General features: G+C 41.4%; 2 protein-coding genes across 3 annotated transcripts; both read left to right on the forward strand.

Annotated features, from left to right (window-relative positions):
- Positions 1-39277: 39277 nt before the first annotated feature.
- On the forward strand, positions 39278-59716 carry LOC309587292 (DGAT1/2-independent enzyme synthesizing storage lipids-like; the record flags this gene model as incomplete). The annotated part of the gene is made up of 6 exons (XM_082305374.1): positions 39278-39614; positions 41383-41547; positions 45235-45428; positions 57156-57216; positions 57621-57760; positions 59612-59716. 6 exons carry the CDS (start codon positions 39278-39280, stop codon positions 59714-59716), a joined length of 1002 nt encoding a protein of 333 aa, XP_082161500.1.
- A 5310-nt stretch (positions 59717-65026) lies between these two features.
- Positions 65027-87884, forward strand: LOC309587284 (DGAT1/2-independent enzyme synthesizing storage lipids-like). Of its 2 annotated transcripts, XM_082305351.1 has the most exons (8): positions 65027-65257; positions 69881-69957; positions 70451-70781; positions 73250-73414; positions 79282-79475; positions 81612-81672; positions 83569-83708; positions 85729-87884. In XM_082305351.1, the coding sequence occupies exons 2-8, from the start codon at positions 69949-69951 to the stop codon at positions 85831-85833; spliced, it is 1005 nt and encodes a 334-aa protein (XP_082161477.1). In that variant the 5' UTR covers positions 65027-65257; positions 69881-69948; the 3' UTR covers positions 85834-87884. The 2 variants fall into 2 exon arrangements, with proteins under 2 accessions (XP_082161477.1, XP_082161478.1); XM_082305352.1 differs by lacking the exon at positions 69881-69957.
- Positions 87885-109424: the final 21540 nt, after the last annotated feature.

The raw sequence follows: 109424 nt of genomic DNA on the forward strand, positions 1-109424 counted from the left end.
AAAGACCCTCCAGTCCTCTAAAAAGCTATATGCCAATGTATAAATGACCAGATACTCAAATATTATTCATGACTTGCAAAACTAGAGGTCTCTCAGTATTATCTCCTTTTTGCTTTTTTTGTAAAGACTAGAGTCCACTGAGCAAATGCAAATCATGAGGTCCAGGTAGTTTGACATACGATTCTGTGACCATCTGTGAGAGAAGATTTTTTTTCTCTGTGTCAAAGTCCCCTTTGTCACTTCGATATGAGTGAACTGGCACACGAGAAAGTAATTTTATGTGGCATCATTGTCTCGGTGAGAATTAAACTCTTACAGTCCCAAAAGCCTTGCATTCTAATTCTTGTTCAGCACATAACATTTTTTTGGCTTTTATTTTGAAATACATGAAGCCGTCCCAGCTAGATTTGATATTTTCTTTAAATGGTTGATGAGCCAAACAAATGTTTCTAAGGACATAAAGCGAACATGATATCCAGGCATGTTATTTTGGTCTGTTACTTACTATATGATGCATTTTTGATCCCCTAATTGCCTTCTTAAAGACACCTTAAGTCTCAGCCTTCTAGTAATGGGCAGAATCCTCTAATTATGTTGTAGCTGTACTCAGATTGTGTCACTAGACAAATCTGTGGGAGACGCAGGTTCTTGTAATCATTGTGGTTGCCTTAGCTGTTATGGTTTATTCAGCATTTGCAATTACAGTGAAACAATAACACTGTTAAACAGTAAATACTTTGCTTTCACAGAAGCAAAGCAATAGTGTTTAAGAGAAAGTCTATTGGAAAACAAGAAATAAAGGGGTGCTTCAGTCGCAGCTCCACATCTTTTGATTCCAGGACAGAATATGAATTTTAATTGCTCTTATTTTTATACAGTGAAGGTCTCTGGGGTTTTTTTTGTTGTTGTTGTTTTGTTTTCTTGTGGTTTGGTTTTGTGTGTATGTTTTTGTGGTTTTTTTGGTTGGTTTTTTTTTTTTTGGTGGTGGTGGTGGTTTCTTTTCTGCTTCTTTTTCTGCATAAACCAGGCCAAATAAGCATATGTGACATTTCACCAGCCTTCGGCTGGGGCTGCACGGCTAGAAGGCGCGTCCCCTGGGTGATGGATAGGGGATCCCTCTCTGGAGGGTGCACCGGATAAAATTGAAGAAGGTGCCGCGAACCAACACAGCCTAAGGGAAGGCCACCCTGACAGAAGAACCACTGGCCCTCCAAGTCATGGGGTTGGGCAGGAGGCCAACTACCTCCTCCCGGACAAAAAAAAAAAAAAAAGTTGCAGAAACGACGAGCATCAGAAATGGCGGAGATGGAGAAAATCAGTAACGAAGTGAGGAGGAGGAGATGGAGCTGGATCGGTCGTGTCCTGAGGGGGAAACCGACGGAAGACTGCGCTGTGGCCCTTGACTCCAGAGCACGCAGCCGCGGACCGATCGAAGTGGAAGAACAATGTTCGCGCCTTGTGTGCCTGCTGGCACTGAGAGAATTCAGATCAGACATTTCACCAGAGTGCAGAAATTGCCACAGAATAGATAACTGGTTTGTGGCAGCACCGGGGAGTCCCCTCGGTTATTTCTGGTACCTTTAATTCCTACATGAAGAATCTTCTAGCTCACACTTGGAGGCAAAAGCCAGAAAGACTAGAAAGATAACAGATAACTTTTATAATCCTTGTACCATGGATTTGATTGTCCCTGGTTCCATGTGTCTTCACAGCCCAAATGAATATTGTTAGTGCCTGCTGTCTTCAAAGCACCTTTGAATCCTGTGGGAACCATAATTAATTGGAACGGTACCTGTTTGGTCTTGCCAGTTATCAGACACTCTTAACCTAATACTTCTGTTTCTGCCCATTGTGGCCTTTGGTTTAATTTTTTATATTCCTTTTTTTTGTACGGTAGTACATGCAGTTAAATTGTATCCAGTTACATAGTCCTAGATAATGGACCAGACCATTTATTTTACAAGCAGACGCTATTCATTTGCGCTTTTGGAAGTGCTGCTGCTGTCATTTAAGCCAGAGGAGACCACATCCTGAGACTGTGAACACATCGGGGACGTCTTACAAAATTAATTTAAGGATGTGTAGCTTTAATTCTTCTTTACTGTAAAGTATATTTCTCTTTGAATTGGGCTAGTTTTTGTAGGTGCAGCTTTCTGTGACTGTTCCTATAAGGAAGTTTTATAGTGCTTTATTACAGCTCTCCAGTATAGCTGGAGTATACAGTATATATATATACTATATACTATATATATATATACTATATACTATATATAGTATACAGTTTTCCAGTATAGCTCTGAAAATAATAACTTTATGCTTCTCTGTTGCTTATTAATTTTTGCTTGCAAGTTCATGGTTTTTGGCATTGTGTAAGAGTCCTAGTCATAGACCCATTATAGTAAACAGTATGTACATACTGAGTAAAAAGATTGTTTCTAATCTAAAGAGTGGGCAGCAGCTTTGTGTAAAGAATGCAAGACTTTTGTGGAGATTTATTATGCTTTCAGGCCAAAAAGTGATGTCAAAGAAAGACAAATCAAAGGAGATGGCCATAGGCAAGAGCTTATAGAAGCAATTAATTTTTCACCTCAACAACCACCACCGACCACAAAACAAGATCCTACTGGTTGAAGTAACTGCAGGGTTACAAAACTAATCTAACGGATATAGCCTCCAAGAATCAGGGTGGCAAATTAGGGACATGCCCTTGCCTATCTGCAGTAAAACAGCTTCATGTTAGTTCTTCCATAATAAAAAGGAGGTCTTCCATATAGGGGTTTTCCTCTGGCACTGAACTTGTTCCTGCTAAGGTCCTGACCTGCAGATGGAAGGGTGCCCTGCCTTGCAACTTAATGTCTGAAGCTGGGAAAGCTGTAGCAGCAATAGGCTGGACACTTGCTAGAGCTTCTTTTTATGTTAAAACTTTAAATGACTGGTGACTTTATTATTTTCTTTCTGTTAAGTTCATAACAATTACATATGTATTTCTTTCATAGTACCTTTGGATTATATGGTTTTAAATTTATTTGCTGTGTTTCATGATTAGTATTTTCAGTAAAATTCTATGGGATATGTTGTTTCTCTGGAACTCGTCATTGACCCATCTTGCTTCCCAGTTTATATTTGAGGATCCAAAAGCCTTAGCTGCATTTTATTTTCAAGTTTTTTTTGCTGAAAGGGAAACTTTCATTTCATTCTGCTCTTTCTGCACTCTCTAGGCCCATCAAGTATTTTTAATTTCCTTAGTTGTGCAATGTGACTATGAGAAACTATACTTTGTTCATCTGGGAAGTATTTCCCCAAATTCAGTGGTTTGATTGCAAACAACACTGACCAATGTGAGGAGAGTCTACCTACTGAAATATAACTTACAAATAAGAAATTTCATTTCTCTATTACAAGCTCAGGGTGACCACATATAGAGAGGAATGGCACAGGAATGTACCAAACCAGCAACTTTCTTTGAGATGAAGAGCGGTATAATTAGAGGATCAAGAAGCAGCTTGTTAGTTTCTAACTACATTTACCCTAGGAAATGAAATAGTCAAATCATCTGAGTTAAAGAGCTATTGTAACTTGAGTGTGATTCAGGGGTACTTAAGCTAATTGCTTACTGTTTTTTTAATAGCATACGACTTTTTTAGCATAAGGGAATGTGACAGGGGAGACTTGCTTGACTCACGGGCTTTGACTTAAATCAGGTTCAAAGTGATTTACTGATTAATTAATGACATGTAATTAGTGAACTTCACATTCTGGATCAATATCAGCATGTCAACAGATAAAGCAGAGTACAAGACACTTGCAAAATGTTAAAAAGCACCTACAAGTTTCTAAAGACTCTTTTCTAACTAATCCTCCAAATTTCTAATCCCACAGGAGCACGTTTACGTGTGCACACCCCTCTCTTGCAGGACAGGGAGGTGACAAGCGCAGCCCCAGTCTTTTGGCCGTGCATGTTCTCCTGCTGGAGATGGGGCTGCTCCCGCTTTGTGCATCGCCGTGCAGCTCCCTGCCGCCTGCTAGTCCATCCGCTGGCGAGAGGGCACCCCATGAGTTCCTGCCTGCACCCCGAGCTGTGGGTCCTTCTGCCGCTGCACCCCGTCCTGTCAGCCCTGCTCTCCCCGTGGGACGGGGACGATGCGGTGTCAGGCCGAGACGGGGACGCGATGGCAGCGGGGTGACTCCTGGCAGCATCCGAGGCAGGGGTCTGGCTGCTGCACTGAGCACCTTGCCACCCCCAGGTCTCACCCCACAGTCACAAGCTTCCTTCCATCTTTTATACTTCTCCTCAGGCTGACTCTTTTCTCAAAAGCCTCTTGGTAATGCCCTGGTTGTTGCTTGATCCAGCGGATGCCTATTGTAAACAAACATTGTCATTATTAGTTTCCTCATTTGATTCTCAGTTTCGGGGTACCCTCCTCTCAGACCAGGCAGTTTTGGGTGTCCTGTCCGCACGAGCTGTTTACATTCGCACTGCTGCCATACTACCAGTTACTATCCAGACCATGCTACCAGGACAGGTCCATCAGGAGGTTTTGTTACCTCAAAACTTGACTGGTATAAAATTGCTATTATAACGTTTCATATTCTTGACAGGTGAGGAGCTTTGTAGGGTGGAAGAAATGCCAGATGGTCCATCACTCACCCTGGAGCCACTCCTGCTGACTCTGGCTTATCCAGCCAGAGCACAGGCTGGTCATTTCACATCTAAAATACCAGGGAAATATCTCCTAATTATTTATTCCATATGTCTTGCTGCTTTTATGATACAGGAAAGATTTCATGTACATAACCATCATTGAGAATGAACTGGATATAAACAGCAGTCCTACTTGAGCTCTGTATGGGCAAACTTCTTTGGAGGAATTAAGCTATTGTCAAATATATGGTAATATGTCGGTAGCTAGAAGTGAAACTCTTCAAAATGACTTTACTGGGAGGGGGTTCCTTCCAGACATTGCCTGTATAACTGCATTTCCAGATTAGAAAATAAATGCTAAAGCCTTTTAGATGATATATTTTATCTGTGTACATCATGAATGTAAAGATTGAAGTTCCTGCAACTACCAGATGTGTTTGTTTTTCTTTTTTCATTTCTTAACGGGCAAAAATTATAGTTCAGACTCTAAGAGACAGACATGAAAAACCACCAGGAAACATGCTAAGAGCTTTATTAGAAAGATTTCATGAACATCACAAGGTTGACTAATATGTTGAAATATTTTATCCTAAGTCTTCAAATTAATGAATTGCTAGAACTTGTGATATTTTAAAGGAGATGTTTTAATTCTTGAATAGATTTATTTAAATGTATTTGTTTTTAAAGTCAAAGTCACTGAACTCATAGCTGATTTTCTTCTTTCTATAAAACATCTGAGGTGTATTCTCTATTCCAGATAAGCTCGTACCTTCCTTGACGTCTACTTGCCACAGACTTTTAAGTAGCAGGTGCAAGCATTTGGTCTGGGTCTTGAGAAATTCTGTTTCTCCTTATTTTTATTTCTCTTGGCCTCTCTCTGAGGCTGCTTCTAGACAGGACAAGAGATGAGATGACCTTCTTATGGGGTGGGAATGTAACAGTAAAGTTACAGTGAGTTAAATTTTTATGTTTTTTGTTGAACTGCTTTTCCATTTAACATCACAAGGGTTTCTTTCTATTTTAGCTAAACATCAAAAGACTTACTACCTGTTTTCCAAACAAGAGATACAGAATCAGGCAATCTGAATCACAGAAAGAGTTTATTACTCTGAACTGTGTTTACTGTCTGTTTCAGAAAAAAAAAAAAGTTTAGAAAGAGAGTTTGAGGCAGCATTTGGTAGGCCATTACTCTCATCCCTCTATTTTTCCATTAGTGTTATTTTAATGTCTGTTATTACTACATTGTTGGTTTTGTTATCAACGTTTTTACCTTAGCGTGAATTTATATTTCATAATGTGCTTGTTTTTAGCAGTGGTTTTAGCAAAAGGTACCTATATGATCAACTAGCATGGAGAGAAATTATCCTTTATGTTGCTACTATATGGGGATTAACAAAAAAAGGATAGCGGTTTTTTAGTAGTTTCATATGTACTTTTTTTTTTTTAATGAGACAAACGCAATGGATTTGTTTTGTTTAATGGAGTTTGGGTTTTTGCTTTTTTGTTTTAATCCTCAGTAGCATAATAAATACAAATTTTATAGGAGGTTTAATGTGTATATTTTGGGCTCTTGTTAATTGAAAGGTTGGGCGGTTCTTTTGATACTGCTTTACACAGGTCCAAACAAAACTCATCAGTTTGCCATGTCAGGTTTTTAATTAGTGTGACTGTGGCATGATCAGACAGTAGTGAAGTTTGGATATGTGCCTTATAGGATGCCCCGTAAGCCTGTATTTGGTCTGGATCAGGCACAGTCACGCATTTCTTCTGAATTAGAAAGAGGGAGAGGAGGGAAGGGGAAGGAAAGGGAGGGGAGAGGAAGCAGCCTTAGTCCTTTTCCTGGGCCATTTCTCTAAAGCCTTTAAGACTTCCAGGACTTTGTCACATGAATGCAATTGAAGACACAAGACAGGGCTCACTGGGCAGTCTGGACAGGGTGCCACATCAGGTCCTACCGCAGTGATTAGAAAGGCTGTTTCTACTGGAAACCCACAGTGACGATTTGGTTTTTTTTTCCGATTCTGTTATGTTAAATCATGCTTAAGTGGTACATTTATTCTCTGCTCTTCATTTAAGATGAAATACTGTATTCCCCAAAACCAGGGTAAATGCAAAACCATAATGAGTCCAACTGCTTTGGGGGACAGTACTTTATTTGAGAAGTGGCTCATGGGGATGGATGCGATGTGCCATTCAACAGAGAGAAGGATGTTTCGGTATCTCCTAGCAGCAGTGGCTTGTAACCCTGAGAGAGGCTGGGGGAATGTGTTTTTGGATCATGGTGCTGGCCGACACAGGTTTTGAATTGTGAGTAGGGACGATTTCCCTAGTTGCTTGAGTCTTCCAGTGTTTGGAAAAACAAAACTCTGTACTGTATGATAAAATTATTCACAGTTGTCTGATTTTACCAGCGGTTTCTTTTAACCTACAAGTCCCTAAACAAAGGCCTAAAGCAAGTCCATGGAAAGAAAATGCTTTAGAAGTCCAAGGCAGAGATTTTAGATCTGAAGAAAATTCCTGTTTTCAGTCTCTCATCAGCTCCACACCAGGGTAATAACCTGTCCTGGTTATGCTAGAGCAAATACAATGTAGCTGTAGAAGGAGGGACAGGATTTCATATTAAAACATGATTAGAATATGAAATGTGTGGTGGGTTTTTTTCTAGGCTTGTATCTGGAAAGTCCCCAGAAACCAGAAAAACAGATCAGAAAGAAAAGACTTTCTGTCTGGGCAGCTGCCACCTGTGTAGCTGTTGGTTGCTGGGGTTGTCTCAGTGCTGGCCCTGCTGTAGCTCTGTTGGTTTTTTCCAGTGTTACTGATGTATAAGGCTGGGGTCTCAAACACTTTGCAAAACCACAAGGAAGAGATTTCAGCATTCAGACTTGGTTTTATGGTGGTTTGGCTCAGTGGCTAAGTTCTGCCAGGTTTACTACAAACTATAATAGCCAAAACACATTTGGCCTAATGATAACCAGATCAGGAGTTAAGACATACTTTCTTGTAGCAAGGAGGTCTGCATAAAGCCTGAAGGTGTCCCCTATGGCCATCAGTCATCTCTCAGTCTTTACCGTCTTTTACAGTGATCAGAAACAGCACACCTTGCAAATTTATCCTATGCTTATCCATTAGCAAACCTGTGTGTAAACAGTGTACATTAACCAATAATCCAGGGAGCTTGGCAGTACCTATTGAGACCTTCTCTTGCTCTCAGGAGGAGGAACAGTATAGGGGAGGTTGATGTAGATGGAGTTTCATAAATGTATATTGTGGCTTTTGCATACAATCATTAAAGCATTACGCACGGACTTAGGAAAAGGTGAGATACAGGGACAGGTATCTGCAAAGATGAACTGAAAGACAGTAGCTAAAACGTGATTATGGGTGATCAGAAGAGAGACAGCATGATTCAGGGCATTAGCAAGTGGAATACAGAATATGGCACATCTTGTTTTCGATTTCATCCTTGACTAATACTTGAAAGCTATTGCCGTCTTCATATGAGCTGTTTGCCTGATGTGAAGTAAGTTTGGGATTAGCTTGGTTAGCCATGAGCACAACAACCATCAACATAGTTGGTGGCGTTTATCCTTACTGGCAGCCTCAGGTGCTAGTTACGCCAGGAAGTCAAGCACGACGGGGCAGGGTCAGGTGCTGAGATGCGATCACCGTTTCTGTTTAAATGCCAGCATGGTCCCTGGCGCAGTTTTGGCCCACGCCGCCTAGCAACCTCCCGGACGGTTCCTGGGCACGGTCTAGGGGACAGAGTTAGCGGCTGACTGTTCCCGTCAGGCAGAATGGATGAAGCTACCCTGCTGTGGGGAAGGGAGGAGACAGGAGTTCAGTCCCGTGGACATAAGGACCCCTTGTCCTCAAGGCCAAGGAACAGCTTTTGTCCTGTTTGATTTGCTAATGCAGGTACAAGCAAGGCGACTGAATTATGTGGCCCTTAGGGTAGGTCCTACAGATCAGTCTTAAAGTACCAGCACAGGGAAGCTTGTGCTGCCACTGTATTTGCTGAACATGTTGTGTAGCTTGAAAAGAAAAAAAAAAAAGCATCAATTTCCAGTGCGCCAGTCTGTATGCTAATCCCACACATAACAGAGAACCCTTAGATGTCTTACTGAAATCAATATGACAATTCCGTATGTCTGTTTGTATGTTTTATATATATTCATATACATATATATGAAGTTCATAGATATTTGCCATGGCCTCACTAAAACCTATGAAAAAACTCCCACTGATTTCAAAAGGAAAAAGTCCAAGTTGTAAGTGTGAATTATTTTTTTTAACCTACAAGGTGAAGCCGTTGTGTGTTAGAGCAATTAATTGTGTCATTGGAGTACCTAAGAAAGAGGAATAAATAAGACCGATAAATAATAACAAAAGGTAGCACAGTTAGCACAAAGAAAAGAATTTGCAGTCAAACAAGAAGACTATTCTTGATAATAAAACATAAATATAGAAAAATAAAGTGGTTTAATGCCTGAAATAAAATCCTTATTTTATTAGATGATGTCTGAAGGTGACAGTCACAGATCAGAAGAGGCATAGATCTGAAACAGCCGTGCATGGTGGGCCCTCGGCAGCTCCGCTCCTTTGGAAGGTCCTGGTGCTGCCCCTGCCATGGGACACCCTGCCTGCCAGGGTGGTGTAGGATGCAGGAGCCCATTCTCCTTTCCCATGGGCTGCCTGCTCCACAGACAGGCACATTTCTCAGGATGTTTAGAAAACAAAATACATAATGAATTAAGTTAAAGCAGAAAAACTCCAAACCCTGCAGTAAAGAAAAATACAAAATAAAACCAAACCTGACAAACACACAGGAACTTGGAAGAGAGGTCAGAGCACATTTACAAGACAGAGAAAATATAAGTATAAAACAGAGTGATATAACAGCCAGGAGGAATAAGGCAACACTGGTTATAGATATCAAATATGGATGGAGATACAGATATATAAAAGGGAGAAACAGACATTACAGTTTTTGTCAGACTACAGAAAAGGTAAGTACTAGAAATAATATTATGGGGATTTTTTAGGAAAGAGGAGAAGGAGTACTCTGTTTAAGCTGTGGTATTTAATTATTCTGGATCCTCGAGAGTAGAACAAAGAATGATAAATTATGTTTAAATAATAGAAGAACTTATTCCTGTAGAGATATATGATGTGTAAACAGCTTTTAAAGGAACTAAGAAAGCATGACAGTAATTTTCAGAGTCATTTCGAGTCATTCTTTGGGGGATCCGGAGAGTTTATGAGTAGGCAATACTAAATACAGCAATGTGAAACTAAGCAATAAACTACAGACCTCTTACTTCTAAATTAATTTGTCAACAACATCTGAAAGAAATTAGTTAAAAAATCCATGTCCCTTTCTTTTGCTTATTCTTTCCATATTTAGGCAAGGTGATTCTGGAAAATAAAAGGATGTGTGGATGGTACACTTTAGGATGATCAGAAGCTCTCCCCACCCTGGCACTGGAAACGAAAGGAAATTGGCTGGCTGCACTGTGGTTTCAGTTCGTGGCTGCGATAGAAACAAAATAGTGGTTGAAGAGTCGAATTAAGAACAGGAGACAATATTTGTCCTGACATAAGAGTCTCTTTAACTGAATGAAGTAATGGTTCATTGAGTAACCAACGTACCAAGTCAGAACTGACCCCCCTGGCAGGCTGCTTTTATAGCTCAGAACACCAGAGTTGATGCAAACAAAAAATGTGTTTCTCTGAGCAGCGTCTGTACGCCCTGTGAAGGTAGGAGGAAGCACATCATGAGCACCGCACTTTATCATTTCACAATGAATTGCATTAAAATTGGCTATTGGTTTCACTTCATCCAACATTAGGCACAGCATAAAACTGCTAACTATAAAACTATATGAGACATCAAAAATCAGTCCTTTCACACTCAGTTCAGCCACAGGCGTTCTGGGAAGACAGGTCTTGCAGAAGGTCCGTTGTGCTACCCAAGCCAGGCGTTTCAGTCCAGCCTGCCCTGTGGAAAATGCTGTGGCAATGGTTCAACCATACCCTGACTGACACCCTGGGGCCTGTTACAGCCACGTGAAGTGTTTGGAGTCTTCAGAGCAGGCATTGTGTTTGGGGAAGGAAGGCTGGCTGGGGCTCACAAGGGCCCCCACACCAGCAGACATTCAGTTCACACTTTGAATGTGCATCCAGCAGCATTAAGTGTTGGGGACTTTAGATGGCATCGTAGGTTCTGCAGAAGAACTGTGCAGAAATACATGCTGATGAGCTGTACAGTGGCTTTTAATCCAGATTAATCTTCATTTCAGAAAAGGGTGGGTTTATGCAGGACCATTAAAAGGACAGTCTAGGTGGCTCAGTACCTCCCCTTACCACTTCTTCAGCCCCCTGGCTGAGGAGCAGGAGCCTAAGGGAATGGATAGAAGTACAATAGGGTCATGTTGACGAGGAAGAACAGTTAGTGCAGAGGCAAGGAAGATGATGAACCAGAGATGAATGTGAAGATGGGCACAGCCAGCTGCCCAGACCTTGCTCTCTCCTGCCTCTCCTTTAGAGCCCCTTCTGACCACACTAAGCTGCTGATGGCACCCATTCAGCATGTCGCTCAGGTGGCATTAAATGTTAGTTTAAAGGTCTACTTGTGGGAGAGGAAGGATGATAGTGTGAACCCTGGGGCCAGGAGAGAGGTAGCTGTGCTGGAGCTGAAACGAGGCCACCACCAGGGAGACAGGCTGGGCAGGGAGGTCCCAGCAGGCTCCCTGGTGGTGCTTCACGTGATGCTGCTCCCCTGAGCTTTGGGGCAGATGGTGGAAGAGGCCAGAGTGGAGGCTGGAAGGATGCAAGCAAAAATACCCTCAACACAGGGTAATACCAGCCTTGATGGGGGAGCAGCTTCTCCCACCTGAGAGCTGACCTCTTGGCCTCTCCCTGCCTTCTGAGGCTTGGTTGGATGGTACAAGAGGGCTCTGATACAGTGATGAGCACGGGGGGATTTTCTGTTGGTTGAGTAGAAAGGAAGTGGTTGGGGCAGCGGGTGGAAAAAAGAGGGGTCATGGCACTTGGGCACACAACAGACGGCTTCAAAGGCATAAATAAAGGTCTTTAAAAGAGAGGAAAGATCTGAGACAAAAGCAGGATCTTTCACACACTGCAAGTACCGCGGGATGCTCTGGGCAAGGCATCATTTGAATCTATGGTATCAGATAAAATGGGTGACATCTTTATGTATCTGGGAAACGTCAGCTGTGCAATAGCTTATAAAAAAGCCTGCAAGTGACATCCTGCTAATCTTTAGAGATTTATATGTAAGTGATGAGAGATTAGACTACCAAACTGATTTTTAAAATGAAAATAAATCAGACATGAGCAGACTATTCTGGAAACACCATCCTTATGGCATTTCAATAGATTTTGTAAGAAGTCCTGTAGTGTTCAGGCTAGAATAAGAGGAGATATAAAGCCAGAAGTCAGATGCACAGCGTAGCAGTTCATGAATTTATTTTTCCTTTCAAAGCAGTTCTGTGCTTCACTTTCAGCACTTAACAAAAAATCCTAGTAAACGATTTTTCACTGTGGAGCTCACTCAGCTCCCTTGCTGTTGTCAGTGGGATTAGGGCTGTCCGTACCACAGCACAGGTAGCTCGTGAGTCTCTGCAAGCAGGAGGTGTTTTGCCAATGGCTTTCAAAGATCTTTCTTTGCTGATAGCAGCATAATATCGGGTGCTACTACAGTGTCTGCAGGGAAATGATTATAGGTTTTGCTGCTTATCTGTTCCCAGTAGGATTCATTTACCCCAGCTCCTTTTACCTGTCAAAGCCTTATCCATGTTCTTTTATTACCTCTCGCTTTCTTTTTTCCTCTCACACGTCTTCATCCCCGCTCCTTAGCACAATAAATCCTACTATTTATTAACAACGTTCTTAGTTGTAATCTCCGTTAGCAGTCCTGGGCTCCTTCCCAGGCTACTTTTGGCCTCGCTCATTTTGGAAAAGTACTTGCAGGAGAACTGTGCAGCTTTGAACCTGGTGTTCAGAAGGTAAAAACAAACAAAGAGTTTACAGTGCACTGGGCTGTAACCTGCTTCCGTGAGAAACTGCTCCGGAACATCCCATTCGTTTTGTTAATAGAGTGCTTTTAAAGCAATTTTGACTTGAAATTTCCAAATGAATATTATTGCAGGTTTATAGTGACGTATGTATTCTGCTACTTATTTTAAACCACAGCTGGTCAGAAAATAGGCTTTCATTTCTACCATTTATTTTTAATTTTATTTTCATTTTATATCTTTTTTTTTCTCCTGATTAAACAAACATTTAAAAAGTACAGTCTTTTGCTGAAAGGGAAGTCCATGGTATGTCATTTCAAAAACTCCAATAGACCGAAATGTTTTCAAAGCCAGATATACTTCCAAACTCTCTAGCAGACCAGGTTAATGAAAAGCTTGTCTAACAGCATGTCCAAAAGAAATGGAAAAAAAAAAAAAAAAGGTTTGCTGGAATCCAGGAGAAGATTTCTTCTAAATTTATCTCCAATTTCCAAGAGAATACTCGTCTTTTAGAACCTGCATTTTCTGAAGAACAACATTGGAAATGTTCTTTCAAATCACCTCTATTTAAAATGTGAAGCAATATATAATGAGTGACTGCAACTTCTTTTAAAATAGCTTTGTTTATTTAAAAATAAAAATATTTCCTGATCTTTATGGTTGGTTTTTTTTAGGAATTAGATACGAATAGATGTTCTCTGGCAACAGATTTTTTTGTACAAAAGGGACAGTCCAGTATCATCGAGTTATTATATCTCCTTCCAAGGGAAAAATATATTAGGTATTCTTCTGGAAAAGGTATTTCTTTGAGCTGTCAGAAGCCTCTGCATCTGCTGAATATTGCTAAAATATCACCAAATCCAAGAGAATGTAAAGCCTGTAACTGTTCAGACTTTGTACACTTCAGAAGATGCTGCAGGAAGTCTGTGAGAATTCTTGATTTTTGAGCTGAAAATGGAGGTGCAATCTCACATGAGGCTTTCAAACTGCAGGAAATTAAAGTCCCAGTGCTACCTAGAAAACAAAAGGACTGTTCATAGATTGCCTTTCTTTACCAATTTTGGTTTTTTTAAAAAGAATTTTTAAATTGTGTGTGTTTTGCTTTTAGAGTTGCCCTTTTTATTAGGAGTCTTCTTTTGCTTCCACATTTCTGAATTGAGTGTAAATTTCTTTGGTCACCTTCCTCTTTGGACATGCATGTACAATGCTTGCTTCTTTTTAATCATGATGACCAGAGAAGTAAAACATGAATTTTAATATCTCTAATAGGAAGTAGCTATCTGCTGTTAGTTGCACTGTATGCACAAATACCGTGTTGTGCATAGGCCAAGAGGCAAATAAAATCTCAGGTGCAGTTTTCTTAAGCAGGTTCTTTGCGAAGTTTAATGAAAAGTTTGGTCACGAAAATGGGTGACTTTTTATCATTAGGACAATCTGTGCTCAGTTGTGTGATGATTTCATATTCATCTTGTCAGTTTTCTAACTTCAGAATTATTCTTACTTCCCTCATGTACTCATTTATTTTGGTGTTATTTTTATGTGTAAATTTAAGTTCCAAATGATTACATGGTACTCATACATGGTATTCATGTATTCATAAGTTATACAAACTGGTGCTAAAAAAGCAGTTATTGAATTGGCTTGTAATAACTACACAAGTGTCATAGAAGCGATATTATCAAGAAATTTTAGACCTCTCTAATAAAATGAACACTATACAAGCAAAGCATGCCATATACTCTGCTCTTGGTTTGTCTTTACAGCATTTTGACCATACTGGCATTCTGAAATGTTTGACTGCCAAGACTCAATAATTGCTGAAATATTTAATTCTTGACTGCCCACTGAATATTGACGAATGTGTACGTTCATTTACTGTGTCCTCAGCATGTTGTAAGGAGTTAAATTGTAGGATGCCTTGCCTGAAGCTATTATTGGAAGTATAGCATTCTGAGCACCTGACCATTTATGAACAGCGTGATGCAGAAACCACACTGGAAGGACCTTTGCTTATTGCTTATTACCACGGTGCTGTTCTTATAGATTACAGTTGATTTCTGCATTAACACAGGCTGGCTCTGCCACTCAGCAACTAATCACTTTATCAGCAGGATACCAGGTAAGTACTTCTGTGGTAAATAAGATGTTTACAGCCTGAATTTGTAATCTAAATTCAGACACCAGCCTCCATACCACAATATATAGAATGGATTTTCCATTTTTCTGTTCAGCATTTCACTTATGCTTGGTTCAGACACAACTACTGTCAGCTGGAAGGATTAATTACTTAATTATTTTTACAATCATTTGATGTCAGAATTGCAAGCAAAAATGTGAACCATTTTAAATAACCTTTTACATCAGCATAACAAATGGATTTCATATACAGTAGTTAAATCATGCCACACTGCTGTGTACAAATAGAAAAGGCAAATACAGGTTTTAAGAACTACGCAAAAGAAAAGGGTGACAGCATAGCTTTGGCAGAAGCAAGAGTCCAGAGCCAACTTACTCAAAGCGTGACCCAGACAGGAGATGTAATTCAGCCCAAGGATCCAGATTCAGCTCCCTGTGACCCAGGGTCCAGTTTGGTGCATCACATCTGTGGCTTAATGCTTCAAGGGGATTGTTTTTGAGCTTCAATACAGTACACGAACTATAGCCATGCAAGATAAGTAAAGTAAAACCACAGGCAAAGTGTAGTTATTGAGGTGGTAATTGCTAGTAACTGAGGGAGAAAAAATAGCAAGAAAAAAAATAGAGAATTGGAAGACAAGGGTGAGCATATTAATGCTTCACTTAGTTGCATGTTAGTCCCAGCTCTTTATCCTTTGTGTTAGCCAATAAATAATTGCTGAGTACTCTTGAGCTGTGTATATACTGCTCGTAAAGTCTCTCTGTGAATGATGAAATGTGAACAAACCTGTAGAGTGAGAGTTATTGAGGGTCTCTCTATACTCTGTGGTATGTATACGAGACAGTCTGTCATCCGTTGGTTAGAAACCTGTGTGGGTTCTGCCTTCTGCCTTGTGATTTCTCGAGAGAGCAAAATGGACTTCTCTTTTACAGCATGAGCATATATCTGTATGACATATGTATTTGCCCTTTGCAAACAGTTGCCAGCTTAGAAACATGCCTTGCTTATCCATGAAATAACCTGTGGGTTTAAGATCCCGTGGTTCTACTTTTCTGTGGAATTACAGGGACTTTTTTATTTTTGCAGGTGAACCAAGTTCACATTGCACATGCTTGGCACCATGCTACTAATCTGCATATATTTTGTGTGTTTGATTCTTCTGTCAGTCTGCTTATCAGAGATGTGATTTTATTGCTATTTCAGGACGAGGCATAGATAATCTAGTAATAATTTTGTACGCATCTTCATCTCAGGTTGTTAGAACTGACATGTCCATCATTTCTACAGTTCTGCCTTAGGACCTGGTTTTATTTGAGCCTTTATCCCTTCTTTATCCATTCTTCTATGAATATATCTCAAGCAATTTAATATATTATGCTTATAGTATATAGCCATTAAGTATAGATCATATACTTATATAATATTATATTATAGATTCACTCCATTTCAGTCCATATTGGTAAAAAGTAGACCAATGAATTTATATTACCTTAAACACTAAGATGTTCTTTAATACCAGGAAGGGGAATTGTATTTGTTAACATCAAGGAGGTGCACCTAGAACGGGGCACAAACAAAATGTTTTTTCTTAAGAATATAAGACATGCTGTACTACAACAGACCAGTGATTCCAGTTAGCCCAATATGCTCTGAGAGAGGCAACAGGCGATGCTATTCAGGAAGACCACGTGAGCCTGGCTGTTTTCTGCAGTCTTTTACCTTTGTATTTCCCCAGCATGCAGAAATGTATTAGGAGCGTTGGAGGGTACATTTCTGCCTGTCCTTTTTTGTGCCTCTTTAAGGAGCAGTTATTCGTAACTTTTTCTAATCCCTTTTTGAACCTATTGACACCCTCTGCCTTTATGAGCTTCTTTGGCAGCAAATTCCAGAAGTCCACTGTCTGCTGTGTAAACTATTTCCTTTTATCTTTATTTAACCAATCTCCTACTAGTTTCATTGAGCTTGCCTTAGTTCTAGCGCTGTGGGAGTTGATGAAGAGTTCTCCGTTCACTTTTTTCTGCTGCCTTCATGGTACGGGATACAGCCCAACCACATCCCTCTCAGCCTTCTGCTCTGGAAACTGAGGACTCTCAGATTTTTGTGTCAATGAATGACAGCTGTTTCATCCTCTTCATCATTTTAGTTGCCTTTTTCTATACGCTTTCTAACTTGACTATGCCCTTGGGAGATACAGCTACCAGAACTACACAAATGGCTCAAGGTTTGGGAGTGCCATATTTTTGTATGGTCACAAAATGATACCCTCTGTCTTGTTTTTTGATTGCCACTAAACATTCAGCTAATGATTTCAAATAACCGTCAATGATAACGCCAGGATCTCTTTTTTGAGTTGTGACTCAAAGGTAACTTTCTTCAAAAAGCACTTGGCAACTAATCACAAACAAACAGCTTTCAATCATTGTAATTTGTCAGTAAAATGAGCTGGTTACTCAAGCTCTGTGAATTATTAAAGAAACTGGCTCTAGAACTGATTTTGAACTACTTCTATTGAAAATATTGATCACTTAATACAGGGAATAAATTAAAACAGTGCAAATGTTACCAGAAAGAAAAGTATCTCCCTAATAACACTTCAAAATTTAGTTGCAGATAGGAATCTTAATACCAAAAATTTGTGCATTCTAAGTTGTTAAGAAACATATACAGGAGGCCAGTCTCTTAGGGCTAAACATCGCCTAAACTTCAAGACAACAGAGTGCAAAGTGAAGGTCTCATTGCACCTCCAGGTGGGAGTACCAGGATAAACACAGGCTCAGGAGTATCAGGATAAACACCAGAGAGCTGTGCCTCAAAGACAAGCCCTTCCTTTATAATCTTATTACTAAGATGAAACTGCATTAAAGGTAGAGGAGGTAGATATATGTAACCGGTCATATCCTATCTTGGCAATCAGATCTAACTGTAACTTAATTTTGTTACTCTGTGGTTATCTAAACCAGTCTAACATTACACCCCGTAGTCAGTTCTGCCAGAGGTGAGAAGTCCACCATTTCTACAGTTCTTGCTTACAGCCACTTCCTTTGGTTTTCTCTGCTTTAGCATTGCCATGTGGCCTAACTTGGATAGAAACTTAATAAATGTAATGTATAATCTGGCCTATTAAAAGGTCTATTACTGTTATTACTTCCCCTGCTGCTTTCTCTGAGAATGACTTGACTTGCTTTCTGGATCAGGTGCAGTTGCTGGAAAGGGATTAGATGAGATTTTATCTCACTTTCAAGAAAAATATTCTAACCAAATATGGACAAAGTTGCCCCAATATCTGCCTCGAGATATACAGGCAGATTGATAACAAAAATCTACTAGCAACATACAGGTTGAAGTGAATGTTGCAGCCAGTTGCAATACGTTGCTTATCACCAGACAGGCTGAGATAAAACAGAAGGAAGGGTGGGGAATTGAATTTCATCTGCTTAACCTTTTGACCTAGATTAAAAAAACCCACATACAGAGTTAAACATGAAGGAGATTTGTTTAAGTTAAGGGACAATATAGGCACAAGATAAAATACTTATCTTGGTAATAAATACATGCAAACTGGGAACCATATCTGAAGACCAAGTTCTGGAATAATGTCCTAAATAGAGTCCTGAGTGTGAAAAACCTAAAGGGTCTTAAAACTGAGTTTGAAACATTTTTTGAAAGATTATATAGGAGATCCTCAATTAAGTTCTTAGGTATTGCATGTGTTACTACCTCCAAAATGGCAAGCAAAAGAGACTTTTATTTACATTTGTGTAACAGAATGCAAACACTATATTGATCTCGTGTTGGCTTTTGCTGCTTGTCTTTGGAGAGGGGCAGGAGGCTCTTCCCCCCTCTTTCCTAATCCTTCTTCCTAATTTCTCTTCCCTAACCCCAGGCTGGCAGGACAAAATCTCTTTGTGTTTCTACTGACATTAAAACTGCCAAGGTGCTCAGCATTAATCTGTTTTTCCAGAATTGCAGTCAACAGAGAATTTTTCCCTAAGTCAGTTTTGCAGGAACAGGTTTTTCCCACCATCTGGGAGTTTTCTTCAACAAATTCCTTCGTGTTGCAGATAACTTTGTCATTGACAACTCCCTTAAGCTGTCCTGTTCTCATCCTGTGACACTTAATTGCTATGGCTCTTGACCTCTTATTAAAATTCTTAAGCTCGGTGATGTGGAAGCATCGTGTGTCATTGCAAGTGGAGCAGATGCTCTGTAGGCTTCTTCAGTAGCCATCTGCCTGTACCTGAGATTTCTGGAGACTGGATTTGCCTCCATTATTCTTTCCAGTTCTGTGGTTTTTTATTACAAATGGTAGTTGAGTAGCTTGTTCCTATTAGGGTTTTTCTTCACACTGAAGGCTTGTTTATTTTCCTGGAAAGTATAAATTTCATCTCTACTGATCACAGCGGAAATGAAACAGAAAGACAACAATATTTATCCAACGTAATTTTACATATTTAGATTTGTTTGATCCATCTCTCCTTGACAATACAGACTGAGGAAACTTAACCATTGGGAAGGTTTGAGAAAAAGATGTTGCAACAAAGCAGGTTTGATTTGGACATAGATATTACCTTTTGGACATCTTGCTTTTCTGAAGAAGGATGTTACCTAATGAACCAACCGTGGTTGGTTACTGACTCATCTCCTGCTTGAATTAGCTACCAGAATCCAAAAGGCTGTGAGCTACTATTCTGAATCCCTCAAAAGACTTGGACAATCAGGAGGGAGATATCTGAAAACAGAATTAGGAGAAGAGTAGTTAATTCAGTGGGTAGCCAGAAACAGATATATTTTAAAAGGAGGTTAAATGAAATGGCATATTTTAAGGAGTAAGAGAAGGAGAGATGAAGTTACCGTGTATTAATGTTGTACAAATTTGATCCCTGTAGTTTTTAAACTCTTCAATACAGATAAAATTCTCGTGGCTTTTCAATAAGCTTTATGTGGTTTGGCTAAAATTCAGAGTTTGAATAGAGAATGTTACAGTGCTAAGGTTTGGGGCTGTCAAAGAGATATCCACTCTGGACTAGATGCAAAATTTTTCTTCTGTCTGAATAAGACTGGATGGGATAAAAGCGTTCCATCAGAGACATTACTCCTCTTGCTTGAGTAAAGAAAATCACTAGCTGTACTTCAGAGTCTTTGTTGTCCCTGGTGAGGGTGACCATAGGTCACCCGCAGACAGGACATGTTGGACTTTGAAGTAGTTGTGAGGAATCAGGCAGCCTCATGTCTCTTGCAGTTTCTCTACAGGCCAAATAAAAATATAAAAAGAAAACCACCAAGGAAGCACAACTGAGCTTACATATATTCTTTGAAGAGAAAAAATCATCAACCAGATCAAATTTTTTGCCAAATGTTAAAAATCCCATTTTCTTAAAAGAAAAGGATTGTTTGTTGTTTTTTCTGTTTGGGTTTATTTGTTCAAAACTCTAATGTGCTTTGTTCATATGGCAAATGAAGTGGCTCTTATCTGTACTCCTGAGTAAGCTGTCTGTGTTCGCTTTTACTGAGCAATTAATTTTTAATGCTATTAACTGAGAAGAAAAAAGGCAATAAAAATACTTACCATTAAATTAATTATCATTAAACTAATTATCATTAAATTAAAAGGAAGAGAGAATTTACAAATCAAAATCATGTTCTTCAAGCAGGAAAGCAAAAGAAAGTGGAGCTGTGTATGAAAACTTCATGTTGCACCAATATTGAAATTATGATTACAGAACTTAAAAGATATTTTCAATAGAAATTAATCTTATTCCTGATCATAACTGCTAAAGAAAAATGATAGTGTGAGAAGCGAGGATGTGAATTTATAGAAGATTTAAAAAAAAAAGTTCTGGAATTGCATTTCGTCAAAAACAGTTAACAGTGCAATCCAGATTTAGCTTGTGAAAACTGAGGGAACTGTGTTCACACTTTTGATAACAAATCACATGTTGGAGAAGAAACATCCATGCAAAATGTGACCATTCACTTTGTTTCTCTTCCACTGATATATCAAGAGAGGTATAAGATCAGTCCATCAGTTGCTCTTTATCAAGAACCTTGCTTGAGAAACTGCCATAATCTCAGGTTGACCAAAAAAACCCAAACTCAAAAATCTTCTAAGTAATCATGAATGAAATGTAATATCGTAGCCTTCCACAAAATATATTTGGAGATCTATAGTCTTTGAGAGTATATGTTGTCCCTTTTGTAGAGGCTAATGCCATGGACCTTCTGGAGTAATTATTACTTTCTAGGAATGCAAGGACTGAGACCAGTGTCTTGTCACTTAGTGGAGCTGCATGAAGGTCCATGAAGGCAGCCATGAAGGCTGCATGAACACATATCTCAGGAACTGAATACTATCCATCTGAAATAACTTAGGAAAAACACACAGTTGTAAAATGCAAAGAAGACTTAAAAAAAGTCCCCAAACCCAGAAATCAGTAAGACACACTTTTGGGAAGAGGAGGAAGCAAAACAACTCTGTGTATTGTGGCTATGCAATTAATCAGGAAATTACAGATATATTTAAATTCACTTGTCAGAAAAATCTGTGAACCCATCACAGAAGTAGTGGTCAAAGAGCAACTTTAAAAATGCACTTTTACTAAGTCAAGCCTAGATATATTTAGACCGGGAAGATTTTGCCAGCCAAGGTGCTGAGATTGTCTGAAGAACTACAAATGCTTTCTTGCAAGCAAGAAAGTATGAAGGATAGGAAATACGTTAATAGGAAAACACTCCCAGTTAATGGGTTCTACTGGCAGACCCTAGTCCTGATCCCTCTGGACTGCAGAGCTGCCCACTTCCTCATTTAAAATGTGAAATGACTGTCAGTCAGAGATAATCAGAGGTGGCTGAACTTCCTTTAGAGCAGGGACAGGCAAGAGGACCTCTCAGGGTCTCTGTATCGTATTTTTATAGTTTTACACTATATCTCACGTTTTTTTTCCACAGGAATTCCACTGACTTTTATGTGAACCTGCTTAGAATTTGGATATGATGTGATAATTTGGGAGGACGATAATAGCGTGGATATTCTGAGACCAGGACGCTATGAGTCTCAGCAGCCAGTGCTTTTGAACGTTTCAGACCACTGTTGTGATACCTGTCTATTTTTTTCAAAATGATGATCCTCTTGTGGCCATATGGCACAAAATGTCAGAGATGAAAAAGACATTTTACCCTCCAAACCTAAGATTTCTTTTCATAACCAATTGGGAAAAGTGGCAGTTATCATCATATTCATAATTTTAGAAATGCCTGAGGGACTTCTTTAAACTTCACACAGTAATAGTAACATGTCAATAGAACAGGAGTTTCTAACCTACCAGATGTCCAGTTGTTGTACTCTAATGAATTTTGTCAGAAACTGCCTCTAACCTCCCTCAAAGTCTCCATTTATGCGGGGAGTAACCATCTGTCATGGTTTAACCCCAGTCGGCAATTAAGCACCACACAGCCGCTTGCTCACTCTCCTACGGTGGGATGGGGGAGAGAATTGGAAGGGTAAAAGTGAGAAAACTCGTGGGTTGGGATAAAGACAGTTTAATAGGTAAAGTAAAAGCTGCGCGCACAAGCAAAGCAAAGCAAGGAATTCATTCACTACTTCCATCAGCAGGCAGGTGTTCAGCCATCTCCAGGAAAGCAGGCCTCCACCGTGCTTAATGGTTACTTGGGAGGACAAATGCCATCACTCTGAATGTCCCCCACTTCCTCCTTCTTCCCCCACCTTTATATGCTGAGCACGATGTCATATGGTATGGCATAGCCCTTTGGCCAGTCTGGGTCAGCTGTCCTGGCTGTGTTCCCTCCCAACTTCTTGTGCACCCCCAGCCAGGTCGCTGGTGGGGTGGGGTGAGAAGCAGGAAAGGCCTTGACCCTCTGTAAGCACTGCTCAGCAGTAACGAACACACCTCTGTGTTATCAACGCTGTTTTCAGCACAAATCCAAAACGTAGCCCCATACTAGCTGCTATGAAGAAAATTAACTCTACCCCAGCCAAAACCAGCACACCATCTTACTAGCTTTCTCCAGCTTTAAACGTAAGGCAGGCTACCTTTTCTGAATCTGGTGCAAGGCCTTTAAGGAATTAATGTTCTTTTTAAATGATTAGGAACAATCTTTGTAAGATGAGGAAAAGAAAATCTTCACTAACAAATAGGAGTGGAATATGAAGTGGTAACCTTGTATTAAAACACATCTAGTCCTGTGGAATTTTGACAGATTATTTCAACAGACAGTGCAACTCCCACTGTTACATGGAGGGAAATACATCTGTAATGCATGTAAAACGCTTAGGACCTTTTAATCTAGTTTTGTATAATTTACAAGTAATTTATACAAACAAGCACTAAATAGCAAGGACATTAAGATTTGCTAATATAAAGTCTCAAATTACTAATCTTGGGCTCCCTACTGCAACATTAGCTGATCTCTTTTATAGATGAACATGGCATAATTTTCCTCTCATATGATGTACATATTAGTTGGTGCAAGTGGGTGTAGGTGCATCAAGTCACTAAAGGTACTAAAAATGCTTTTGTTTTTAACATCACTGTTGTTATTCTAAAAACTTATTATTAAATAGGCTTTTTTATGAAACTCTTTAGAAAAAGAACAAAAACGAAAAGCTCAGTCTGTATCTAGACATATATGAAGTACGTAAAGAAAAAGAAAAATATTGATGCAGAAAGGCTCTATATAATGTCAACTGTTATGCAACATTATTTACAGGCACTGCTCTACCCAGGATGATTAATAAGATTATTTCCACATCTGGGCGGTGCTAATGGAAGAGTTAATTATTTGTTATAACTTTGATTAAACTGTTTACGAAGTATGACTTTAATACCAGCTCTATGACTTATAGTGTCTAGGTAAATGACACTCTTATTGGTTTCAAAAGTGGTCTTAACCAAAATCAATTAATCGTTTGTTCTCTCACTTTTACTTTAATGATCCTGGTAAGTTCTGACCAGCATACAAAAGGAGCTTGAATCTCGAAGAAGTCCCTGACTTTAAACAGCTTCTCATACTGGCCACATTTGTGATGGTCAGGAGATGCTTTTTCACTGAGGCATCGTCGCATGGAGGCACACCACTGAGGCAAGAAAACTGAGAAAATAAAAATCTACTCAATTTTTTTTTTCTTGTTGGCTACATTCAGCTGCACATTTAGGTGAACTGTCTTGTTGGGTGAATGATTCAGACAAAGACACTGTTCTGATAACCCTACAGGGTATAGGAGACAAGTGTTTTGTTAGGAGTCTTTGGACTATATTACTGTAAAGTAGAACTTCTGAAACTCCTGTTAACTGAGTAGGCTATCTAGCAATCTACCTATAGCTCATGATGTTGTAGGCAACATCAGTGTAATGACAGCTGCACTTAACTGTAGACACTTGTCAGCAAATATCCTCTATTTTTAAGAGTACCTTAAGAAATGTATTTTAAGAATATAAAGAAAATGAATAAGAATAAAAGAAAAGGAAAAGAACATGAGAAAATTTATTTTTACTGTATTTGTCCTGATTCAGATAATTTAAAAGGACATCTTTTTTTCAGGTACTCTTTGATTCATTAATTCAACTACGCATTCTCAAATATAAATGGTATAAATTTCAGTAGCTTCCTACCTGAGGATGACAGGAGTAAGGACATCCTACCAGGAGCAATGGTATTTTGTTTGCAATTTCAGTTGTTAGGTTTGGAGTTATGTGGACAACCAGTACCCTTGATGCCTGGAAACAAGAATGATCTCAGCTGTGGGACTGAGTCACAGAGCACACAGGCAGTCACAAGGCCTAGGGCAGCAGCTGAGAGGGGACATTAATTCAAGATGAAATCTGTAACACTGTGACCAAATCATCAGGGAGTGCACTCTTTAGGACTCATCTTTTACATAACAATTACAGGTAATAACAGAGCATTTAAAAACATGTAGATATTTTTATAATCTTCCACCAGAATTATTTCACTCCTTAGTGATTAACAAACTTTTCCTTATCCATCGAAGGTCAGTAAGCTAGGACTGTTTCTGACATGAGACAGCCCTGAGCCTGTATCCTGTATCAAAGCTGCTACTGCGTTAAAAACTAGCCAGATTATGCCAACTGTTAGGTATTCTCAGCAGCAATGTAACTGGAGTCTTGAAGGTGTGCTATCCATGTGCGGGTTTGCACGCTGGTGTGCCCGTCTTCAGAGCTTGAAGAGTGTTCAGTCTTACAGTGAGTATGTAGGTCACGATCCCTCCTGCTCCCTTCATGCCCAGCGCATGAGTACGTGGGATGGGAAAAAGTCTGCCATCAGCCAGACTCTCTCCTGATGCCAAAATCCCAGAATCTGTGTTCTTAGCAGATTCTGGAAGAGAAAGGAAGAATGGCAAGAAGTAAATATCCATAAAGGCAATACATTTCAAAGGACTGCAGCTGGGGGAAGTCATTTTCTTTTTTACTTTCAAGTGGCTCTTTCTATGCACGCTAGCTTCACGGGAGACCTTCAGGAGCTGTTCACAGTTTCTGAGTGATGGGTTTCATAATCCCTGAGGCAAATAAGAGATGTGGAAGCCTTTATCACTAGTGGAAGTCCTTCTGGAGGGCTCAGTAGTGGTAGGGTGGTCGGAAGCAGTATGGATGCAGTTGCAGATGGGATGCGGGCAATGTGAGAATGGCAGTACACATCCTCAGTACACTGAGGCCACAGATACAGCTTGAACTCTGGTGGCATGGGCTGTGATGACAGAGGACACTTCCATCCACCTTAGCAGTGTCATAACAAGCCTCGATACAATCTGCTCTGTAATTACGCTTTCTCGGTGTGGAGATGACTGTACCTCTGGATTTCTTGGCTGCTAATGTGATCAGCTTCCCAGGCCATCTGAAAAAAATAGTGTTGAGGAGGTAAAAAGAGAAGGCCTTCTTGATATCTGCAGCATACACCTCAGCCTCAGAGTTGCAAGGTTTAGGAAAGAGCACAGGTAATTTAATTCTCTGACTAAATTTTAACATCTGGGAAAAATTTGTCTCAGAGACACCCAACTAAAAAAGAATACTACATTTGAAGAAGCAGCCACACTGGTCTTGATCTCTTCCAGCCTCATGGCAGCTGTTATCATTGGGAAAACACCTTCCTGAATACGTGTAATGATGAATAAATTTCCAGGGGCTCAAAAGGTGGATCCAGGAAGGCTGCGAACACTGACATCAAGCCTTACTAAGTGACAGTCTTTTACAGATGGGAACAAGTTGGACAATCCCTTAAAAACGTTGTGTATAATTAGATACGAAAATATAGAAGTTTATACGTTTGTGGAAATATTGAAATACAGAAATGCGATGGAGTGGCCTAAGATAATTACCAGATGAGCTACCAGATTATATAGTTCTTGACTGACCTAATAAAATGGTAGACTCCTTCGATTCTAACCGAGAGTTCAGGGTGATTAAAAAAAAAATTGAGCAGATAGAAAGGTCCAAGAACACATTAGACGGATAAGCTGGTATATTTTGTCAAATAAGTTTCATGGATCCATTTTTATAGTTAGTGAGCACTTCTTTCACAAGGAAAGACCAAGTGTTCTACAAATGCAGATGAGCAGACATTTGAGCCATTTTGTCAGGCATCCGTGGGTTGGGATGGAAGAACACCACAGAGTTCTGTGCTAGTAGTTTGGGAAGAAAAAGGCAAACTCCTGGGATTTCTCACTGAAAAAGATAGTGAAATTTCATATGAAAACCACTTAATTCTTTCTGTTTCATCCAGAATAAAATCTCTGGGAATATGCATGCTAAATTATCAAGTACAATTTTAATCACGACATGCAAGAACATATCGGATTGACCAATATTCCATAATTTTCTCAAAGGCAAAGCTGGCAATCGATGATGAGAATATTTCTGGGCAGTACTTGTTACCTGCTATCTATCTTCCTGTAACCAGGGACAAAAGAAACAGAACTACATCAAAGTGCTTCGTCCAGATCAAGGCTAGCATCCTTAACTGGAAACACCATCTTACCTCCTGCTGGTCAATGACTTGAATAGACTGTTCTGTGGCTCAGACTCCTTATCTAGAAATATCTTCCAGGAAACCACTTCAGGAATTCTGGAAAAAATCTCTAGTTATGCAGGCAGGAAAAGGAAATTAGTTCAATCCTCAAACAGGTGGAAGCAGTACGTTTTACAGAATACCCTTAGAAGAAAATATGAGAAGGATGATTTTTGTGATTCAAGTTATTTGATCCCAGGTGGCTGAGCATAGGCACATTCATGTGGTGGGCAAGGGAACGCATATGTGTGAAAATACAATACATATTTAAAAAATGAACCGCATTTTAAACGAATTACATTTTCATTACATGAACTGCATTTTAAATATGAACTGCATATTTTTAGCGCATCCTTATTTTAGACCTGTCTCTAAGACTGTGAAGAAGCCCTAGAGATATATGAACAGGGAGCAGCTTTTCAGGTGTCCTCACACTGCTAGAGCAGTGTAAAATGAGCTTAAATGTGGAGCAGTGTAAAATGAGCTTAAATGTGGATGAGAACCAAGGATCCTGCTCTGTTGAATTGGCAGTGTTATTAGAAAGATCTGTGGCACAGTGAGTGAAGTAAAATGAATGCAGTTTAACACATTGCAGCATGTCTACTAAATTCAGATTCTATTCTGAAACATGACTATGCAAAAGATTGTACTTTTTCCTTCATGGATGGCTCTATTTTAGAAACCTGTTATTTTTTTTTAAAAAAAAGCTTTTATTAGCCATTGCAGCTATAAATGTAACCTTAGATACCAGTAAATCTAAGATAGAATAAAGTCACTGTGATGTAAATCGGCAATTTAATTCCTGGCTAGTCAGCGACGTCTTGCAAAATCCTAGTTTGATCAGGTACAAAGTGTGGCTGATAACTGAAAATCTAGAAATTGAAAACCTAGAAAAAAGAACTAAGTTCAAAAAGCACTTTGGTACTTTTTCTGAAAAGAAAAGGGGATTGAGAGACACACAGGGGAGAAAAATGGTTTAAAGTAGTCTAATTAAGAAAGTATGATGGTTTGGATTCACTTTCTTATTACTAAAATATAAGCTTAGTTTTTTTTCCCATTTTTCAGGTTCCTTTCAGTTAATAGCATTGCTTTTGCAAAATTATTTGAAATCATGATTTATTACTGTTTTATTGCAAAGATTACTTCATTTTACATGCTCCTGAGGAGCTCCTGAATTTTTTTCATGTGTCAGGAATTGAACATCTAAAATTGCAACAAAGAAAATGGATGTCTATCTGTGATTACTACTAATTTTAATGGAATATTAAAGTGCTTTAATTCATCATCTTTCAATCCCTCCCAACAGACCAATCCCCTATCTTCTGAAACATCTGTTTGTTTTACAGAAGACTCATAACAAAATAATAATAATAATCTTGTGTTGTGGGGTAATCTCTATCGCTAGATTTTTTTTGTAAGACTGATACAGACAAACATCTGTGATGAGACAGACATAGGAGGCACTGCCTTAAGCAAGGGGATGGACCTGGTCACCTCTTAAGGTGACCTGATCCCTTCCAGTCCTGCTCTGGCCATAGATGGTTGCCCCTCTACTTCCTTGAATAGAAGAATTGGGCAACATTTTTGCCTGTGGAGGGATACCAGAGATCATTGTCACTGCCCTTCTATGTTTGAGTCCATCAGGTGTGGTTGAATTCAGTTCTTTGTGTTACCAGGACTAGAGACAGAAGTCTGGCCTACCAGTGATGGTAAAAACTGGTCTCAAATACGTGAAAACATAAAGTAGTCCAAATGTTTTGGCAGTATCTGTGTGAAAGGGTGGCTTACTGAACAAATGGTTTTAATGCCTTAGTGACACTGGACCAAGCAAGTTATGCAGGCATTAATCTGTTGTACTTTGTATCATTAGAAAAACTGCCTGAGTAAGAAACTTGACTACAGCTTCTGACTTCTAATCAACCTACAAGTGAGGTTTGTCACATTTCTGGCTGGGTTTTCTGGTTTTATTTAAGAATGAAATACTCCTGCAATCTGAAGTTAATTTACAATATTTTCTCATTTGTCTTTAAATATATTCCCCTATGAATGTGTTCTCTGATGTTCAGATTCTCAAAAAACTCAAACGGGCTTTAACCTTTTCTGTCTGTTGTGATTTAGTTAAGACCATAATTCACATAGCCTTTTCTTAATGATGCAGAAGAGAAATTTTAAAAAATTTCATTTTAGGCAGAGTATTTCAAGTTACAGTTTCATAAATGTCCAAATGAAAATTACTTGATAGTACACGAGGAGATGTTAGGAAAAAGAACTCCACAAAACCAAAGAATGTCTTGTTAAACACTTTTCTCTTAAATTCCTGAAGCATTAAGCATCCTAGACAGATCCATTCAGCGAAACCCATCCTCCTGCAAGGTTTTCTGACCCTTCAGCCCTCCAGAAGGCTGCCTTGTTTGGTGTGTACATCCTGCGTGGGCAAACTGAAAGGGTGTATAAAGGAGGCATGTCACCCACATGTGATATTACAGCTCATCTACTTCATTTTCATCTGTGCAAATTCTACCCGCTTAGGCAATTGCTACATATACACCCACTCAACTGCTTGCTATTGTTATAGCAATGCTATAGAATGCTATTATTACAGTATTTAACTGAAGTAATAACTAGAGCAAGGCCACCTAACCTCTTGACAATCAGGACCTGAATTATATTACAATGTTTATTTGGGGATTCGATGGTGAATACGGTTTATAATGCTTGAAGTGGTGCAAAATCGTTCAGGAGCAATGGGACCATCAATTAGACTGCTCTGAAGTGGAGACCTGAGTCTTGACTGTAGTCCAGCCATGGTGCAAGCTGTACAACCCTACGTAAAGGAAAGTGTCTAATGAGATAAGGCTGTATTTTACTGTGTCATGCTACTACATACATGAGTTTAGAAAATAACCACGTATTCAGGTGCACATAATAGTTAATAGCCATGTAATTTGCATATGTGTCTGTCAGTAACATCATCACAGGGCAAGTACCTTAAATACACTTCAGTCCTGCTAAAAGATGTACACTTATGGTCATCATTAGTATTTTGACTGCTCACACCAGCACTGGGCTTGGTTCATTCTGCTCAGAATGACACTGAGTTATCAGAGAAACTATGTATGTGTGTTTTTCCTGAGGTACCGCACGAGTGTTGCAACCCAGAAAACAGTAACTACTGCAAACATTTCTGAACCGCTGTGTGTATTTGGGATGAATTGTTTTTTCCTCCCTCTTCTCTGAACTTTCTGCCAGCAGGTTGTGACACGATTGTCATGGTCTAGAGGCAAAATTTAAGTATTTCTATCCTACAAGCTATACACAACTCTTGGTTGACTTTACCAAGTGCTTATTGAGCTTTCAGCCATTGATACGAAGGCTAAACAGTCCACTGTGAAGCTGGAGTGAATGGAGGGAAATCACTAGATATATTTCTGACCTGCATCTAGGCTGACCTACTATGAAACATAAAAAACTCAGTGTGCTTATGCTCAAAAAGAGTCTCACCTTTCAATATGTCTGCAAAGACACAGTGTGTATCTCCATATACTATAATTTCTCACAATATATAGCATTGATCAAACTGCAACTAAGGAGAACAACTCATCTTATTTCCCCTACCTCTAGGCGCAAAAATAGCTCAAGGCTATCAGTGCAGGCAATGAAATTTTATGCCAGCTGCTGAATTTCAGGAGACTGGAGGGAGAGAGAAGTGCAAGTGACTAGTGGAGGTTGTGGGAAGGAAGGGTGGCGGTTGTGAAACATCAGTGGGGTTTTACAGATATGAAGGTGGGTAAGAAGGCAAGGGAGCAGTTTTTTTTTTTTAAAGGAGCCGTGTTGTGTAAAAGAGCTGGGAATGGACAGTGGCATTTCCAGATAATGAGGCTGGGGAGAGTCAATAGGGTTTTGTGTCAATGAAGGGGTGCTGGGAAGGATACACCTAATGAGAGAGGGAAGCTTTCATTGTGATAAACTGGGCAAAGAAACTAGGAACCAAGGTGATGGAGACCAAGTGGGGGTTGCTCAAGTGAGATGGATTAATGTTGAGAACAGAAAGAGAGAGATGTGGAAAGGAGAGAGAGAATCTCAGCCTAAGAACTAGTGCTGGGAAAAAAGAATAGGGAGTAAGAATAATGCAGACTGAGATTAGATAAGAAAGATATGGAGGGAAGGAAAATGATATGAACATCAGTAGAGTGAAGATATATTGGAAGAGAATGCAGAGGACACCTGCAAAATATTAAGGTATAGAGAAAAGAGAGAGCACAACACCTGCTAGAGACCATGTTTGTTTATAAATTGGAAGAGACCCAAAAATTCCTGATGACTTGTCATGTCTCTGCTATCCAACAATGATCTGCTGAAAACCATTAAGAAAGTATGCATGACAAGAAGGCAGGATGAAAACGTGTAGTATAGTGAAGGGTTACACCTCCATCAAGTGGCAAACTCCAGCTGCCGTGGTTAGAAGGTCTCCAGCCTTGTGGGCTGAGAACCACTGTCGCTGCCAGTAGTTAGACACTGAATCTGGAGCCAGCTGCCCTACATTGACAGCTGTGAAAGGGAAGAATAATGAGATTGAGGATATGAAAAAGAAATAGGGAGACTTCAGTAGCAAAGCAGCCTTGGCTCTCATGATCTTGTGTATGTATGAGGGATGGCTTACACAGAGTATTGCATCCGGACCAAGGAGCATTACCTGGAGCTAGGAGTAAGTACTCTGTGTTGTTGCTCAGGTCAACACCTTCTGCTTCAGGGCAAATGAACTGAGTTAGTTTTTAGACCACAAAATCTTAATGTCAAGTGATTTTCTGTTCTCCTCTAGGCCATAAACGATATTTGCAAGAACAGGCTAAGGCTGAGCCCTCAGCCTTGGCAGAGTTTGGCTTGACTCTGCCCATTTTACATAGGCAAAAAGAGAATAAGCTTTCACACGTAATGTCCGTATACCCCTGCCTGGACAATATAGCTCCTCACACCATCTACAGTCAGCAAGTTCAATCCATGTAACAGCTTTCCAAGAATGTTATTGGGGGATGTTTCCTTCAGGATCTAAGGAAAAAGCAATATCCTTTTCTTTATCTTCTCCTTTTTCTTCATCTTCATCAGTGAAGCATCTCTCCTAGAAAATAAAAAGTAATTATTCTTTGTGTCAGTTCCCACCTCCACTGCTTCCAAGACTGCCTGCAAACAATCCCACAGCTGTGGTATTACCCTGATGATCATCGGTGATTGATATCTCTAGAATATCAGTTCTAAAGGAAAGAAAAATGGGTTCAAGTTCAGCTTGTTGGACTTGAGACCTCCAAGACAGCCATCTCTTCCCATCACTCTGCAACATTACTGGCTGAAGTAAGACCCAGTCCTAAGGACCCACGAAGGCCACCACTTGCTCCACAATGGGGTCAGTAGCAATTGCTAATCCTGTCTAGGTCCTATTATTCATGTACAAGTAAGTATTGAGGCAGGAGGCAAGACTGAAGCACTTTTTTGAACCAGCACCAAATAATCAGTTTCTTTTAGCTAAGACACTTTCCAACCTCCAAACCTAAATGGTCACTTTATGTTAAGCATAGAATCATAGAATCATTTAGGATGGAAAAGACTTTTAAGATAATCAAGTCCAACCATTAACCTAGCACTGCCAAGTCCACCACTAAACCACATCCCTAAGCACCACATCTACACATCTTTTAAATACCTCCAGGGATGGAGACTCAACCACTTCCCTGGGCAGCCTGGTCCAATGCCTGACTACCCTTTCAGTGAAGAAATTTTTCCTAATATCCAATCTAAACTTCCCCTGGCATAACTTGAGGCCATTTCCTCTCGTCCTGTTGCTTGTTACTTGGGAGAAGAGACCAACCCCCACCTCGCTACAACCTCCTTTCAGGTAGTTGTAGAGAGCAATAAGGTCTCCCCTCAGCCTCCTCTTCTCCAGACTGAACAACCCCAGCTCCCTCAGCCACTCCTCATAAGACTTGTTGTCTAGACCCTTCACCAATTTCATTGCCCTTCTTTGGACACACTCCAGCACCTCGATGTCCTTCTTGTAGTGAGGGGCCCAAAACTGAACACAGTACTCGAGGTGCAGCCTCACCAGTGACAAGTACAAGGGGACGATCACTCCCCTAGTCCTGCTGGCTACACTGTTCCTGATACAAGCCAGGATGCCATTGGCCTTCTTGGCCACCTGAGCACACTGCTGGCTCATGTTCAGGCGGCTGTCAACGAACACCCCCAGGTTCTTTTCTGCCAGGCACCTCTCCAGCCACTCCTCCCCCCAGCCTGTAGCGCTGCGTGGGGTTGTTGTGACCGAAGTGCAGGACCCGGCACTGAGCCTTGTTGAACCTCATACAGCTGGCCTCAGCCCATCGATCCAGCCTGGCCAGGTCCCTCTGCAGGGCCTTCCTACCCTCCAGCAGACCAACACTTCCACCCAACTTGGTGTCATCTGCAAACTTTCTGAGGGTGCACTCAATCCCTTCGTCCTGATCATTGATTAAAGATATTGAACAGAACTGGCCCCATTACTGAGCCCTGGGGAACACCACTTGTGACCGGCTGCCAACTAGATCAATCATTCTACGTTCTGCTGGAACCATCCTCAGCGGAAGGGAGCCAGCTCTGAGTGCAACTCACCTGCAGTGTTGTGCAAGCAACACCAGACTGGGACTGCCAACTTTCTGTAACCTATTTATTTCAACTTCCAAATAGCTGTAGAAACTCTATTACTGCTCTCATGAAGAGATTCAGAACCTCTTTTTTCTTGCTAGAAATCTTATCTAAATATAAAATGTGCTAAAGTTATAGACTGGTCATTAACACTCATTTATTCTGTGCTTTGACTGATGTCTAACTGAGTTACTTTTCTCCCTTCTTACCCCCAAAATTATTTAACAGCAACAGTTGTATCCTGTTTGAAATTTCATTTTGCTAGGTTAAAAAAAAGCCACATGCCTTTGTCTTATTCTCCTAAAACAAGCTTCTGCATCTCTGTCATCCTTTGGACTCTTTTCTGTTCTTTTTTCAATTGAAATTAATCTGTATAAACAAGAAGGAAATAGAATTAAATACAGTATTTCAGAGAAGATCTCAGTAATGCCTTCTACACTGGCTGTAACACTTCACTAATCCTACCAGGAATTCTTGTCAGATAAACCGTAAGGTTATACTTACCCCTCCCATAGCTTCATCCCATTGGCAGGATTGCCTGGCAGGATTCACAATTAGAAAATGAAACATGAGTTTACTATTTCTCCACATCTGGAACGACTGTTTTCTTAACATGTATTGGTCTGGAACGCACTGTGCAGTGCAGAATGCAGGAGACTCTGAATTGTTTTTACTTTCTCAAATACAGGTGCTAAATTTGCTATTCTTCAGTTATCTAGTATTCTTAACTTCATGAAGCTACTAAAAAATCCTTACTACTGGGCCTGCAATTGCATCTGCTAGACATTGCTCTTGTATAGACTGAGAAAACTAACTGGTTCTATCCTTACAATTTCTGAACCTTGATTTTTCATTCCAACTTTGTAATTTCTGCTGTGTCATCTTTATTATCAATCTGCCAATGCTGCATCTCATTGCCTACATTATGCAAAGTACTTTTTCAGCCCTATTAATTTTTTATTTCTACCTCCGCTTCATTGGTTGCTACTTTTGTTTTTATCTGAAGGTAGAAAATCCTGACGGTTATTTTTTCCCCCCATTTAACATACGCTCCTGATTCACAAGACACAGCGTATTATTCCAATCAGTTCCTTTTGCTCCATTTCTCATAGAATCTTTATATTCACGATAATACACATTGTACACTAGGGATTCGTACAATTATTTGGGAACCTGCTTTCTGTACTTTTTGCCCATTATTTCGTCTAAAAATTCCAGGCTGGTGAAATTTTGCATCTCTTGAATATCTTTCCCCACTCCCTGAGATTCAAACGCCGGGGGGGCAGGGGAGAGGGCGGAGGGGGGCTGAGGGCGCTGAGGGCGCGATGCCGCCGAGGGCTCCGCGGCTCCCCCATCCCCGTCCCCTCGCCATGGCCGGGAAGCGGCGCCTCCACCCCGGCGGCGCCGGCCCCGGGATTGCGATGGCTGAGGAACCGGTAGCGGAGATGTGGGCGCGGAACCCACGGGGGCCGCCGGGCCCCGCCCCGCCTCCTCGGGCCCGGGCGCGGGGGCGGCGGCGCGCTTATCCCGGGCCCGGGCACCACCGGCGGGGTCCCGGGACGCCGCCGCCGCCGCGGGCCGGTGAGCGGGGCCGGGGGAGGCGGCGGGGGGCGCGAGGCGGGGCGGGAGGGAGGGAGGGCGGCGGTGACGTCACGCGGGCGGCGGTGCGGGGTGAGGGCGGCGGGCGCTCGCTGCCCCGCGGGGAGCCGGCGCCGGGCGAGGCTGCGGCGGCGGCGGCGGCGGCGGCGTGGCAGCACCCGTGCGCTTGGGCAACGACCCTTTCTCAGGGCCCCTCAGCCCCAGGAACTGAGGAAAAAAACCCGAGTTTTCGCAGGTTAATGACGTTTCAAAACGTTAACGGCGTTTCCAGGTGAAGCAAAGGGATAAACGCAGGTGTCGGGCACTTGCTGTATTTTACGTGTGCCTGGGCATGACGGGCACCGCCACTGAGCGCAGATCCTGCCCTTCGTACGCCAGCTCTTCCCTGCCGCATTTCTGGAAACCGAGCTGAGCGCTGATGCCCGCCCAGGGATGGTTCCTCAGTTCCACGGGGTGCATCAAACCCGAGTGGGAATTTAGTTCATCGTATTTGCTGAGGCAGTAAGAGAATCGACGGGAAACAATACTCCGGGTTAGGTACCCTCGGTGTGTGCAGAAGGGGGAATAGCCACTGAAAGCAGGGGACCGGGCTCTGTAATTGCTGATAGTTTCAGTTTTGGGGGGATAGACCCTTCAGTTTTGGAGTGGATGTGCTGCTGGAGCGTGTCCAGAGAAGGGCTACAAAGTTGGTGAAGGGTCTGGAGCACAAGTCTTATGAGGAGAGGCTGAGGGAGCTGGGGTTGTTTAGCCTGGAGAAGAGGAGGCTGAGGGGAGACCTTATTGCTCTCTACAACTACCTGAGAGGAGGTTGTAGCGAGGTGGGGGTCGGTCTCTTCTCCCAAGTAACAAGCAACAGGACGAGAGGAAGCGGCCACAAGCTGCGCCAGGGGAGGTTTAGGTTGGATATTAGGAAAAACTTCACTGAAAGTGTGGTCAAGCATTGGACCAGGCTGCCCAGGGAAGTGGTTGAGTCTCCATCCCTGGAGGTATTTAAAGGACGGATAGATGTGGTGCTCGAGGACATGGTATAGTGATGGACTTGGCAGTGATACGTTAATGATTGGACTCGATGATCTTAAGGGTCTTTTCCAACCTTAACGATTCTATGATTCTATGATTCTATGATAATCCATGAAGGTAGGGAACGCTGTAGAAACATAGCAGTGTACAAGATGAGTGGATTTGTGGAGGCAAATAGAGTGGGTGGTGACTGCGTGAGGCCAGCAGAAAAGTTATTTTCCATGGAGCTGCCAGAAAAAAATCTGGGAAACGTAAAATTGGAATTTCATTTACATTGAAAGGCAAGATGCAGAGTTGTAACTGTTAGATCACTCTCCTTGTGAAACAGAACAGTTGAGTTTGACAGAAGTAGGAGCCTGCCCCAAGAAAGCAGGTGTCAAAAAATTCTCTGTAGAAGAGTCTCCAGCTGCTTCACACTCATCTTCCCACTGCACTCTGCTAAACCTACTGCCAAGAACAAGCTGGTGAACAGCAAGACCAAGATTATCCACTCTTTAGTCATGGTTGAAAGCCAACGACAAGGTTGTAATTTTGATGCCATAGGTCTCTTGTGATAGCTTTGTTGTTGCACTTCCATTCCCTGGGATTATAGTGTTGATAAGATTATCTGTATCAACAAATGATGCTTCAGCAAAAGCTCGGGATCTGAGTGACTTGTAGCACAGGAGGCTTTTTTTGGAAGGGGAGCTCCCCTTTAAGTAGGGAGATATTAGTTCTGTCTCCCTCTGACATCACCTGTAATTTTACATTGTAGATACAGCTATTACTCTGGAATTCGATATGCTTTATAGGTGGAGCCCAAACAAACATCTCGCATGGCAACACACGTGTTTTCTAGAAGAATAATGAAATCACTCAGAACGGTAATGCTTCAAGTCCATCACTAGATGAGATGTGAAAAATATAGAGAATTTAAAAAATGTTTGTTCACAAATGCTGATTTGTTAACCTTTTATGGGATGTTGAGTATTGAAGAACATGGGAGCTGCTCTTGGCTCAGATTTGATAAAAGCGGAAGACAAATTTCTCTCTTAAATTTTGAGACTGGGGGCAAACCAGAGCAGTTACGAGTAAACATGTTGCAGTAGCATTCTTGCATTGTCTTCCAGTGCATAATCAAGCAAGTCACTCAAATAGTTATATAATAATTTCCTATATGGTGTTTGATAGAAAGGGTGCTTCAAAATTGTGTTTATGGTCTCAACAAGGGGCTGATGAGAGATAGCTGGTAGAACATGGCAAAAATAGAAGTTCTGTCCTGTTGTAGTCCTTTGATGTTATACTGGCAGTACAGAGGGATGCATTTACCATGTTGGACTCACATCATATGGTCCAAAAACCGGGGTCAGGATTCAGTGATCAGGGTTCATTCTTTCCTTAAGAAATGTTGGAGGCAGTGTACAACTGAACTGTGGGAGCAGGAACTGAAAGCTGGCTGAGCACCCTATCTACCAGAAAAAGCCATGCTGCTTCTATTTTTTTTTCTCAGTCGGTCAATCATTTATTCTTTCTCCACTCTGGCTTGGATTCAACTGGAATGATGTTGAATTAGCTTGTATCCCAGCCACCCAGCTAGCTGGTGTAAAGTGAACTCACTCCATGTGTACCCAACTACTTTCATATGTCCTCAGTCAAATCTGTACTGTTAATACCTGTTTTGTAGGTTTAAAAGAAAAATACTTTTGGACATGTAAGTATTTTAATTTCTATTGAACTTAAAATCAGAAATGAGTAAGTTACTATGTTCATTTATAGTGTAGTCTGTGAGCAAACAAGGTTAAATGTAGTGGTCTTCCAGCCAGCAAATAGTTTTCTGTTACATAAAAATAGGGATGGAGGAAGAGGATCAGTGGGATGTTACATTGTTTACACTGATCAATGTAACATCCCATTAATATTAGGAGAAAATTCTGAAAATGCTGAATAATGTAGGACATCATAGACTCAATTCTCATCTGATGGGGATTCCACCACCGATGGATACTTTTTTGTCATGTCAGTTGATGACATCATTCATGTCATATGTGCTCCATTATAAAGAGCTTTTTTTTTTAATCAAAATGCCAAGTGGTGGACATAAAGTCTGAAAAGTCTGGACTTGCTGTACTTTATGATCTTGGCATGGACTGGGGCAATTATGATTTTTTTTCTTGTAGGTACTTGTTCTGGTGTTGGAGCAGAAAAATTTACTCATTAAACAAGTAGTAACCTGATTGAGGCAAATAAAAGCTGTATTCAGTTATGGATTACTGAACCTGACTGCAATGTTTAAATCTCTGGCTAATGCTCAAGAATCTTAAAATCAGCCAGCGATGCTGGAGTGCTATTGCAGTCCAGAGAAACCACTACCTGCTGTCAGGCAGGCAGGGTCAGCTGTAGGAACAGACTAAGTAGGGAGCTGCATGTGGCAAACGTATCATTAGGGCCATGGAGCCCACTTGGCCTTTGCCAGGGCTGGAAAATCTGAAAGAAGGGTTTGTTGGCATGGTTGTGTGGATGAGGAGCAAAGAGCTGCTTTTCTCAGTGCTGCCAGCAGTACCAAACGTTGTCCCAGGCACCTCCAGCTCTTGGGAAGGAGCCATGGGTGCCCAGGTTTTGCCTACCGGCTCGTTGTCTAGCTCAGCTGCTCACTCCACTGTTCGTTCCCCTTGCTGCCGGCTGCTGCCAAACCAGAAGCCCAGGCTGGACTCTCTGCAGAGGATCAGGAGAGCCCAGACCTCTGGTAGCAGTCTTCTTGGCTAACACTGCTGAAAATACTTAGCACTTGCCCTCTTTTGAGCTGCTAAAAAGTAAGCTATACTTATACAGAGAAATCGTCTGATAAATAGCTTTGACAGTGAATGCGCTCTATGTTGCATGGATCCTGAGGCTTCCTTGGACTCCAGCCCTTGTCCTTTCAGCCCCGGTTATCTGGCTGTATAAAAAACATCCATAAATACATAGGATAATCTCATCACCCTTTACAGGCAGTACGGGATGGCAATTGCCAGCAGCTATCTTAGCATGACAGAGAGACACTAAATGTTTGACTCTGTGCCATACCCCTATAGGCATCCGGTATATCTACAGAAAACTTTTTTCCTAAATTGAGAAACTTTCATGATTAGAGAAATTAGAGCTGTTTTTTTTTTCTCCTCCATGCAGGACATGATAGGTAGAAAAGAATCCTGCACTTCAGGACAGATACCAATGACCGACCTAAGCTGCCTTGCCTATGTACTGGAAGAATGGACTCTTGTGGAGTACCTGAAGAAATACCTTTTTCATGTGGTCATCGCCTCACTGACAATGAGTGCAATATTAGTTTTTTTTATAGTTCCTTTAACAATCCTCTTTTTCATTTACCTTTCTAATATATTGCTTTTAATATATCAGAGGAACAGTGACGTAAAAGCAGATCCCTTGAGTGATGTTTGGGATAGTGCAAGGAAAACTATAGCAAGCTTTTGGGATATATATGCAAGAATATGGCATGGTAAGTATGACATGACTTGTCTGAAGCTTTGAATTACAATAAATAGTAAATACACATAAGTTTTAATTTAATTTTTTTTTATTTCTTCCAAGTGGATGCAAAGAAATCACATTTATTATACTTTGTATGGCGTCTAACCCGAAAGTTTCTGCCTCAAAGACTGATTGCAATATAGAATAAGCAGAATGAAAGGGACAAATTAGTTTATATAGGGTAAATTTCTCTTAAGTGGATAGGCAGGTGCAGTTCTCTGTATATGGTATCAAAGTGAAGCGGAGTGTTAATGTTAGTTCTAGTAAGGTAACTGCAAGGGAGATGTGTGATTTATTTTTTACCTTAGCAGCCATTTAAAACGCACTTTATAAATGATCAAAACACAACGACTAGTTGGAAATGTAATTAGTTGGCAAAAACTACCTTGTATTATGACAATTGAAAATAATTTTAAAAGAGCTGTATGGATGAAGAAATAATTAGATACCACGTTTAAGTTTCTACTGTGGGAGAATTTAAAAGTAACCTCATTTTTCAGTTTTATTACACTCAACCTACAGATACTTTCAACACACCCTGCTACCTAGGAGAATCCTCAGCTGCATGCTAAGCACTTGTTCTTCCCACAGTTATAGTTTAAGGCTATCAGCAAGACTTAACTTTGCTGCTCTAAGGATGAACAATAACAGGTTGTTATCTGTGTTGCTATCCTTCCTCAGAGCTTTTTCCCTTAATCTTTGAACATCCTGCAGTATAAAATGTTCTCCACCTCTTCCTAGGACTCTGCCTGCTCCATCCCCGTCCTTCTCCCTGAACGGCTCATGACAGGTGCTGTAGCAGGGATGGAGATGAAGGCAGACAAGGTGGAATAGAGCTCTTAGTTGACAGAAGCTGTGCCTTTCGCAAGCCTCCTTCTCTGGCTCCACCTAAAACCTAAATCAAATGTAGGAAGAGCCAGGAGAGGGATTTACAGAAGTCCATGTCTGTGAGGAAATTCACTTCCACTGTGAAGTGAATACATTTAAGTCTCATGGAGAGAACTTCTTTTTGGGATTCTTATGGATTCTGGTTTGGACTTAAACATCTCAACCAGAGAAACTTTTTATTATGTAAAATCCCAAACTTTTAATTCTGCCTGACACAGAATGGAGATTCATACTTCCATATTTCAGGAAAGCATCCTGACTCGTTGTTTGCTTCTCATTAGAATCATAGAATCATAACACAGTTTGGGTTGGAACTGACCTTAAAGATCATCTGGGTCCAACCCCCTCTGCCAAGGGCAGAGACACCTTCCACTAGACCGGGTTGCTCAAAGCCCCATCCAACCTGGCCTTGAACACTTCCCGGGATGGGGCATCCACAGCTTCTCTGGGCAACCTGTTCCAGTGCCTCACCACCCTCATTCTGCCGATGAAGTGGTTTCACACCAGTATAGTAATTTATTTTTTATTATTGTACTTTGGACTGGGAAAAGTTCCTAATAGGAAATAAATAATTTAGTCCACTCCCTGTGGAAAATGTCAAGTTCAGGTCTGATCTAGTGATTAAACTGACCAACGAATTAGTCCACCGATAACCTGTGGTGTTTGAGGGGCTTTCTTTTTGCTATTGACCAAAAGTTCCGTCCAGAACTTAATTCTTTTAAAAGCTACTGCAGAGGCTTTCACAACTCTCTAAAAGTCATTTAACAAAGGGCAATAAACAGTTTTCTTTAAATTGCCAGCTGATTTACAGCTATCGTTGTCAGTGTATTACTTTCCATCCCAAACAGGTTATGAGCTTCATGGTGTGGAAAACCTACCAGAAGGACCAGGCATTCTTGTGTATTACCATGGAGCTATTCCTATAGACTACCTTTACTTTTTGTCTAGGCTGTTTCTCTGGAAGAAAAGACTTTGTCTGTCAGTAGCTGATCATTTTGTCTTTCGTTTACCAGGTAAGAACATGTTCTCTTGTATTTAAGCATCCTGGATTCACTCAACCTGTTGGTGGTTTTGGTGAAATTTACATTTATTACCTTTCAAGAGAGCTTTTAAACTAAAAGACTGCTTTTAGACTTTTAAACTAAAAGCTGGTAGATGCAGAAGGGCAAACAGGGTAGAATATCCTGTCTTTTAAGTGAAAGGTCATAAAAACACTGGTAGACCCTCCAAAGCCAACAAATAGACATTATATAATCCTGTTAGGATGAAATGTCATGCCTCAGTAGAGAGTGTAGGATAGGGCTATGTTATTGACGTAATGCTGGCTGTGAGTGCAGATCTGATCTGATCTGATCTGAATTCTCTCAGTGCCAGGAGGCACACAAGGCGCGAACATCGTTCTTCCACTTCGATCGGTCTGCGGCTGCGTGCTCTGGAGCCAAGGGCCACATCGCAGTCTTCTGTTGGTTTTTTCCTCAAGACATGACCGATCCAGTTCCATCTCCTCCTCCTCACTTCATTACTGATTTTCTCCATCTCTGAGTTGATGCTCGTCGTTTCTGCAACTTTTTTTTTTTTTTTTTTTTTTTTTTTCCCCCCGGGAGGAGGTAGTTGGCCTCCTGCCCAACCCCCATGACTTGGAGGGCCAGTGGTTTTTCTGTCAGGGTGGCCTTCCCTTAGGCTGCGTTGGTTCGTGGCACCTTCTTCAATTTTATCCGGTGCACCCTCCAGAGGGGGATCCCCTATCCACCACCCAGGGGACGCGCCTTCTAGCCGTGCAGCCCCAGCCGAAGGCTGTGAGTGCAGAAGAGCCCAGTAAATGGTAGGATATCAATTACGTACTTGCCCTCTACACTGAGTAGCCATTGCAGTGGGGTATGACATCAAATCTATCTTTTGATCAAAGGCTGGAGTAGGGCACAAAACTTGTTTGAAGATTTTACTGTTGAAGAGAACTCCGTAACACTGACCACCACAACACATTCAACACCTTGTAGCCTGAGAAAGAAATAAATTCCATTGTGGAAAGGAGAAGATACAGAAAAGCAAACTTCATTCATTTTTAGAAAAACAAGGTATTTTTAGGAAAACAAGAAGCATCCAGAAGGAGTAGCAGGGAGATTATTTAAAGGCACCTTTACGCTACTTATATTAAAAATTATCATAATGCTAAAGAGTAAAGGAAGCTATTTAAAAGTAGAAGGACATTCTTCAGAAAAGGAAGTTGTGTTCAAACACTGAAAACAAAGAGCATAAACTCAGGCAAGTTTGATGCAAGAACATATTAAGGCATCCCTAGAAAGATGGTGAGGAAGAATTTGCTAAAGGCATACTTAGTAAATACTGTTAAGTACTAAACACATCAGAAGCCTGAAGTCATCAAGAGATGCCTGGCTTTTAAGAGGACCTCTAAAGGAATATAATGCTTAGCAGAATGTTGCAAAGGAGACTTCTTTTTTAAGGGATAAATGAGAGGGTACTGTTTCAAATTGAAGTGTCTGTAGCACAGATTTTTATTACAAATGTATAGTAAACTATTGTCAGGACCAAGCAACACTCTCAGCTATGCAATTTCCAGACTATTGATGTGTACATAACATATTGCTAGAATTATGTTCATGCTAGAGGAACAGAAGGTGGCAAATATGGTGTCAACCTACAAAAAGGCTACCAAAAAGGCATCTGGTAAAAAAAAGACCACAAGTACCGGAGATTAGGCCTCCCCATTTGCTGCATTAGTAGAAAATATGGCTGAAAGTAATAGACTGAGTAAAACTTCTCCCTGACCTTCTCTTGCTCTTGACTTACCTGCTTTTTTGCACAGAAATGTTGCACCTCACAGACTGGTTCTTTAAGAATGCTCATGAGCATATGTTGAACCTCAGTCTGTTGGATTAATTACAGTTATGGGAAGAATCTTCTTGTGAATGAATAACTGGTTAAAAGGTAGGAAATAAAGGGTAGAAATAAACAGCTCATTTTCACAAAGAAGCAGAATTCACCAGGTATACCCATGAAGATCAGGGCTGGCACCTATATTGTTCAAAAGAATCATAATCTAGATTGGTAGTGAGGTGACAAAGCTTTATACTGGCCATTTTTTTTCAAGGCAGTAGAAGCCCACACAGAGAGTACAGTTATCTACCAATACTGAATCACTGGCTGATTAAATGGCAGATGAAATCCAGTATTAGTTATAATGCAGTGCAGAAGGAAAGAAAAACAAGTCTAAACACATAAACATGTAATTAGGCTTTAAATTTTCTAGATTACTTCAGGAATATGTAGCTTAAGTCTCAGCAATCGCCCAAAGGCAAACAGAATTTTAGGCTTATCATGAAAAAAAAAAAGAAACAGAAAATACTATCATGTACTCAAAATGTGTATGGTGCCCACATCTTGAGTACCGCATGGAATTCTGGTCTCCCCATCTCAGAAAAGCTGCAAAGTAATAAAGACACAAAAAAAGGACAAGGATGATCAGAGGACAGAAGTCTTGCATGACTGAGGGATATAAAATTCTGCATGACCTGGAAAAGGTGAATAAGAAGTGATAATATGTTCATCATAATTCTTATCAGGCAAAAGTTTTAAAGCCAAGCAAAGTAGCTGTTCACTTAATAAGGATATGGCATTCATGGCTGCAGGATAAAACAGGAATACATGAGAGTTCACAAAGGGATCAAACAAAGTCAACATCTGTCTTTGACAGAAACATCTATCAAACATGATGTCTTGAATAAGATTAACTACAGTTCAATTACAAGATGCGGCACTGTGTTTTCCAATGTCTTCCAAAGTTTCTGATGCGGACCTTTGTCAGAGCTACAGTGCTAGACACTAGTTCTGGCAGTCCACTGTTGTTGTTTACATTTATTAATATAAACAATTTCTTTTCAAACCGTGCTGTTGGGACAGTGAATTTGAAGACTGGGGAAACTCATTTGCTGAAGCTCTCTATGGGAGTTTCAAACTGATAGATTTAAAATGTGAAGATAATGTAAGAAAGCGTAGAGTGCTTCTATGGTTCTCAGTCTGTCTTTTGGAGAAATCCCAGTTACGGAAACAAAGGAAGGAGATTCATTGAACTGTTCATTCAGTGCTGAAACTGCCCTGCTAACTTCTGCCATTCACGCATCTTAAGGGTCACACAGCAGTCCAATTTGATCCACGTAGTTTGCACTTTAACCACAAAATACTCAATTTAATAACTCAAAACCTCAAAATTTAAAATGTTAAACATCACATTTTAAAAGAATACTAAAAATAGTTGCCAGTCAGGTATTTATTTTTGTAGCAATCTTTATTGCACTGAAAATTCTTTTTTTTTTTTTCCTATATTAAAATATTTAAAAAGGAGGAGAGAGGAATAGATATTTATTTTCAGTTTTCTAGCTATGATGCACAAGTTTCGGTTGCATGGCTGGTGTTTTGATAATTATAGAAAATAGCATGTGGAGGCATTAGTTTATTGAGATGCTCCTGATAAGCTGGTTCATCTTTTGGGCATAAACACTGTCACGTGTTTGTCATTTTGCCAATATTTACTCTTTATGGGTTTTCCTTCCTTCCTACAAATTTGCCTTAGTCTAAATATATAGCTATTAGATTTTCATTTAGCTGTAATCTTGTTCCTACATGCAAGCAGTATTTGTGATATATTGTCATAATAATATGTATTCGCTACTTATTTATTGCAGGACTCAAATTGTTATTGGAAGTGACGGGTGTTATGCCAGGTAGAAGGGAGGAGTGTCTCATTGCACTGAAGAATGGACACTTGGTGTCCATCTCGCCAGGTGGAGTTAGAGAAGCACTATTCAGTGACGAAAGTTATCAACTCATGTGGGGAAATCGAAAAGGCTTTGCTCAGGTTGCTCTAGATGCAAAAGTGGTGAGTATTATATGTTACCAATCCCAGTTTATGCTTATTGCATACCTGCTTCATTATAAAATGCAGCTTAGGAGTGTTTGTTGGAAAATCTTCCAAACAGAAGAAAAGGTTCGGGAGTAAAGATTTCTTTTCCTTTTCCCATCACTTTCCTCAAGCACATTAATCCGTAGGGAGCAAGGGTTTTATGGAACTGTATAGCTTTTTCTTGACCGTTGCAAGGCATCCATCTCTACAGTTCCATGTCTACAGTTCCATCATGCAGGCATCCAATTTCTTGTCTTGACTGTATCTCAGGAATCTTCACTGTGGTCCTTCTCCATATTGCCGTAAGGTTTCATTCTTTTTTCTCATCCTACTAGACTTATATCTTTATCTTACTTCTACATACCCAGTCATTTTCATATGGCTCTTTAATGTATTATCTTTATCTTTCTTTCTTCTCATATATTCTGGGAGGATCCAGGATTTTGTTCTCAAGGTGTGTCTACATCAGTGGCTGAGTTTGAATCATGTATGCGCTTTTGAAGCAGTTTTTCCATCTCCCTCACTTACCATGCTTTCATTCACATCATGGAACGTGTTGGAATACCTGAGCTGCATTCCTTTTGGCTGAAACTAAACCAGAAGTGGGACCTAATACTCTCCAGTTGCAAATGGGCATTCAGTCAACGGTACCAGACAAGAACTAGTTCTACATAAAAACAGAGCACTGAAATGCATTCAGTGTTGCTGTCAGATCCTCAGCATCCTCTAGAGATGTGCTTATATTGGTTTGCACTCCACTAATGTACACATGGCCACAGTTTCAGTTATATTTTCCATATGGAGGATGATCTACAAATACTAACTCCTACCACTGGCTCTGACTTCTTCCATATAATTCCACATGTGAGACTGTTTCTCTGATATAGTCTCTGGGTAATAATTTTATTTGGGATGGCATAGAGCTGAAAGAGCACCAACCCTGTCTTTTTCCTAACTGCCACTTATCATCATCATCACCACTAGAGATGAGTTTTCTGTCTTAATTTAGACTTAGCAGACCTAGCGCTCTTCATGTCTGCCAATACTGGTACACATCCAGGCTTCATCTGTTCTGCCATGAGCTTTCTGCTGCTTTCTCATGAATTGCACAACCGTCATTCTTCTTTACATTCTCATGAATATCTCATCAATTGCAGTGCTCTTCTTTGGCTTTCCACATAAACACAATCCTTTTCTGTCTGTATAGGAGAATCTGGACAGGGACCTGAGGTCTTCCCATGAAACTTGAATTTTTTACCACCTCTTTCAGGTTTTTTGTGCAGTTAAATCTCTTTCTCACCCCATCCAGTTTGTTGCTTCTCAAACTTTGCTTTGGTCTCTTGTGCTAAAGCTCCTACTACAAAGTACCTAAGGTTGCAAAATGCATGCTTCAGCTTAGTATTTCTTCATAACATTATGTATCTCTGAAATCTGGTGGGGAGATAACTAAACTAGAATAAATTTAGGGGGATTTGATTACTGAGTGGATAAAGTAATTTTAGGCTGGGAGTCCTATTTCTGCCTCTGTCTTGTTATGCGGCCTTTTAAAAGTTGTGTTTTATGTGCTTCGGTTCCCTCTCCCACCCTTTTTCTCAAAAAGCATGGGCTGGTAAATATTAGTCAAAATACTTAATATATTGTGTGAGCCTGTAAACCACCACTACTAGGAAAATATCAGAATGCGAATAGGATAAACCCAGTCAAATTTATATGGGCATTTTGAATTCACTTGTCATCTTTCTTCTTCTTTATTAATTTAATAATATACTCTAACAGTCAGAAGGAGATGTCACTTTAACAACTTGAGTGATTTCTAATAATTTTGTTTTCATATCTGTCTTTCAAGCTACCTCAAACATTTGAACAATCTTGTGCCACATATTTTCACTTTACTTGGAACCTTATACTGTAATTCTACAATGTAATACATACATTTTTTAAAATAAAAATTGAATTAAAAAATATGAGTCCCTTAATATAGATTGCCACCCTTATGAAAACACATCACAAAAATCCTTGCTAATAATCCTCATAATCCTTCCAATCTTCCATAACTTAGAAGCATGTGGAAATAGCTAAATAGTAGTACCTAAAATTGCTGGCACCTTCTATTAACAGGGTTTGGTTTGGGGTTGTTTTTGTTTAACGAATTGGGTATTCGCTGAGGATAAGGTTCTTGCAGTGTGAAAGGTTCTCGTGGTTATTTGTATAACGTTTGGTAAAACAGGCACTATCTAGGATTATCTGTTACCCAGAGGGCACAGAGAATATTTTCTCCTTTGACACCTACTAGCCTGAGCTTACCTTTACTGTGACTGCGGCTGGCTCTCATATTACTTATGATTGCACTCATTCAGGGTTGTTTTTTTTATGATCAGGAACTCTGACTGGATCTCAGTATAGTGGGCATCACTGTAACTAGCTTGCAGGCTCCACTGAATTTTGGGCATCTTTGATATTTCTCTGGAAATCTGTGATCAGACACACCTTAAATAACTAAACACTTAAAAAAAAAAAAAAAGTGCTCTGCATTTAACAGTACAGGAGGCAATATTAACCTTATATACCATTTCTTATATAAAGTTAGACCCGTAGCAGTAACTGGATTCCATCTTTTGACAAATTTGGAGTTTGATTGCTCCTGTTTGTTCTTGCTGCATCCTTTTCAATACTGGCCAAAACAGTCCTGTAGGTTGACTGAAGACTGAGAATATACTTGTCTAAACTAACAGAACTTGCTCTGTAATGTAGCAATTCATATATGTTTTATTAATACTTATTCGGATCCTGGATGAAGGCAAAAGAGGACTAGGAGTTCCTTGGTTTGAATTTATTCCACATACAGTGTAGCCATCAACCAAAGAACCACACACACTTTACAGTATTCATAATGACTACATGGTAGTTTGTAATCTGCCACAGGTGACTTGAATGGGGATTTCAAGACAAAAATAACTTTATATATGAATGGACACTCCCATTCTTATCATAGGGTTATGGAAATTCAACAGTTCTTCCATTGAAAAAGTTGAAGAAAAGCAAACAAGGAACGTAGTTTCAGCCTCAGTCCTTGCCTGCAGGTTTCCACATTCAGTTTCCACTTCGTCTTGTATAATTACTCTGCTTACTTGGGGTCAGAGAAGGAGAGCGTTACTGTTTAATGTAATGTTCTGACTCAATGAACTTCTGAGACATATATTTGTCTCAGGTGAATTTATGTAGGTCAGGGGCTTGAGCTTCAGAAATACCCTCTGCCTGTGGCGGGAGTTTGACAGGCTAATAGGGAGGAGTCATCGTTTCTCAGGATCCCTGCATTTTATCTGTGCCAAGAAATTGGTTCAAACCTAATTAGGTAACAGATAAACAGGGACTATGGTTTATAAAGTTCTTAAAAAAAAAATAGAATAACTCGATGCACCAGTACACGCTGGGGGCTGACCAGTATGTGGACTAGTCCAGAGGTCCCTTCCAACCTCAACTGTCCTGTGATTCTGTGATTTTCAAGCTGGCTGGGTGTGATCCAGCTCAGTTCCAGCACAGCAAATCTAAATCTGTGGGTTGCTTCAGATCTGATCATGCTGCTTTACAGATGCAAGCTTTTATGTATACCTGTTTTTATCAGCTTAAGGACCAAACGCTGCTACCCACTCTGTACTTCATTGGCTGATTATTGTATGCGAGTAACTTTCGTAGTTGCCAGATTTCTTTATAGCCTAAGATATTTCTCTTGCACTATTCCTAAAATCTAAAGTGTTTTGTCTGTATGATAGGTGGATTTCAAACATTTTAAATGTTAGACACAGTATTCAATCAATAGCTGAAGCGAAGTGTGATATTTTTAGTGTCCAGTAGTTGTATGCTTTTAAAAGCTGTTACTGATTATTTTTAAGAGTTTATTTCTAATAATTTCCCATAATTTCTCATTCTGAAGGGTTTACTCTTACAACTTCATGTATGTTTGATATTTTTGTTATCTGTGAGGGTTTTTTTCCTTTAAATGATTTCCATTGCTTCGAGTTCTTTGTTAGGCTCTAGTTAGGTCTTTTTCTTGCTTGTTTTTTTCTTGTCCTGTGGTTTCCATTCCATGGTAGTGATTCTTAACAGCAGAAAGGTGTTCTTTCATTACCTTCTGGAAAAGTAATTCATGCTCAAAATACAGTTCAAAAAAAAATGAAAAGGGACAATAGAGGGGAAAGAAGTCATTGTATGTATGGATTCAATCACTGTTAGTTTGTCCACAAACTATGAAATCTTACCTCAGGCTGTAAGAGATGACTGTTTTAAGTTCAGGTACCTCAAGTGTCTTTTTAGTCACAGTAATGAAGTGAACTTGTTCTGTAACTGCCCTCCAGAAGGTGTGTAGTCCAGGTCAACGGCGACATACAATTGCCTTATTTGTCCAAAGGATCTGCAGAAGTTTTTTCCAGTGGCTTATTATCCAAACATTACTGCTTCAGTGACACATTACTTTGAGAAGCAGATGAGATGAGTCAAACGTGAATGTCTACTTGCTTTCTGCAAGACTTCATGAACTGAATACTTTCCTATTCACCACACATGATTGTGCTGGTTTTGGCTGCGATAGAGTTAATTTTCTTCCTAGTAGCTGGTATAGTGCTGTGGTTTGGATTTAGGATGAGAATAACCTTGATAACACACTGATGTTTTAGTTGTTGCTAAGCAGTGCTTACACTGGTCAAGGACTTTTCAGCTTCCCGTGCCCTGCCAACGAGAAGCTGGGAGGGCGCACAGCCAGGCAGCTGACCCAGACTGGCCAAAGGGCTATGCCATACCATATGGTGTCATGCTCAGTATAGAAACTGGGGGGAATTGGCCAGGGGGCAGCTCGGGAACTGGCTGGGCATTGGTCGGAGGGTGGTGAGCAATTGCATTGTGCATCACTTATTTTGTATATTCTTTTATCATCATCATTATTATTATTTTCCCTTCCTTTTCTGTCCTATTAAGCTGTCTTTATCTCAACCCATGAATTTTACTTTTTTTTTTCTGATTCTCTCCCCCATCCCACTGTGAGGGGGAGTGATCAAGCAGCTGTGTGGGGTTTAGCTGCCTGCTGGGTTAAACCACAACAGTCCTTTTGGCGCCCAATGTGGGGCTCGAAGGGTTGAGATAACGAAAGATCTGACCAGAGCGTGTTAAGGCTGATTTTTTACAAGCATTCATTATGTTGGTTCAATAGTCGCTGGTCACAAAGTTGATTCATTTGCTCTCAAAGTTGTTGTGCTTGTTCTCAGAGTTGTATTATGTAACACCTTACCTGCAGTATGTTCCCTGTTGTGCTGTTTATCACCGCTGGGAGCTGGATCAAGGTTATCATTTTGCTGCACTGTGTAACACTGGCTTATGATATGATGAAATTACCGGTTGTGAGACTAATCTGGTATTTATACTCTGCATTGCCATCATCTCTGGGCCTCAGGAGCCACCTCTCGGAAACTATTAATAATTACACTGTTTACCTTTTCTCCTCAGAGAACCAATCTATGGGGGAGACAGGGGTGGAGACTTTCCCCTACTCCTTCACCTTCCCTTTCTCCTTCAGGCTAGTTACAACAGCTCTTGAGAATTTTGAATATCCTTGGGATGTTCAAACCAGCATGTTCCTATTGCTATGTCTCCTGAATGAGGTTCAGGTCTTGTTTAGGGTTAAACAACTATTTAAGAATAGCATCCAGAGGTCCACCCCCATGACAGGCACTGTGGCTACTCCAACCCCGGCGACAGGCACTGCGACTGAACCAGAGAACCAACCCTTGCCAATATCAGTCAGCCCTCTATACAAGAAGAAATACACAGAAAATCAGCTCGTTTAGTAAGGGATGAAGATGAACCAGGGCCACCATGAGAACAGGAGGAGGAAGAGGCAGAACCCATAAATGAGATGGTAAACACCTGATCCCTGAGTGAGCTGCGAGATATGCAAAAAGATTTCAGCCATCGTCCAGGCGAGCACATCGTCACCTGGTTGCTCTGATGCTGGGATAACAGGGCCAGTAGCCTGGAATTAGAGGGTAGGGAAACGAAGCAGCTGGGATCCCTTTGTAGGGAAGGGGGCATTGACAAAGCAATTGGAAAAGGGGCACAAGCCCTCAGCCTTTGGAGGTGACTCCTGTCAGGTGTGAGGGAAGGGTATCCCTTCAAGGAAGATGTTATAGGTCACCAGGCAAGTGGACCACCATGGAGAGTGGTATCCAGTACCTGAGGGAATTAGCTGTGCTGGAGGTGATTTATGATGACCTAGACAATGAGCAGTTATCCAAAGATCCAGATGAAGTCAGGTGCACACAACCCATGTTGTGGAAGTTTGTATGGAGCGCACCATCATCGCATGCAAACTCCCTGGCAGTAATGACTTGGAAAGACAGAGGGACAAATGGTGGATGAATTGGCTGGCCAACTCCGACAATACGAAGAAAGTATCTCTTCCTCCCTATGGGCCTGCATCTTAACTGTGGAAAAACTGTCCAAAAAACTGTCCTGGGAGATCCAGCAACTCAAAGAGGATATGGCCTACTCCTCACCTGTACAGACCAGTACCTCAGCCATTAGGAGTAAGCGTCACTCTGCTCAACAGAGAGGATATAGTGGATACACACCATGGGGCGCCCTGTTGTTTTACCTGCGTGACCATGGAGAGGACATGAGGAAGTGGGATGGAAAATGTACCTCGACCCTAGAGGCAGGGGTATGTGAGTTGCAAGGAAAAACAATGACACAAGGCGGCTCTTCCAGGAAAATTGCTGCTCCAGTTTCCAGTGGGCAGTTCCCCAGACAGAGTAGAAGGGCTGATCTTACTTCTAATCTTAATAAAGGGTCTTCTGATTCGCATTTACAAGGAGCAACGAATACTATGACCAGTACTAGCCCTGCCTCCAGCCAGGTGGAGGAAAGGGACAACTGGGTTTACTGGGCTGTGTGGATTCGATGGCCTGGCACATCAGACCCACAGGAGTATAAGGCTTTAGTAGGCACCAGTGCACAGTGTACCTTAAGTGCCATCAAGCTATAAAGGGGCAGAACCCATCTGTATTTCTGGAGTGACAGGGGAATCGCAACAGCTGACTGTACTGGAGGCCAAACTGAGCCTAACTGGGAATGACTGGCAAAAGCACCCCATTGTGGGTGGCCCAGAGGCCTATGCTTGGCATAGACTGCCTCAGGAGAGGGTATTTCAAGGACGCAAAAGGGTACCGGTGGGCTTTTTGTATAGCTGCCTTGGAGACGGAGGAAATTAAACAGCTGTCCACCTTGCTCGGTCTTTTGGAGGACCCTTCTGTTGTGGGGTTGCTGAGGGTCAAAAAAGAACAGGTGCCAGTTGCCACCACAACGGTGCACCAGCAGCAATACCGCACCAACTGAGACTCCCTGATTCCCACCCATAAGCTGATTCATCGACTGGAGAGCCGAGGAGTGATCAGCAAGACTCGCTCACCCTTTAACAGTCCCATATGGCCAGTGTGAAAGTCTAATGGAGAGTGGAGACCAACAGTAGACTATTGCAGCCTGAATGAAGTCACGCCACCGCTGAGTGCTGCTGTGCCGGACATGCTAGAACTTCAATACAAATGGAGTCAAAGGCAGCCAAGTGGTATGCCACAACTGATATTGCTAATGCGTTTTTCTCAATCCCTTCGGCAGCAGAGTGCAGGCCACAGTTTGCTTTCACTTGGAGGGGTGTCCAGTACACCTGGAACCGACTGCCCCAGGGGTGGGGGCACCATTTGCCATGGACTGATCCAGACTGCACTGGGACAGAGTGGGGCTCCGGAACACCTGCAATATGTTGATGACATCATCGTGTGATGAAAAAGCAGAAGAGGTTTTTGAGAAAGAAGAAAATAGTCCAAATCCTTCTGAAAGCTGGTTTTGCCATAAAACAAAGTAAGGTCAAGGGGCCTGCACAGGAGATCCAGTTTTTAGGAATAAAATGGCAAGATGGATGTCATCAGATCCCAATGGATGTGATCAACAAAATAAGAGCCATGTCCCCACCAACTCACAAAAAGGAAACACAAACTTAGGCGTTGTGGGTTTTTGGAGAATGCATATTCCAAACTACAGTCTGATTGTAAGCCCTCGCTATCAAGTGACCCAGAAGAAGAACAATTTCAAATGGGGCCCTGAGCAACGACGAGCCTTTGGACAAACTAAACGGGAGATGGTTCATGCAGTCGCCCTTGGGCCAGTCTGGGCAGGACAAGATGTAAAAAATGTGCTCTACACCGCAGTCTGGGAGAACGGCCCTACCTGGAGCCTCTGGCAGAAAGCACCAGGGGAGACTCGAGGTCGACCCCTAGGGTTTTGGAGTCGGGGATACAGAGGATCCGAGGCCCGCTTTACTCCAACTGAAAAAGAGATATTGGCAGCATGTGAAGGGATTCGAGCTGCTTTGTAAGTGGTTGGTACTGAAGCACGGCTCCTCCTGGCACCCCGACTGGCAGTGCTGGGCTGGATGTTCAAAGGGAGGGTCCCCTCTACACATCATGCAACTGATGCTACGTGGAGCTAGTGGCTCGCACCAATCACACAATGGGCTTGAATAGGAGACCCCAGTCACTCAGGAATCTTGGAAGTGATCATGGACTGGCCAGAAGGCAAAGATTTTGGAATATTGATAGAGGAGGAGGTGATGCATGCTGAAGAGGCCCCACTGTATAATAAACCACCAGAAAATGAGAAGCAATGTGCCCTGTTCACTGATGGGTCCTGTCGCCTTGAGGGAAAGCATCAGAGGTGGAACACTGCTGTATGGAGTCCTATATGACAAGTCACAGAAACTGCTGAAGGAGAAAGTGAATGGAGTCAGTTTGTGGAGGTGAAAGCCATCCAGCTGGCTTTGGATATTGCTGAACGAGAAAAGTGGCCAGTACTTTATCTCTGTACTAATTCACGGATGGTGGCAAACGCCCCATGGGGGTGGTTGCAGTAATGGAAGCAGAGCAACTGGCAGCGCAGAGGCAAACCCATCTGGGCTGCCGCATTGTGGCAAGATACTGCTGCCTGGGTAGAGAACCTGGTTGTAGAAGTACATCATGTAGATGCTCACGTACCCAAGAGTCGGGCCATGAAGAACATCAAAACAACCAGCAGGTGGATCGGGCTGCTAAGATTGAAGTGGCTCAGGTGGATCTGGACTGGCAACATAAGGGTGAATTATTTCTAGCTCAGTGGGCCCATGACACCTCAGGCCATCAAGGAAGAGATGCGACATATAGATGGGCTCGTGATCGAGGGGTGGACTTGACCATGGACACTATTGCACAGGTTATCCATGAATGTGAAACGTGCACTGCAATCAAGCAAGCCAAGCGGTTAAGTTGGCTGGGAGTGTTGATCTGCTGGAGGGTAGGAAGGCTACAGAGGGACCTGGACAGGCTGGATCAATGGGCCGAGGCCAACTGTATGGGGTTCAACAAGGCTCAGTGCCGGGTCCTGCACTTCAGTCACAACAACCCCACGCAGCGCTACAGGCTGGGGGAGGAGTGGCTGGAGAGGTGCCTGGCAGAAAAGAACCTGGGGGTGTTCGTTGACAGCCGCCTGAACATGAGCCAGCACTGTGCTCAGGTGGCCAAGAAGGCCAATGGCATCCTGGCTTGCATCAGAAGTAGTGTGGCCAGCAGGACTAGGGGAGTGATCGTCCCCCTGTACTTGGCATTGGTGAGGCCACACCTCAAGTACTGTGTTCAGCTTTGGGCCCCTTACTACAAGAAGGACATCGAGGTGCTGGAGTGTGTCCAAAGAAGGGCAACAAAGCTGGTAAAGGGTCTGGAGAGCAAGTCTTATGAGGAGCGGCTGAGGGAGCTGGGGTTGTTTAGCCTGGAGAAGAGGAGGCTGAGGGGAGACGTTATTGCTCTCTACAACTACCTGAAAGGAGGTTGTAGTGAGGTGGGGGTCGGTCTCTTTTCCCAAGTAACAAGCAACAGGACAAGATGAAACGGCCTCAAGCTATGCCAGGGAAGGGTTAGGTTGGATATTAGGAAAAATTTCTTCACTGAAAGGGTAGTCAGGCATTGGACCAGGCTGCCCAGGGAAGTGGTTGAATCCCCATCCCTGGAGGTATTTAAAAGATGGGTGGATGTGGTGCTTAGGGACATGGTTTAGTTGTGGACTTGGCAGTGCTAGGTTAATGGTTGGACTTGATTATCTTAAAAGTCTTTTCCATCCTAAATGATTCTATGATTCTATATAAATATAGGGAGGCCTGGCAGATTGATTGCATCACACTCCCACAAATCTGCCAAGGCAAGCACCGTGTGCTCACCATGGTGGAAGCAACCACCAGATGGCTGGGAACATATCCCGTGCCCCATGCCACCAACCAGAACTCTATCCTGGGCCTTGAAAAGCAAGTCCTATGGCTACATGGCACCCCAGAAAGAACTGAATCAGACAACAGGACTCATTTCCAAAACAACCTCATAGTCACCTGGGCCAAAGAGCATGGCATTGAATGGGTGTATCACATCCCCTATCATGCACCAGCCTCTGGGAAAACTGAATGATACAATGGACTGTTAAAGACTACACTGAGAGCAATGGGTGCTGGGACGTTCAAACATTGGGACACACATTTAGCAGAAGCCAGCTGGTTAGTTAACACTAGTGGACCTGCCAATCGAGCTGGCCCTGCCCAATCAAAACTTCTGTGTACTGTAGAAGGGGATAAAGTCCCTGTAGTACACATAAAAAATATGCTGGGGAAGACAGTCTGGGTTATTCCCGCCTCAGGCAAAGGCAAACCTGTCCATGGGATTGCTTTTGCTCAAGCACCTGGGTGCACTTGATGGGTGGTAAGGCAGAATGAGGAAGTCCGATGTGTACCTCAAGGGGATTAGATTTTGAGTGCAAATAGCCAATGAACTGAATTATATGATGCTAATTGCTATATAATGCTGTATATCATCACTTCTATGGTGGCTATATGCCATATCAATGGTATTACAGTAAGAATCACCCAGATTAATGAAGAATGAACTTTGATGAACCCGAGCAAAGTGCAGCGATAATGGAACCAGAACTGGCTTCAGCATGCAACAATCCAACACTGCACACCATCTCTCCCACCCTGAAGGACTGTTGTGACAGATGGAGCCCAAAGTCATGGACTGAATGAACTCAACAAACATTTTATAGGGATGGCCCATAGACTAAGGGAATGATATCTGTGTGTACATATAAAAAGACAAGAAAAGTGGTGGTGATTAATTGGAATGTATTGGAAAGTGTGGGACTTGTGCATGATGTAGATGGTATAGAATAAGGGGTGGATACGTAACCGCAGAGCCTGTAAGGTTTAGACAGAGAAACTGCAAAACTTCATTTTATGTTTCAGTCAGTGATAATGCAATAAATATATAACATACAAGATATTTTTTTTAGAATTTCATTTAACTTTTATAATGTACATTCAAAACAAAAGGTATAAACCTCTAATACAATGTCAGTCATTTTCCTTACAGATGGTGACTTTAAAACAGCAATGTTTGTGGGAGCTGAGAAATAGAATTTGATTTCTATTCTGGAGTTTATTTTTTATAACAAGATTCCTTGTTTGCTACCTGACTGACTGATAATTATCCTCTGTATTCAAGTGATTTTTTTAGCTGCATTGACAGGCACTAAAACATAACTTCAAACTTGGTATAACATTTCCATCTTTTTGTTGTTTTTGTGATTCCTTAGCCCATCATTCCTATGTATACTCAAAATGTCCGGGAAGGATATAGGATGTTTAAAGAAAGAAGTAAGAACTTTAAAATATATATATTTTAAGTATTTGGAATGTTTTCTCCACTTTTCTCTCAGATTTCTCTCACTTTTCTCTTAGATTTTGCTTTTCAGACTTCTGCTTACTTTGGATTCTCTAACACGCTTGCTGCGGGTCAGAGGTATCTCAGATATGGAAATAGCTCGTGTATAACTGGTTTGTGCTGTGTGATTTGGTTCTTTAATGCAGTCTTATTTCAGTGATCTGTTAAGTCTATCGAGCTTTGTTTTGGTGGACAGTTACCTAAATCCTGTAATTTCTTCCTGACTCTCAGAAAAAGCATGCATTTTTAAGAAGTCTTCCATATTAATCAGATTTCAACATTGGACTGTGTTTTCTGTGACTATAATCTCACTTTTTCCTCTCTTAAACTGTTTCAGGATTTTTTAGACAGTTGTATGAAAGTACTCGATTGCCACTTACTCCTCCATACGGAGGACTTCCAGTTAAATTTCGCACATACATTGGGGAGCCAATCCCTTACGATCCGAACATAACTACAGAGGAATTAGTTGAAAAGGTAAGTTAGATCTCCTTGCAATATTGAACTACATACTTTGCCCTCTATTATGTATGCAATTGAAACTAGTTTTTTGTGTGCTTGAATAAATACAAATACACTTTTACTAGCTTGCTAAAGCAATGGGCAGTTGAGCTCCAGGATTATTTAATGTATGGATACCTACATGTAAGTATCGACATAGTAATAGTTGATTGGGATGCCCTCATCCTTTCAGAATGTGTGAGCTCTGTCGTCTTGGGATGCTAACTTTGTTTCTCCTATGCCTTTGATAACTTTGATAACTGAAATGATGTAAACTATGTTTTAAGTTCAGTTTTCAATAACTAGGAAAATAAATTTCATATATATAACGAATGCCTTTGAGAATCTTCTCTAAGTACCATAGGGCTCTAGCAATAAAGTTCCACAAGGTCTTCAGTCTCATTGTCAAAAGGAAAATATTAAGAAAATAATTTGCATCCAAAATATAAAAATATTTTGAGTACCTACAGCTTGGTGCAATCATTGGTGCCCAGGAGCATAAAAATGTTTATAGATCCAGAGTTCAGGCATTTTTCAAAGGACTGATCTATACAGAAAACACAGTTTTTTAAATTTTTCATAGAAGATGAAAGGAGGGCTTTATGCAAAAAAAATCTGCTATGGCCTAGGAATACACAGATCAAACACTTGTTAGGAATCGCTGATGTGAAAAACACCTTGCTGCCCCCAAAAAGATGCGAGAAGGCTAGCTTTTCCTTCTTTTTTTTTTTTTTCTTTTTTTCTTTTTTTTCCTTTTTTTTTTTTTTCTGGATCTATTGCAGATTGTTCTGGGATTCATAGCAGTGAAACCAGAAAGACAGGTTTGGTCTGTTACAAGGGAACTGCCCCAGCAAGCTGCGGAGTTTGGTCTTGGCAGGTTTAGGAGGCTGGAAGCAATATTAGTGCTAAGACTGCCCTTATGGTTATCCATATTCTTGGATTTTGGGGGAACAGTATTTCAAAACTGAAATTGGAATTTCCTATGACATTGATTTGCTTTATTAAGTCAAGCCTTTGACCACTCACTTCAGGGGGAGTACGGTTAGGTCTTCTGTGGCTCATCTTAGTTAAAAAAAAAAACAAATGGGGTTTGAGATGAGCAGTGGCCTGGCTGACCTCTATCTGATCGTGCCCTGGAAAGGAGTCAGGACATGAATCTGTGAGGAAAGGCACCATCACTCTGGGGTAGATCACCGGAGCATGCAGCTACCCTTATTTCAAGTTTAAATACATGAGGAGAAACTAAGGGAGATTATTTCTTATCCCTAGTAGAAATACAGAATATTTTATGCATTCTCTTCACAAACTTGCATTTGAATCTCATGCAGAATAAAAATGAACAGAATTTAGATATGAATTATCTTATTATGTGTATGCTGAATATGATACAATTACAGAAGAGTTCATGTTGGGAAGGACAGGCGGAGGTCCCTACTCCGAATTCCTGGTCCCAGCAAGGTCAGCTATGACATCAGACGAGGTTAGTCAGGCTTTATCCAGTGCTCTTGATGAAAACCTTCGGGATGGAGATTACACAAACTTAATATTTGCACGTGTTAAAAGCTACTTTGACTTGGTAACGACAAAGTTTGATAAATCCCAATAATTTGAGCCTATCCAAACTGCAATCAATGTTTTTATTCCTTTCCTTTCCAAGCAAAGTGTCGTTAGGACAACTAGCTAATATAAAAGACAACTTTTTTCTTACAGTAGGTCTTATGTGTGAATTCCCCAATACCTCTTGAACTTCTGAGAAGATGTCAGTGATTATACTGTTCTTCCTTGCATAAACAAGTCTGTAAAGGCAACTTTCTGTTCTCTTTTCAGACAAAGACTGCCGTCCAGGCTCTCATAAGCAAGCACCAAACAATCCCAGGCAGCATATGGAAGGCTTTACTGGAGCGATTTGATAAACGCCATAAAAGTGATTAGAAAAGCATTTATTTCATTGTTTTTACAGCATACAGTAAAAAACAGTGTTTTACAGCAATGATGACTAATCATTTGTGATCAACCAGTTTAATTTACAAGTTTCTACAGATTTGACAGAAGAAAACAATTAACCTCTTGAAGGTTCCCCTGTGTCTTTGAGGATATTCTGAAGTCAGAAAGACTGAAGAAGAAAACTTATGTATAATACCAACACTACAGCTGAATTCCCCCTAAGGAAGTCGTGTAGCCAGGATTTGCCTGGTTCCTAAAACAAGTATGTACATACATCTGAGAGCCTCAGAAGTTTTGTCTAGATCCGTGGTCTTATGTTTGAAGCGGTTCACAGTCCAGTGTCAGAGCAGAACCTCAGAGTCGGTGTTGTCCCAATAGAGCCCACCCTTCAGTGGGCACCTTCCCTGTTGGACCCCACGCAAGATGGTGTCAGAAGAGAAACTGTCCCGCTTTAGCTAATGATCTGCTGCTTAGACCATTTTTCTAGAGAGACCATACAAAGAGAAATAATCCCGTTAAACCAGATATTAGACTCCTACAAACACATCAGCTTAGTGGTTCGGTACCCTGGAAAGTAGGAATGCTACATCCAAGACTTTGCCACGGCAGGAAAAAAGAAAAGTCTCTCAAAGAGAGGAAAAAAAGCTTTAGTTAAGCGTAGTGCTACAAAAATACATGTAGAAAGTAGTTTCAAGTCTGAGCTGGTACATTCATGCACTATTGCACCATACTATACTGGTTTAGCAGATAAGGCTGCCTGCAGCCTAAGAATCCCTGCATCGCAGTGTGTTTGGAATAGGGATGTGCGGTACTCACCCAGCTCTCCTGGGGAGCAGGGAGCGGGCTGGGGGCGAGCTTACTTATGTAATGCCACCCTGAGACTTATCATAAATGGTGGTTTGCCCAAAAATGTGGTACTGCAACACTGCCGTCCCCATACAGATTGAACCAAACGCCTCTTTGGAAAGGTGGACATAGGCAGTGTAGTCTTCCTAATACAACTTTCAGAATACTGAAACTTGCTACAAAGCAGAATGTGCTTTTACAAGCTGTGGGATGTTGTTACTGGCGGGTGTGAGACAACTTTGTGTAATCCAATCAATATGCCATTAAATGCAACCAAGTCTGTTAACTTCAAACACCAAGAAAGGTAATTTTTGTGCCTTGTTTTTCCTTCTTGTACTTATTAATACCTATACAATCTTTCCCCTCAACATCCTAAAACATTATCTAGCATCTAAGGAAATATATACAACATTTGCCCATTTTCAATAGAAAACTAAATCTACTGTTTGGATTAAAATAAATCCCTCCTCTTCCCATGCTGCTTCTCCACAAATATTTCGTGCACTTCTGGAGAAGGCAGCAGGAAAGACAGGTAAGTTATTTCCCTGGAGCAAAAAGACAAGAATCCTGTCCTGAAAAAAAATCTCAAATCTGTCCTAAGACACTTCCCCCCTACCTCTCCCTTCTTCCCAGGCTTACTTGAACACCTTAACTATAATTGCTTTATACAGGCAGAAAGATTTTCCTCCCAGCAAAAACTCAAAATGCATAGGAGATGATAAACTAAAGCCAATCAAGATGCTGACTGATATGCCTGGACATGAACAGGAATTCAAACCATGCAGTCTTACATACTGCACTTGTTGATGCCAGGTGCCCACCAAAGCGGCTCTATCACTCCCCTCCTCAGCTGGACAGGGGAGAGAAAATATAACGAAAGGCTCGTGGGTCGAGATAAGGGCAGGGAGAGATTGCTCAGCAATTACCATCACAGGGAAAACAGACTCAACTTGGGGAAATTAGTTTAATTTATTACCAATCCAGTCAGAGTAAGGTAATGAGAAAATAAAAGCTAAATCTTAAAACACTTCCCCCCACCTCTCCCTTCTTCCCGGGCTTAACTTTACTCCCAAATTCTCTACCTCCTCCCTGCCAGCAGTGCAGGGTGACGGGGAATGGGGGGTGCGGTCAATTCATCACATGTTGTTTCTGCTGCTCCTTCCTCCTCAGGGGAACGACTCCTCACACCCTTCCCCTGCTCCAGCATGGAGTCCCTCGCACAGGAGACAGTCCTTCATGAACTTCTCCCATGTGAATCCTTCCCATAGGCTGCAGTTCTTCACACACTGCTCCAGCATGGGTCCCCCATGGGGTGCAGTCCTTCAGGAACAGACTGCTCCAGCGTGGGTCCCCCGCAGGGTCACAAGTCCTGCCAGCAAACCTGCTCCAGTGCGGGCTCCTCTCTCCATGAGTCCACAGGTCCTGCCAGGAGCCTGCTCCAGCACAGGCTTCCCATGGGGTCACAGCCTCCTTTGGGCATCCACATGCTCTGGTGTGGGGTCCTCCATGGGCTGTGGGTGGCTATCTGCTCTACCATGGACCTCCATGGGCTGCAGGGGGACAGCCTGCCTCACCGTGGTCTTCACCATGGGCTGCAGGAGAATCTCTGCTCCGGTGCCTGGAGCACCTCCTCCCCCTCCTTCGTCACTGACCTTGGGGTCTGCAGAGTTGTTCCTCTCACATATTCTCACTCCTCTCTTTGGCTGCAGTTGCGCAGTCTTTTTTTCCCCTTCTTAAATCTGTTATCCCAGAGGCACTACCACCATCGCTGATGGGCTCGGCCTTGGCCAGCAGTGGGTCCGTCTTGGAGCTGGCTGGCATTGGCTCTGTCAGACATGGAGGAAGCTTCTAACAGCTTCTCACAGAAGCCACCCCTGTAGGCCCCCTGCTACCAAAATCTTGCCACGCAAACCCCATACATCACTCCAACAATATAAGCTAAAATTCAAAGCCTGAGCTTAAGCTGAGTGAGAAAAGGAGTTAAAAGAAAGCGTTAGAAAATACTAAAAGGGATGCAGATGAAGAAGCAAGAGGAATTAAGAGTAGCTGGAATCTGAAAGCATTCCTTGTGTGGCAGAAACTATGCCAAAGGACTGGACAGCACCCTTCTCTGACTATCCTATGCTATTTTTCAAGTGCATTAGCATCATCAACTGAAACACTTTAGTCATCTGAATTTTCACAACCCTTCAAACTCAGGCCCTCTGATACCTCATGCTAGGGGCCATGCTGCAACTCAGAACAGAGCACCAGCCTTAGATAGGGGATATGTAATCAGAGCACTGATTACCTTCCAAAGCAGGGATTTGAGCCTAGGTCTCCCATATCTCAGACAGCTGTTAATAGTTTGCTAACAAAGTTCAAGTTTGCCCTGGGTGATTTCATCTTACAGCAGCATCCCTGTATTATCTGCAGCTTAGCTGAAGTGAGCTCGAGTGAAAATTAATTTCTCTTAGTTGTCTTCTGTCACAGTTGTCTTAAGAGCATTTTCTGGGGTCTCAAGGTGATAGACAAAACTATTATTGAGAGATGTGAGTGGTTTTGAATGACATATAAGCACTGATTTTTCTAATAAAAAAAAATTAAACCATTTTTTCCAGAAACATTGTAATACTGCTCTAATAAAGAGCAGTTATTATAATACTATTTCAGAGGCCCCCTCTAAATTTTTACTCATTTTACAGCAGTATTATAGAAACCAGAACTAGAAACTGGCATTATAGAAACTAGCAGAAACTGGAGTTTCTTTTCATACAAATAGAATTGTAATTGCGGATCAAATCACTCCCCTACTACACGTATTTTCTAGCCTCTCTGTCATATAACAGAAAAGCAGTAAATGCCAATGACCTGTGCCTGCGTCAAAATGCAAGCAGCATGTATGACTTTTTCAGTATAGTTTGCCTAATGAACAATGCAAGGAAGTCCTATTTCTTGAACTTTTCGCATATAAGGTTTATCCAGCTCAAACTACAAGATTTTGCATTGGGGAAAAATATCCTACTGGTAACACTGGAAAAATAAATTAAGTGCACAACAGTGCAAAGAGATTGCAGCCAGTTCTGGCGAAGTTGATCTCGGTGAAGTTGAGGGCACAGTTCATGGTAGTGTTACATTTCAGTCCAGCTGGCAGGGCAGCTACATCAACCTGTGTGTCTGGAGCCGAGCCTGGTATAACTAGAATACCCCTTATTTCTTAGATTGATTTTTATTTTTTTCTTTACACATAGATCCAGGAATCCTATCCAAGGCTGCAGGCCAGTCAGAAATACCTTAACAGCCCTCAGAATTTCACATCCAAACTGCAAAGCGTCAGGAATAGTGTCGTGGTTTAACCCCAGCCAGCAACGAAGCACCACACAGCCGCTCGCTCTCTCCCTTCTTCCCAGTGGGATGGGGGAGAGAATCGGAAGAGTATAAGTGAGAAAAACTCGTGGGTTGCGATAAAGACAGTTCAATAATTGGAATAAAGTAAAGAAGTAGTAGTAATAATAACAATAATAACAATATATAAAGCAAGTGATGCACAATGCAATTGCCCACCACCTGCTGACTGACACCCAGCCCATCCTCGAGCAGCAATAGCTGCTCCCCAGCCAACTCCCCCAGTTTCTATACTGGGCATGACGCCATACGGTATGGCATAGCCCCTTGGCCAGTCTGGGTCAGCTGTCCTGGCTGTGCCCCCTCCCAGCTTCTTGTGCCCCTGGCAGAGCATGGGAAGCTGAAAAGTCCTTGACCAGTGTAAGCACTACTCAGCAACAACTAAACCGTCAGTGTGTTATCAAGGTTATTCTCATACTAAATCCAAAGCACAGCACTATACCAGCTACTAGGAAGAAAATTAACTCTGTCCCAGCTGAAACCAGGACAAACGGTAACTGCAGGCGGGAGCTGCGCCCATGCCCTGGCCCAGCTCCAGCAGCCGGGACCCAGCACCAGAGCAGCGTGGCTGCTGCTGCGCTCACACGCATCTGGGGGAGCTGGAAGAGGGGAGTCAAACCCAGGCTGCAGCGCTGGCAGCGAGGCGGTTTAGAGGTAACGGTGATAAAAGGAGCTGGGCGGGTGTGCGGAACCCTTTCCGCCCCCTGCCCCCCCCAAGCTGAACGGCTGCACACCGGACGGGCGGCCGTGAAACACGCAGCAGCAGCAGCAGCAGCAGCAGCAGCAGCAGCAGCAGCAGCAGCCGCACCGGGACGTCGCACGGCGGGCCCCGGCAGCGCCCGCCCCGCCAGGCGGCGCCCTCCACCCGCGCGGCGCCGGGCGGCGCGCGACACCGCGCGACACGTCGCGACACGTCGCGACACCTCCCCCCGCCCCGCCCCGCCCACTCTGAGGGAACGCGCGCCCCCTGTCGGCGGCCGCTCCTCTCCCGCCGGAAGCGCCGGGCGGTGCGTGGCGGACGCGGTCCGGGCGGCTCCCGCGCCCCCGGCGGCGCGGAGTTCCCCCTTCGCCTCCGCAGCCGCCCTCGTTCTCTCCGCGCCCGTCCCCCCCCGCGTCGTCTCCTGCGCTCCCGTCCGGTGCGCGGGGCACGGTGCCCTCCCGCCTCCGCCCCGCCGCGGGGAGCCGCCCTAGCCTGGCCACCCCGCGGGCACCCGGCCTCCGCGGGGGCGGCGGGCGGAGAAGTAAAACCGGGCCCCGGCAGGGACGCGGGGCGGGAACCGGAGCCGACGCAAGGGGAAGGTGAGCGGGGGCTGCCGGGGAGGGGGGGGGGGTCCCCATCCGGAGCCTGGCCCCCGCAGGTCCCCGGGCGGGACCGCCGAGCTCGGGGCCTTGCTTTAGCTGTCGTCGGGACAAGGACGGGGACTGCGGCCGGAGCGCGGTGCGGGAGGGTGCGGGGGGAGGCGGGGGCCGGGGCGCGTACCCGGGGCAGCGGGGCTGGGCTGTGTCCCTGCCAGAGGACAGAAACTCGACCCCCTCCAGCCTCCTGCAGAAGGAGCCACCGTCCCGCTCTCACAGAAGCACCAAGCAGGCCTGTTCTTTCAAAACAAGGAGAAAACCGCGCTCTGACTTCCAGCATCTCTCCAGTTGCAGATGCCATTAGCAGGATGTTCTGGTTTCGGCTGGGATAGAGTTAATTTTCTTCCTAGTAGCTGGTATAGTGCTGTGTTTTGGATTTAGTGTGAGAATAACCTTGATAACACACTGATGTTTTAGTTGTTGCTGAGTAGTGCTTACACCAGTCAAGGACTTTCCAGCTTCCCATGCTCTGCCCAGTGCACAAGAAGCTGGGAGGGGGCACAGCCAGGACAGCTGCCCCAGACTGGCCAAGGGGCTATGCCATACCGTATGGCGTCATGGCCAGTATAGAAACTGGGGGCAGTTGGCTGGGGGGCAGCAATCATTGCTTGGGGATGGGCTGGGCATCAGTCAGCGTGTGGTGAACAATTGCATTGTGCATCACTTATTTTGTATATTCTTATATAATTATTATTATTTTTCTTCCTCTGCTGTCCTATTAAATTGTTTTTATCTCAACCTGCCTGTTTTACTTTTTCTCCCCGATTCTCTCCCCCATCCCACTGGGGGGTGGGGGGGGAGTGTGAGTGAGTGGCTGTGTGGTGCTCAGTTGCCAACTGGGGCTAAACCACGACACATGATTATCAGGGTCTTCTGGTTTTATGTGTTTGTGGTGGCATTGCTAATTCTGGTAGAAATATTCTCTGTAACTGACTGATGCAGTGGAAAGTGGTGTATTTCTGTCGGCAGGGGCATGTCACAGCTGTTGCTTTTGAGTATCTTTCTCATTTGGAGCTACTGGAATGCTCTCCAGAGGTTCCACTTACATGTTTCATGTACATGCTGAAATCACACTGTGCGTGGTTCGCAGCTGTATATGTTGCTTTCCATAATTGCTTCTTCTAGCATGATCGATAGGGTCTCAGTTAACCCAGTGTCTGCTGACGACAGCTGAAGACCACTGTTGTAGGTAGTTTAGTTGAGGACTTTTCTGGGTCATATGCTAGAAGTCAGTGAAAGGAATTGTATGTTAGCCTTGTTTCGATTTCACCGTCAACATAAAGCCTTAAGCATAAGCATAAGTCAGTGTGCACTGTCATTAAGCAAATAAGAAATTGCATCTTATTCATCTAGTAAAAATATATATAGGCTGCTCTATTAGGAAGTTAGAAATTAAATTAAAAATATTTAGTTTGAACTGCGCAACAGGTAATGTGTTAGTGATGTCGGTTAAAATAAGAAGTCCTTTAAGGATATGCTTGTATTACAGAGGGATTCTGCCTGTAAGCTGTGCTTTTTTTGATCAGGGAGGCAGAATCTGTCTTCCCTTCTTCACTGCCATTGCCTTTGGTAGGGTGTTCAGCGTGGCAGTAACATAAAACACACTTGGGCTTGGATACAGAGTATTTTTTTGTGGACGTACTATAGGTGATCAGAACAAATGCCAGACTCGCTATGGGGGGAGCAAAATTACAGGAGACGGTAAGTCAAATATGAGTGAGGATGGCTATCTACATTTTGGGCTACGTTAGCAAGGCCATAGGCATTAGATCGAGGAAGTATTTATTAACCTCTTCAGCACTTTTGAGACCACAAGTCCAGTTTAGAGCCCCGTGATACAAGAAAGATGCCAACGAACTGGAAGGGGTGCAGAGAAGTGCCACTGACATGTTAGGTGGCTGGAGCATGTGGTGTCTGTGGAGAGGCTGAGGGAGCTGTGTGTGTTTAGCCTGAAGAAGAGAGGGCTTAAAGGGGATCTTACCGCTGCTCTTAATGAGTGGTTATAGAAAAGGGGGAGTTAGACTCTTCTCAGCAAAGGGACAGGAGGCAACAGGCACAAATTGCAGTAAGGGGAATTCTAACTAGAATAAGGGAAAAACTTTTTCACCGTGAGGGTGGCCAAGCACTAGATTAGGGGCACAGAGAAGCAGTGGGATCTCCGTCCATGGAGATATTATAGACTGGACATGGCCCTGAGCAACCTGATCTAACTCCTTAGTTATCAAGAGGTTGAACAAGTGCTGTCCAATGAGTCTTTCCAATATAAATTATTCTATGATTCTTTCAAGATGAGGAAGCAATGTTGTTCAGAGTAGAGTTGATTGTCCCTAAGAGAAGGCAGTACTTTAGATGCTATCTCTGTGATTGGCAGCAAAGATGTCAGATTTTAATTTCTATTACAGGTTAGTGCACAGATATGCAAGTAAACTTATAAAACTGCGATGATTGCATTTGAGGTATTGCATCTAACATTACAGGCAAAAGGACAAGTAATATTTTGCAAGGCTGACAAGTGTGGACAGGACTTTAAATTTACTTGATGAGGATTTTGTGTTTGGAGAAAGCCATAAACAATTAAAAATATAGTAGGTGGGAGAGTATAACTTTAAATAATCTTTAAAGCTATATAATCACCTCTGAGTTTTGAAAAATGTTTCTGTGCCATAACCCATGCTCCATATTGTTCTCTAGCTAGTAGGTGGAACCACTGGAGAAGTCCAGGCGTAACAATCTGATAAATATTGTAGTGTTGAATGCTACTCCTAAATCCTCCTTGGTCTCACAAGTTGTGTTTCTTGTACTTGCTGTGGGTGTTTGCTGCCTGACAGGTTCTGGAGTTTGGCTCTGGCAACTGGAATGAGAAGAGCTTTCTCTTGCTCTCCTACACACTCGCTCTCTCCTGTCCTTTCCCTCTAATTCAAACACACGTGCATTAAATCAATGAAGTGCATGTCACTAATGCTACGTGCTTATACATCACTGAAAATAAATCAGCTGCTCATCCTCAAGAACATGCTGAGGAGCAAAATGTTGTAAGCCTGAATTAGTGGAACAGGCATGGATTGTGGGAGCAAAGTCCCTGTCATGAGATCAGCTTTCTTCTTGTTAGTAGGAGTTATCTTGAGCAATGTGGATAGAGGATGATTTCAAAACAGAAGAAAAAGGAACATCCTTCCTCTGTCAGAATGGGAAGAAAAATTGAGACTGGGAAATAAGTGAGACAAGTTCTGCTCTAGTACATTTTTCGATGTCTCATAGCAAATGTGGAGTAAAACTGATCTGCTTCGTAGTTTTTGTTGTCATTGGGGTTCTGATAGTATTAGCAAAATTATCTTCTGACTTTCAGTCACTTGTTGCTTGCAAAAACAGAGCAAGAGTGTCGTGGTTTAACCCCAGCCAGCAACTAAACACCACACAGCTGCTTGCTCGCTCCCCCCACCCCCGGTGGGAAGGGGGAGAGAATTGGAAGAGTAAAAGTGAGGAAACTCATGGGTTGAGATAAAGAAAGTTTAATAGGTAAAGCAAAAGCCACACGCACAAGCAAAGCAAAGCAAGGAATTCATTCACTACTTCCCATCGGCAGGCGGGTATTCAGCCATCCCCAGGAAAGCAGGGCTCCATCACGCGTAACGGTTACTTGGGAAGACAAACACCATCACGCTGAACATCCCCCCCTTCCTTCTTCCCCCAGTTTCTATACTGGGCATGACGCCATACGGTATGGCATAGCCCCTTGGCCAGTCTGGGGCAGCTGTCCTGGCTGTGCCCCCTCTCAGCTTCTTGTGCCCCTGGCAGAGCATGGGAAGCTGAAAAGTCCTTGACTGGTGTAAGCATTACTCAGCAACAACTAAACCGTCAGTGTGTTATCAACATTATTCTCACACTAAATCTAAAACACAGCGCTATGCCAGCTACTAGGAAGAAAATTAACTCTATCCCAGCTGAAACCAGGACAAAGAGTAAAAAGAGTGATAGACATATGTCTATCGAGGCATAGGAACTCTGCAATCATACATGCTGTAAGTCACATTTTAATAAAAAAACAAAACACAACAACCCCAAGCTTAGAGTCTTTCAGAAATTATTGTTCTTAATCTGTTTCTCTCTACAAGCCTACAATATAGTTGCAACATGTTTTTCTTCTTGGTCCTGACTAACAGTTACTTCAAGCCTTGACCAAAAGTTTATTCTAGGCTAGGATAACTTTTTTACCCCCAAGGTATTATTTATGTTGTTCCAGAACTGTAGCTAAGATAAGCAAGCATATAGGTTGTCTCATGTTTGTAAGATGAAGTGAATAGCAAGTTTTCCCCTAAATCATACAAAGCTAAGAAGAAGGTGTTGCTCCAGGATTATAGAAAGCCTGAAATAATCAGCCCAGAGCGGCCTAGCCCTGAAACTTCTTAGGACCTGGCTTTGCAGAAGAGAGATTCTTACACATAGACACAGTAAAGCCAGAGCAGTTAAAACTCTTAGAGGACTTTTTGTGACCTTTTTCCCTTGTCCTTTCTGCTGCCTCTGTGTTGTGCTCTGGGACTTGACGTTTCCCTATCTGTAAATTTCCAGGTACAGTTGAAGGTCTCTACAGGTGTGAGACTTGCTTATTTGAGACCATCTTCTTCCTGAGTCATCGTATGCTTGCGGTTAGTGGAGGTGTTCAGTAGGCTTTTTATAGCACTGGATTTGAGAATGTGCTGTTTCCTGTTGTAGTGAGTTCTTGGGAGAAGGTTTTAAATACACTGTATTGTGTAGAACAATAAATTAGACTAATCAATACAGCTTTCCGAAAATACAGTATAAACTGGTATTGGTAACAGTATAAATGTTCTGGATCTGTGTAAGTTGAACAGTTTTTCATGAGATAAAGTCTTAGCCTGGGATTAAGCAATTGTACTATCTTTTTCAATTAGAATTGTCAGCATTTCCACTGCACAAAAGAAAAGGACTGAAAAAATCAAGTAAAAACTTTTGCTGTATGAGTCATTATGTTTCTAATAGGTGCTGCTGGGATGTGGGGTAAATGGTATATGAATAAAATGCATCAGAGAGGTTTTTTGCATGATTAAAAAGTATAGGCAGATCTGTTTTTTGAGAATTTATTGATCTGCCTTTTTTTTTTTTTTTTTAATTAAACAGGAGATGATAGGTGGAAATGAATCCTGTACTGCAGGACTGATACCTGTGTCCTACTTAACCTGCCTGACTTACATTCTGGGAGAATGGACTGGCGTGGAGCATATTGAAGATTACCTGAGTTATGCAGTCTACCTTTTATGGGTGCTTTTTCCACTCGCAGTAGTTTTTCTACTTCCAGGAGTTCTCGTCATCCTCTTCTACACTTCCATTCTTCTTCTTCATATTTATAAAAGGAAGAATGAACTAAAGGAAGCTTATTCCAATGATTTTTGGGATGGTGCAAAACAAATGTTGGCTACACTATGGGATGGACATGGAAGAATATGGCATGGTAAGTGAGGTCTGACTTTTCATTAAAAACTGCTGAAGCTCTTATTCCTGGTTTACCTTTCAGGATTATCTATCTATCTATCTATCTATCTATCTATCTATATATGATTGTTGCTGCTGTTGCATGTAATCAAAACATTCAGGCAATTTTTTTTTCTGTTTTATCAATGACTGCCAGTGGTGCTTGGGAGATCAAAACCCATTGAGACTTTTTTGGATGTAAAATTTTTTGTCTTACGCATTTATTACTTTGCTGCTACAAAATGAGATCTTTCATCCAGTTGAATATAGATGCAATTTTTAAAAATTATTTGATTTTTTTTTTTATTTTTTATAACTACTCCTGGATTTCCTCATTCCAGGAGGACCTGAAATGATTGCTATGTTAAAAATTAGATCAATTAACTGTATTATTTCAGAGTCAGTATACGAACACTGGAAGTTAAATGCCAGTTCCCTGATAGCCAGTATGTCAGCACATGTTAGCATAATTTAATTGCGCTTAAGCAATCTTTTACATATAATGCCAAATGATGGCTAAAAGGAGCACTTAGTGTCAGTTCACTCACTAGTTGCTACTTCAAATTGACTTTAAAGCCCAAAACTGTTACAGAACCCTACTTTTTTATTTTCTGTCTATGTGTTTTTGACAACTACTTTCTCTACTAGAATGTCAAAACTAAGGGCTCTATTCCTTGTCCTTCTACTATTATTTCTTTTATAAAGACAGACTTAATAAATGATTTGGCTTTTCTTTCTAAGGAAATCATAAGCCTCTTTCAGAACCATTCAGTCAAGATGCAGCTAAAGGAGAAAGAGATGTTTAAGAGCAATTTACATAAAGAACAAATCCTTCTTGAAAATCATCTCTATTTGTTCTCTAGTCAAAGGGAAGCAGGTTTTCAAGGCATTGATAACCAGATGGTGCAGTGGCTGTATCAGATAGGCTTTGTAAGACTAAGATGTAACTTTCAAATCTAGGAAAGTACACTAGATCAAAATCAACAGCTACATCAAAGAGCTTAAAATGCTCACTTCACAATAAAAAGCGATTTACTTTTTTTCATAAGAAAATGATTTTTTAAGGCCTTGGCTCTTTTTATCCATAGTAACTTTTTCTTTTTATAAGGTCTAACTTTTTATTTGCACAGAAAAGATTCCTATCCAGTCCCTCATTGACAATTGTGACTTTTTTCTGCCCTGCCAGCTGGTTCCATGTTCTCTATACACTTCTCTTGCTAAAGAATGAAATGTTTTGCGATTATTTTTTTCCCCCACTTGATTAATCAATAGATCATAGGAAAAATGTTTCATCCTGAAATCTCACAGCATCAGGGAGGAAAAAAAAAAAACAAACCAACAAACGAAAAACAACCCCACAACCAAAAAGCCCAAAACCCCAAACTGGTGTGTGATACTTCTAACTTTACATATATTATGCAAATGCTAGATGTAGGTATCATTCTGGTTATGATTGGTGACATGGAGCACAGTTAGTGGTTACTTGGGATGGTACAGATGATATGCTTGCAATATGTTGCAGCTCCACGGGTGTAGAAAGTAAAATAGAGAGAGAAGAGCCAAGAGTACCTTCAGAATTAAAAAAAAAAAAAAAAATGGAATGGGAATTGCAGACCTGATTAACTTTGGAAGAAGTGCAAGGGTTTGCGTTGGGATTTTTTGGGGTTTTTGTTTTGATTTTTTTTTTGGTGTTGTTTGGTTTTTGTTTATTTAAAAAAAAAACCACAAACGATATTGTAGCAATACTGCTCAGTATTAACTGAATATGTTCTATACTGATGCTTTTTGATATTTCACGTTAACTGAATATATTCTGCACTGTTAACTTAATTAGAAATGTAAGTTCAGTAAGAAACTTGTGTGTGTTTATGTATGTTTCAGTTAAGCTTATAAAGCCCAAATAACTTCTAGTACTTAGTAATGGAAAAATGGAGCAAGTATAACTCTGAGGGAGGTAACAAATATAAGCTTCATACCCTGGAGTAAAAGGAGACTTGTAAATGGATGTTGTCACGTCAAATCTTCTTAAACAATTACTGGTGGCAATAAACTTTGAAAGGTAAATAATAGCTTGAAACAGTTGTGTTTCATCACTCCTATCCAATCCTTATTTTGATTTCTCTTTAATAACTGATTCAGAGGACTCTGCAGCCCTGAAGACAGTGAACTGAAAAAATAAGGAAAAAATTATATAGTTCAAGACAGTGAGACTGTGTGGTTTTTTTTCAGGGTTTTTTTGTTCTTCTTCTTTCTTTAAATGAAACTTGTATTTACTGTGAAAGCAACTTAGTAAATGCTACAAGTCACTTCTTGACTTTTTAACAGTCACTTTGCTCTTGCCACTTCTCAATAGCTATCAGTTTCAGTTTGCCAATTGCCACAAGTTACTTTCTTTGGGAGAGAATTGTATCAGACTTTGACATCTGTTATGCCTTTAACTCCTAACAGGTTATGAGCTTCACGGTGCCGACAATATTCCTGAAGGACCAGGGCTTATTGTGTTCTATCATGGAGCTACTCCTGCTGACTATGTCTATTTCATGGCTAGACTTCTTATACAGAGGAAGAGATACTGCCACGTAGTAGCTGATCATTTCGTCTTTAGATTACCAGGTAACATACTTCATTATAAACAATCAGTTTGAGAACTCTAATTTTTTTTTTTTTTTATGGTGTAATTAATAAAAACTGTGCTACAGGAACACAGCTCTCAGAACAAACATTCAGACAAATTTAGTGGAAGTGTTGAAGTACAGCTCTCTCTAACATGTTCTTTACAAACAAGAATGAGTTCATGAGACTGGCCCATGCAAGGATGGGTCATGCTTCTGGCTGGGCAACACCTTCCAATGACTCTAGGGTGTTTAGAAACAAAGAGAAGGAAATCATAGGAGAAACAGTTGTCTCTGTATTAATCGGTAGCAAACACTTCAATAAGATGTTTCTTTTCTTATTAATATAGGCAGAATGAGTGGTGTAACCTGATTAAGAAATAAACTGTTTGGAAGCAATGCCCTTAAAGTTGACAATATTAGTCTGGGGAGACGACCTATTTTCGTATCCCACCCAGTTGAGTATGGTGGGCAGTGGAACCTGTCCCCAGAAAGATTGTTCTGAGTAGAATCTTTTTTGGAGGAAAGCTGTAGAAGTATCCAACAAGTTTGTGTGAAATATGAGGTGAAGCATGAAGAAAATAAAAAAAAATATGTTTAAGGCAAGATTTTGGCTAGACAGCTTAGTGAAAAACACTGCTGATTGGTAAAATTAATTACGTAGGGGATTTGGTTTTTATGTGTGTGAAATACGGTAGTACCCAGCTCTTTTCCCAAGTTCCGTTTGTGACTAAAAACCTCATAATTCATTTTGTGAATTTACAGGAGTGTTTTGTAGTGTACTGATGCTTTTAGTGGAAACAACTCATATCAGAAAACTCTCCTTTTGCCGGTGTATTTTTATTTCAGCCTTAATCCCTGAAAACTGAACTTCCTCATAGTTATAACAGAGGCAAAGCCATGCTACAACTGCTTTTGCCAGCAGACTAGGATTTGTCAGTTGATTATCAAATCTTTTGCATACAGCTGACTAACGTAGCCTCTTTTGTAATTTAGATTTGGCTCCGTATTATATCTATTAATACTTATGCACAGTTATTTATCAAATGGGAGATTATTTTGGTTTTCTCCATTTCTGCTTTAAAATAAGGTTCTAAGTGTGAGTATACTTATGAGTCCCCCAAATATCGTTTAGTAGCATCGCAGAGACATCTGGCTGAATGGCTGGTCTCGAAGGATTTGGTTCAGCAGTACAACATCTAGCTAACAGCTGGTTTCTACAGGCATTACTCAGGGATTGATACTGGGACCAGTGCTGCTTAACGTTTTTATTGGATACTTGGATGAGGGGTTGGAGTGTGCTCACAGGAAGTTCACTGATGATACGAAACTAGGGAAACAGTCGATACACAGGGGGTTAGAACTGGTATTCAGAGTGTCTTCACAGAAATGAACTGGCAGAAACATCACAAAGTTCAGCAAAAGCAAATATGAAGTTGTGCATCTGGGATGGAGCAATCCCGTGCGACAGTACCCTGGGTAGAAGGTGGCTTTGCAGAAAAGGACTTTGGCATTCTAGTGGACAACAAGTTGTACATGAGTCAGCAGCCTGCCTTTGCAGCAAAGCAGATGGACTGCACGCTGTGCTTTTTTTAGCATGAGCATAGCCAGCAGGTTGAGTGAAGGGTTTTTTTCCCTTGCCTTGGCACTTGCGCGAGCACATCTCACAATATGGTGTCCAGTACAAGACAGATTTTGACACACTAGAGTGTGTTCAGTGGATGATGGGGGGCTGAAGCACACAATGTATGAGGAGAGGCTGAGAGGACTGGATTTGTTTGTTCTGTACCAGATATGGGTGGGTGAAGACATATTCGCTGTCTTCAGTGACCTAACAGAAAGGTGCAGAGAAGAGAGAGTCAGGTTCTTCTCATAGGTGCGCAGTGATAGAATGCGAAGCAACAGAGACAAGTTGCAACACAGGAAATTTTGATTAGACATGTGGAAAGGTATTTTACCGTGACAGTGATCAGACACCTGAACATATTGCGTAGACAAGTTGGGGAATCTCCATCCCTGGAGACTTTCAGAACTGCACTGGGTGAGGCCCTGAGCAGCCTGATCTAGTTGGACCCGCTTTGAGTGGGAGGTTGGATAGTTGACCATCAGAGGTCCCTTCCAACCTACATAATTCTTTGGTTCTGTGAATGAATTAAGGCTATTCAGGGAAGACAAGCCCAAAGAGCCCAGATAATGTTCTGGGTTGTGTTTCAAAATCTGCACAATAATCTATGACTGGCAACCCAGATAGGTGCCGCTTCTCTTGTGAATCAAACCAAAGACTGCCCTAATTTTATCCTAGTACTAAGACTGCCTGATCTTGATAAAGTCTTCAGATTAAATTGGATGCCTTTTCAGAAGATGTTTTAGTTAACCGAAAGTTATTACGCTTAATGCAGGAGAAATGGGGGCTGGGGGGTGGGTTTGGGGAGTCTGTAGGCTGTTAGACACACTTGGATTAGATGATTTCATGATCCTTCTGTTTTTATGATTATTGAATCTCTTATGAATAGCTGTGAGGAATGCCTTGTCCCGTGAATCTGAATCTCAGGTCCATGCCAGTATGCAATTGTCAATACGCAGTCTCATTGCATCCTCTGCATCCGGCACTGCTGTTGTGAATTAACTGCAATTAACTGGAGTGTGTTTGTAAAATGTTGCTGTGCTTCCTAAGGAATGCATGAGCCTGCAAGGGGTCAAACAGGCCTCTCGCTACTGCTTAGTCTTGAAAGATACAGCTTGGTAACTTATGGAAGGGAATCCAACTTAATAGGAGACTTCCTATAGATACCTGCAGATCCCTGTTGAACATTGCCTAATGCGTCTTTCTTTCACGTTGACGCAAAAGGAGATTATTTCGTTGTCTCAATTTATACTGTATCAATACTACGTATGCTTCTGTTGCTTACATTTTGGGGCTGAAGGATATGAAATATGGTCCTGCGGCTTCTTTTTTTCCTTTTTCTTTTAAATACTGGAGTTTAGTCACAGAAAAAAACCCATTCCTATGGTTTCTGGTTCTTTTAGATTCTTAGCTGTGTAATGCTCAGGAGTACATTGATTTCTCTAAGGTTAAGAGAAAATCTTTTCGCAAAGAGTGCAGTGAGGACTGAGATTTCACTTGTGTTCTTCTCCATCACCCTCTCCTATAGTATGGGCCATGTCTGCTTCCTAGAGTCATCTGGGAGCCCTTTAAAAGGTTGCCTGCTATTTTAGGGATCTAAGATAGTCCGTCTCCTGTAATGTCCCAGAGGAAAGGAGCTATGGCTTCTTGTCTGTTACACGCACAAGGTGTTGCAAAGTGTCTTACGGACTAGGTGTTCTGCAGATAACCACAGATGTGTACCTACAGTTGTGGAAGGTTGGATTCAATGGTCTAAATGATTCCTCTCTGTCTGTGGTCCTAAAGGTCCACCATAGAAAAACGATGACATCCTTGCCATCTTGCTACCAGGCAACTGACAGCCCCTGTGTTACGCTCACTGGGGCTAAGTTAGAGAAATGTATATAGTGCACTTATCTCAATAAGTGTTAAAGGCATTATAGGGTACTCTCCAAAGGATTTTCAAACATTGGTGTGGACACAATGTTGTGGAAAATAGAAGAGTGTGCTGGGGCAAAGGGCAGAGTCCAGGTTGAACTGTGGAATAAAATTAATTTTGGTCATCTTGGTATTTGGAAAAACTAGCTGCCCTTCATGCTCTGGAAGGCTGAAAAACTGTGTTTAGATAATTTTGAGAGTTGTTTTGTTGTTTAAAGTCGAAAAATAGATTCTTGGTCACTTTCATGCGACAGCCAGGTACTAGCCCAGTGTTTCTTCTGACTCCGTGATGACCTTTGCCTTGGGCACAGAGTACCCTGGCTGTCCCTTCAGGGCCACTGCACTAGTTCCTGTCTCTCTGCTGCTCTAACGGAGCCAGGTTCTTCCTCTTTGCTACCGCAGCAGAGATATCGATAATCAGTATCAGCAGTAATGTATGAGCTGCTGGCTAGGCTATGAGGTACAGCTCAGAATATAAGGTTTATACTAAAAGTCTGTGGAAGAAATATGGCTGAGAAATTTTGTGAAGACTTGAAACCTTACCCCACCACTGTTCTGTATTACAAGTTTTTGCCTGTATTCTGTCTATATTCTGTTCTTTTTTTCTGAGCTATGAACTGGACAGACTCATGGTGTTGCTCTGTTACACACCACACACCCCCATTCCCCAGCATGTCTAATGCAGAAAGAAAAACTATCTTCACAGCTTCTGCTTCCTTGGAGTCTCTTTTCCTGCTCGGCTCAACACGTCTCGTGGCTGTTTTGTTTCTCTCCTGAACTCACTGACAGAAAGGGCTTAGGGACAGGCAGCTTCCTACCACCAGGTACATTCCAGAGAGCTTTAATTAGTTTGGGAATGTAAAACATTGTAAAACCCAGATATTGAAGATCCCACAAGCAAAGCACCTGAGAGAAATTAAATTACTTTAGGAAAACTATTTCAGGTGTCCTCTGTGCACATGCTACTAGATGAAGACTGCTAGTATCATCAGCAGTGTGCAAGGCAGGCACGGCAGAATATGAGACAGGTGTAATGCAGCTTGTGTTCTGTTGTCATGTTTATGGACAGATCCTGATTGTGCATAGGTATAAATCAGGAGTAATTATACTCACACCAACTACAAAGAGTAGTTAGAGATCAGAGTTTAGTTAAGAATAAACTAACAATATGCTCCCTCATGCTCTCCTTCCCAAGCCCTTAGTTTATGCGGGCTGTAAGAGAAGACAGATATCTCTTAACTATATTTGGACTCTTCTTCAGTGTGTGTATGTAACAAATGTGTGTTCATAGTAACAACTATTCATTTATTAACCTGAGGTTAAAAAATGAAGATCTGTTATTGAGGAGCAAACTCGACGAGATCAGTTCTGTGTCCTTGTCTATGACTGATAATGTTGTTTGCATCAGTAATCTTTCCCATACTGCTCAGTCATCTAAAGTTCCCATTTTGGCATGCAGTACTCATAAATACTGTATAAATTTTAAAATTTATTGAACCAAGTGAACATGACTGATTTCCTGCAACCAGAGGTTTATGCTAGTTATGTTCTTTCACATTAGACTAGCTGTCTAAATTGATCAAGTGTGCGCCCATTTGAGCAAATTTTTGATGTTCTGCTGTTTCTTGAAGAGTAGGGTCAGTATGACATTTCAAATTAAAGATGAAATGAGGAGTTTATGTAGCTACAGTTAAAAACTTCAGTAAATGAAAAATCTTAACCTAAGCTGAATATACCCAATCCAGGCTTGCCAGATGCCCCTTGGTGTGAAAGGCCATCCTGGTACTCACACACTGAACCAGGGAGTCAATTCTTGCAATGATCTGTAACACAGAGAATGCTGCATTTTCTTTGTCGTTCTCCTTCTTATGCACAGACTGGTCTTTGTTTGCCAAAGTTAACAAAACAAAAAACCACAACAATTCGCTGGTATTTTCTCTCGTTGCACTTTATTAGGACTGTGCTATATTTGAAAAGTAGAGCTTGGGCAAGGAGCCAGTGCCGTGGAGCTGACTTAACAACTCCTTTGAAGGGACACATGAAAGGTGTCACAGAGTGCTTGCCATTTTTTTCCAGTTTAGTCCTGATTGTGAGATAGCACCTGATTTTACTATGACAAAAAGCCACTGAAAACCCTAAATCTTCAACCTTTTAGACCAAAATTTATAAGCAGGACTTAATGCTTTAGTCCCTCTAGAAACATCTTTGATTTGGCTTTACAGGTTATTAGACAAGTAAGTTTTAGCTATTGTGTTCTGTATTGGAAATCCATACTCAATGGTAGTATGAATTAACATTTTCTGAATTAAAATTATCTTACCCTACAGGTTTTAAAATATTACTTGATGTACATGGAGTTATGCATGGACCAAAAGAAGAATGTGTCAGTGCTCTGAAGAAGGGCTATCTGATAGCCATTGCCCCAGGTGGAGTTCGGGAAGCGCTCTTTAGTGATGAAATGTATACTATTATCTGGGGTGATCGGAAGGGCTTTGCTCAGGTGGCCATTGATGCAAAAGTGGTGAGTATGACAGATCACAGAAGAGAAGCAAAGAATGCTAACTTCTTAGTACTTTCTTCCAGGGAAAGCTGTTTTGATTATCATATATTTGGTGTTACATTGCTGAGTGTTCTGAGTATGGTCTACTTGCTCTCATAACTACCTTTCAAGACTCTTTTTGTTGCTTTCGATAAGAAGGCTTTGGAGTCAGCTAAGAATAGTGTGGTCAGGAAATCCAGAGTTTAAAAGAATGAGAGATGAAATCCAGGATAGTTTCTACATTACAAGCTTCTGCTATTTTACACATACCTAGTCAAGATTGTGATGGCTCAACCCCTGACCTGAGTCATTGGGAAGCAACCATACATCAACATTTCTGTTTCCCCTATCGCTGAAGTATACTGTGATCCAGCACAGTATAGACTCACTGGCACTATGTACTGTATTGGCATTTTATGGTAGTAAGGGATGTCTAGGGCATGTCTCTTCAATTCTAATATATAGCATTGTGCTTGGTCAGTAGGCAGATAATTATTCATATGGGACCAACCGTGAAAGGCACATAAGTGTATGATATATTTAAATTGTAACTATTCTAATAATCATTTCAGAGTCCCTCTCACTCTATATTTGTACTTGAAAGGTATTTGCATATGTCCGTAGGTCTGCATATACCTAATTTGAAAGTAAGTCTCACACCAAGAGTTTTATATTTAGGTACTGTCAAAGAGAGGCTAGTTAAATCTCTGGATTTTATACAGAAATAGAATACTTTTAAGATCCAATTTTAAGTGTGTGTCATTTTTCTCATGAGGAAAACAAATATCCTGTCTAAACAGTGTTCTTTTCAACAGATTTAGATTTTACTAATGTATTGTAATAACATATGAAAGACAATACTTGGGATTCAGCTATGGTTGTACTAGTTATATTTATTTTATTGAATGTGTGTTCAGTTCCCTTTATGTACTCACAAAGGTCTTGCAGCTTCATCCTCCCCTAAAAAAAAAACAAACCTGAGAGATGCAATAGAATAGGAATAGTGTCGGAGGCAGGCTAAAAGTGGGGAAAATATCTTTATTTAGATTAGAAATGAACTTTAAGTCACCTTTAATTGTGAGCATAACTCCTTATGGAAAGAAAAATGTATCTAAAACATCAGAAAAATATGTCTAAAACTGGGACCTTCAACTTCTTGAAGTTGTCTCATTTCAGCAGTTTGTTTGCCAGGATTTTTGTCATATAAACCAACTTGGTACATGGAAAAATCTCTGCCTTTATGTCAAAAGTAAGATGTTCCAAATAAGATGGTTCTAGAATAAAGAAGTTTGTTACCATTCAGTTTAGGCAACTGCACTTCCTTTCATTCTCTATAGTTGCGTTGGATGATTATTATTCCCTCCCCCCAAAAAAACCCCAACTTGATACCTATCTGAAAAGTTTCACTTACTAGCTCATCTCCATACTTGTTTAAAAAAGTTTGAAATAATCTGAATGTTTGAAAATCCCATAAAGAGTTCTGTATTTCTGATGATGCTAGGTACAGTGAGTACATACTATAAAATGATATTAAAAAGCTTCATGTAGTAGTTGACCCCCTCCTGGTTCTTGTAAATCTTGATAGCTGTTTGCATGTTCCAAAACAGCAATAAAAACTTGGACTATTCAACACTGTTCCAAATATTTATCAGCTGAAATAAATCACGGACGTGTATTGAACATGACACATCATGTGTGAAGTGATACAATCAGCATAGCAGAGACGAATCAGACAAGTTTAGGGTCCCAATCCTATGAATTCTTCCCTTTGAGCATAACTACAAATTAGGTAAGAGGTTTAACCACTTAAGTCACAAATGTGCAAACACTGCTAGATGAGGGGAAGCCTAAGTGCTCCATAGGTTCTGAAATCCTGGACTGCTTTGAGAAAATGGACTTGCTGAAACAGTGACTCACTGAAATGTCATGGTATTCTCCAGCTTGAAACCTCACGGCAGAAGGTCGCGAAAGAACTGAAGAATACTTGTTTTGCTCTCTATATGTCCTTGTCTGAGAAACACTTCTGAAATTAATTTGCTTGTTGGGTTTAGGTGAGGTAGAAGTTTTTTAGATAGTGCTATCTTCATTAAATTCTTAATTATTTTTTTTCCCTCCTAGCCCATCATTCCTATGTTTACACAAAATGTTCGAGAAGGCATTAGGACATTAGGAGGAATAAGTAAGATATTTTCTATTTTTTTGTAGTTTATTTTTCCATATGTGTTTAGCCTATCTCTGTAAAAATAATCCCCATTTAAATTTGATGCAACCTTGTTTCTGGAGGTTTGCTCTCTGTTAGAATTCAGAGGTATTATTAGGATTTAATATCAGCATTAGATGTGGTATTGGCTCGTCTTAAGTAACCCTCCACATAACAGTGTGCCTTCACAAAAGCAGCAGAAGAAAGGAAGAAGGAGCCAGAAAAAGGCAAATAGATTTAGAACACTTTTTTTCTCTGCTTATATCTGCTAGGCCAGCTCTAGGTTTTCTGCTGTCTGTTAAGAAGCAAAGCAAATAGGGGTTTGCAACTGACATGTAATTTCTTTAGATGTCCTCCTAAAGCTCTGTGCTTACACCTCTACCTGTACTTAAACTTCAAATGGTTTGAAATATATTTAATCTGTAGTTGGTTTACTGTTCAGCGCTAGACCTGTAATTCCTCACAAAAGCTTTCGTTTGCCTGCTCTCTTTCCTCATCTCTATGGGACTTCCAGCCAGCACATGAATAGATGGGTATATGTCTGAAGGGCCCACCTCTGGGATGATTAGATGCCCACATCTCTGCTGATCTGCTAGTGTTAAACCCCCTTTTTTTTATATTCTCCAACTTACTGTCTAGCAGAAAGGGCCTGAACAGTCTCCTCCACGCCACATGTTCTGCCTCAAGTACGGCATCATCATCTTCATCAGAGGACTGCAGGGCAAAACAGTTCTCTTTCTCTCCCCCTCTAATTAAAAGCTATGTATTGCATGGAGAAAGGCAAGGCATCAGATGTAGATGTGCAGAATAATTCACACATTTGTCAGGTTGTACAAAAATAAACAGCAATTAATTGTGGCTGGGTTCAGGAGAATCTTCCCAAACAGGCAGAAATTAAAGCCAAAATCATTCATGGAACTTGTATTCTACAGCAGAGGTGCTACAGGAATTGAATACTGTTTATCACTGGAGGTATTACTCCAGTTTCAGTAGTTTTGGAATGTTGTTTTTCTTATAGGTGGTGTACAGAAAATTCCACATCTTGCTCAGTAAGGATTTTCTTACGCCAACACCTCAGTTAAAGGAATTTCTTGTCTAAAATTGAGAGAGAGAGCATTAGCACCCATTCTGCAAGGAATCTGTGCTGGGTGCGTTTGGGCTAGGTGCGTAGAAGGTGGCATGTGGGAAAGAAGATATGTCCTCTTAGAGCTGATTGAAATACCTGTTTTTTCTCTCTTTTTATGTTGTTTTGCTGCAACCAGTGTATGGTCTGAAAGAGCAATTTAGTGCTCTAGCGTGACTGGCCTTTAGGCAGATAAGACTATTTCTGATCCTCTAGACCTCAGCAGGACTGAACAGAACAGTCTTCTAATACTAGTTTTTTATGCTAACCTGTAAAATTAACTGAACTGTAACCTGTATTGTGTAGCATTCCTTTCCTTTCCAGAGAAGCACCTATTGGATTTTTCTCCTCGTCTTCCTTCTCCTTGCAGCTACTCTTTGGAGGAGAGATTTCACACCAAGTTAGGGTGGAAACAAGTCTGACGTTAGCATTAACACAGCTTTTAGGAAATGAAAGTCAAGGGTAGAGTAGCACTTGAGATGACACGTTGTTTGAGAATCTGGGTCAGGGGCTGGATTACTTGATAAGCTGTCACAAAGCAGTGATTTAGATGGCTTAAGGAATTGTCACGGATGAGCCATCAAAGGAATTAGCAAAAGTGGTTTTAATATGGTGTTGTAAGTTTTAAGACATACTAGGAAAAAAACTTTACAGAATAATCTTAATCTCTCTCTCTTTTCTCTCTCTCTCCTCTCCACCCTCCCTTTTCTTTCTCCTGCTTTCCCCCTTCCCCCTAAATTTTTTCACATTAGAAATACTTAGGTCACTATATGAACGTATTAGATTGCCAATAGTTCCTGTGTATGGTGGGTTTCCAGTCAAGCTTCGTACCTTTATTGGAGAACCCATTCCATATGAACCAAATATAACTGCTGAGGAACTAACTGCAAAGGTAAGATAGATATGCATAAATATATTTAAATTATTGACTGTTCTGATAGAAAACACTGGAATATTTTTGTCAAGTGATTTCTGCCTTGGAGCTAGTTATAGAAGGTGGTGGAATCATGGTAAGCTTTGGTCTTGCTTGGCTCTGAATGCCCTTCTTAAATGCTATCTTTTTATTACTACATCTTGCAGATGTTCTAGGCCTTTTAAAGTCAATACTGCACCCTGTATTTGCTTCCAGAAACAACTTGCTTTAGGGACTGAAGAGGTTCAGTCAGATAAGTCTACTCTGAGTTGATAGAGTCATAAGCACTTCACCCAGAGAAAGTGTTCTGGTTCTTGGTCTTTTCCGAAGGATACTAATGAAGCCTTTCAAATATAGCAAATCTGTGTTCACAAACTGTTAAAATTCCATACAATAAAATAATTAAGGTAAATCATTTCATGGCTTTGTACAAGGTGTTTCTATTTCCTCCAACTTCTCACCCAACAAATTAACTTTTGAATGTTCCCCTAGTTCAGATTTAGGTGGTTTATAGAAAGGATTCTCAGGTCCTCATGTTCATGCGGTTTATTAATAGATTTCACAGTGCAGAGACATAAAACAGTTAAGTGATGGAGCAGTCAGATGGAGGGGGCTGAAATAGCCATTTTTGAAAGCTCCACAGATGGTCACTTCTAGCATTCTGAAAACTTCACTTGAGAGATTTTTCTTCTGGACCGTGCAGGTGTCAGTTCAGTTGTCTCTCCTCATCTGTTTACCCTCTGATTAGATCTCTGCAAAAATGACATCTTAAAGTGTTTATCTGCATTATCTTATGCCCTGGTTATGGAAAACTGATTGTTTCTTTTGGGGGTTCGGTCTGACAGGACTTCGGAACTGTTGGCTTTGAGGAGAGAATGTGTGTTTAAATGACTTTCAAATGTGCTTTGGCATCTTATATTTGTGCCAACCCTCACTTGCTTCTGACTTAAGTGCAAATTCTGCTAGATAAGGCCCCTAGAATGTGAATCCCCTAGAATCCTAGTTAGAGTGATTTTAAATTTGTATCTCATTTTTCAAGCTATGGCACAGTATGCGTTTTCCCATTATATATAGAAAAAATCAAGCTCAGATTTTTTACCTAATAAAAATTTTAGATCTGTAGAGACACTTAGGACCAAATCGGTAAAGAGACGTGGGCAGGAACCGTCTTCCAGGACTTAACAGTTGATCACATACCTCATATGAACAGTGGGACCTTGTACCAAGAATCAGTTTTCCCCTTGCTGACCACTGGTTCACAAAGGCAAATAGTTCTCTGTTCTGTCTCTGGCCTTAAGGACGCAGTAGTCTGTGCTTCTCCAGGCAGAATACGAGGGTTACTGCATGTCCTCACCGTAGCTTTTGCATATGGCCCTGGTTTTGAATGTTCCCTGTAGAGCTTTTGCATAATAAGAATGGCTGCTATTAACTTCTTGGCCTGCTATGTTTGTGAGTGAAAATGACTGCTGCTGTCATATGCAGTATTTTAGGTGTGGTCTAAGTGTGCTTTACAGGACCAGCTCCTTCAGGGGACTGGGGTGCAAGGATAATTACTTTGTAGAAGCCAAATGTGCTGAGACACAATTGTGTTTCCAGTGCTGCTTCTGAGCATGTGTAGAAGCAAAGTTATCACGTACTGGAAGAGTGTTACTGGGCACAGGCAGGAGTTTCTGAGTTGCAGTACAGCGCGCAGGCACTGACATGCTTTGTAGATCTAGGTCTCTTCATTAGTTTACTCCATCGTCATTTTACTATTGCGTATCACTAATAGAGCTTGTGAACACAGCTACCAGAGATAAAAGATAGTGGTTGTTGGTCTGTTTCTTGGCAGCGATCCCACAAACACATCCCCTGGGCTTAAATACGGAAAAATAGTATTTTGAACTTGCAGTAGTTCTGCAGCGTTTGAAAGGATGAAAAAGAGCCTAGAAATTGTGTTAATGTATGAACAATGTAAGGATGACTTAATCTGACCAAAAACTTTTCTCTTTCCTTACAGACAAAAGCAGCACTCCAAGCTCTAATAGAAAAACATCAGAAAATACCAGGAAATATATTTAGGGCTTTAATGGAACGATTTCAAACACAAAAGAAAGAAGATTAAGATCTTCTGAATAAACTACTATTTAGTTACAAATATTACTTTAAGAATATTATAACTTATTCATTCTTCTAATAATAGGTTTTAAATACTGTCCTAATGATACTGTTGTATAATTTGAGATGTAAGACACTTTCCCTTGCCCTTCCCCCTGTCCAGTATCAAGCTCAGGAACCCAAACTTCAAATCATTCATAATGGGACAAAGCTTACTTTTTGATAAATGCATTCCTACCTTGAAAGTGTTTTTTTTCCAAAATGACACTGCAAGTCCTTATGTACGTGGTCTCTTGTCTTTTTTTGTTTTTGTTTTCCCTCCCGCCTCCCCCAGCTCTTTAACCTGAATGTTAGACCTGCTGTAGAGCTAGAGTCTTACTGTCTTGATCATCATCACTGTAACAAGGTTTTGCAGGCGAGGTTAATGCCGTACAGCATTTATGAAAACTTTCTTTAGGTTGTTACTCTTGTGCTGCTGGAAAACAGTCAACCTTCTGTGGCCTGTAGGAGCTCTAGCTATGCCTGCAAAACCTACGGTGGAAAGTGTTTTGTTTTACTGTGGTAAGCTCAGAAAGAGTTTGCAGCAGTGAAAACTGATTAGAGAACTGCAGTGAACGAAGGAAGTTTGTTACAGAAACCACTCCGATGTGGTGAATGAGAACCCTTCAGCACAGCTGCTATTCATTCCAAGCTGAGCCATATTGGATACCTGCCCTTGAGTAGAGAGTTGTCCTGTATACTTCTCAGTGAATCTGCAAATTCTCCGTTGAAAGAATGAGCCAAGCATTTAAACTTTAAGAAATGGAAATAAGAGTATGGATTAGTAACATGAGCTCATAAAGCTTTATTTTGAAGGAAAGAAAAAATCAGTGCAACACTCCTTTTAAAAGTAGCAGTTCTTTTGAAAAACAGGATAGACCTTCCCAATACCCTTTAAATCTAGTATATGTGTAAATTGTTAAACATCCGTATTTTTCAGAGTTCTTTATGTAAGTTGTTAAATCAGGGTTGAGAGGGAAATCCTATATACTTTCCTTAAGTGAAAACAATTGAATGAACAGGAAAGAGTTGCAGGATTGGGCTTTTGTGCACTTACAGTAAATTATATTATTATATTTTTTCTGAACTAAAGCCTATGCTTTTGTTGTCCAAATAGGAAATATCTGAAATATTTCTTCTGATTGTGAGCAAGTTTAATCTACAGTTCTTAACATCTGGGAACTCTTTAGTTTTGGGATGAGGACAAATTCCTTAAGGAAAGACAAGAGGTTTTTGCTGTATTACGTTGTCTCCTTTCAATATTGTTAGGGTTTGACCTTTTCTTCAAACAAACAAAAAAAACCCCCAAAAAACCCCCCCAACTTTTGAAAGAGCGGTTGTATTCAATTTAGTATCCATTCCTCCCACCATTTAAGCACATGGTTTGCTTTATACTCTTTTAAATGTGTAAATTAGTGAGATTAGTGCACATGGATGATGCCCTGTGTTAGGGCATCCTGTCACTTTATGGGAAAGAGTCTATAAATTATGGTTTACAAAATGCAAAAAGTTTACTTATTTTGTGATGTTATTTTATATCAAAAGCATTTTATGTGGTGTTGAATTAATTTTTTTAAAGCTTGGGAAAGAATCATGTTATGTAAAAGCAAATGCCCATTCTGAAGTTTTTCAAATTACTTGCGTTATATTTGAAGGCAAGATTGTGTTCTTTTTAATTTATTGGAATGTTTTTAAAAAAATACGATGTTAACACAGTATGTCATTAAAAGTGATAATGCCAAATTCCTACATTGGAGTATAAGTTAAGTATGACTTTTATTTTTACTGCCCATCTTGAGGAAAATACATCGGTCTATATTGTGAAATTCTCAAAGGCAGCTGAACGTATTTTGTGTTGAGGTTGCATATATGTAGAAGCAAACTCGGTCTAAAAGGTTCTGTTATACTTGAACAGACCTTTGTGATCTGAGATTTTGTAAAATTAATTTTACTAAATATGTGGGCTGTTTGATCCAGTTTTGTCCCTTAAAGTATTGAAAGATGAGTATAAAAAATGAAGGGCAGTATTGGTACTCTTTAAGTGTTCATATTTGTATAGGCCTTTCATATTTATTTCTATATATAAAATAATGTATAGAAGACACCTTTCGAATAAAATTGACAACTGGAACAGGCTTCTGCAGTTGTGTGTTGTGTTTGAACTAAATGAAATTATATGTGGCCTGCCCTGCTGAACCTTCAGTGGTTTTGAGCAGCACATAATACCCTTGAGAAGCTCTTCTTGCCTCGTGTCTGAGTAAGAGGTGGAAGGATCAAAGCCCCAGAAGGAATGAATTAAAGGAAAAATAATTCAGGCAACAGTGGAATAAAGGACAAAAGTCACATAAGCAGTAAGGTCCAGGTTTTACTAGTTGTAATCAGCGCTGCAGGAGGCCTTAACAGGCACTGCAGTACCACTATAGTGACATTTAAGATTCCACAACAGAAAGCATGTCATAAATACTGACTAGTAAGGTTTACTTGTACATATTCGGTGTGTGAATGACTACAGGCTTTATTTCATTGAAAAAGGGGGCAGATCTGGAGAGAGGCTTACAAAGAAGGTTACAGACCAGGCTTCCTTTTAGATGATTTGGTTTACTGTGTGTTAGGCAGAAGTATTTAAAGGAAATTTTAGCAGCCTGAGACTAGAGCGCTGGTTGCCTGGTTAGCCTTTGCATACACTGAAGACGTTCCAGGCTTCTCCATGCGAACAGCATAAGCGGGATGTGCATTTTTAGGTTGTTTGGAAGTAGAAATAGACTGACTGCTGTACTGACAGGTATTTGTCATTATCTCTCTGCAAGACCCAAATCTCCTGCTGGCCAATTTACTGTCCTGTTGTGTAACAGCAGAGCTAAGTCTGAACATCTATTATTAGGATGCTTTCATATGAATTTAATCACTGCAAATGCAAGGTAGAGCAGTTAATCAGCATTGTCAACACAATTGTGTGGTTCATCCGGTATTGGGTTTGCTGTACAAATATACACCATTATGTTGCTTCATCCTATTACTCTGGAGAGAAAGATACAGCTATGGTGACACTTAATGTGTTAGCTCTACAGTGCTTAATCCCTATTAAGCCTGTCATAGACGCTAGACTGCTTTTTTTGTGTTATTTTTGCACCAAAAAATTACGGTACAAAAAGTAAACGTGGAAGTGCATGGAATTGCTACATGAGTGTAGCAGCACAGGAAATACATGTTAAGTAGGATAATCCTCCAAAACACGCCTGCCGAAACGTCATGAGACAATCTGATGTCACTGTCTTAGTTCTATTCACGTCCGTGAAGGTCCTTGCCAGCAACAAAGATAACATGTTTCTACAATACAGATCAATGATGCTAATGCCTTTATGGATATGTTTTTTTTTTTAATTCGGAACTAGCCAAAATGAATGGTAGTCTCAACACAAATTACTTTTCTCACCATGGGTTATTTGCGGTATTTGCTTGTCTGCTTTTTTGAGTAATTTTGTTTTGCACACACGGTTGCAAATTTACCACTTACTACCTTGAATTTTGTCACAGCACACATTGAGTGCACACCATATGTTGCTTCCTGAAACATTTTAAAATTGTTATAATGATCTCTTCACGTCAGAAAATTGGTCACAAAAGTGTAATAAACTTTTGAACTGTACGGAGATTTTTTAAAAAACAAAACCGTTTGCTCACACTTCTTGCTTTTGTGTGTGCGTGTGCGTGTCTGAAACATTACAAGAAGGTAAGATGCCATTTGGAATGAACAGAAGGCTGCATAGAGAAAGCAGACCCAATATTTTTTTCCCCACGATGGAGCTGAGACGGCTGTTGTAGAGCAGATCCTATTCCAGCAGTGTTGCAGCCATCCCAGGAAAGAAAGCCCACAGCTCCCAGCTGTCCGTACTAGTTACTGTAACGAGGGAGTGCACCTTTGGCTCCTATTTTCTATCTAAAACCACTGCATGCTCTGGAAACATGAGATGCCAAAGTTCTAACAAAATACAGAGGGGAGTATTGTATTATTCAGAGAAGATCTTAAAAGTTAAAAAAAAAGGCAAGAAATGGAAGCATTTTTACCTAATTCCTTTTAATGGGAAATAGAACGTGCCAAACATTGGGGAGGGTAGGAATTTACCATTTTGTTTCATCTTTACACAGAATTTGTGGCAGATGAATTGGGATGAGTCCTGTTGCAGCTGTGGCTGATCTTCATATATTCCAGACTGGGGTTTGCTTTTCTTTTTCTTCCAATAGTGTTTTCTTATGGTCAGGTCTACACTGTGCTCAGAGCAGCTCCAGTCTTCCTTCAGTTACTTCTTAAGTGGGAACAGAAATGGAGACCCCAATGCACATTCCTTAGTTCTCTTTTTGATCTATTTGAAGTCTACCAAAAGTACCTAGAAAGATTTCTGAGCTCCTATTTCAACTGCTGTGATGAAGCTGCCAGCTCTCCAGACACTTCTTTAATGATCAGATTTCTCCTTACCATATAAAAACCACTCTCCCGACAAATCCACCAAAGCTTTTGAAGTGTCCTGTCCATTCAGAAATGGATTAATTTTCTTTTGCCCATCATGCAGTGGATTAATTTTCTTAACTCGCTAGCACAACAGTTGCAGGCTTGCTTGGTTCATGTTTTTTACCAGACTTCCACATTCCAGACAGACTTTTTGGTATCTTGATCTTGCTTTGTGAGAACAAGCTTGAGGGAAAAGGCTGACTGCGACTTGGCTCAGTCCCTGAAGGCATTAACGAAAATACAAACCAAGCCCCACAACTGAAACAAGCACACTCAAACCCCAAACTACTTTTGGAATCCTAATTCTGGACAATCTCGAGTCACGTTTATAGAAACAAAACTTCCTGGCTCCTTTTTCTCCTTGCAAAACCTGGCACCAGCGCAGAAGCGTAGCAGCTCTGATGGTGTTTCCAGGCAAAGTTGCCGTCTGAGTTGAGCAATGGCAGGGGCGCTCATTTAGGAGGAGCAGCCTCAGGAGAAGACCTCAGCAGCCCTCGGGGCCTGTCTGGAGGAAACTATAAGCCGGTAGACTCTAGTGGAAGGTAGCCAGTAGTCAATGCTTCATTAAACTTGCTCATCAGGTAGCAGCACATCAAGGGTTGCTATTTCCCCTTGACAGCAAGCTAGCAGTCATGCTTGCTACCCAATTCCTCTCTCCATCACTAGTCTTGGTCTATATTCTTTCCTGTAGACTCCCCTGCTCCCCATGATGATACCCAAGATCGTTCAGGACAAGTCTTGAAGCACACTAAAGCCTTGCCTTTGCAGGGGAGTGAAGCAAGCTCGAGCACCTGCAGACGCAGCGCTGGGGTTTGCCGTGCAGGAGGGGCAGTGCCTGGCACTGCACGGCGACAGGGCTGCCTTTGCACAGCAGTCAGGGGAAGGGGCAGCAGCCAGGCTGGCCCAGCCACCCTGTTTTCACTGCCTCAGGTGCCTTGAAATACCTTCTTCAGCCCAGGGTTGGCTTGGGTGTGGCCAAACAGACACAAGAAGTTAGAGCTGAGGAGCTAATGTGGTTGAGTTCTGGTCTTTGTGCACATCCCACCACCACCTTTAAGATCCCCACAGAGAGCAAACCTTGTAAGGGAAGACTGCTGTTCTAACAGGTGAGAAAGCTTTATACAAAGAGCCTCTGGTATTTTTCTGTCATACATACAATACCCACAAATACCATTTCTGGGAGGCAATAAGCTTTCTGCATAGCAGCTGTAATAAATGAACCAACAGACACTATTATACTATGCAATTTATTCCATCCTTCTGGTGCAGCAACTGGGTCGTACATAGATCTGAAGTTGTGCTGCACACACCACTTACAAGTTGCTTTGGTTACTCCATACCCAGTGCCTCAAAGCTCTCCTCATGAGCCAGGAGATGTACAGTTTGACAAGCATTTAAAATTGGAGGATGGCTCATGTTGCTGTCTGCAGCAAGGTGAGTCAGGAGAACTCGGCACGTGGGCGGCTAAGCACCCACCAGTGCCCAAAAACACACTTCAAGGAGCAATGGGAGTAGAGAGCTGACCTAAAAAGGCAGCCAGAAAATCTCAGCCGTTGGAATGCATTAATCCATCTTTCTTTAGTTTCTTAACTTTTAACATATTCTGACCATTAATGGCTACAGGACCAGATACTGTCTGACTTTATTTACACAGCAGCATAGGTATGTGTATGCATGTGTATGCCTGATGCCCTGTTTCTTTGATATAAACAGGAGCATGGAACCTACTTTAGCTGCTGTTGCAAGGCAAATAGCAGACCATTATTATTGAATCCACCTGAGCTTTTCAAATGTCAAGATGATATCATTCATGCTTGCTTTGTCATTATTATGCTTAATCATTTTTTATTAGCTGGTGAACCAAGTAGTTTCTATAGATGTGCTGATTTCTAACAGATTGTTTCTTCAAACTATGCAGCAAAACATGGATAGCAAGCAAATAATGATTTCTGAAGCCCAAGCTCCTAATTTTAATGCAGATTTCTGTAAGTGCAGGAATGAAGTCCCTAGGAACATTTTCATCAATGAGGAATTGGCCCACCTCTGAGGATTTGGACCCCATTTCCACTGTCTAAAATAGGAGACAGCATCCGTGTTAGCAGCATGCTCACATCGGGGCAAATAAAACCAGAAACACTCAGGTTCCAGAACACCATTGCCACCTCAACAAATAGTTGCAATACCGACATCTCTGAGCTCCAGAGTAAAACACAGAGGACCAGCAGGTTTGGCAATGAGGGAAGCTGATACGCTCAAATACACAGGTGCAGTTTCACCTGTAGAGGTGAAAAAGACTGAAGTTTTTATATTGGCCCTCTCCTTCAAGAAGGAGCGTTATTTCTCTGGCAAGCTGTCCTGTTTCGACAGTCCCTCCACCTTTCCGGGCAGCATGCCAGGCAAGAGACAGCAGCGGAGACAGGCAGTCGAAGGACAACATGTGAGCCTGTAGCATTGGCTCTTTTGGGACAGAACGAGGACCCGCTTCCATCAAATTTGATCAGATTTAATACTCAGCTGCTGGGAACAGCTACTATTTCGCAACTGGGGAGAAGACAAGACATTTGGCTGAGCACAGGCAGGCTGCATAGGGAGAAGGTGGTGGTGATTCATCCCAACATAAATGTGCTGCTGCTGGGGTGGGGCAAAGACAATTTTAAGAGGTGCAGCAAGTGTTGGCAGCTGCATGAAAAAAAAATAAATCAAATGAAGAAACCATGACTAGCTCCATGTAATTCGTATGTGCATGATCCACGCTTCCCATCCTGGGATCCCATATTGTTCTGTGCATGTGCTGGGTTTATCTTATATTTCAGCAGAAAAAGCTGAAGGTTTATTCTTCCCAGGAATCCACTTGCCCATCTGTAATGGAAATGTTTGATCCTGCACAGGGTACTGGGCTGTTTTCTTTTTTTTTTTTTTTTTTTCCTTTCCATTACATACATTTTGCCCCTTTGTTTAGTGAGCAGTGCTGCCCCATTACAACCATCCTAACAAAAATCACCAATTTCAGCAGCTGCCAGAACAGAGATGGGTTAATATTTAGCAAGGCAGGTTATCTTAAGTTAGAAAAGCCGTCAAAATGCAAGATGGCTCAGCGTGGCTCAGATATAGTGCAGTTATACCCCTTTTTAAGATGAAAGGAAAACTCTTTTTATATGCCTGATCCCCAAAGACATTTGCCCCGGCCAGTCTGGAAGCAGCCCTGTCTGCCCACCTCTGGAAGTTAGGTCTGCTTTTTCACACTTACAGTACAGAAGCTGTAACGCATAGCATGGAATAATCCAAAAATTGCATGGCCTCTGCAGGCATCTGAGGGCAAGTGAAGTAAGGATCTTTGCACAAGGAAGTTTAAAGCGTGAAAAGGGATGGTTTGCTAACATTTTGGCCCATGTTTTTTCATTTCTTTCCCCAGGCATACTGTCTGGAAGCTTGCAGCCACTGTCTCTGATGTCAGAAACAATAAGGGCACGGGGAATTTAAAAGCATCGCTGCCTTGGCACAAGCGAAAAACCACATTGCTGAAGCAGAGGTGGTTCCTCTGAACATGTCAGCTGAGCATCTCTGAGCACTCACACAAAATCCTGCATCCGTGTCCTGACAGCCTGCAGGAAGAGCTCAGCTCAGCGCTGTGTACTAAGACAGCAGCAATGCAAGCTGGCACATAGGGAGCGAGTTATTCATGCAGCCTGCTGTGGTCTGAAAAAGCCAGTATGAAAAACTCCTCTTTGCAGCCTCTGCTTAAAAAACCAGACGTGTGGGACCTGGAAAGTGCCAGGACATGGAGCACTGCCCTGCCATGGATAAAAGCTCAGCTCTGGCAAGGCAGCAGGCAACGGTGCCCGGCTCCATTACTCACCCTCCCTACCACATCTGACCGGCTGTATCTCCTCGCTGGCTCTGCCTGCTCCTGCTACACGATCTGATCTGTACGCTTACACCTTGACCCCTAGGCACAGAGGCTTTGTCTATTTATCCCAGGCAGCTGCAAGATAAATAACAGAGAGATCCTGAGCCCAGAAGCTTCTCTGCTTTCTTCCTCCTACACCAGCTGCCTTTGTAAGAGGCAGAGCATCTCCCTAGAGATCTGGCTTCCTCTATGAATTCGAATGGCACCTCTTTAGTACTTCTTTTGAACCGAGGTAGTAGATAATGCAGAGCAAATTACTGCTTCTGATAACTCAGGTTTCAGAGAAATGTCAGATAAAGTCTTCAAGGCAAACTGTAATGAACACAAGACTTTTACGTTCTTCCAAGATTTTTGTTTTTCTCTAAGGCTGCCCTGTTTTTTCTTCCTCTTCCTTTAGGAAATAGGAGAGCTATGATCTCAAAATATGTTGCACGTGTGCACACAAGAAAAAGCACTCTGAAGGATAAAAGTGCAACCAAACACTTCCCTTCCTATTTTAATTCTGCTTCAGGCAGAGATAGAAAGAGAGTGTATTACCTCTATGCACAGTCAGGAGCATCCTGTAGCATAGGCTGCTGGCAAAAATGAATTATCTATGCAAGAAAAGTTAATTAAAGAAAAGGTTTTATGAGATCTGTGTTCGAAACAGAAAGAAGCTAAATTTAAAATTGAGGTTTCTCGTGTCCTACTTGCATGTGCTACCAGGGGAATGGCATACCTGATTGGAAATACAGTGCAAGTGACTTCTCAGCCAGCGCTCAGGGAGGGGATGTGCCATACTGGATCAGACCATTAGCCCATATCGTCATCTCAACCAAGGCATACACTGGTGAGGCCGGCAAATTCCCGCCAAACAGCTTGCCCTTGTGCAATTCCGTAGGGCTGTGCGATGGGTGAGATGAATCCAGACCAAGCAGCAACGTCCCTGTGCCGAGCAGGAGGGCATCAGAACCTTTTAAATGGGCAGAAGCCACAGGTGACATCATGTAGGTGGCTGGGTAACGGGACTGGGCAGGAGCAGAAATGGTCCTTTTGGTTCTCTGCTCCCCAGCTTGCACTTTAAAGTCTGACCATGATGAGGAAAAGCAAAGGAAGCACCAGAGGTCCAACTGAGCCCTGAGAATGAATCCTGAGAATGACACTCTCTGGATCCCCCAATTTCCCAGAACGTTTCTCATTTAATTGCATGTTTTCTGAAGATGCCTGATTCTAGCAATCCATACATGAAAACCAAAACCAGAAGTTTCACTCTGTAATTCCTTCTGCAACAAAGCCTCACAGAGGTGCTCTACAGGCAAGGTAAATTATATGCTAGATAATACACCACTTCAATGAAATCCTGTTCCATTAGGGTGTTGAAGAAGCCATTATCACTGAAATCTCGTGTCTTACCAGCACGGAGTAACAGTTTGGGATAAGGTGATGTGCCCAAATGTAAAAAAACCTGCTAACTACATAAAGACAATAGAGTTGGTAATTATAACTTTAAAGATCAAATGGAACACATATAGAAGCAAAAGCGCACCTAAAGGCTAAAATTGATTCATTATTAGTTACAAGTCACCCGCAGGGGTTCATGTCACTTTAAAGAAAGATATAACCATGAGGCATATTTATTCTTAAGGGCCAATAATGTCCTGCCTGGAATGGGTTGGGGCAGAGAAGGGAGAGCTGTAACCACTGTGTGAGCACCAGCGCTTCTCACAGCAGGCAAACCAGCCCATTTCTGCCTTTGTACCATGACACAGAACTTAAGCTTCAACCTCATTTTTCCTTTACAAAGACAGAATACAATGCACTGTGTATGCTGCTCACATGGGTATGATATTTGGAGATGCTCATTAAGGGATATCATTAAGGCATGCTATATCCTTCATGCTATAGCAGAGTTTAAGCACATGGCAATTATTTGTGTTCCTTGGAAATGTTGAGTGATCATCTAGGACATTATGGCCCAGCTAAGGCAGGGTGTCCTTATTTTGTTTTTTGGGTTTTTTTTTTTTTAGATTTTAAAATATGGGCTAGGTGGAGTCACACAAAAGTCAAAGAAATTCCAAGTCAGCACAACAGATCCTGGGGTCAAACTGTAGGCAGAAGATGGCACAGGGTACCTAACAAAATACTGACCAGTCAGAGAAGTTGAGAGATGGCTTAATTTTCGTGCTTTTATCAGGACATCATTGTTAGGACATTCCTCAGACATCAGACCTCTGACAAAATGCCACACATCTGTAACGTAAGCACAGAGCTCCTCTCCCACTGCTACACCAACACGGTTGGCTGGAATCAAAATCGACACAAGAAGGTGACAGCATTTGAAATGTAGACTCAAACAAAACAGATGGCAAGCACAGCCCAAAGCAAAAACAAATCCCCAAAGGAAAACACAAAAACAAATATCAGAGACAAGCGGGCATTTAAAATAAATGAACAAACAAACACAAAAAGAAAATGCCTTAAAGGGATAATCTTGGAAGGGTTACAAAATCATCAGACGAGAGGGAAAAAGATCAGTAGGGACAAACGTGCAATAAGGAAGAGCTGTGTTGCATAGTGCTGCTCGCTCAGTCTGAAGGAGCCTCCAGATGTTCCCTCTTACTCTCACATAACTACAAGTTGTGAAATAGCTGGTTTGCAGAGGGTGGCTAAGCTGAGGCTGGTCATGGTGCCTCTTGTCTCACACCGGCCCAGGGAAGAGAAACTACATTCATTTCACTTTAATGGTGGATCCACTGGCATGGCAGAAGAGTGCACAAAGCTAACAGATGGAATAAAGTAGGGCCAAGGCTAGTGAAGATGTGCTACTAACAGTAACTACTGCCAGAGCCCCACTAGTCATGGATGTTAAAAATGAGGTTAGGTCAGTATCTAAATGACCTTTGGAGTTTAATGAATTGATTAAATTCCAGATTTGGACTGATGTAGTCTTTACAGACACAGGAAATTTAAAATTAATGTAAAATTAACTTGCTTAAAACTGTGAAATAGTTTGGAGATGAACTGCAGCAGCCCACAATATCAGTAATAATCCACCAGCTCAATTCCAGTATTTATAATGGTAATGTACTTAAGCTTATCCTTCCATGTTTTGGGACATTATCGGTGATCTTACCTTCCATAAACTGGTCTACTTGGTTAATAATGTAAGTCACGAGCACACATAGCAGCCACACAGCAGTGGGAAACACCATGTATTTCTTGGGTGTGATTATGGCAGTACAGTTTATGCTCACAGCAGTTAACAAGAACCTGATTAAAAATAAACGACTTGGCTACTGGAAGACACAGTAAGTACGAGCATCCCTTTGTCCTCAGTTTTTTCGCGTAGCCTCCTGTGAATGAGAAATCTTTCCATCTTGGAAAAACCTACAGCTTAAGAAGAGACGTGAAGCCTGCGATATGCATGGGGCCCGGTGTGCTAGGTGGCAGCAAATGGAGCTAAAGCCACCCCTCCAGTCAGTCTGGCTCTACATCCTCTGGAGCTACACTTTTGTCAGCAAATCAAGCTCTTTTCCCCTTGCCCAGTGAAAAGAAGTGCAGGTGAGCACATGACAATAACATCGATGTAAACTGGTTAAAATATGCATTGTTCTGTGTATAACATACTTCAGAATGTCATGTACTTCAGAATTCACTCAGCCCAAAAACATGCCAGAGAGCAGGGTTCCAACCCATCTTCACATCAAATTCACCTGTGGTTCTGTGCTTAAACATAGGTCTGAAATTCTCTCACAGCAAAAATGCTATACAATATCAGTACTTCCCTACTTTTCAGCTTCATTTCTGAAGTCACTGAACAAATGCATTTTATACCTGTGCAACATTTAGGAGAAGAAGAACTCCTCATCTCTGATCTCCCTTTCCAGGTCTCCCATTGCTGGGGTAGGAAGACACTGCTCCTTCCCATGCACACAGGTCTCTAGGTGCATTATTAGCAGTATTAAGTCAAGCCTCTTACTGGCTCCCAAGTTAAGTAAAGTAGGAGAAAAACCCTGCTTGAATAATTCTGCCAAGATACTTGGGGCTTTTATTACCAAGTCCCTGTATTTAGTTTTTCAGCATGTTTATTTACTGGAACTATAGATATTTCTGTCTTCTTTTAAGGCAGGAGAGTCAAGAAGTGCTCTGAATAAGCCTTTTTCAGGCCACTTGCAAAAATTTTCTCTCTTTCCTTTGTTAAGAATCTAATTGAACCGTGTGCTACCTTTGTTCAGCCTAAAAAGAAACTGCTTTGTTTCTTTCATGCAGAAGGATTACATTAAAAGCCCCCTGAAGAAAGTTTTTGCCCCAGAGGTTAATAATTTGTCTAAAAACATGCAAGGTAAATCCCTTTTACCCCACGCTAACTAGTCCCACACCATGGCAGCTACCCACCCAGTTAATGTGTCCCATGAAGCCCTGCATTTGGAGTAGGAAGCAGTGTTAGAGGTCTCCAGCTCCTTTCAGAGACATCTAAATGCAAAGACAAGATCTTTAGGTGGAGAATCCTGGCTTCAGGAAGGCTGGTCCGCCCAGCTGCCCCACTTGCTGAAGGCAAATGTTCCTCTGGGGGTGTGGGACAGTCCAGCTCAGCGGAGAAGACCGAAAATGCTCCTTGTGCTGCCTTTCTGGGGGATGCTGTTTCACCTCACCTCTACTTATGGAGCGTCATCAAATGACTTTCCGGTGCTCAAGATTGTGGCTTTGATGTCTTCTGCCCCTCGATTCACAAGAATGGTTAAGAAAATTATTTAAGAGTGTGTTTCTATTACTTGCCGTTTGTTTCCTGAGCCTTTGGTGGGGAGTCACAGGGCTACAGGGACTGAGGATTTAGGACTCGATTGAAATAGACAGCTACCAGTAGTGTTGCTGGGCTGCTGTTCCCTCCATTATGCTTTGCCAAGCTACAATAACAAGCCGTTCCCTCCATACCCTTAGCCAAACAACAAGATAGACACACGTAAAAAACAAAACCTTGAAGAACCTATCAGTCACATATCATCCCTACTTGCAGTCAAATTCACTTACCCGAGATATATACGTACATCTTTTTTTCCTCTTTTTGAACTCATGCTAATTAATTACTTGTTTGGCAGGTTGTTTTCCCCTCATCTCCCTTTCTTGGTCACCTGAGGGAGGCCAGGAAGCAGCATCTAAGAAGGAGTGGGAGCACGGCGAAGGGACAGACAGGCAGAGAGATCTGGGCGCTGGCCTTGGTTGTACAAACTTTGGGTGTTGCTTGGGATGACATTGCACACACAAATGTGGCAATGAAGTCCAAGAGGGCTATTAAGGCCATTGGAGATGCTGCCAAAGACAGCAACAACTTGTGTAATAGTTTAATGATTAAAGCACTTGCCCAGGAGGCAGAAGTAGACAAAACTACATCCTCCTCAACCCGAGGGGGTTTGAACACAGTAATATCAAGAAGGAAGCTGCATCTTCCCTGAGTTTTTCTTGATTATTGGGCTCAGGACAAGACTGGGGTGAGGCTCAGCTCTCCCTCCCCCACCACTTGATGGGGCTCACTGGATGGCAATGCTTTCAGGAGTCTGAAGGGGGAATAAAAGCAACAAAGCGCCTTCTTTTGTCCCCTGTGAGCAGGGCCCTTCTCAGGTGATGGAGGAGTCCTGGGTTTCTGCACTCCCCTGACGGCCCTGAGAGCAGAGCCCAGAAATCCCCCTGTCCAGTGGCAGGGTCAGGCTCCTCTTGCTTCTCCCCTCCTCAGTGCTGTGGACTGGCTGGGGGGCAGCTGGGGAGTGTGGCCCCATGTTGGAGAGCACTTTGGCTCTGAGAGGCCAAGGAGCGGGGAGGACCTACTGGCCTGCTCCCTGGGCAAGGACAGCTTTTTTTGGACATCTTCCTTCAAGACAGCACTCAGTTTCCCAACCATGATGGCCAGAGCACCCTGTTCTGCAGCTCTGGGCAATGTGCCTGTTGGGATATCTGGTGGCTTCCTGGGGGTTCCTGCTGGGACAACACTGGTAAGATTGTCCAAGTTCCAGGTCAAGTCTTCTCCCAGTCCCAGAGGTAGTCTGGGAGCCACTTGCATGACTCCTGCACTTGGGGATGGGAGCTCCTGTGATAATACTCCCTAGAATCATAGAATAATTAATGGTGGAAAGGATCTCTGAAGATCATCCGTCCCAAACTGTTGTCCAAGCTGGGCCAACTTTTGTCTTGTTTGGTAATAATTTCAGAAGCTCAGAAGTTAGCAGCCTCCTGCCGATCCACCAGGATAAAAGAGTTTCAAAAAAGATGCTAGAACCATGGTAAAATGACCACAGTGTACTTTATTTAATGATTTTGGTACCTTGTGTTGCAATAAAATAAAAAAAATCTACAAAATCCAAATATATAAAATTTTCAAGTTTTCCTTTTAAGTTTTACAAGAAAAATCAAGTTGTAACCAAGGAAATTTGTTAGTATGAAGCACTACTTTCAACTTCATTTCATCACAAATTGCAACTTACTTAACAGACCAAAAGAACTATGGTACTGCAGTACATCAAATACTTCACACACTGTGTTCTTTACTATAGCACATGTAACCTCTGCCGCGGGAGGCAGCGGTCTCTAGCCAATAAAGACACTCTTCACAATCTGAACTCTAAAGGAATGTTTGTATACATGGATTCAGAATATATATATTTACAGGAAGATTTCTTCTTTTTCTTTTTTTTAATAACTATTTTGATTCTTCATTTCAAATAAAATACCAAATACATTTTTACAATGTTTACAAGTCAAAGCACAAGTTCTGCAATGATTATCATTCACCTCAAGTCACTGTGCTTGTACTGGGGCAATATCTATACTGTTCCATAAACACAAATGTGATCTTCCATCACTTTATTTCTGCAACGGTGACTAAGGAGTATAAGCACAGTAACAATTATTTTAGCACAATCAGTGTATAATGCAACAGTTTACAACAGAGAACTGAGAAACTATTGGTCCATTCTGTTCAACTTGCTGTTTATCTGCCAACTGTTACGTTAGTCTTTGTCACATAAATTGTGTACAAGAGAAGAGTTAAATAACACAACTTGAATAGGAAAGAGCACACATCTTTTTAAGGCAAATTAATAAGCAGCTTATGGTGTTTTTTGTTAAACTGTACCCCAACGGAACCTAAAAATAAAATGTATGTTCTGCAACTGTCAATAATTATGTCTTGTTAAATTGATGTCCTCTGTAAATTGATCAACATGGCTTTGAACCTGGTTATTCAAAATGGAAAGAACTCCTCCCCCCAAATCCCCAAATATAGAAAGTGCATGATTTCATATGCGCCAAACCAAAACAAAAGGCAGCTGAGGTAGTTAGATGTAAAATGTATTTATGAAAAATAACTGAAAAACTAAACCCAGGACATAAACAGTAAAAATTCACTCATTTGGAATTAATTTTATATCATGCAACAACTTAAACCAGGAAACTTTATGATTTCTGAAAAAAAAAAAAAAAATAGTAATAATAACATAGGAATGAACACAGAAATACTATTGGAATTTGAATTTCAAGTATTTGAATCTATTTGCATGTGCATTTTTTTTACAGGCTTTTTATAGTATTAGGAATTCATCTACTTTTTATCAGGCTTCACATGAGATCTGGTCTACCTCTGGGACTGCAGCTCCTGGAAGGCAGAAATACACTGCGAGTGCCTGAAGATGTGCCATCACGTGTGCCCGGAGGCACCACCATCTCAGCTTGGGTGAACTTCTACTCACCCATCCTCCACCGAGGCCACCTGAGAATCACAGGGCCAGAGATCCCGTGCCTACGTCTCCTGGGGACTGATCGGGTAGATGTCCTGGGAGCCTGCCTGGGATGTACCCACATGTCTGGATCTATGAGGGATGTGCCCATCTGGTGGGGATCCCCCATGTTATGTTCCTGCAGAGCCTGTGTGTACACACTCAGCCCAGGCAGAGGACCCGCACACCAAGCAGTCCCCAAAGAGAGGATCAGTCTCCACCTTGGACCACAGAGTCACAGCTCCTCTTGGGCCTTCTTGCCCATGCCCAGCACCATTGCATTTCAGCCCTCACGGTGACCTTTTCTCATCTGGAGAGAGGGACAGTGTTCCCCCTCCTGCAGACAGGACAGTCTCCAAGAAAGTGCTGGCCTGAGTCCACTCAGGATGAGCAGGGATTTGGGCTTGCATGAGCCTCTTGTCCCAGAGCTCCAGCTAACAGCCCCTGGCGCAGAGGCAGCCCCAGCTTTCCCTTCCGTTCCTGCCTAGGAAGAGGAGCCGGCAGTTTTCTCTACAAAAATGCACAACTTGAGTGTGCAGGTGCAAGAAAAGACTTCAGGCTCTGGGAATGAATTTCACAAAAAAAAAGCCCACTTCTAGGAGACAGACAACTTGGAGATGTGTTCCTGTCTTCAGTAGCAACTACCTAATACATCCCATTACTGAACGTGCCATGTGCTGGCTCTTCTGAGTCCTACTGTTAGATCCCACTGCTCATGGTCACGACATGGATACATGCAATCTGGTAGCATGAATTCTGCACTAGGCACCTGTCTTGAAGAAATCACAGAAGGTAGCATCATGAACTGAAATGGGTTTGGTGTTTTGTTTTTTTATTGGTCTGTGAAAACATAGGATTTGTACTTCTGAAGTGTGTGCATATGGTTTAAGTATAATTTACGAGAGAAAAATGTATTCGTGCCTTCTTTTGTTTTTGTTTTCTATTAAAACAAGGAAATCCTGAAACGCCTTTTTTTTTTTTTTTTTTTTTTTGCCTAATTTTACCTTTCTAAGATCCCTGTATTTTGATTATGATTTTCAAAAGTGCTGGGTGGTTTTGACCAACTTCATCTCTGGCAGCCCCAAATGAAGAGTCACTGATGTTCACAGTCTGCTGAACGTACGTACTACGGTGCCAGAGCCAGTGGTAATTGCCAATTACACTTGCACATCCTGCACATCGTGGCCTTTAATTTTTCCTGCTCTTGCCACAGAACTAAGTGGAAAACTAGAAAACTGGAGTGTAACATTTCTTGGCATGGCACAGTATTGCAGTTTTCCCCAAAATGTTTGTCAGGGGTTCCTGCTCAGTTGCTCAGATTTTTTTTTGGGGGGAGGGAGTGCGGCTATGAGAATCTCAGGTTCTGAGAGAAGTCAAGGCTTTATAGTTTTATGTAAACCTAAGCAGAAAAAGATAATCTGATTTTGAAGGGGAGAGAAGTGTTTTTCAGGCCTTATTTCCTAAAACACAAAGATGCTAAAAGGCACACCTTTGAAACAGCTGTAAAAATCTTTTTCTTCATGTGAAACAACAGTATAGGCAATCCTTATTGTTTTTCCCTATGCATATCAGTTTGGAAAGGACAGAAAAATACAAACTGCATTTCTGAGGACTGCATTGCACCAGCTAATAAACTTGTTTGTGTTCTTAGCACTAACCTTTACAGACTAGGCATCCAGTGTGATGTTTCAGTGTTTTGGCATTGTGGGTATTTGACAGATATAGGCATCCTCTTCGCTGTGTCGTAACTTTTATTCGCTGCCTTTCCTTTTCGTAGAGGCATGCTACAAATAATATCCGCAAGTCTCAGTGCTCACAGGCAACATCTGCCCCAAGAAGAAGCAGTTCCCCTCCCCATCAGCAGTTCAGCTCTGTCAGTGGTAGCCATTGGAGAAACTGGAACAGAAGAGGATCTACCTGCACCTGCCTCGTGCCTCGTGCCACCGAGCCACTCTGTCCTTTCTCTGTGTGACCCAGCACTAAAGACTGAGATGAGGGTTGTCAGGATCCAAATCCTAGATCCATTTTCAGGGGCTTCAGTGGTGAAAACATGACAGGCAAGTATCTTGGAGGGCTGGGCTGGCGGGCTGGTGGAGAAAGCAGGGGGACTCTTGCCTGAGCTTAGGATAAAATTTCACTGGCCCAACTTGTCCACTTTCTTCCCTGCTGCCCTAACACCCAGTGACTTAGGCTTTATAGAGAGAAGTTTCTTGAAATTGAAATGTATAGCTAAAGGATACTTTTTTTTCATAGAAAAAATTAAAATATTATTAATATATTAATAAGCCGCCTGAAAATTTAAACAGATATTTTAACTTATCCTGAATCCAGCCAGGTATCTTGGCCTCATCCAGTGACCAGCAGAATTGGAAGACCTAGAAATGCTTTAGTATTATTTCCAGTGGAGTGGTTTTTAATACAAAGCCTGATATTCCTCCCTCAGACATTTTCATTGATTTAGCCTAATCAGTATTGGGTGCACAATGACTGACAGTTTCACTTCATAGTAAAGTTCAAGTGAGCTGTAAAATGGTTATTAAAGAGATTCCTTAAAAATAAATTTCACTTAGAGAGACATTGTGGAATTTAAAAGCTAAATGCCCATGTGCTTACTCCTGGGGCTTATTGGACTCCATTACAGTCAAAAGAAAGTCATCCATTTGCTACAGTGGACCTTCAGGGAAGCCCTTTATGATTATAAACTGCCTGTAATCAAAGCAAATCCCAGTATAAAAAACGCTCCTGTCCAGAGTGCTGGAGTAAGTATGACTTATTGACGTGTTGTTCACCAGGCAGAATTTCTCTATCAGTCCTTTAAGAGTGTCTTCTGGTTTGTTTTTATTTTTGCTTAGCTGTAGATCATTCAAGAAGGTTTTATAAGCACAACTGTTATCAAGTCTGTCTTTTAGGATCATTTGCCTCACAAGAAATTGCTTTGGAAGGCTCAGCTGTTTTACTAATAGCCTAGAAACACTTTTGCACACATTTCCCCAAAACAAGTCAAATTCACCAGTCAATCTGAACACAGACTTTGAGTTCTGTATCTTAAGAGATGAAGGGTGGAAGCACGCACAAATTAGTTAGCCTTTTCTGAGTATACATTTTGCTGTAATGACTGGAGAATATGCTCTTTTTAATTACTACTGTGTTTATTAATAGTTTTTGTAGGAATCCATTTGGAACATCCACTGTGAATTAACTGATATGCTCCTTGCACATCACAAATTTCAAGAGGACAGTGTAGACTGAGGAAGAACAATTAAAGCTGGTTTTATTTTCTTTTTTTCTTTTCCTTTTTCTTTTTTTTTTTTTTTTAATACAAGAACATTACAGAGAGCTGCACAAAGTTTTAAAGCACAGCTGTACTCTGGAAAATTGCTATAAAATCAACATGGTAAGGAACTGTGTTTATTGCGTCTCAGTAGGTACCATTTCCAATGCACTCGGCTTACAGTGAGATGACTCTCCCATTTACTAATGCCATGGGTCATATCCAGAAGTAAAACTGGGTTTTGCATGGATCTGTAGCATGAGAAGTAACAATTGCTAAGTTAGCATTTGATTAAATATGCCGGTAAGTAAGCATGGGAAGAAGAACAGAGACAGCTTCCACTGTTGAGACAGCCTTATACATGGAATGGCACCTGCAGGAAAATAAAGTGATGCTTATTTGTTAGAATAAATATTAGCTTGTTAATAACACATAATTCAAAGAATAGACAGCAAAATATCTGTCCCCTCAAGTAGAACAAATTACACAGGGGACAGTTTCTGCCCTTGAGAATCAATGGGAATTGATTTAAACGAACTGCAGTCCTGTTAAAGAAGAACTGCAGTGGGAAAGTGGATCTGTGCTTGCTAATCCAACACGATCCCCAGTTAGCGGCTGTTCTGTGAGTCAGAAATGATCTCAGAAACAAAAGATATTTACTTCTAGGTTGCTATGGGCACACACCAAGGCTTTGGAACGATGAAGTAAGATCAGTTGAGCAGCAAAATGTGACAGCTATCTTTAAAAATGTTCCTGCTTTGCACTAGATAAAATTACTTCAGTATTTGCACCTTTAGCTTGCTTTTCCTTCTCTAACTATAGAGGTTATCTCAATAGCCAGGTGTGATGCAAAGGAATTTTTGAGTTTTGTACTACTACATGAGGAAAAAAAAAAAAATCTGATAGATAACCTGAGCGTTGTCTTCTCTCATTGGCGGGGTTTGCATATGAGACTCATAAACATAGGCGGAAAACGGAAACAAGGAAAAAAATCAGAACAGTTTCTAGTAAATTTTGCAGATGTGCTCCAGCGAATCTTTGAAGAAAACAGACCTGTCATGACATGCTACACTTACAGACCATGTATGAGGCTATGGATGTCTCCATAGTAATTTCAAATCAGGGTGACAGTGTGCCTGCTTCTAAACAAGCAAAAATTGACAACAGATAATATGGTTGAAAGCCCTTCAGCAGTGATTTCCATGATGAGCTGAGTGACAGAATACCTGAGCATGAACAAATACTATGAGGGCTCACCTACTCTAAAGATTCATAGCTGTTCCCTTATTATAATAAGGCATTTACCAAATCATCTACTGATCTTCTGTATTTTTTCCTGCTCTACACCTTTACAAGTGTACCCACTCATCCCACCCCACCCCCATGTATGTGCTCCTCAGCTGTGCAGGAACAACTTGATGTGAGGGCTATCAGCATTAAAGGAACGTGGACTTGCAAATCCCCTATTTGCTTATGGACGTACTGCATGAGAAACTGAGAGCATGAGAAAATGCACAAGCACTTGAACAACACCCAGCCTGTAATATTCCATGTACAGAAAAGCCCATCTTATGAACCTATTTTAAACCTTATGTTTTTTTGTGGAGGCCATCTGAGATTTATTCTCTGTAAAGAAAATAATAATAAAAAAAAGTCCTTTGACCTATAATCTATTCTAAAGGTCTATGTTTTCTAAATTTAACAATCACTGGCATAACAGCCATACAAAATCCTTGTCTCCCAGGCCTTAGTTTGAGAGACCTTTATATCTTATTGCTAATAAACAACTCCTGTCAATAGCAACAAAGTTATATCTAAAAAGTATCTTTCACTGTCTCCCTGTATGTTCCAGTTAGTTTGCAATGTACTAGAACTTTCTCACTCAACATCTTTCCTAGAGGAGAGAGTAATTGCACCATAAATAGTATTTTGGCATTAAGGTTTGCTGGTTGGTTTTTTTGTTTTTGTTTTTTTTTTTGTTTTGTTTGTTTGTTTCCTGTTAAAAGACTCTGCTCCTCACTTTATTCACTAAAACAGCAGGGGCAGCTTTTCCACAGTGTTTCACAAACATTTCTTAATCCTGACAGGAGGAATCATTCCATTGCTTTTGTGTTTTTTGATCTCCGGCCTCCCTGCTAAGGTAACCAGTGGAGCTGCTTCCACAATAAAACGTATGTACAGATTACTCATTGATGTACATACATGTGCATCCTGTGCAGACGGACCGGAGGGGGCTGTGGCAGCACCCTGCTTGAAAACTCTGTACCAGGAGGGGGTACAGCCAAGCCATGAGCTCTTGCCACGTCCCGTGTTGCTCAGCTGTGTTCCTCCAAGTAGCAGAGTTAGGTTAAATATTAAACAGCCCACTCGTTCCTCCTGATTTTTATAAACTGCAAGTGTAATAACCTACATCCTTCCTGCTTATGAAAGGATGTAAATGCTTTGCTGATCACAAGACTTTCTTTATTCAGAGCTCAGGTTCGGTATAGGCAACATTATTTTTCCCTTCTGCTTCACGTCAAAGTAGCTAAAATCCACCTGTGTGTTAAAAGCAATGAATAAAATATTTTCTGCATTCATTCACCTAGTTTTTAGTGCTGTTGCTAAATGTGGTATGTGGGTTTTTTTACAGTCATTTCTCCAGGATAAACTGTTCCACAACCAGCACAGTCATCTCAGAAATGAAATTGTACTGCTGCTGGGTAGAATGACTTTTTGGTTGATAAGGAAATTGATGACCAGAAAGAAATTTGGCCAGTTCCCCACTGACGATAACTAGAGCTGTCTCAATCCCCTCTTTTAAATACAACTCCTTGCATGTATAAAACAAATCAGATGGATGAATGATTCATAAGATGAATGATGAAAGCTTAGCTAGCATGAATTTACTAATGTTGCATTTCTTCTAGATCTCTCTTTCCAGTGTGGGCACCATGCTGAACACAGCTAACAACGCCTTTCTTTTTTTTCCCCCCAACTGATTAATGTTTGCTCACGGGAGCTTGATTACTGTATTACAAGTCACAAATTTGCAAGATTAAAAATGTCTGTTGAATTAATTAGCTGCAAATCAACCTAAGCAAAGCTTGACAAGTTCCAAGCTGTTCCAATAAAATAAAAAAGGAGGAATCGATAGCAGCCACAGATACATGACAATATGCTGGCACTTTGCGACTATAAATAGTGGCAGCTGCCCTCTCTGCTGACAAAGGAAGATTTTTCATTGTCCATACAGTGCTGTCTAGAGGCTAAATCCTGCCCAGATCGGTGTGGCAATCTCGCCAATGGCTAAAGTGTTCTCAGTGAAATATCTCCTGTGGGCCAGCCCGATAACCCTGGAGGAACTGGAGCTGGAAACAAGCTGCCTACTTTGTCTTCCCTTTCAGCAAGAGCCAGCACCCACAGTGCCGGCGCTGGGCCCGATCACAGCACATGCTGGCCGACAGGAAGGCTACCTGTGTCCCAAAATGGGAATGCAGGGTACGATGTTGGGAGTCATTAGCGGCTACTTTTGAACTTCCCCTCTGTAGCTACTGCCGTTGTCTGACCCAGTCACTGCGACAATTTTAGATCTATTGGTCCATAAATCAGATCCTGTTGGAAAGTTGCTATATTTTTCAAACACTATCCTTAATGCTGAATGGCGACTCGGGTCAGGAACTCAAGACATATACTTGAGCTTCAATGCAGCAAGTGCCTTCACTGGCTAGTAATCTTCTCCTCAGCTTCATAAAATTTAAAATTTGTTCTTATCAAACATTGGCTAAGAAAAAATCTGGGATACACAGATAATAATGCAGAACACATACTGAAAAAAGCATCAGTAATTAAAATTTCAGAAATAGCTACTGTGTATTCATGGTACATTTAAATTGACAGGGGGATTGTTTTCAGATACATGCATTTGAAATTTATCATCTTCACTGCATAATCCATGAGCTAGCAAATCTTTCCTTCTGACAGCATGTATCAGGCAACTGCATATTTGTTGGGTAACAAACACTCTTTAGTGTTCTTCAGACAAAATTCAAGTAAACCATCCTAATTATTGCAGGTTGTTTCCTTTATAAACTACTGACATTGATAACTGATATTCAGTGAAACAAATACAACCAACATTAAATGAAACAAA

The sequence above is a fragment of the Platalea leucorodia genome, assembly GCF_965183815.1.
Source record: "Platalea leucorodia genome assembly, chromosome: 1".
NCBI classification, from domain to species: domain Eukaryota; kingdom Metazoa; phylum Chordata; class Aves; order Pelecaniformes; family Threskiornithidae; genus Platalea; species Platalea leucorodia.

Bases quoted from the DNA above. Each gene is read 5' to 3' on its own strand.
- LOC309587284 (XM_082305351.1), top strand. The intron at 79,476-81,611 runs GTGAGTATGACA...TTTCCCTCCTAG, and splicing joins TGGCCATTGATGCAAAAGTG to CCCATCATTCCTATGTTTAC. The intron at 83,709-85,728 runs GTAAGATAGATA...CTTTCCTTACAG, and splicing joins CTGAGGAACTAACTGCAAAG to ACAAAAGCAGCACTCCAAGC.